This window comes from Primulina eburnea, chromosome 2 (genome assembly GCF_022965805.1).
Source record: "Primulina eburnea isolate SZY01 chromosome 2, ASM2296580v1, whole genome shotgun sequence".
Classification (NCBI taxonomy): Eukaryota; Viridiplantae; Streptophyta; class Magnoliopsida; order Lamiales; family Gesneriaceae; genus Primulina; species Primulina eburnea.
Genome location: NC_133102.1, coordinates 45,438,646 through 45,577,824, shown reverse-complemented (window position 1 = coordinate 45,577,824; position 139,179 = coordinate 45,438,646). Strand labels below are relative to the sequence as shown.

Below are 139,179 nucleotides of genomic sequence, written 5' to 3'. Positions count from 1 at the left end.
TCTTCTTATCTGGGGTGAAGCAGCTAACTTGCGATTCATGCCAGAGTGTCTATGCTACATTTTTCATAATGTGAGTGGTTTGTTTTCCTTTTTAATGTCTATGAATCAGTGTCATAGAATTAAATAGATGTTTATCAGAGGAATATCACGTCCTTTGAATGAAGGAGTTAAATATACTTGATTTTATAACAGTGCAGTTTTAATTTATGAATTCGTGTTCAGATGGCATATGAACTGCATGGACTCTTGGCTGGAAATGTTAGCATTGTCACAGGAGAAAACATCAAGCCCTCTTATGGTGGGGACGACGAATCTTTTTTACGAAAAGTTATAACCCCCATTTATCGAGTGATTGAAAAGGTATATTGCACAGGCAAATTATAAATATAGCTTATTTTTTTTGCTTTGGAGGTAATGATGTTAATTGTCTAATAGGAATCCAAGAAAGCGAAAAATGGGAAAGCCCCCCACTCAGCTTGGTGCAATTATGATGATCTGAACGAGTATTTCTGGTACAAAGTGAAAGAAATATTAATATTTTATGATACAACTCAACTTCATTTCTTTCTCTTTGTATGATATGGTAAACTTTTATAGGTCGTCGGACTGCTTTTCTTTGGGTTGGCCTATGCGTGATGATGGTGAATTTTTCAAATCAATACGAGAGATGCCGCAGGTAAAATCAAGCTTATTTGGGTTGTTTACCTCATTGGAGTGAGTTTATTCCTTCTTGATTTCTTAGCATTACATTATTTGTATCTCAGGGAAAACGTGCTCCTCGGAGAAAGCCAGGAAAATTGGGAAAATCTTTCTTTGCTGAAACCCGATCATTTTGGCATATTTTTCGAAGTTTTGATCGTCTCTGGACATTTCTCATTCTTGGTCTGCAGGTATCTCATAAAAAAGGATAAAATTGATGTATCATGGCTTTCTTCACTACTTTGGGTGTTTTCGCTAAAGTTCGAAATGGTTAAAATGCAGATCATGATTATCATTGCATGGAGTGATCTCTCGGTGTTTGATATCTTCCAGAAAAATGTCGTATATAAAATGTCCAGTATTTTCATCACCGCGGCCTTTCTTCGCTTCCTTCAGAGTTTGTATTTCATATTTTCTAGCGGAGATAGTGATATCCAAATTAAACTTTAAATAATAAATTATTTCCGCATTCACGTTATCAACAAACTCATTTGAAATTGGGGGCTAGAAATTTATTTATTATTTGATTAAAAAGTTGATAAAATTGTTTTTAGGTATGTTGGATTTCATTCTGAACTTCCCGGGGTATCTTAGATGGAAGTTTACTCATGTCTCAAGGAATGTTCTGAAGATAATTGTCAGTCTTGCATGGTCCATAATCCTTCCAGTGTGCTATATGCACCAAAACAATTCATTTTCATTTGGAAAAATCAAGGATGTCCTCTCGTTCCTTGATAAAATTAAGGGTGTGCCTCCTTTATACATCATGGTGGTGGCTGTATACCTGCTACCAAATTTATTGGCAGCGATGTTCTTTATTTTCCCAATGTTGCGTCGCTGGATCGAGAACTCTGATTGGCTTATTGTTAGGTTTCTTCTATGGTGGTCACAGGTATATATTCTGCCTCCTCCTCTACTTTTGAGCTAGCATAGTTTTTTGCCCATGACTACCGTTAAAAGTGTTCTTTGTCAAAACTCAAAATAGCTTGATTTTTCCCTATCTGCCAATTGTCTTGTTAGGAAACTAATATTTGATATTTGACAGTCAAGTGAGTACACCACATTTAGATTCTACACTTGGTATTCATTGGATGGAAAATAGTACATTTAATTTATTAGTTATCAAATATTTTGATATGTCAATAAGAAGATACCGCAAGAAATGACGAGAAACGTCAGATAACAAGTAACTCATGATTAAAGTGAGCTCCATTCTATCTATTATAAGCTTAGCTCGGATTTTTGCATGAGAAACTTATCCTAAAAAAGCCTTCCCAGTTCCAATAAGCACATTGTCAGTTAACTAGAACGTTAGCATCTGTACTTCTCTCCTTGTAAATATGAGGGAAGAACATCGGGTCTCATTAAATCCGTGATTCTAATAAGTGAAAGAAGGAGGTTGCGCATGAATGTGTGTAGAGTTCATATTTTTACGTGCTTGCTTCATCTTGATTATAAAACTTCTTCAGACTCTCTACCGAGTTTCCTAAGTTTACTTTCCTTGTCCTTTTAGTTCCTTCTTCAAATTTATTAAATGCTAGCACAATTTTTTATTGATATTATAGTTTTATTGTGATTAAATACTCAAGTGAGAAACAACTTTGATCAGATTTATTTTCAATAATCATCAAGCCTAGCATTGAAGTTTTCAGAATTTCATATGAGTTACCATTGCTGGTCTTGCAATTGGGTAATGTTAGAGTATATGTGGAGTTTGCGGAACTATTCTTATGAAGTAGTAGGAAAGAGAGCTGATAGTAAGAGGAAGCAAGATTGATTAAGACAGATATTCGAACTGTTGCTTGAGACAACCATCTTTCTTTCTTTTTTTGAAGAAGATCCATCTTTCTCTCGTGAACCTAACTGTACTTGATAATATGCATACTCCCTTGCGTGAACTTTGACCGTATAATTTATATAAAGAGCTTGCTATCATTTTGCAGCCTAGAATCTATGTCGGGAGGGGAATGCATGAAAGTCAACTTACCCTCATCAAGTATGTTGAAACCAAATTTTCTATTCCTTCATTCTATTCCATCATTAATATTTACTGAACTTTCTCTATATTATCACCACAATAACAGATACACTTTATTTTGGGTGCTGCTTTTGTGTTCAAAGTTTGCCTTTAGCTATTTTCTAATGGTACTTTCATATCCTCTTCCACCGATTTATAAACTAGTAGATGTTGTGGTGGTTTCCATATATTCATTTTGTCATTTGTTCCAGATTAAACCTTTGGTGAAGCCCACCAAAGATATAATGGACATTCACCGAGTTGAATATGCTTGGCACGAGTTTTTCCCAAATGGTATGTGTTCATTTCCACAAATTCTTTGCCATTTCTTTGTTTGAACATGTACAACATCTCCTAAAATACAGCCAAGCACAGCTATGGAGCTATTGTTGCCCTTTGGGTACCTGTCATCATGGTATGGTTTTCTGATTTCTTGTAATATTTCTCATTATTGTTTTTTATCCAACTTTTTCTTCTATTATCTTCATTCGATTTTATTCTTTTGTATCAAAATGTTGCATGATTGTAGTTACTTTCATGCAGGTTTACTTTATGGACCTCCAAATCTGGTATGCTATATACTCTACCTTGTACGGAGGTTTCATTGGTGCCTTTGATCGACTTGGAGAGGTAATTTACAATACTGAACTCACTTAGTTCATGGTTGTTTCAGATCTCCATTTTTATTCGGGCATTTCTCTGTCTTTATAATCGTATCCAATAAACTTTTTTCAACTTTTAAATTGATTCTCTTTTATCACCATACCCAAAGTGAAAATATGAGCTCATATTGACACAATGTTTTTCAGCTGCAAAATAGGCTGAGGAATAAACTTCTGGAAAAGAAACAATTTTATTATTTGAGAATTGTGAGGCACAAGCCATGGTTAATTATATCGTCAAGATTATAAAATACTTTTGTTATTCATTATTTTGTGTTGTTGTACAAAATCATTCGGCAACTAATTTATACATATATCTTGATGACTTGAGAGTTCTTGAACACTTATCAAAGTCAAGCTCTTTTCTTTTTCTTTTTGATTGTTGCGGGTGTATCAATTATTTGGTAATGGAAACACTCCTTGGAGACGCTGTTGATTTAACTTAACGATGTTGATATTTTTAGTATTTATTCACACACACTCACTATTTCGGGTCAATAAATTACCACATTGTCTCCACAGATTCGAACTCTCAGCATGCTCAGGTCACGTTTCCAGTCCTTACCCGGTGCATTCAACACTTACTTGGTGCCTTCTGATAAAACTAGGAAAAGAGGGTTCTCTCTCTCTAAGCGCTTTACTGAGGTTTTTTCACCCTTTAACAATAGATAAATTTGTTATAGCCCAAGTGGTGAGTTTCATCCCCAATCTTTGACTGATACATTTCCTGATTTATGTAGGTTACTGCAAGTAGAAGAAGTGAAGCTGCTAAATTTGCTCAGCTGTGGAATGAAATCATATGTAGCTTCCGCGAAGAAGATCTCATAAGTGACAGGTAAATCTCACAGATAAGTTGATTATTTCATCCTATCATATTTCTATTTCGCTAGTTCAACTTTTCTGTTATAATAGAACGATCTGAACATGTTTTTATTTACTTCCAGGGAGATGGATCTGCTGCTAGTTCCTTATTCCTCAGATCCAAGCCTGAAATTGATTCAGTGGCCCCCTTTTTTACTTGCTAGCAAGGTACCCTCACAATTGAGTTCTATATTTTTCTGAGCTGTCCTTTTACTCCATGCATTTGCAGATTCCAATTGCATTAGATATGGCAGCTCAATTTCGGTCAAAGGATGCTGACCTTTGGAAGCGTATTTGTGCCGATGAGTATATGAAATGTGCTGTCATAGAGTGCTATGAGTCATTTAAACTCATTCTTAATGCCTTGATCGTTGGAGAAACTGAGAAAAGGTTGTATTTAGTTTTATTCATGGAGCTTATAGGCTAAATTCATATTATTTTGTCCTCTCAAATATTCATGTTATGCACGTGAATTGTTTGTCACTAGGAGAATGCTGGATGCCAGTTTTCAGCATGTCTTATTTGCCTTTGTTTCCTATCAATCCCATGCGTGGGTTAAATGAGAATCTTCTGAATGGTTATAATATATGGTTTTATCGCTCTTCTTGATTATTTATGTTTAATCCCTTTCTATTTAAATTCTTTCAAAGAGTCTTTCCTTCCCCTATTCCATGCACGATGTTATTGTTGCTAAACTATGTACCAAGGTATCCAACTTATAATCTTTGTTTTGTATACACTGGTTTGATTCCTATTTAGCATAGCTTTTTTACTTCTGGGATTATCTGACAAATTAGGTGTTCAATATATTGTTTGGTTTTAGATCGTTGTTGGCTTCAGAGTTCTAACTTCTTTGTCTTTGTAACAGGATAATCGGAGTTATCATAAAAGAAGTCGAAAGTAACATTTCGAAGAGCACATTCCTTGCAAATTTTAGAATGAAACCTTTACCAGATCTTTGTAAAAAGTTTGTGGAACTTGTCAATATATTGGTAAGAAGTTCATGATATAGTAGCAAAAATCACACTTGTCACGAGTAAGTTTTTAAATTCCTACATTTTGGCATATTTTGCAGAAAGATGGTGATCCATCCAAGAAAGATAGTGTTGTTTTGTTGCTTCAAGATATGTTAGAAGTAGTTACCCGTGACATGATAGTGAATGAGATCCGGTTGGTAGACTTTACGATATTTTGGCATCATGACTTGCTACTTTTAAAGATAGCGAGTTTTGTTGTATCATTATCTAGTGACGCCTTGTGAAATTTATTATCTTTGTCGGATGCAGCGAATTGGCCGAACTCGTTCATAACAGCAAGGATACAGGAAAACAACTTTTTGCCAACATTGTGTTCCCTCCCCCAAATACAGCTCAATGGGAAGAACAGGTACGCATATATTAAGTTATACCAACTTCTAGTTCTTATACAGAAATTGAGAACTGTCACATGTGTTTCTTTAATAGATTCGACGTCTCTATCTTCTCCTAACTGTAAAAGAATCTGCAATGGATGTGCCAACAAACCTTGAAGCACGCCGGAGGATAGCATTTTTCTCAAATTCACTTTTTATGAACATGCCTCGTGCGCCTCGAGTTCGCAAAATGTTGTCATTCAGGTCCAATTTAATATCCTTGGTGTATGCATGCACACATAGTTTGTTCATGACCTATTCATTTTGCTCCTTTTTGGGTGGGTGGGTATGTATAAGATTGTTGATTACTGTTGTTGAGCACCAGCTATAAACTTCTCTGAGTTACCTTATTTTTTTCTGTTATGATTGTCTTTTCTTTTGAAAAACACAATTAATCCGGTGTCAGGGAGCAAGTAAAGGTTTAGCATTGTAAAAAGTTAGTTAAAAATATCAATGCATGGTTGATCTCAAGTTCTCAACAATGTCATTATATCATTGTCATCATTTTAAAGGGAGTTTGGACTTCTATTTGCGAGACAATATTTCGTCAAGAAATATTGGGTATTATATTTTTTCTGTTTAGATTGATGAAGGAACATATTTGAGTCTCTTTATAGTTGTTAGGCGTCAATGAATTTTCTGTTGAGTCGATGAAATGTCTTCTGCTTGTTGTTAACCAAATCGATTTACATGGCAGTGTTATGACTCCATACTACAGTGAGGAGACTGTCTATTCCAAGAGTGACCTTGATATGGAGAATGAAGATGGTGTGTCGATCATATATTACCTTCAAAAAATTTATCCAGGTTTACAATTTTTCTAGACCTGACTCTGACACAAAATTAACTACTCTTGGCAATGTTATTCTGATCCTGTGTTCCAGTTTTTTATCATCAATTATTAATCATATTAACATTTCATTTAGATGAATGGAATAATTTCATGGAGCGTATAAATTGCAAAGGATATGAAATTTGGGAAAATGAAGAAAATGTTCTTCAATTACGCCATTGGGCTTCGTTGAGAGGACAAACTCTTTGCCGAACAAGTTAGTTTCCCTCCCTCTCACTGGTCTTCTTTTTTTGCTTCAAGTTTTAGGTTGACAATAATTATTTTTACGCAGTTAGAGGGATGATGTATTATAGAAGGGCCTTGAAACTTCAGGCATTTCTTGACATGGCAACAGAAGATGGTAAGATGATGTTCTCATCATATTTGCAAGGGGATCACACTGTAGAATTATAATTCATAGAAAGCCGAAAATTGTAAAAATTATTCTTATTACTTGTCGAAGTCTGAGTACTTAAAGTGACTACTTCTAATTTATACTTTTCAAGAAACAAATAGTGTCAGCAAGATTCAGTTCTTTGTTGTTTTTTTTTTCTTTTTGAATTTTCTTTGATAATACAGGTCTCCAATTTAATTTTATCTATTGCAGTCAGTCCTATGGTATTGGTATTTCAGGCCCGTTTCTGACTGTTCTTTCCTAAAATCAACAGAGATACTTGAAGGCTATAAAACTATCACAGAACCATCGGAGGAAGATAAGAAAAGTCAAAGATCAGTGTACACTCAATTAGAGGCTGTCGCTGACATGAAATTTACTTATGTTGCCACCTGCCAGAACTACGGAAACCAGAAGCGAAGTGGAGATCGTCGTGCAACTGATATTTTAAATCTCATGGTTAAGTAAGTGGTAGAAAGGAAAGTTCATTGTTAAAAAATTCACTATACTAAGATTACGAGCTCGTTTGATTGCAAGCTTGTTCTCTATTCGTGCAGTAATCCATCTCTCCGTGTAGCATATATAGATGAAGTTGAAGAAAGAGAAGGTGGAAAAAACCAAAAGGTTTACTATTCTGTATTGGTAAAAGCTGTTGAGAATCTTGATCAGGTGAGTATTATTTTCAACTCCAAATTTATCCCCTCCGATTTAGTTTGGTCTTTAGATCTGATTCAGTTTAAGTTATTCCCTTCTGAAGGAAATCTATCGTATAAAGTTGCCTGGGTCGGCAAAGGTGGGAGAAGGGAAGCCTGAAAATCAAAATCATGCTATCATTTTCACTCGTGGAGAAGCTCTTCAGACCATTGATATGAACCAGGTAATTTAATGTCTAAATTGAGTAATATACCAACAGGTCTTCCCATTCTAAAACTGTTTATTGCCTTCGTTTTTTAGGACAACTACTTGGAAGAAGCCTTCAAGATGCGCAACTTGCTTGAGGAATTTAATGAGGACCACGGAGTGCGACCGCCAACTATCCTGGGTGTTCGCGAGCATATATTCACAGGAAGGTTGGATATTAAATAAAAGTTCCTATAAATTTTGGTTCTGTTTCAGGTTTTGCTCTCTAAGATCTTTCACACATTTAATTTCAGTGTTTCGTCTCTGGCTTGGTTTATGTCGAATCAAGAAACTAGCTTTGTCACCATTGGTCAGAGAGTTCTTGCAAGACCTTTGAAGTACGTGATCTTTTTGCACTGTTCAGCAAATGTGAAAATTATTTTTGTATATGGTCCTGCAGATAGCCTAAGAAATTATGTACCTTGTGTCTTTTCAAAGGGGGACATCATTCGTCGTCTGCAACTTAGTGGTTTAAATATCTTACGACTGCTGCCGAAAGTTTTTTGAATTCACTGTGTTAATTTATTGGCACATCCTGATATTAACAACTTTCATCATAAAGGAAAGTGTGAGTTCCTTCTGTTATGTGAGAAAAAAAATTCATTGCCCCCTTCCCACTAATGCTTCTGTTAACTTCTGTGACTACACATCACTTACATCAGATACCTGTTGCTTCCGTAAACATCAATTCTTGCTCTTGTACTTCACTTCAAATACAGACATGTATCATATTGTTCTGGCGTTCTTCTTGAGGTTGGCTTTACATGATATCCTTTTCTCTAATCGGTTTTATGTAGGGTGAGATTCCATTATGGACATCCAGATGTTTTTGACAGAATTTTTCACCTTACTCGTGGGGGGATCAGTAAGGCTTCCAAGGGCATTAATCTTAGTGAGGATATATTTGCTGGTGAGTTTTTAAAACCACAACCACACTTGTGTTTCTCCATACATTCTGACAATTTTCTCTTTGAAGGTTTTAATTCAACTTTAAGACGTGGAAATGTTACTCATCATGAATATATCCAAGTCGGCAAGGGAGAGATGTTGGCCTAAACCAAATCTCACTTTTTGAAGCCAAGGTTGCTTGTGGTAATGGGGAGCAGACACTCAGCCGTGATCTCTACAGATTGGGTCATCGTTTTGATTTCTTCCGTATGTTGTCATGTTACTATACTACCACTGGGTTTTATGTGAGCTCCATGGTAATAGTTTTCTCTTTCATATCTCATACTCCATAAACTTTTTTGGGAAAGTGACTTACGAAAAGCAAACTCGATTTCTTTAAATCTCTCATTGGGAGTAAACATCTGTTGAATTGTTCTAGAGACTAGAAGGGCTCAACTTGGAACTTTGATTTTCTTTGTTCTCTTTTTATAATGGTTAACAAATGGATTTTATGATTCATTGTTTACTAAGATTTTTGGTAGCTTAAATATTAATTTTTATACACTAAATAATGTTCATCACTAACTAGCATAATTGTACTAGCACGGCAGATGATAGTTGAATGTTCAATTGATAAATGCCTTGGGAAAATCTTCCTGTATGACTTCTGATACAGCTAGAAAGAACAGTATATGTGAGTACATGTTAGGTTACTAATTAATTTTGTGTGACATTTTGATGATCGTCATACAATATCGATAGTTGAGAATATGTTCTGTTAAGATTCCTTCTAGCAATAATTTTTAGTAAACTGTAGTGTTTCTTTATGCCATGCAGCTGGTGGTCCTTACAGTGTATGCATACTTGTATGGCAAGCTATATCTTTCACTGAGTGGACTCGAGAATACCTTAGTAAGATTTGCAAGATCCAAGGGAGATGATGCTCTGAAGGCTGTCATTGCATCACAATCTATTGTGCAACTTGGTATACTGATGACATTGCCAATGCTCATGGAAATTGGACTTGAGAGGGGTTTCAGAACTGCGGCTGGAGACATAATAATCATGCAGCTCCAACTGGCATCTGTTTTCTTTACTTTTTCTCTGGGGACAAAGCTTCATTACTTTGGGAGAACAATATTGCATGGTGGAGCCAAGTACAGAGCCACAGGGCGTGGTTTTGTCGTGAGACATGAGAAGTTTGCTGAGAACTACCGAATGTACTCGCGAAGTCATTTCACTAAAGCTCTGGAACTGTTGATTTTGCTCGTATCTTATCAAGCTTATGGCTCAGCAGCTCCTAACTCAAAATTTTACCTAGTCCTCACCTTCTCGATGTGGTTTCTCGTTGGTTCTTGGTTGTTTGCTCCTTTTCTTTTCAATCCCTCTGGATTTGAATGGCAGAAGATAGTGGATGATTTTGACGATTGGACCAAGTGGATGAGTAACAGAGGTGGTATAGGTGTTCCAGCAAACAAGAGTTGGGAATCCTGGTGGGAAGAGGAACAAGAGCATCTCCAAAGCACGGGTCTGTCAGGACGGTTCTGGGAAATCATCCTTACTCTCCGCTTTCTCATATACCAATATGGGATCGTTTATCAGTTGAATGTCACCCAACATAACAAAAGTTTTATGGTGAGCATTTGAAATTGCTTAACATTTGACTAATCACGTTTCTTCATTTACCATTTTCGCCAGGTTGTTCAACTTGTTGAATTACAAATTTCTTTACCAACATGATTGAATATCAAAGTTTTGAATATATGAAAGCTGTAATTATGCCATTATTGTATTTTGTTGAAAAAAAGTGTTTTCTTAAAGAAAATATGTGGTTGGGCTTTGATCGTTTTAAAATCACTTATAGAAGCTGAAGTCAAGAAGTCAAAAAAGAAACTTTTAAAGCTTCGGCTTCACTTTAAAATAAACATTTATAACCATCATATCCGCATAAAGATAATGCATTTATTGTCTTCTAACTTAATGTCATGGTTGCAGGTTTATGGTTTATCTTGGCTAGTCATTGTTGCTGCTATGCTCATCCTAAAGGTCAGTGACGAAACAGACAATCAATCTTTGTAATTCGTCTTTTCTTTCAGCTCGGTACTAACGTGACGGGAAACGTTTTCCTTGTTCAGATTGTGTCGTTGGGGAGGAAGAAATTCAGCGCCGATTTCCAGCTTATGTTCAGACTACTAAAGCTATTCCTATTCTTCGGTTTAGTTGCCGCACTTGTGATAATGATAAAATTCCTTGAGCTCACACTAGGAGATATATTTGCCAGTTTCGTAGCGTTTTTGCCAACAGGCTGGGCTCTTCTGCAGTTATCGCAAGCTTGCAGGCCTTTAGTGAAGGGATTAGGAATGTGGGTTTCTGTTAAAGCTCTAGCAAGAGGGTATGAATATCTAATGGCATTAGTAATATTTGCTCCTGTGGCTGTCTTGGCTTGGTTCCCCTTTGTATCCGAATTCCAAACGAGGCTGCTTTTCAACCAGGCTTTCAGCAGGGGGCTACAGATTCAACGTATTCTGGCTGGTGGAAAGAAGCACAAATGATATAGCCTCAATTGTATCTCCATCAAGTCTAGGTAAAAATTTTAAACCATATCATGACTTTAATCTGTAAGTCTGTAACACCATTTTTAAGGTGGATACGACACCTGATGATGCAACATTTGATTGTATCAAGATAAGTGAATGTTGAAAATGTTGTCACGAGGAGACTCGCCCTCATATTTACTGGGCACATCGTATAATTTCACCATGTTATGGGATTTGACACTTGGCTTCTGTCAAATTGATAGTACTAAAGGAATATTGTTTTGTGTCTCATAATTCTGAAAAACTTTGGCACAAATCGCTTGAGATAAATATCTAACTGAAGATTATGCCAATAAACAATTTGCGTATGAGAATCGGGCAAATTGAAGCAAAAAAGCAAATTAAACGCATCTATGCTCGTGTCTATATAATGGTTGGTTTGTAGACAACTTTTAAATGTCAAACAAGAACGATGATCTATTTATAGTAGCAGCTGGGTGTACATACAATTTCGTAACAAAAAAGCTTGTTTTTTAAATATTTAAAAATCTAAAATAAATGCGAACAGAACCTTCTTCAGAAGAACTTTGAAGTGGAAAGAATGAAGATGAAGAGAAGGGGTATCGGATTTGCTTTTGCCCTTTACTTTAATCAACGAAGTAAATTTGAAACCAAGCAGACAACTAGATCAAGATAATCAGATTGTTTATTATAAAGTAGAAAAAGAATCCTACCACGTTCCAATCATGATCCAAATTTTCAACACAATGAATCTGGAGTTGGCAAATGACTAATAATGTCGAGAATTACCAAGTTATACTTGCTACTCACCCCTTGATAAAACAAACATAAACAACAGATAAATCCGAGGATTCTCAGCCCACGACCAGCTCCTCTGAAAATCTGTCCAACAATCTAATCATGTGTCGACTTGAAATTGGTATGTAAAGAACAGCACAAGGAGAACCAACGACAAGAGGTGACTGCAGTCGACATCGTGCAAGTTGGATGGACTCCCATTCCACCAAAAGGACACATGAAATATTTTCTTCTGCATTCCTGGCATCGATCCGCCACAATAAACGTAAGAGCAGATGGTGGTAGGAAAATACCACCAAAAAGAATAGCAGAAGTACTCACCGAATAAAAAGGCGAGCCAGCCTCACCAGAAATGAGTCTACAGATTCACTTCAAATAAGAGGAAAGCAAATTCGATTTTCGTTTTTTTTTTTGCATGTTTTTGCCATTTCTTGATTATCACGAAATAAGATTAATACAACAACTAAGCCACAGAAGTTGAGAAAAATGGTCATCCCATGCATTTTGCGAGCAGAATCCCATTTTTAGCAAAGTCATTCTTTGTTCTGGAAAATATTTGCAAGATGCAGTTTATTCCTTCTGCAGTCGTCCAAGTTCCAACCATTTAAAAATACAGAAGATTTCGAAACTTCCGAGGCTCAACACCATGATTAGGTGCCACCACTTATACCACGTCCCAAATCTTAAGTGAAATCTCCCACGTTCTCTGGTTGCTCATTAGTGGAGTTGAAACCTATTGAAGTATACCCTCCATAAAACTGTTCATGTACCTGCAATTCCAAGTTTTAACAATAACTGATACAGAAAAACATGAGAATATCAATTAAAAAAACATATATCATACTTGAAATTTTGAGAAAAACAAATCACAGGGCTCACCATTTGATGTCCATCTAAACTTAAATATTCCACACTAGCTCCTTCTGTTAGCACAGGGAGATGACTTGCACAAGAATCATAATGAGCCATAACCGCAAAAGTGCCTTCAGGCATATTTTCATGGTCGAAAGATCCAAATATGTCCGGAGAAATCAACAGTTCAGACACACTAGGATCAGCAGAGCGATTCAATGGGACCGTAAAATCATCAAGTTCTATATAGGATAAATCGTCTGGCGGTGGCATGCTATTCAGAGGGAAGCTATCCATTCCGACCAATGAATCGAAATTGCCTTCATTGATTATAGCCCAACAATCCAAGTCACCAGGACTGTTATACATCGCATTCCCCTTTGCATTGCCAATAAGATCATCCTGCCAAGCACAAATCAAGAAAGAACGTGCTTGAGTTAAAACATGGCAAAGAAAATGATGAAAGACAGTAACACAACTTAGATGTTTGCATCAACCAATCCCAAAAACCTAGTTAGACTAATTCAAAAATAAATAATAGATAACAATACATAAATCAAGTGGATTGCAAAAATAATATGCATCTCTACACATAATTTCTCGAATATTCTCAGTTCCAGGACAATGGGACATAGACCAAATAATAAAATTCGAGCAAAAATTCAAGGCAAGGTTGCCTCATCTTAACATTCTCTCAATTAAGTGGTGGTGTGACACAGATGATTAGACCAAAAAAACATAAATCTGTGATAAAGAGGAATAAGCAAGCATCATATTTTCAATACAGGAAGAGTGCCTGATGCAACAAATAGATATGGAGAACATTACGATTAGACACAGGAAAACAGTGGAGAGCCCTTACATTGGTAATTGTTAAAAATTGGCAAGCTTATAAATTATGGCTTACTGGAACCGGTTGATAAGAGAATCACACTACTGCATTAAAAGTGATAGACCTCTGAATAATTTTAGCAATCATATATTATTAAATGAATAACCAAATCATATGAAAAATCTTGTTTTCTTCACCTGGCATTTCTCTATCATTGATATACAAGACTAGAACAATTTTGAACAGGAGAAAAGAATCGCTCAACGCCTGAGGCACTTCAGACTCTTAAGCAAGTTGGGATGTTGATTGTAGGCAGAGGAATAGGATTAAAAACAAATAAAAGTGGTTAATAACATCGATATGGTTTCAACATTGGGCTTGTTTCATGATTTCACCCACATTAAAGGTATGCTCAGCATAGACAAACAGAATTCACTATCGAGGACACCTACCATGTGACTTCCATCCTCATTGAAAGCCAATGAATGCTCATCAGTAAATGGTGCCAACAATGGAACAACTTCATCCATGGAGTCATTAATAGGCACATCGTTATTTGATGGGCCAGATGAGAACGATGGACCTGCTTCGGTGGAAGGCAACCCAGGTGTACTTCCAAGATCAAGCAAGCCAGTTATGGCAGACCTACTCTGCACATCAGGTAAAACTGATGCAGTACCCAAGGCAATGACAGCTGGAAAGGTTATCCCATGATTTTGAGCACAGTCAAGATCATCATCAGCCCAATCATCCTCATCAAATGGTGCTCCATACTGGGCACCATTTTTAGGCCCTAGACCACTCTTCTTAAAGACTTTACATAAGACATACAGATCCTGCCAAAACAATCAAGAAAATAAATACAAGATAGAACATCTGCGGTCATTCAAAAAAATGTGTTAAATGTACTGAGTACCAACACTATTTTAAAGATTCTTTATCAACCAAAGCATACCTAAAGAACAAGGTTGAATAATTGTGCAATCTGTATGAGTTCACATCATATGAACAATTAAGCCAAGATCATGTGTCGATCGTATAATCAAAGGTATAGAAATCTAGAGGTAAGTTGATCTTAAATGGATTTAACCTACTATTTCAAAGACTCAGATATCACATGAAAGTTCAAAAACATAATCCAAATGGGAAAAAAATGTATCCGTGAATATACACCTGAACCCCTGCAGCAGCCAACTGCTCATTTAGAATTCTATATTCGTGTATGACCCAGTCTGTTCTCTCCCCCTGAGGTGCATGTCCCATGTGGAAAACCAGTGTTTTCACCATTCCGACGGTTCTGCTATCATAACGAACAGGCCTGTCTCTTCCTGTGGTTTTCCAGTATCCATTTTCAGTGGCACGTTTCACTCGAACTCCACTTGAATATTTCTTTTCTCTTGGGCAAAAGAAGAACCACTCCAAATCCTTAGTTTTCAAGGAAGATTTATCTAAAATTAAACAAAAATACTTAATACCCTTGTAATAAGTAAGGACATAACGATCCAAAAGAGAGAACAAAACTCGAACAGAAAAGATAAGGCCAAGTGGTTCTAACACATCAGTTAGCCTATAGTTAACAAATAGCTAGCAAATGCCACAGATAACTAAATTAAAAAAACCATGCATAACTACGGAAATACCAACCAGGGAGATCCCATGGACAAAATTTGTAGATGTTGACCTCTGCAATAGCTTCAACATGAAGCCTCTTTCCCATTACCTTTCTCTTCAGAAAATACATAACCAGTTCCACATCAGTAGGATGAAATCGAAATCCGGGAAGAAGGGACGTCCTCCCCATCAAAAGATGACAACAGAACGCCCCAAGTTCAAGTATTAAAAGACCCGCCAACTAAGTTCGTGAACAATGTTACTCCAGCCGACCAAACCCTACTCCCAAAAGCAACAGCCAGCAGATATAAAAAATAAAGAAGAAAATTTATGACAGCACGTATATACACCGCCTCCCACTCAATGCTACAAGCAAATGTTGTCAAGTCCAATGCCGAAACAAAGCTTTTCGACAGCACCAAAGCCTCCCCAGGTTCATCAAACAGAAAGTACACCAGACAAGCCAATGATACTTCTTGCTAGAACCAAAAGACATCTGGTGGTAATACAGAACCTAGCATGTTCACCACATAAAGTTATGCATCAAGGCAATTCCTGACCGCAAAGTACGGCCTTACAGAGAAAACACAACACACGACAAAAAAATGGAAGTAATAATCCGCCCGAGATCCAAAGAATCTTTCTTAGTTCTTTCCGCAGACAAGTTCCAATTTCGAAAGTTTCAGAGAGAATAGCAATCTGTAACACACTTCAACATCAATGGAACATATAAAACCAGATAAAGAGGTTTGAAGCAGACCACGACGGATTGAACAATCCAATACAATCATAACCTTAAACCAAAAGCCCATAGGACTCGATTTTCTTATATTTTTAGCAATATTGAACACAAAACTAGTCAAGAAACCGAAAATAAAGAATCAACCCTATAATCCAGAACAAACAAAAAACCCATCTAAACCCTACAATCAATTCACGGAATCAGAACCTATGACAGAAGAAGAAAATTATTCATTTTTCATATATCAAACAGCATCAAACACCAGACCACTCAAGAAACCGGGAAAAGAAAGCAACCCATGAATCAAAAGCAAGAAACAAAAAAAAAATCCCAGTTCATCCGACAACCGATCCAAGAAAAAACCACCCACAAATCCAATTCATCGCACCCAAAAAGGCAAACCCACACACCTTAAAAGGAACCACCGACGTGAAGGAGGAGGAGAGCGACTTAAAGAGAGAGAAATATGAATGTAGAGAGTGAAATGGAGGGGGAAACCTTCAAGGGAGTAGGAGTTTTATAGAAAAAGGCAATTTGTGGGTGAGTGCAAAGTGAGAGTGGGAATAGGGTTTAGCATTTTTAAGCGAAGCTTGTTTGGGAAGACACGCTTCCCATTGGTTAATTGACGCGTTACATTCAAAAAATTTCCACGTTCTCATATCAATCAATTTGTTGGACTCCAAAATGTGCCAAAACCAGAAAGCCAAAATCCAAGCATCCATAGCCCATTATGTTAGAATATTTTTGGCAGTTTGTGAGATCCAAACTCATGCCTGAACCGGGGAAAGTTGTGATAAGAGTCGGAAGAAGGAGAAACTGCTCGGAAGAACATGAACAAAACCACATGTTTATTCAAGTTTTAAAAATCATAATTAATTTAGTTGCTATTTATGAATTTCCTCTGTAATTTTTTTCGATTTCCGAATTTATTTCATGGTGTTATGGCTAATCGAATGAGTTGAAACGATTTGAAACTCGTGTTGTTAGTTTTCAGAAGTCGGATTTTGTTAACCATACATTAGCAAAAAAAAACTTCTCGGAATTGAAGTTAATCAAAAAAATTATTTGATCAATAATATCAAAGGATAAACTAAATGAGCTAGCTACGATGTCGATTGACAAAAAAATAGTCTGAAATTTAAACTATACCATTTTTGATAAATAGTTTTCACTCAAAAACAATTAGACGAATATTATTTATGTATATTTGTTGATTTTTTATTAATGTAATATGTTGTTTCTGATTATGTGATGTATTTATGTATTTTTTATTGTATTTGTTATTTACGAATTTTTACAATTATTTTTCGCAACAAGATGACTCATTTTTCATTTTTCGTCTCAAGCCCTATCGTACATAATTACGACTATGCCTATGAGACTTGGTCTCACGGGACAATTTTGTTAAATAAATCTCCGACCTCGCCCGACTGATGAATAATTTTAAGTAATTATTCAAAACCATTATATTTACTTATTAATTTTAATTACTAATTATATAGACAAAAAAACTCATATGAGATACTATCCCACATATCAATTTTATCAGACAGGTCTCCGACTTGACCTGATTCATGAAAAAATATTATTTTAAAGTTATTTGCAAAAAACCTCTGTAAAATACTGAAATATATATACATCACACAATGAACAATCGTATCACTGATACTTGTAATGGTTTTTTTAGTTTTCAAATTTTCTCTGAGAAATTTGTGATTTTTTTAAAATAACGATGCATTTATACTATTAAAAAAAATTGTAATTTATATAAATAATGTGGGTTTTTTTTGTATAATATATGTTTTCGTTTGATAGGAGAAATATATTAATTTGAAAAGTAATTTGTTTACATGGATAATGATAGTGTTGTCATTATAAATGACTACATCAAAAGACCATGATAGTTAATATTTGAAATTGAAGTAAATTATTTGAAACATAGTATATATTTTCTATGTTTGATCAAAAAAGACTCGAATCTATGATGATAACCACTCATTTATGAACAATATTTAAATATGGAAGAATCCCTTCATCCGTTCAAGGAAATGAAAAGAGCTAAAATACCCAGTGGCAACATTTGATGAGTTAGTCAAAGGTTCTACGGAGATAAGAGAAACTGCTTTAATGGGAAAGCTATTGCAGGAAATAAAGGAAGGGTAGATGGTGGAATCTGGAGTTCACGAATGGAATAATTTGATTCACTTTTTCTGCAAGAAACAGCCAATGCAAGACGCCGAGAAGGCTCTGAAGAAGATGATGAGTTTAGGACATGCCCCCAATGGACAGACTTTCCATTCCTAGTAACTGGGTATTCTGCTATAGGTGGGAACTATATTGAGGTAACCAAATTATGGGGTGAGATGAAAGCTTTTGCATTTTCCAGTGGAATGAGATTTGATGAGAAACTCTTGGATGCTGTACTTTACACAGTTGTGAGAGGTGGATTCTTTGTTCGAGCAAATGAAGCAGTGGAAATCATGGAGAAAGGAAATATGGTTGTTGTCGGCAAATAATGGGAGGGGGGACCAGTCAACAAAAATAAGGAAAACGTGGTTGGCATTATCTGACTTAGGAAGTTGCGTGAGAAGATGGAAGACGCGTTTTATACGCGTCTTCACACGGTCAGGGGGCTCTATAAATAGAGCTCCTCCCTTCATTTGGAAATCATCCCTTCTTCGAGTTTTCTCTCATCTTATAAGCATTTGAGTGCTTAGTTCTATAATATTTGTGAGGTGTTTTGTTCTCCAGTATTAAGAGAGTGTGTGTTCTCTTTGGAAACACAGTGAGTGAGTTGTACACCACAAAATATTATAGTGGAATTCTTTTCATCTTGCCCGTGGTTTTTACCCTAATAATTTTTAGGGGTTTTCCACGTAAATCTCGGTGTCCAGTTTATTCTTTATTTTCGGGTTTTATTATCACAAATTCCGCACGTGGGACCAACAAGTGGTATCAGAGCCTTGGTTTAAAATTTCTTAAAATTCTGAGTATGCTCTGTGGTTGCAGCCTAGACTGATCTTCCACATCAGAAAAGATTTTTTGAGATTTTTTATTTAAGGCGGGATTATTTTGTCTGGTCTACTAAAATTGTTGTAGACATAATGGCGGGAAGGTACGAGATAGCAAAGTTCAACGGAAGCAATTTTATGCTGTGGAAAATAAAGATACAAGCAGTTTTAAGAAAGGAGAATTGCTTGGCGGCTATTGGAGACAGACCGGTGGAGATTGCGGATGATGGAAAGTGGAATGAGATGAATGACAACGCTGTTGCCAATTTACACTTGGCTATAGCAGACGAAGTTTTGTCAAGTATCTCTGAGATAAAAACAGCTAAAGTTATCTGGGATACTCTAACAAAGATGTACGAGGTCAAGTCGCTACACAATATGATTTTCCTAAAGAGAAGGCTTTATACTCTTCGGATGGCGGAATCTTCGTCGATGACCGACCATATCAACACACTAAATACTCTATTTGCCCAACTCACTTCCATGGGGCATAAAATAGGGGAAAATGAACGTGCGGAGCTTCTACTTCAAAGTCTACCAGATTCATATGATCAACTTATCATCAACATTACCAACAATATTCTTATGGGCTTTCTAAAATTCGACGATGTCTTAACTGCGGTTCTCGGAGAAGAAAGCCGGCGCAAGAATAAGGAAGATAGGTTGGTATCCTCGAAGCAGGCAGAGGCGTTACCAATGATAAGAGGAAGATTTATGGACCGTGACTCCAGTGGGAGCCAAAGGCGAGGTAGATCAAAGTCGAGAAGTAAGAAGAAAAATATTTACTGCTTTAAATGTGGCGGTAAAGGGCACTTCAAGAAAGAGTGTACGAGTATCGATAAAAGTTCTCAAGGAAATGTGGCCAGTACTTCAGGAAGTGGTGAAATATTATTCAGCGAAGCGGCAACTGTTGCAGAAGGCAGACACAAATTTTGTGACACATGGATTATGGATTCAGGAGCGACGTGGCACATGACGTCTCGGAGAGAATGGTTTGAACATTATGAACCAATCTCAGGAGGATCTGTATTCATGGGAAATGATCATGCTTTGGAAATCGCTGGGGTCGGTACTATCAAAATTAAAATGTTTGATGGCACCATTCGCACCATACAGGAGGTACGACATGTGAAAGGATTGACGAAAAATCTTTTGTCCTTGGGGCAATTGGATGACATCGGGTGCAAAACTCGGATCGAGAACGGGATCATGAAAATTGTGAAGGGCGCGCTTGTGGTTATGAAGGCGGAAAAGGTTGCTGCAAATCTGTATGTACTTTTGGGAGAAACACACAAAGAGGCAGAACTAGCTGTTGCATCAATTGATTCAAGAGAAGAATTAACGGTGTTATGGCATAGAAAGCTCGGGCATATGTCAGAACGAGGGTTGAAAATTCTCTCAGAACGGAAGCTGCTGCCGGGACTTACAAAAGTGTCACTACCCTTTTGTGAGCACTGTGTTACCAGTAAACAACACAGATTAAAGTTTGGCACTTCTACTGCCAGGAGCAAAAGCATATTAGAGCTGATTCATTCGGATGTTTGGCAAGCACCGGTTGTATCCCTAGGAGGAGCGAGATACTTTGTCTCGTTCATTGATGATTTCTCTAGGAGATGTTGGGTGTATCCAATCAAGAAGAAATCAGATGTTTTCCAGGTCTTCAAAGATTTCAAAGCGCGGGTTGAACTTGATTCAGAAAATAAAATCAAGTGTCTGAGGACTGACAATGGAGGAGAATATACCAGTGACGAGTTTGATGCATTTTGTCTACATAAGGGCATCAAAAGACAGTTCACGACGGCTTACACACCTCAACAGAATGGAGTGGCGGAGCGGATGAACAGGACCTTGTTGGACAAAACAAGAGCTATGTTGAGGACTGCAGGTCTAGAAAAGTCATTTTGGGCAGAAGCAGTCAAAACCGCTTGTTATATTATCAATCGTTCTCCTTCAGTGGCGATTGATCTGAAGACTCCGATGGAGATATAGACTGGGAAGCCGACAGATTATTCTCATTTGCATACATTTGGAAGTCCGGTGTACGTTCTGTACAATGAGCAAGAAAGATCGAAGTTGGATTCGAAATCCAGAAAATGTATCTTCTTGGGCTATGCTGATGGAGTTAAGGGGTTTCGCTTGTGGGATCCTACTGTTCACAAGCTTTTCATCAGCAGGGATGTTATCTTCGAGGAAGATAAAGTAAAGGGAGACAAAGGCACACAGAATTCAGAAACTACTATTTTTCAGGTGGAAAATAAGACAGACGAAGGTCAAGTTTCTTGTGAAGCACTACCAGAGCACGAAGAACAAGAACATGTTGAGTCTGAGGTTTCCAATGTGAGGCAGTCAACTCGAGACAGAAGACCACCAGGTTGGCTTTCAGATTATGTCACTGAAAGCAACATTGCATATTGTCTATTATCAGAGGATGGTGAGCCATCGAGTTTCCACGAGGCTACTCAAAGCTCAGATGTATCCTTATGGATGATAGCAATGCAAGAAGAGTTGGAGGCATTAGACAGGAATAAAACTTGGGATCTTGTTACACTACCACGAGGGAGGAAAGCCATTGGAAACAGATGGGTCTATAAGATCAAGCGTGATGGCAATAACCAAGTGGAGCGGTATCGTGCTAGATTGGTGGTAAAAGGGTATGCTCAGAAAGAAGGCATCGACTTCAATGAGATATTTTCTCCTGTGGTTCGGCTTACAACAGTCAGAGTAGTGTTGGCATTGTGTGCGGTGTTTGACCTACATCTAGAACAGCTAGATGTGAAAACTGCATTTCTTCATGGAGATCTTGAAGAAGAAATCTATATGCTCCAGCCAGAAGGTTTTGCGGAAATAGGCAAAGAGAACTTGGTTTGCAGGTTGAAGAAATCTCTGTACGGTCTCAAACAGGCGCCGAGGTGTTGGTACAAGAGATTTGATTCCTATATCATGAGCCTTGGATACAACAGACTGAGTGCAGACCCTTGTACTTATTTCAAGAAGTCTGGTGATGATTATATCATTTTGCTGTTGTATGTGGACGACATGTTGGTAGAAGGCCCCAACAAAGATCAGGTCCAAGGATTGAAGGCACAGTTGGCTAGGGAATTTGATATGAAGGACTTGGGACCAGCAAACAAGATTCTAGGGATGCAAGTTCACCGAGATAGAAGTAACAGAAAGATTTGGCTTTCGCAGAAAAATTATTTGAAGAAAGTCTTGCAACGCTTCAACATGCAAGATAGTAAGCCAATATCGACCCCTCTTCCTGTTAACTTCAAGTTATCCTCCGAGATGTGTCCTAGCAGTGAAGCAGAGAGGATGGAGATGTCTCGAGTACATTATGCATCAGCAGTGGGGAGTTTGATGTTCGTCATGATATGTAAAAGACCGGACATTGCTCAAGCAGTGGGAGCAGTTAGTCGGTATATGGCGAATCCTGGACGAGAGCATTGGAGCACTGTTAAGAGGATCCTTAGATACATTAAGGGTACCTCGAATGCTGCATTATGTTATGGAGGATCGGATTTTACACTCAGGGGCTATGTCGATTCAGATTATGCAGGTGATCCTGATAAGAGGAAATCTACTACTGGTTATGTGTTTACACTTGCAGGGGGAGCAGTAAGCTGGGTTTCAAAACTGCAGACGGTTGTGGCGTTATCTACAACAGAGGCAGAATACATGGCAGCTACTCAAGGTTGCAAGGAGGCAATATGGATTAAAAGGTTGTTGGAGGAGATCGGGCACAAACAAAAGAATGTTCCTTTGTTTTGTGACAGTCAAAGTGCCTTGCACATTGCAAGGAATCCAGCCTTTCATTCCAGGACGAAACACATTGGAGTACAATTTCATTTTGTGCGGGAAGTAGTAGAAGAAGGAAGCGTGGATATGCAGAAGATTCATACGAAGGATAACATAGCTGATTTTCTGACCAAGCCAGTGAACACTGATAAGTTTGAGTGGTGTAGATCCTCAAGTGGCCTAGAGGAAACGTAAGCAGCAGGAAATGGCAAGATTGAAAGGATGTGTGGAGATGTGTTTGATTCTCAATCAAATCTCCAAGTGGGAGAAATGTCGGCAAATAATGGGAGGGGGGACCAGTCAACAAAAATAAGGAAAACGTGGTTGGCATTATCTGACTTAGGAAGTTGCGTGAGAAGATGGAAGACGCGTTTTATACGCGTCTTCACACGGTCAGGGGGCTCTATAAATAGAGCTCCCCCCTTCATTTGGAAATCATCCATTCTTCGAGTTTTCTCTCATCTTATAAGCATTTGAGTGCTTAGTTCTATAATATTTGTGAGGTGTTTTGTTCTCCTGTATTAAGAGAGTGTGTGTTCTCTTTGGAAACACAGTGAGTGAGTTGTACACCACAAAATATTATAGTGGAAATTCTTTTCATCTTGCCCGTGGTTTTTACCCTAATAATTTTTAGGGGTTTTCCACGTAAATCTCGGTGTCCATTTTATTCTTTATTTTCGGGTTTTATTATCTCAAATTCCGCACGTGGGACCAACAGTTGTACACAAATACAAATATCGCACTTTTTTCTTGAAGTACCATAAAAGGCAAAACACCACAATTCCAGACTAAATCTCAGTTGAAGAAGAGAGAAGCATCATTGTCATTTAAAAAATGGGTGGGTTTACGTTGAAGGGACTATGACTCCAACTGAAATATTGACATATTACAAGAAGGGCAATTGGGAACATCCAATTCTTGTTCTTCGTCAATTCATTCAGGGTACAAGGATTCCCTGGTAACATTTTTCTCAAACAAATATTCGTTTTCTGGTATCCATAAACTTTAGAAACAATGGACCAATAATTTGTACTCAGTAAGTCAAGAACGAGAGAACAAAATAGAGTATATTTTCCTGAGATACAAGTCCAAATGTACTTTGCTTGAATTGACAGAAAAATTCCCAGAGCAGGGACGGGATCAAAACACAGAAGATGATCAACTTTGTAGCATTATTCTTCTTCAATGTTTTTCAGTGCCTTGAGATGAAAAAGCGATATCACAAGATTGTTTGTCAAATGTCAACTTATAAGCGCAGAATTATTTCCAAGAAACGTGCAATATTTTTTTTAAATAATATTTTGTCATGATATTTTGGATATATTTATTTAATATAGATGTGAACCATTGGATGCATCCTGAAGCTAACTCTTAAGAGTAGCATTTCATCAACCGGCTTGAACTTTGCCATATATGCATGGATTATTAATCTGATTCTGATGTGTTCTTGCTCAAAATGCGAAGTATAGAAGACTGGAAAAATGTCCGCTGATGCTCATTTTCTCAATGGTTATTATATCAGTGCTTGTACAACAAACCAAGAACTATTTTAATCTGCTTGTTAACTTTAACAGGGTAAGTGTCATTTCTGCAAATGATGCAACTTACAATCGAAAAACTCTGTGATATGTTGAACCAATGAAATGAACCACATAAAATAGTTTGTTGCTGACCTAAACTAAGCCTAACAGATTACTTTGGCCTTGAATGAGCCAAGATTCTTGAAATTCTTGCTGAAATAGAAACCAAACTCAGGCGTCTATTCCAACAACTTTCCATCATGGAAAACAGACGTGTGCTTTTGAAGCTTGAATGCAGCCACTTCTGCTGTGTTACAACTCCGTCGAGCGAACAATTTACGTAACCTGACATTCTAATTTTGAACAGGCAATCCATAATTATGAAACGTTCTGATTGTTCCGTCCCAACCTGCAGTCACGAACACGAGGCCCCATGTTGCTGATACAATCCTGGAGTTGTTATTGTGCAGCAGTTTTTGATGAAGATGATCACCACATTCTTTACAGGGATGACATTCATTTTCTGAAGATAGTGAATCCCATAAAGGAAGTTTCTCTTCCGGCCATGTTACAGAACCCCTAGATGAACTGTCCATTGAAAACCAGTTCGCTAGGGAGAAGCGTTCCAAATCCCAGGACCTTGGTGAGGCCTCTAGACAGTTGTGCAACGGAAACATATTGCAGTCCGTATCTAAATCTTTCCAAGGTATGGCTACTGACACACCCTCGATGAACAAATGCTCGCAAGAACGTATAGATTTGGTGTGTTTTATTTTTTGGATAGATGGATCATCGTAGTTCCACAGGTAAACACGAGAATTGTCCCCGACTGATACAATGTGCCTTCCGTTTGAAGTAAACGAAGCCGACATTTGACAACCTGATTTTGCCAGACCTGTTGTTTGTGGAAAACAGGCTCAGAAAGGTAAGGTTACAAATCTTGACTGGTATTGTTTCAAGAAATAGAATCAATTCATTTGTGCACCTCTGTATTTGCGGACAACCTCTAGCCCATCAAGTACTCGGATTTTCGAATCCTCGGAGGTTATCATCACCCTTCGAGTATTGTCCTTGAGAAACTGGAAGAGAAAAAAATATGTTTAGACTTCATCGACGTTTGACAAGAATAAAATGCTACAATTTCAGCGGTTTGGGAACGTGATATACCTGAATTCCAGTAATTTTGTTGCCAGATGACTTCTTTCCCCGAAATTTTATCATTGCTTTTAACAGTTGTTCGCCTTCTGTAAAACATAAAATCGGGTTTAAAATCTTTAAACTCTCGTTACAGCATATGCTAACATTATACAAAAATCTATTAGCAGGGAAGAAATGTGTACCTGATCTTTCAAAGAAACGACAAGTGCCGGAAACAGAACCAACGACAAAACCCTGGGATTATTTGAAAGGGAAAGATATTAGGAAACTTCATATTTGGTCGAATCAATTTCAACTCAACAAAAATATCATTGTAAATCATACTTTTCCATTTGGCTGGTAGCATACTGCTGTAACTAAATCTCGAATGTTCGCCCAGTCCTCTACTCTCTTCTTGTGGACTCCCCAAATTCGAACTTTACCATCAATGGAGCCACTGATGAAGTAGTTCTCGTCCACAGGATTGAATTGAACACACGTAACTGAAGCCACCAGCAAACCAAGATAAGTTTAGTTTCTTTTTTATTTTGTGAAGAACACAAAACATTTCAAATGCCAAAGAAATCAACGGTAAGTTTTCTGATGCTAACCATAGTTGCAGTGATGGAAAACACCAAGGCATTTGTCCGATCCTACTTGCCATAAACGCACGGTTTTGTCTGTGGATGCTGATAGAAGATGCTACAACAAAAAAATCCACTTCAGAATTCAGGAATATATAAACGGTTAGATGGGATAACTGTAGCTTAAGTTTAGGTAAATCGACTAACATTAGAAGAGGACCATGCAAGGTCCAAAATTTCGCCAGAATGTCCCTTCAACTTGTGCAATGGCTCTTCCTCGATATGGAATATCTTTTCAGGGATGACAGGAGTGTGGCACACTATGTTTTTTTTATGACCGGACTTATCTACGGATCCTTGGCGGCCAAAATCGCATTTCATAGTCTTGCAAGAGGAATCCACCGTGCTCACACGCCATATGCAGATGACCCCATCTTCACCACCACTTGCAAGAAATTGACCATCGGAACTAAACTTCATAGTCCAAATAAGGCCATTATGAGCATTGATCTGTTGTCCGGTATAGACTGCGGAACATTCCATATACTTCTTCCTATTCTGTTCTATCCTCACTCGAGCCATCTTCCCCATGTTGGAAGTTGGGATATGGGATCTTTGCCTTTTCATCTTCTCCACCAAGTGTTTCCACCATCGAACCACGTTCTTGTTTTTCTTGTCCGAGTCGAGGCTTTCACCTGCAGAGACCCGACCATTTTCAAGACTTTCTTCAATCTCTGGCTCCGGATTGATGCATATTTCATCCAGCCAATCCTGATCCGAATAATCAACCGAACTCCGTGCTTCGCTATTAGATTGCCGTCTTTCACATAGAAAAGTTTCATCCACACTGGCACTAGATGATGCACTAGATTCCGCAGCCCTTTCTATATCCATTCTTTCAAACTCACCATAAGTTGGATCCTCAAAGAATTTGCTCAAAAAGTTTTCCCTCCTTTCCTTGACACTAAGTGGCTTGCTCAACCACATATCATACTCCATACGGCTACAAACCGAATCTTCTTTCACAATGAAAAACTCGTCGCACGTCAATCGATCTTTGGTGTCAAAGAAAACCTCTTCTCCTTCACCGACACTCGGCATTTCTTGAAATGCACTTTGCATCAGAATGCCACATCAAAACAGTAGATATCTCATATCAGTACCTGTTTCAGATTCCAACAGAAAAAATCTACACAATCAAGCTTTTTATATTACCGAAAAATTAACAAAGTTTTGCCCCCTGAACGATGTGAAACGAAGGAATAAATCAAAATAATTTGCGATCCCAGAACACAAGAAAAATATAAAATAATGCCAGTAACTCCAATTGTAAATCCAGAACCCAGAGTCCTCAAGTGGTTGAAACTTGAAATTATTATAATGTACCTTAAAATCCCTTCCAAAGCGAACAGCAAATCCCAACTATATCACAAAACCTCCTTCCCTTGAAACCGAAGCAAAGGTAAAAAATCCCATCTTTTGGTTTAAATAAGGATCAATCTCGACGATAAACAACCAACCAAATCTTGATCTTCATTAATGGGTCACGAGATCTGCGAATTTCAGAGATGGGTTCTCGGGAATTTCGGCGGTGCACGAGCGGCGCAGCGCAGAATAGCAACAGGCGATTACAGATGCCTATACAGTGTGTATGTGTACAGATAGATATAGATACACATTTATCTGTATGTATGTATAGGCTTGTGTCTCCTGCAATTTGCTGCTCTTTTTTTGCAAAAGCTCGTTCCCTTTTTGTACCCTCAGAAGGCAACACCTCCAAACAACACCATCCAAAGTCAATTTCCACACAAAGTCCAAGACTTCACACCACTTCAGCAACAAGCTGATAAAAATAAACACTGCAGTACAGAAGAAATGAGGGGAAAAATAAAACTCACTTTTCACAAGATTTGCGATAATTTATTTATCTAAAATAGTAGCGACCCAATATTTTTTTCCTTTTTAAACAAGAATGGGATTTGACTTTTGGACAAGAATAGAGAGCCGGATATATCGCATGCAGCATCATATTTGTGCAAAGATTACCTTTTTAAAGCAATGGGATTTGATATTCTCTGCTTAATTATTGGTGGTTTAAAGATTATCACACAATAATAATAATGGGAATTATACGGAGTGGTATTTTAGAGTAGGCATGGGCGTGGATGGATTCAACACAGGGGGCGGTGAGGTTGTTGTGTCTGTATTCATCCCAACAACCATTGTCTCTTAACACATAGAGAAACAATATTGTTTTGATATTTAACCGAGAGTCATGTTATATGCATATTTAGATTGATACATGTAGGTTTTTATGTGACGATCTCATAATTTTTTGTGAGACGAGTCAATTTTTCGTATTTACAATAATAAATAATATTATTTTACATAAAAATAATCATTTTTCATCAATGACCCAAATAAAATATAAAGTAGATCTCTTGTTAGATGGTCTCACGAATCTTTATATGTGAGACGGGTAAATCCAACTGATATTCACAATAAAAAAAAATAATACTCTTAGCATAAAAAATAATATTTTTTCAAGAATGACCCAAATAAGATATCTGTTTCACAAAATACGACCCGTGAGATCGTCTCATACAAATTTTTGTCTAAAATATATGTCTAAAAAATTGATCCTTATTGAAAATACGAAGAGTTTTTGTGAAAAATAAAAGAGATTTGATCGAGTTTAAATGTATTTTTTTGTAATTTATAATACAAAATGTAAGCATGAGTGCATACACTCAACATTTTTCTTATTTTGTGTGTGTATAATAATATTTACATTTAAAAATCAAATTTTTTTCGTAAAATAGTAAAGAAATTTCCTTATCGTAATACGAAGAATAATCGGGATAAGAAATCCTGTTATATTAGACATGTTGATCATCTCGAATCTAACTTTATTATTTTAGTATGTGAATTTTGTATTGGTTATAATGTCATTTAGGTAATAAAAAATTTAAATTAAAATTAAAAAATTCATGATTACATTTTAGATCATGCTCTAATTTATTATATTTTACAGATAATCGTGTAATTATAATTCTTAAACTAATTATGAGTCCAATTTTAATAATTAAAATTTTAATTTTCATAAATCTTTATTGACGGGTTTATTTAATTTGATGCTTAATATTATTACCCATTATTATTGGCGTGTAACAGGGAGATCAAGGAGACATGAATGCACACATGTGGAAATCCCATTGCAAGTAAATAATTTAATTGTGGATTTATATTTTTTTTTTCTATTTTCACGCATTTACTTGATTTCTTTAATCTCTACCAAATCGCAATAAATAAATTATATCGAGTAACTATTTTAGTATGATGATTTGTTTCACAAAATAATCATTTAACCTTTATAAAAGGCCCTAAAGTTTTTTAAAATCACAAAATTTATTCTACCAAAAAATCATCTTTGAATTATTTAATTTTAGAGTAGGTGGTCTCTCGGATTTTTATCTCTTTATACGAGTCAACACTATCGATATTTACAACAAAAGTAATACTCTTAGCATAAAATGCAATATTTTTCACTTGATGACCCGATAAGAGATCCGTTTCACAAAATATGACTCATGAGACCGTCTCACACAATTTTTTGCCTTAATTTTAATATAATCTTGTCTCAAGGTTTTTTTTCTCTGAGATAAAAAAATTGTTATTGTATTATTAATTTTTTGAGAAAATAAAAAATTTATTATGAATGTATGTATTAATATATAATAAATAATTTACATGCAATGCATATATACCTATCAATGGTAATAATGATAGGATAGTACAACAGCTTGATATGACAATAGGAAAGTGGGAATTTAATTTTACCACTTAGGATCATATATAGCTTTCACATACCCCAACCCTTTATTACTTTTTTTCTTTTGCAGAAATTTAAACACTACACAGAGATTGATGTACAATTATATTTGATGCACACATTTATGTCAATGCTTTTTAAATAAATTAAACCATTAAATAATAATCAATGACTAAATCTCGTACCATACTATCTCACATATTTATACTCAAAAGTCAATTTTGTGAAACAGATCTTTTATTTGGATCTCTCATTGAAAATTATTACTTTTAATACTAAAAATATTGTTTATTATGATAATATGTACATAGTTGACCCGTTTAACATATAAAGATCTTTGAGATCCTCTCGCAAAAAACATATTATTCATGACGAGATTTTGCGATTTGACGTTGGTACTTTGATTATGATTAGCATGTAAAGTTTGTGATGTAAACATTATCTTATCAAGAGAACATATATAGTTGAAAATTGTACATTTAAATGTCACAATTGAAGCCCCACATATCTTCAAATCCATTGCAAGTCTCCAAAAGTTCAATAAATTCTTGCTTAGTGTGATATATCTTCATTTTATAGAGAGGATAAGGCTCGTGATTCTTTGTGGGTGGACAACATCATTTTTTCCAAATTATTTCACACTTCGAAACGAAAAACTTATTTATTATTTATAAATTAAAACTCATTTATTATTGAGTAGATTTATTATAAGACGGTATCATATATCTATTTTCATGACATTAGTCAATCTGATCATTATTTAGAGAAAATTACTAACTTGGGTATTAAAATTATTATTTTCTATGAATCAGGTTGATAAAAGATATGTCTCATAAAAATGAACGATCTCACTTAAATTTTTATATTATCATTAATATACTTCGAGATTTCGATAAATGCATTCCACTAAGAATTTATATTTTTCAATTATACACAAAAATAAAAATATACAAGATTTCGAACAAAATAAATGGTATTTTTAAAAATAAAACACACAACACGGTGAACAATTTAAATACGAATACTTCTATTTGACTAATTCCCTGAGACAACCTGTAAACCACGTGTTTTTTTAAAAAAGAACAATTAATTAATTAATTAACTATATATTAAATTATTATTTTCGGATAAAAATATTAAATAAAATTAAAAGAAAATGGAATGTAATAGTTATCCTTTCCAAGTTATAAGGACGTACCAACTACCAAATCTAATAGTACCTTTTTATTAATTAATTAATTGTAATATAATTATCAACTGGGCATGGCGAATTAGTTGTCCCTATGTCATTAGGCAACAAGTTAAATTGCCTTTAAATATTTTAATTAAAGAAATTGCCATTTGTAATATTTTTTAAAATTAGATATAATTTTAAAAATTATTAATTTTATATCTAAAATATTTTATATGATCTTACTCGTCATATTTAAAAATGGGTCACGATTTGACAAATATAAAATTACATTGGAAATTGGAGAATAAAATAGAGTGGTCCAGGAAAGATTACAGATTCATTAAAGCTTGAAAGTGAGAGAAGTAAAACAATTAAATATATATTTACCACCGAATTAACTATTTTTTTGTTAAAATTACATAACAATTTTTTTAAAAAAATTATTTAATTATTTTTTTTCACTTATAGAATGTGTGGAAATAAATTTTGACTTTTAATTATATTTATTTAGTAATTATATATTTTTTAAAAAATTATTAGTTGTACTCTTCTTCTCCTTCTCCAAAATACTATGAAACGTAATATATAGTATGTGACCGGGCAACCAAATTTTGATTCTGATTCTGTCTGAAATTATTTATTGCCTTTTTAAAAATAAATTATTTGCGTTTTCAATGGATTTATTTAATTAATTTATTGGTGGTCCAATTGTCACATAAGTGTGGAGAGTAAAAAGAAAGGAAATTAATATTAATGTAGTGAGAAGTCGTGAAAGAAATATCATTTTTTTTATGTTACTTTAAGATTTCGTAGGTATCATGTGAGATTTAGTCACAGATCTTTAAGCATTAGATGAGTTAACTATGTCCGTATTTATAATAATAAGTAATATTTTTCATTAATAATCTAAATAAGATATCTATATCACAAAATTGACTCATGAGACTGTATCGCAACTCAGCTCAACGATTTGATGCAGTTAAAGCTCTAAACACGTAAGTATTAACTCTAAACAAAAATATGTAGATATCGGAATAAAAATACGTTCATCGGTTCATGTACTCAAATGCATGAACCGATGAAGAAATCAAATCCATTAATACAAGCACACACATAAAAATTTCCATTGAAAACCAATTAAAAAGTGTTGGAATTTGAACTAACCTCACCCGATTATGGCTTGCCCGATTCTTGAATCGACACATGCATTGGAATGAGAAAATATAAGGGCTACACGTCTATATATATATATATATATATATATATATATATATATATATATATATATATTTGGTGTGGGATACCTTTATTTTTATATTATATAAAACATATGGATATGATTTTTTTAAATTTTATAATATTTATAAAGTATTATTCTAAAAAAAAACCCAACACTTTTTAGATATTTACTCGGGTTTTGTAGTTGTTCTACGAAGCATATCTCTGCCCAGCTCAATCTTGATTTCCCGGCCCCATCCTTCAACTAATACAAAAAGACGATTAATTTCCACTTGTATTTTCATTTATTTTTGTGAGATATTTCTTATTGTTTTGTATTTTCATTTATTTTGTGAGATATTTCTTATTGTTTTTAAATATAAATTTACTAAAAAAAAATTTGTTGTCAAAATACATTAATTACTATTTCGTAAAAAAAATCCCATTTACATAATAATATATCTCTATTTTCCCATACTTTTTTAAGAGTGAATCGTCTCACAGATTCTAATCTGTGAGACAGGTCAACCATATCTATATTCACAATAAAAAGTAATACTCTTAGCGTTAAAAGTAATATTTTTTCATGGATGACCCAAATAAAAGACTCGTCTTACAAATACGACCCGTGAAACCGTCGCACATGAATTTTTTCATTTTTAAATCCAAAAAACCTTAAATCGGAGTATTTGTTGATGGGCACAAAGAGATGAAAGTTGCCTTTTTGGCACAGCTGTATTTTACTATAATTTAATAGGAATCGTGATCTTTCTTTTTTATACTATACCATACAATCTGTATATGTAGGTTACATTTAATTTGGACGTATTTCGAAGGGAACCATATATTGTTTACATTATTCCACGTCGTTCCACTTTCGATTCCTTTTAAAAAAATTGGATTTTTTCATTAAAATAATTAAAATCGAGTTGATTTTTTGGTTGAAGATTTGTACGTATTTGAAAACTAATAGTTAATGGCGCATTGTATTTGAGCTACACTCTGATAATATATCAATCTAGTTATTACTAGGTTTTAACTTCCATCTTCAATGTATCGTATACTCGAATATGGATCGGGTTTGAATCTCTTGTTGAGTATTCGAGTTTAAGTTACAGATTCTCGAAAATTCGATACGCTTTGCGTTGGATTGAGTGGCTATGATGAAATTATTCGTACTTTTTTTTCCATAAAATTATGAGATGTTTCGAACTTTTCGAAAGTTTATCCAATCCCTCTCACACGTTCACATTGGATCTTCCGGTCGAGGAAGGCAAACAATGAGACATAAATTGTTTGTGTGGATAACTAAGTTGTAAAGGCATTCACGAGGGCCGAGAAATATACGATGGTGGAGGCGCATATGGGAACATATCTTTTCTTGATTTCTTCTCATTAAAACCATAAAGGTGTTTCAACGAATATATATATATATATATATATATATATATATATATATATATATATATATATATATATATATATATATATATATATATAACGAATATATATCATTTGAATGAAATACAAACAAAATCATACTTTTTCAGTTCTGATAACATAAAATATATAATCTCTTGGGAACTTCAAACAACCTTTTCATGCAGACTTCACAGTTCACAATGTCCCCTCTATATGTCGATAGTTTTGTAACTACACGATCGAGGTCACGTACCACATATATATACATACATACATACATATATATATATATATATAATTTAGATATAATACTGTTGGGATGCAACCAAAGTCCCACATTGGAAGATTTAGAGAAAGATCATGGGTTAATAAAGATGGAATGATATCTCCATTGGTATGACGTCTTGTGGGTGGTTCCAAAAGCAAAACCATGAGTAGGGATGGCAATGACCGGGGCGGGGGCGGGGTTGCCATTACCATCCCCATCTCCGAATTCCATCTCCACCCTCATCCCTGCCCCGATCCCCGCTTTTTCAGGTTCGGGGATCAACTTCCCATCCCCGTCCCCATCCTCGTTTCAAAACTATTAATATGTCAAGACGACGATGAATTCGGACATTTTCTTAAACCAGAAGTTATTATTATCTATTATTATTAGAGGTAATATTAATATTAATATCAATATCAATATTAACAATAATAAGATTATTAATATTTTAAAAAATAATTTTATTATTATATTATTAATATCAATAATACTATTATTTTATTATTGATATTATTTTCGGGACGAGTTCGAGGATTTCGGGGATGAGGATAGTAATCTCATACCCGCTCCGAATTACATCGGGGATTTGAAAAATCCCCAAACCCGAAAAAATCGGGGATCCCCATCCCTGTTTCGGGTTTTTCCCACGGGGCCCTAAACCCGTGGGGAAAGTTGTCATCCCTAACCATGAGGGTTAAAACTCAAAGTAGACAATATCATACCAATGTGGAGATATTCGGATTTTATTGGTCCTAACAGTTACATATTTATCGTGTATATTTATATGAGAATTGTTTTTCATTAATGTATTGTATCATAAACTCTAAACCCTAAAACATGTTGGAATTATTTTATTGGATCTGTGATATAAGCATTGAGAATGTAATTATTTTTAATACTATTTGTGGTATATGACGACAAAATAGAAGTAGATCTCATGTGAAATGGTTTCACTAATTTATATTAGTGAGATGAGTCGATTCAGAACATATTTGCAGTGAAAAATATTAAAAATAATATTTTTTTCATATATAGGGTTGAGTCGAAGATCTGTCTCACAAAACTAACTAGTGAAAATGTCTCATATGAACTTTTGTATCTATAAATCTTATATATTCGTCTTTTTTGTGTGTTTTCTTTTTAATTTAACGATTACAATAAGAGAACGACGAGATAGAAATAAAGACGTGATCTTTATGTTTTGTGTATTGGGAAATTTTTGTGTAGTTGTTTTTCTTTAAAAACAAAAAATAGACTCGGCTAGGTTATATTTTATTTAATTCTCTTATGCATAGATTTTTTGCTTTCGATTTCATGGCATGAAGAAATATCATTATTAAATTACTGATGTCGTTTACTATATATTTAGTTATTATAATGGATTTGTAGATATTTTATCGATGCATAAAAAAAATCAGTAGTTATAGAGTAGTTTTACATGAATATTAGTCACAAGTTGAATTAAAATAAGAAAAATTTTCATTTTTGTTTATGTATGTTTGTCTTTTGGCAATTTTGGTCATATATGTTATGAAATTTCAATTTCAATACATTTTTTTGGCAATTCCAGTACTTATGTGATGTGCTGTTGATTTTGGGTAATGTTACATCAATATTCTCAATGGAAAATACTAAAATTGTCAGAATTCGAAATATATATGACTAAGGTTGAGATTTGATAACACACGAAAACCCACGCGAGATCGTCTTTTGTGTTAGTTTTGTGATATGAGTTTCAAACCTACTAGAAAGTTATAATTTTCAATACATGCAAGGACAGATCCAGGATTATAAGTTTTTTTGGGGGTGCGCTTAAGTGACGACAATGTGCGATGATGTCCGGGAACCTTGAGTCTAAATTGAGAACTAAAAAATAATTAAACCAACATTCATCTTGTATATATTTTAAATCGATTATAATTAACATTATATCTACATGGATTCAAATTCATTCAACGATAACTAATCTGATAAACCAAATGAATTTGAAATTAGCGGCTCTTAATTCTTCCATCTAAGCCTACTCTTATTTACACTGTTTGTTAAAGTCAAACTCTATTTACTAACGGGTGGTGAAGCCTTTTTATAATGACAAAAACTTAAATGAGACGGTCTCACGGGTCGTATTTTATGAGATATATATCTTATTTGGGTCATCCATGAAAAAGTATTACTTTTATGATAAGAATATTACTTTTTATTGTGAATATTGGTAGAGTTGACTCGTCTCACAGATAAAGATTCATGAGACTCACAAGAGACCTACTATTTTTTAATTACCAAAACACATTCTAACAATCCAACAATATATACATCATGTATCTCACGATCCGCTAGTAGCCAAAATCACGATCTTTAAAAGTTATTGGCGGGTATTTATGCAAATCACATATTTAATATAATTACATCCATCCTTGTTATTCAAATGATAACTAGACACACAAAACGTGCATAGAATGATTCTTATCAATCAAATAAAATGAATACAAATATATCTTATTTTTTTTAGAAAATAAATTAAATTGTCTGAAAATAAAAAATTATGTGTTGCTCGATATTAATGTTTTTTCGAGGAAATAAGGAAATCGGATAATCTTTTATTTTTTTTCTTAATACGAGTAAAAGATATGTTATTAAATTTTTTAATCTGATCAAATAATATTAAACAAGTAACATGAAATTATTTTCAATTTAGAAGAATCGTTCGATTTAAAGAGAAATTTTGTTTAAATTTTTTCCTATGTAAAAATATGAAGTGACTTGAATATATTTTTAATAGATTAAGGAGGATAATTATAAAATTAAATATTTTTATATCTTTTAAAATAGTTATTTTAAGAGTTTCACTCTTGATAATATAGAATATATAATTAATAGATATACTATATTATTTATGTATTAAAATTTGAAATTTATACTTTATTAATTAATTTGGCAATAATTGTCTAAGAAAACTTATAAACTTTCAACCAAACAAGATTAAGTCCAATCACTTGTACTTTTGACATTGACACACCTGCACTTAATCACCAAATATCGGTCCCACAAAGCCTTTTTGTGACATTATAATATTTAATTTCAAATCATACTTAGATCTAATTTTTTAAATACAAATTTTATGATGTATAATTTTTTATTTAAATTATTTATGAAAAAATGTTATTTATATTAAAAATATTGCTTATTATTGTATATATAAAAAATATTGACTCGTCTTATAAATAAAATCAATGAGACCATATCACAAAATATTTAAAAGATGTTAATTGAGATCTTATAGCCTTTTTTCATTAATAATAATCTGAACTAGTTGGCACGATTTAACGAACCAATTACTTGGGAAATGATCCAATTATATTATATAGTCAAAAGGTGTAAATTATTATATTTTTAATTATTAAAATTAAGGAGGTTAGACTAATAAAATCTCCAACCCATGTGATGCTAGATTTTCTGGATATATTATTTATTAAAATAATATTGATTGCAAGGGTTTATTGATTAAACAATCATTAATTGCGTTGTTAATCATAATTATTTCAGAGCTCGTGGAACCTTTTACTCTTCGTTTGTCGTTATCTTCAACTAAATAAGCTAAGCAATGGCGTGACACGCTCAAAACCGTTAATTAATCAAATTTTAGGACCCATGTTTGTGCCTGCGTATGTAAATATGTCGGCTGAACTCTATATGTGACGAAGCATATCAATATTGTAAATTTAATATATGAGTGTTACTTCGGCAGTATGTATATAATCAATGTAGAATCGAACGTTTGTTGTTTTATCAAAATATACAACTGATAGTAGAGTATGTTTTTTGTGAGACGGTCTCACGAATCTTTATTTGTGAGATGGGTAAACCCTACCGATATCACAATAAAAATTAATTTTTTTTCATATGTGACCCAAATAGAGACTTGTATCACAAAATACGACCCGTGTGATCGTCTCACACAAGTTTTTGCCCTGATAGTAACAGTTCGACCGTTTAACAACTTAAGTACCATAGTTCGATTATGTGGCGTGAATATTTTATATCAAAAAATGTATGTGTAATCTGAACATTACTTAAGATTAAAAAATTAAGTTTTTTTTATTAAACGCTGGACTTTGGATCACTCTAAATATATGAAAAATTTATTTTCTAAAAAAAATGAAAAATAAATAAATTATATGACTTGATGGATAATTTTATTTAATAGATGTCTAAGAAAGAGTGATCGTGGCACACTGCAGTTCATATTTTTCTTTCTATAAAATATATACTTTGTTAGAAATATATGGGCAAGAATAGTAAGAGAAAGTCGTTTTTAAATCTGCAATAAATTCCCAATAAATATATTTATTTTCACAATTTCCAACAATATAAATAAATACATATCTACACAATTAATTTAATGCAATATCTTCAATTGATCTATATATATTTTTTTGGGTTTATCTCATTCGTTTTCTAAATATATATATCCTAAATAATTGAAAATAGCATTAAATTAATAAATTAGGTTGGTTTGTAAATTATTTAGTAGGTATGGTATCACGGATTTTTATTCATAAGATATGTCAATCATATTTATACTTAGAACAAAAAATAAAATTTTGTTAATAAATAATTCAAATAAAATATTCGTTTAACAAAATTGATATGTAAAATCATTTTATAAGAATTTTGTGATATTACTAATCATATATTATATTATCCAGTAAATTTGCGGTTGACCAATTGGACCATATTGCCCTTTGCCTTTTCCGAGTAAAACGTGGACATATTTCAATCACATAAATTTTTTTGAACAGATATCATATGAGACATGATTCATATTTATAATTAATAAAGAATAATAATTTAATATAAAAAATATTTTATTTATCTCAAATATAAAGACCACGTTTCTTTTTTCATCAATAGTTCACTTTTCATATTCAGTATAATTTTATCTATAATTTACGGATCTATAGCTTTCGGATATGCCCTTTTTCTAACATAATTTTTTCTTTAAAAAAATTATTTGTATTTTTCATGTGTGATATAATCATATTTTGAAATTTGAAGAATGTGTCCATAGATAACCAAGTTAGAATTGAAAAGCTTAGGTAGGACTGAAAATGAATCGAGCTGGTTCGCAAAAATTCGAGTCAGAATTATTTTTTTGATAGTTCATCCTCAATATTTTATTAATACATTATAATTTTATATTAAACATCTATGCATTTCAAAGCTTTCAAACCTTACTATCCGAAAAATATTTCGAATAGCTCGTGATAGATTCGAAAATTTCGAGCCGAACTCGACAATAAAATTTAAAATTTCGAGCTTCGAATCGTACTCGAATATAATTAATTCAAGATTTAAATTTTATTAATATTCAGTTCGATTCGCTTTGTTGACACTTATATGTTCGATTAAGACAGAGCATGAGTTGGGCTTGGGAGGAGAGATTCAGAAACCAAAGCCCAAAACAAAAACCCCTACCAGTTGTTCACTGGATCAATGTTGAATAAAACAAAGCTAGTAACAGATAACAAAGTGAACATATGTTTAGATCAACGATCAGGTTTATACACAAGGCCCAGAACCAATTTCTTTTAAGCCCAAACCCAAACAAGCCCAACCCTGAAACTAGTCCGTCTACTTGCTTGCTTCATGCAATAACACACAAGGACAGTACATGATCAAATATTGAAGCTCCCAATAATTTTTATATGATTTTTCTCAAAGAAAAATAAAATAAAGAATTTAGATATGATGAAAGTTCAATGTATTTTGAATAAGAGAGAATTATATTTTATATAAAATCCAATATGTTTTTTTACTTATTAATCAAAATATACTTAATTTAATATATTATATTTTAATTTTCGGATAACTCAATGTATTATTTTCAAACGTTGTTTTTACTGTAAAAAAATATTTTATTTTAAAACATAAAATTGGAATAAACAATTTTTTAATACAATTATATAAAAAAGGACAATTACGAGCATAAAAAATGTGAATCAAAACACATATCATATGGTTCGGTATAAATTAAAATAATAATAAATAAATACTTCAATATATATAAATTAAATAATAATAAATAAATACTTCAATATATATATATATAAATTAAAATAATAATAAATAAATAAATACTTGATAATTACCAAAACATCCTTTCTAGGGTTAAATAGGTGGTGGCGCTCCCTCAAGTATGAGTCTTCGAAAAACCCAACGAGCTTCTCCTCAAAAACCCTCATCAACTACCCGCCGCGTCTTAAGCTCGGCGGCGAGTTTCTGGTAAATTTAGAACGCTGCAGTATAGTGTCTCCGGAAATGTTAACTTTAGTAGTAAAATCATGCAATTTTTTTTATTAAAAAATCTATTTGTTGTCGGAAGGCCGTTAATTTCGTTGTCACGAAGTGTAAACTTATGTTGTTTTGGCCAGGTTTTTTGTTTATTTTGGAGACACATTTATTTGACGGTGGTCGAGTAAAATGTTGCTTTTGTTTGAAACCCCGGCGGGTTTTGCTCTTTTCAAAGTTTTGGATGAAGGCAAACTCTCCAAAGTTGAGGTTTATTTTCTATCTTTGTTTACTTGCTCATGTTTTACACTCTTTTGATGTTTATGTTTGTTCACTTGATATTCCCTTCATTTTTTTGGGTATTTCAGGATTTAGGGAAGGATTTCTCCACTTCCGAGTCTGCGAGAAAGGTCGTAATTCTAAGCTTGTGGTTTTTTTATTTTGCTGCATTTGCGTTAGATTTCGTTTTATTTACCTCAGATTGATGTTGGATACTTGTTGGGTTCCGGTGTTCCACAATATGCAGGAACGTTAACTTGGTTTAGTTTTGGATTGTTCTGTGAAATGGTAATAGAAATGGAGCTCATCATTTTCTTTGGCATAAAGTAGGTGTAGCTACTTAAATCTTTATGTTATCATAAGGATAATACACCTCTAATCATCCGCTACACCTGAAAAGTGGGTTACAAGTTAGAACTCCCTTTATGCTAGTAGTTTGTGATGCTCCTTGGAAGGGATGCAATAGTTGACGAGAAATGCTCCATGGTGATTCTTTTGTGTGTTTTGTGATTCTCATGTTAATTTTCTGTAGTTTCTTTGATTTTCGAAATCAGGTTGTCAAGCTTAAAGCCTTTTCTAAGTTTGAGAACACATCAGAGGCTCTATCAGCAGCTACTTTGTTGATAGACAGTAAGCCCAGCAAAGGTCTTCGCAATTTTTTGCGTAGCCATTGTGAAGGTGACATTTTAGCTGTAGCTGATTCCAAACTTGGGAATACCATTAAAGAGAAAATGGTGAGCCATCACTATACCGTACTAGATATACTGTTTTGCATGTTACCAATAACTTGTATCAAAATGGTGTGATTTTTGGCTATTCACGGTTCTATTTTATGCCTCAGCATATTGAATGTGTCCACAACAATGCTGTCATGGAACTGATGAGGGGAGTAAGAAGTCAATTGACTGAACTCATATCTGGTCTAGCTGTGCAAGATTTAGCTCCAATGAGTCTGGGCTTATCTCACAGCCTCTCCAGATACAAATTGAAATTCAGTCCCGATAAGGTGAACTGTTAACTAGTTAATTTCTGTTGTTGATACTTGCGTTGGAATCGTTTACAATTCTCACAACTCATACGATATTATATGTTCTATGAGGTTGCTTTTCAGCATTATGTATGCGATATCGAAATTCGAAGCTGTATATTGTTTTTGCTGCCACACAGCTGCTGATTTTATGGTTTCTCTTATGCTGATGACAACAAAGCTCGATTCATGAATGTTGAACTAGGCTTGTGATTGGCAAACAGAACCTAATCTCATAATGTTTAATATCAGAAAATTTCTGCTTCAAAGATTCGATGCCTTTGTTTGAAGAACTGGAGTAGTGAGCTATGACCATAGTTATTAGAGGCACACCAAGGCGCAAAGGGATATTGGAGCGAGGCGCACTATTAATTTTTTTAAAAAAATTATATACTATTATCATTATATGACAAAAATGTTGTTATTGAAATAATTAAGCTATTCAGAAGTCTAATTTATCAATAAAATTGATTATTTGTTTGTTTGATGATTTGGAAACCGTTAGTTGTTGTGTTTCTAATTCTTCATGATGCTTGTTGATCCTGGGGCTTTGATCGTTATTTTAGTTTTTCAAAACAGAATAGAAGCTAACATGGCTATGATCATTGCTGCCCTGCTTCTTATTTTTTAGGGTTTATGCTTTTACTTTTTTTTCTAAACCAGCTTTGGGTTCTAAGCTTTGCATCCCTTTTTTTGTTAAAAAATAGAGAAACTGGGTCAGTGAAATACAGGAGTGTGCTTTTTGTCGCCGCAGGAGCCTTGTGCCTTGCAAGAGGCGCGCGTGTGGGCTCGACCTTGCAAGGGCTCGTCTCTTGCAAGGTCTGCACCTGGGTAACCACCCAGGCATGTAAGGTGCGCGGCGTGCAAGGGCTCGTCTCTTGCAAGGTCGGCGTTTATTACAACTTTGGCTATTAGGCGCAGCCAGGACGCTTCTTACAACTTTGGCTATGACAAAGTTCTGTGTAGATAACTGCTTGTTTTGAATATTTTATCTGATGATGATTCAATGACAGTACTGATTTAACCAGTATGGTTGTATTATTTTTCCAAGGATGCATACCTCGCGAAAATTCAAATGTTTATGACATTAAGCAATTAAATTGCTCTAAATACTGGAGGAAGGAACTTCAGCAACTACTGTTCCGAGCTTTATGATAGCATAAATTTGATAATTAATTTTCTCAAGTAAAGTATATTTTTCCCTCTATCGGAACCACAATTTGAAATCAGTCCCACTTCCTGGGGAGTGGAAATGGTTTTATATCATTTTAATGTTTGTGAAAAGTGAAAAACCGTGGGCATCAATCGATCATGTTATCATAACTCCCAAAGTTTATGCTTCTGATAGTTTTTGGCTGTTGCATATTAGGTTGATACAATGATAATACAAGCCATTAGCTTGCTGGATGATCTCGACAAAGAGCTAAATACATATGCCATGAGGGTTAGAGAATGGTATGGTTGGCATTTTCCAGAACTTGCTAAGATTGTTCAGGACAATATCCTTTATGCAAAGGCAGTGAAGTTGATGGGTGACCGAACGAATGCCGCCAAGCTTGATTTCTCTGAGGTAGAGGTTCTAGATTCTGTTCCTCCCACGCACCATCCCAGCTAGTAAATAAATAATTATGTTAATGCAATAATGTTAAATATCTTATAACTATATATATGTAATATGGAATTAATGAATAGGAATAACAAGTACGAAGACTCACAAAAATGCTACGTCCCTTCGTATTTTTGTGCAAATAAAAGTAAATTGATTGCAAGAAAGTGCAGTTCTCTTTTTTTTTTGCATATAAAAATCCTTTGTGAAACTCTACCAAGGTGCATTTAATTTTAGTGAAATGCCGCAGAAGGTATACTTACTAGGATTCTGGTTTTTCGTTTGCTTACCTATTTGATGATACTTGACTAAATACTTGACTTTCTTTCAGTTTCTAAGCTTAGAACCTAATGAGAATTTTCTGCACCATAAATAGATATCAAGGCTATTGCTTAGCTAATGGCTAAATGCTTGCTGCCTTTTAATTTTTAACAAGGTTCTAGAGTTGCATGGCTATCTTAATTTGTCATGTGGCAGCATTGCACCCCAAGCAGAGAGAACAAATATTTTGGTGAATTCTTTTTATTTGGTATTGTTTGAACTTTGATGCATCAAAATTTATTACTTGACTGAATTGCATTGCATTTCCTGGAAGTATATTCCTATTTAATTTGTTGCTGCTTATCACGCGCAACTACATTGATCACAGATCCTCGCAGAAGAGGTTGAGGCAGAACTGAAAGAGGCTGCCATGATATCTATGGGAACTGAAGTCAGTGATCTTGATCTAGAGAACATCAAGGATTTGTGCAACCAAGTTCTTTCACTTTCCGAGTACAGAGCTCAATTGTACGACTACTTGAAGAGCAGAATGAACACAGTCGCCCCGAATCTTACTGCCCTTGTTGGAGAACTCGTCGGTGCTCGATTGATTGCTCATGGAGGAAGCTTAATAAATCTTGCTAAGCAGCCTGGAAGTACAGTTCAAATACTTGGAGCAGAAAAGGCCCTATTTAGAGCTTTGAAAACAAAGCATGCAACTCCTAAATATGGGCTCATTTACCATGCTTCTTTAATTGGTCAAGCAGCACCAAAGCATAAAGGCAAAATTTCACGATCTCTCGCTGCAAAAGCTGCTTTGGCTATTCGGTGTGATGCTCTTGGAGAGGGGCAAGATAATACCATGGGACTGGAAAACAGAGCGAAGGTACCTCATTTCGGTTGATACGTGCTTTATGTCTGTGGTTTTACACTAATTGTGTTCATGATTTGTCGACCTCTCAATCTTACAGCTTGAAGCTCGGTTGAGGAGCTTAGAAGGCAAAGAACTCAGTCGTTCTGCTGGATCAGTGAAAGGAAAACCGAAGATTGAATTTTATGACAAGGACAGGAAGAAGGGTTCTGGTGGACTAATTACACCAGCTAAGGTCGACAACAAATTCCAATCTCTTACTATGTTTCCTTGTTATTTTGTGCTTTCATGTCTAAATTCAAATTTTGTTTTTCTGCAGACTTACAATACTGCAGCAGATTCAATTCTTGGTCTACTCGAGCCACTATCCAAGAAAGAGGTGGAAGCGGTAGCATCTCCCACAGAGCAAGCTGGCAACGACCTTCATGTTACCGATGGAGAGCAAAAGAAGAAGAAAAGGAAGAAAAAGAAGGCAGATGCTGAAGAAACCGTGGCTCCAAATGGAGTTGAAGATGTTGAACCTGAAGATGGAGTTGGGAAGAAGGAAAAGAAGAAAAAGAGAAAGCATTTATCTGATGATTCTGAGTTACAGAACCAAAATGAACAGAACAGTGCAGGAGACAAGAAGAAAAAGAAGAGAAAACATAAGGATCTTGAAGAAGTCGAAACCCCGAGCAAGAAGGAGAAGAAGAAGAAGAAGAAAAGTGGCGATTGAGCTGTAACATTTTAGAGGCATGCAAGAAAACCAGATCTTACAGTTTTGTGTTTCTTGTGTTTGATTTGGTATTGTAAGATGATACCTTTCTTGGCTTTGGGATATTTTGCCTAATTATAAATGCAATTGAACAAGACATTTATAGCTTCTAGAAGTGTGAATTTTGAGAAATCTTAATTATTGGTACGGTCAGAAAAATGTGCGTGCTTTTGCTCGATAATTCCCGTGAAAATGGGGCCTTTATTCATATCCATGCATTGCGATTCATTTGTTTTATCAATATTTATATGAGACAACTCTAGATTTAAAATTTATATCCATATTTCGAATAACATTATCTCATGATAATGGTTGGTTTTAAAATCATTTGCGGATTTAATCGTCCCAACACTCTTGATACCAAATTTTAGTCTGTTTTATTTGATTTTATCTATATTACATTGAATATTAAATTTATGTTGTAATCAAGTGATCTTAGTGTCATGTCTGCTACATTTATTTTGTATCGATGTATAAACATTTTCTTTTGAAAAATAAAATCATAATTTAATAACTACTTTGTCACAGCGAGTATATCTATTATATATTGTAATAGGTCTTTTGTGAAGCAGTTTTATTGATCTTTATTCGTGAGATTAGACAATCCTGCTCATATTTACAATAAAAAGTAATATTTTTGACATATAAAATAATATTTTTTTCATTTGTGACTCAAATAGAATATATATCTCACAAGAATTTTGTGTGTGTATTGATATGTTAATATTTTATTAAGAAAATATAAATTATTAAAATTCAATTTTGTAAATATCTATTAATATATTGCTACATAACAAATGTAACTAAAGTTTAAGTGGGGTGTTTCTCGATTTTCTATAAAATCCGGATCACCCATGTTCTTCCCTTTCCAAAGATTTCATGCTCGGGTACACTTGTAGTATTTCTACTATCATGTTATCGTGAAATTTTAGTTATTTAATCTTTAATAAATAATATAAATTTCCATTATAATATAAGTTATTCACGTTATTTAATGATATCAAGATATATGAAGAATTACTTCAAGTAGAACATTCACTAAGTTTGTGTTTTTTTTTTTGTGACGATAAAACCTACATATGATATTTTTAGGTGCGCGTTGGACAAATTCTTGCACTAATATAATAGTTTCAAACCATACTAATAAAGTAGATCGCATCATTTAAATAGAAAGACTCGACATCATAAACATTGACAAAGTGTTTATCAACTTCATCAACTTGATGTTTCTTGTTATAATGAACAGACGTAGAGCCGTTTCAAATCGGGAAGGAGGGAATATCACACAGATTCAACTTGCAAGTTTAATGTAAAAATCTTCTCTATTTCTGTCTATTGTCTGTGTTTGAAGGCATTGCTTTCATGTCCAACAAAATCGATACACACAGAACAACCACCTCCTCAAATTTAGATGTTCAGTGCCAGGTGAATTCTCTTGGTTATTTGTTAATGGATTGGAATTATTTCCCACATTAGTTTACGAGACTTATTATTTATGCGTATGTTTTTCAGAACATTAACAGTAACTTTCATTTCCTCGAGTATCAATGTTTGATGTGGATATAGATGGTTAAATTACGTAAGCTCGGCATGTAGAAGGCGAACTATTCTGAACTCTCTGTTTTTCTCTTGAACAATAATAGCTGCTAACATTTTCATCCAATTTTCAATCGGTAACACAAGTTTTGTTTTCCTAGTTCTAGTTTGCAACTTGGATATTTATTGTTTTGCTGGCATAAGGCACCTTCTTCCATGTGGGTAAAAACTCATCCACAATGTTTTGACATCAATTGTAGGTCTAGAAAGGAGAGCAACATTTGAAGATGTAAAAAGACAAGTATTTGGCTTTTAAAGCTTTCTTGGCTGGCAAAGGAATGCAAACTTAGACCCCTCCTGATATTTCATTTGTCGATGTTCAGATATGTGTGCGTGTGCGCGTAGGATACTAAAAAGTGTGAATTTGTTGTCGTATATTAGAGCGTAGATATCATGTTTTGTCACGTCAACATTACCTAGTAATGGCTCTTTGAAACCCATCTAGAGTTTTTATATAAAGTTACCTCCTCCACAATCACAACCTTGTCCCTCGATTTTGATCCAGACCCTATTGAAACTTGTCTTCTTTTCAGCCCCATAACCTGCTCGCAAAGGAAACACAATTTTGATTCCATGACATTAAAAAATCGTCAGCTATTTGAGATTCTCACTGGTGAAGGAGCTGGAACGATGATCACCGGCTAGATATTGCCATAGCTAATGCACAGTAAAAAAAAATCATACAGTTCGTTTTAAAGATTCTTTTGTCATGTTTTCAAATAATTATGGTTGATAGATTTGTTTCGTGACATATGGTTTTGAATGATTCTCACGTACCAAATTTGTCGCAAATCTGAGCAATCAAATGATATAAATCTTGGGAGAAAATGTATATCGTAACGAGATTTGGAGTCTTGTGTCTGTGCCTACCATTTCATCACCAAGGGATACTGAAAGTACAACTGCATGTGAGACTAGGAAAGACAATCACCCTTTTCGAATTAAGAAAAATTGAATCTTTTTGCACATCATTTCATGCAACGTCCACCTCAAGACCAATTGCCGCCCCCATCCGTTTCCTATTTTATAGGATCGTTACATTTCGCCCCTCGTCCGAATTCCCGATGAACCCCTTACTATTCTACAATCCATCCAGAACAACAAAAGATTGAGTACATGACAAACGTGAAATTTTCATATTGATGGATAGCTGGAGAGTTTCCAAGGTGTTTTTTTCACTTGAAACTTCCAAGATTGTGGTGATTAAGTATTTGTTCGTTGCCTCTAAAAAAGAAGAGGACAAGAACAGGTTATTCTATTATTTTCAGCAAATAAATGGTAAGCACAACGTGTGCCAGACGGACATTTACAATAGAAAATTAGATAAAGGAAAGTCGTTGTTTACCATCATGCTCACCTTCACGAGCCTATCACACATTTCTGCACTTTTTTCATACCAAATAAATGGTAAACAAATATCACCATAGTGTTTTCTCTGTGACTGTATATGTATATACAACTATAATGTACATCAGAGTATTACAGATGCCTCGGCCAACATCGGTGAGTACCGTAGACCTCATACAACCACATTTTTTATTTGCTAGACTCAAACCCTTAGAACGACTCATTAGATTAGGATAACAAACATGCCTCACATATTTTTACTAAAAAATGTACAAATGGGGCTGGAACAGAAGAAATCTTGTGCAATTTCGGAGAACCTTGACACCGCAAAGAAAATGTTAGCAAGAGAACCTTGGAACTTCCTTTATTCTTGCACACATCCTCTTTGGTAAAAGAGGCTGCCTATTGCTGATAAATTTTACCTTTCTTCAATAGCGAGTCTTTCAATTCTCTGTATCCACGAAGCTCGTCTAATGCATCAGACGTGGTCTTTGATGAAGCAAGTCCAGAAGATGCAAGATTTGTAGAACCAGACTGCAGTATATTGGACTTTTCAGAATTTTCATTTGAATCTTGATTGCAGTTCGTTGGTGTCTTAAGCTTGGAATCTGCTGAAAAAGAGATGTCTTGGCAAAGAGGCGGTGCTTTCTTCAGCATTTGAACTAGAGCACCGACTGCAGCATCTTGTGATTTTCTAACCAGGAGAATCCCACCAGGCTCCTGGGGCACCATTGGATGGTGCGGCTGATCAAACGAACCAGGCCTGAAACCATCACAATACAGTTTATTTTCAAATAGTTGGGTGATTCAAAGTAAATTTGATTACAGCTCTAGCTCCTATATATGACATGAAATAAATCACAACTATAGAGGCGCTCCATGCTTGTAGCATGACACTCAGATAAGCTGTATCATAAGATCAGAAAAATTATAAAAAAGAACAACACTAGAACTTTTTGGTTTCAACGGAGCTTTAAAACAAAGCAAACATCGCAACTTGATTGTGTTCACTACACATAGTTCCAACTACAGAAAAATCAAGCCATCAAGTGACGCAATCTCCATTCAATCAAGAGAAATTCGGATGTCACCCCAACCACAAAGTGCTGACGACAAAGGCAATAAAAATTTGGAAGGTGCCTGGCAGATGTTAGCACGTAGATAATGAGAAAGATGCACCAGTCAGATGCCGAACAAAACGAGAAGATAGGTTGTCCAAATAAAACATGATAAAGAGCCAAATGTTGCACGTAGATATCATCAACCAAGTGAATGACTAAACTTTAAACCTCAAAGAGTGGGAGACAAGCAAATACAAGTCACGGCAATGATTTCAATACGCTATATGTGGGTATCTCGCGATTATCATTCCATATTTTCCAGTCAACAACAAATGCATGCTATAAAATCTCATGGGGTCCTTTTTCCCTTTCCAGGTAATAACTCATAAGTTGCAGACTCACATAGATGTGTGGTGCTGACTGGAACAATGACTTGACATGATTAAATAAATAAAAAATGGACTTCATCATGGAACATTAATAGCGGCGTTGGAAGCACTCTCCAACAGTTCTCATTAGAAGGAGCTACTAAAGACCGGCGCGGCACTGTTTGTAAAAGGAACTCAAAAGGGGTTCTGCCCCCTACATAAAATTCTCTGAAATTTTTTTTTTTTGATAAGAAACATTAATTCATTAATTATGAAATTTAGGTTACATATAGTGGACCAGTGATCCACCGAAGAAAGAGTGAAAATTCGAACTACAACTTATCAATAAGCATAAGTAAAATCCCTAAGAAGATCTAATATTGATAAACTCTTTAAAATTATTTGCATACATTTTCACAGAAGTATTTCTTCTCTGGGAACATTAGATTCATTTTTCAGTCAGGTGAAAACATTTAATTTCAAAAATATTTTATTTCAACTGAAGCTGCTTTGAAGTTTGAAGCTCGTATCGCTTATTATCTCTGCACTCAATTTTGATTCCACTATCATAAACAAAGCACGAGGATAGAACAGGTGCGCCTAAAATCATCAAAAGATAGACGAACATATTTTTTTGCACCTAGAAGTAATAGAATCGAGTCACAAATGTTTCATGATTACCTGGAAAGTGGATCTATCGTGTCGTCGTCGTCTACAAAAAATGGTCCAGAAATCTCCGAATCATCATAATCATCCTGAAAAGATAACCTACTGGAACTTCTAGATAAAGATTTTGGAGGAGAGCTATTTGACGTTGGTTTCACTACAGACATTTTTCCGGGCCCATCCTTGCTGAAAGAAGACGACTGCATAAGAAAACGGCTCTACTGGTTAAACCGGTTGGTGATATTTTAAAAGGACAAATAAACTAAAGTATACCTTGTCCACTGTTGAATTAGCCATATGAAGACCTGTATGTGCAATTTGCTTAACAACAGTGACTCGAGTAGCTTTCATAGGAGGAGAAGGAGGCATCAATTGATTGCTGGAAACTGAAGGGAAGCTAGAAAGCCTTGATGCAGGTATACTAACTGGGGCACTTTCAGACCGTAAAAGAGCTTTTGATGAATGGCTGCCAGGAATGTAGGTTGGTGGTGATGGAGATGGAGATGGTGAAAATACGAGGGAAGGCCAATATTCATCATAACTTGGATTTTTCACATGAATGGCAGTTGTTTCACTGGGCAAATTACGAGGTAAGCTTGCAGGAGGAAGACGGCAGGTATGCTTTATTGACGTTGAAGCATGAGATTCAGAAAATGTGGGTGAAGGTGTAGGGTTTACTGAAGGTGGTGATGCTCTATATATGTCATAACTCCAGCTATGCCGCCTACAAAATGGGGATTGAGATGGGGAGCTTTGTGATTTAAGATATGATGGAAACCTTTTAAGTGGTTCAGTCATTGGGCTTCCAACATATTCAGGTATGAATTGTGGGGACATAGGAGTTGATGGCTCGGAACTTACATCCAATACTGATGATCGATATGCAACTGAGAGGAAAAGCCTACCACAAGAAGTATCAACTGGAGAGAACACGAAATGTTGCATATCTTCCTCCTCCATAGGGGTAAATGGCTCCACAAAAGATGAAACCCGGTGGCGTAGATTATACAATCGAATTTGTGCTGATGAAATAAGATCGCGAAACAACTTGTAAGCTGGCAAGAGCCTAACGGTTGTATACAGAGACCGTAACAACAATATTGACTTCTTGTATAGAGCATGAGAGCTCGTACAAGCTGTTCTCTTACTACTCAACGAGCCACCCCCGTTAGCATCAGTCTTCTTACTCTCATACTGCAATACCCACCTCTCAACGATCTTTTCATTTTTTGTCTCACACCCAAATTCATCATTGTCAGAACCATAATAATACCTCTCTTTCCCCCATATATTCTGCACAAGCATTCGTTTAGGGGAACAATGCAAGAGGTCACAGTCTCTTGGTCTCTGCACTAAAAAGACATCAACTATCATGGGTTCAAGATTGCTCTGCCGCCAAAAATCTATATTTTCTAATGCAGCAGGACAATCCCGAAGGGCTAAATTAAACCATTTATCCCTCGGTCTAAAACTCGATGTTGAAGAGGTTGATGACGAAGGTGACGGGGAGGATAAAACTTGTTCACCACTGTAATTCCGTGAAGAAACATATGGGCACCGCGATTCCAGTATTATGTGTAGGCTTTTAGCAAAGAATTCAGTGATTATTTGTTCCATTCTCGCGGGTTCTGAATTGATACTGTTTCCATGATATGTAGCCATAGATTCTATCAAAATAAACAAACACAAAATAACTTTGGCAATCAAAATACTCAATAAGAACCAAAATTCTACAGAACCCAAATCTTCTAAAACTTCAAAATCAGATCATGAGTAGAAAGCAAGCTTGAAATTGCTAAGTGTGGTCGGAAAACAAGACGAAGATAAAACTCACAGACTGTTGACTGTTCTATCAAAGAAATCCGAAATCCCAACGGTATTCTCGTCTCTGCACGCCTATATCAAGCTCTGCCGCGTTTGTGGTTTCTACGCGTCCAGTAATCAATCAAGGACAGGCACACATACTCACAGTTCTGCAATAAATACTCCCCAATGACCTCGAAATTTGGCGGCTTTCGTAGTTTCCGGAGACGAACGATGAAGAGAGATGCGTGGCGCAGCTTTTTGGGTTTCTATAGAGAGATGAGAACATTGTTATACTTTTTTTTTTTTTCTTTTTTTGTTTCTCGTTTTATCTGGAGGAGATGATCAGCTCAGAGATGATTGAGGATCACTGCTACCGCTTCATGCAGTTGTACTTTGTATAGTTGTACATTTCGGACATTTTTTACACCCCCAATAATGGCGAAACTACTACCGGTTAAACTGTATCGACATGAATTTCAGAATAATCTTATTTCCCTACCCCATTTTATAGGTTTATGAGTTGCTTTTATTAAAATAATATAATTATATATTACATAAATATATTTCAACTCTTTATTTTTAGCTGTTCGCAGATATATCTAAATGTTTTGAGTTATGTATATTAAAATTAACTTGAGTTTGAATATAACTGATTTGAGCTTTAAAATTTTTTTCGTATTCGATTCGATTCGGTTATGTATTTGAAATGTATTTAAATTAATATCTAAACATCTTTTTCGGGTGTCATTCATGTATGTCTTTCATTTAATTTCCGATATCAAATTATTAATTCGTTAATTGATCGCTCTCTTTACTTTGTTGATTTTCCTTTGACTACACACACCCAAAAAGTCTTTGCAAGTTTTAAGAGAAGGGATGGATGAATCTGCATAGAGACCTTTTACCAGTTGATTTTGCAATAATGCAGTATCATCCATGCTAGGACTGCCATAGATTTTGCAATGTTTGTATTTTTTTCCTCGATTTTTGTTAATAATTGCATAAGATACAAACTTATTACATCAAATGTTCTCTTGAATGGTTCGCTTGTGGCATCAATTTTTTCCTTCTATTTATTTTTCCATAATTCTATCATTTCGTAGATTTATTATTTATTAAAGTCTAGGTAAGATATTTACTTTATTGTAATTAACCATGTAGTGGAGAATAGATCACTTGTCTGTGTGCTGTTTGTTTTTTAATTGTTGCATATTGTTTGTAGTGAATTGACCGAGCCTGCCTTTTTTCCGCTCAATAAATTTAGATGCTCGAAATGTGGGAATGAATCCGAAGCTTCATCAAAACGAGCTGATGCTACCCGCAGCATCAAGTTGCGTTTGCTGCCTGCTGTTCTAAATTTTCAGCTGAAGCGTTGTGTATTCCTTCCAAATGTAATAGATATTGTTCACTTATGCTGTTTCTTTTCAATAAACTTTCAAATATGGGTCACCATTCTCCGCAGTTGACTGCTTGGTTTTTGGTGAATTCTAATCGGCAATGCCACTTTTGTTTATGTTCATCAATAGTTGTCTCATAACTCAAGCCTTGTATTTTACTATGTTAAGGCTCATTCTTGTCTTTACATCTTGGGTAATAACGATTCATATGGCACTTGGTGTTAAAGTTTCTGTTGCAAATGAAACATGTGTTCTTAATTATTTGATCTCCTCTATTTATATATAACTTCGATTATTTCTTTTCAGACGACAGCAAAGAAAAAGATCACTTCTCTGTTTCATTTTCCTGGAGAACTTAACATGGCCCAAAGGTTATTAAAAACGATAACACCGATGAATGGTGGGAATTTGATGATATAAGCGTCTCAAATTTAGGTCAAGAGCCATTGGGGCCACTTCTTCAATTTCTACTACTAAAATTGGGCAAATGAGCCAGATGACTGCTCATCTTCTGTGGAAAAAAAAGGACACTCTTCCAGATGATAATAATATGAATGACAATCAGCCGCACTCTTTGGAATCAAATGGTGTTATGCATACATGCTAATGTATGCTCTCAGGGCTTCAAAGAATTATACTCAAAGAACTGCTGCACAGTCTGGTGAACGCAAAATAGAGAGAGATGGTTCTCTAATTTCACAAGAAACTGATGGTTCAGAGATCATTATTATTTCTGATGACGCAGTTAAAGAATAGAAGGTTCATGTTTGGGAACTCATTAATTTGAAAAATATTTGCTTTAAAAGGATAAAGGCTTAATAAATGAGTTGAAACAAATATTATACTTTGACCATCATGTGAATACCATTAATTAGACTTTGAATGTCTGCAACTTAATACTAATCTAGCAAATCATATTATATGGGTTTAATAGATGCTACATTGGAAAAAACACTTAGCATACACAACAATTCATGGGTTTGTTGTGTATTTCATGTAGGATCCACTCTTTTATTTTATTTTTTTATTTTTTAACACAATTGTGTATGTTATACTTGGAGTATTTCTTCTGACGTAGTATAGATTATAAGATATATCCTATATTTGCCATCCCTCTGTGAAGTATTCCTAATTGATTTATTATCATTATTATTTTTATTGTTGTTATTATTATTATTATTTTGCATCTGCTTGTCGAAAATAATTTCAGTCCATAATATTTTGAGATGTGATTTTGGAGGGCCACTTGAATATCAACTTGTGTTTCTTCACCTACTTAAATTGTCCACTGTCTGATTAAATCTATTATTCTTCCAGTTTATCTGTTCCTTTTCAGGAGTATTTTTCTTTCCATTTTACCCTTACTCTTTTATTTGTTTCTTTATTTTTAGTAGGACGCATGTATATTTAATTGATTGTTACAGCACTAGAATTTTAATGATGTTGGACGAAAACGGTTGAATGATTCTATATTTTAGGTTCTTTCTTCAGTTTCCTTTAGACCGTTTGATGAATGAGTTGTCATGCTTTTTTACAATTTTTTAAGTTGAGTGCTTTAGATGACCTTTCAGTTTTCTTATATTCAGATGAGCTTTCCAACACAAATTTGGAAGTGCATGTTACAGAAGAAGGTTTTCGTGATACACTTCTCACGTCAGCTATTTAATCTCAAGCTGTCTCAGAAGCATACACGAACTAATGAATCTTCCTTCAGATTGAGGGGCCTTATCATGAATTTTTTTTCCATCTTTTCAGGTTAGATCCTGCAGTTTTTATATTCATTTTCTTTCTTTTCTTTTTTCATGTACTTGTCATCAAAGTTTTTTTATTGTCTCTTGAGTAGCTTTCTTAATAAAATGGAAGACAAAAATAGTCAGTCTTTACTCGATAAACAATATAACAATGTTGTATGACAATCTTTTGCCACTATGTTATTGCAATCTACTGGAATCTTAATGTAGTCCTTTCATAGATAGGATTCTTAATTTAGTGATTCAGGACAATATAACTGGAGATTTTATGTTTCAATGTACTTGAGCCTCATCATTTATGGAAACCTTGTCATCTGAATTCAAATGGTTCTTCCAATAAAAACAAGAAAATTCTCAATTATAGCATAATCACCGAGTTCCTAAATTGGTATTCAAATGTGATAATGCGAATGATAGCCTTAGCTGCAGTTACCATGGAACTGAAATCCTCTGAATTTGAGACTGGTTTGTAAATTGATTGAAAAAGCCAGTAATTTAAGGAGCATGGGCACGATGTTTTATATTTCAAGTCAGAGAAATGGCGGAGTTTTAGAATAATAACCATGAAAATGCTGTTGTATGTGTCACATTTATTTGCTCTATGTTGCTTCCTTGGGTATCTACCTCTGCGCCTCTCTCATTTCATATTTGGTTTTCAAAATTTTGTTCAGCTGCCGTTTTTTGACTGCGAAGAAACAGCAAGCAAAGCTGTGTGTTTGGACAAAGTTAGCACAAGATTTTTCTATGCGTTTGGATGTAGGTTTCCTTGTGTAATATTTTTTTTAATGTTCCCCCATGTGTGTTCATCTTTCTCCCCCTTTCTTGACGGCCTTTTCTAGTCCTGTAACAGAGCGGTTTGTATAAGGTCCCATTGACGAAGGGAAAATTTTGTATTTTTTTAAATATTTATTATCAAGGGCCAAAAATTGAAGAAAATGATCGGCTGGGTACTAGAATTTGATGTTTAAATTCTAGTGAGTTATTAGAGTTGATAAAGTGCGATAGATGATGAGTATCGAACGAAATCGAGTGTTACAGAAGAATGCACTGATTTTAAATTATATGGGACTTATTGTAATTATTTTAATTATAAAGTAGAGTGAGTTTGTGTTTGCATGTCATTCAGATTCGAAAACTACAATACTATAGCACATATTTTAGCATCTATCTAGATAATATAAAACACAAAAGCTAATACTATTTTAGTGTGAGGCCCGGGGCCGAAGAGGGTGGGAGGTGATCGTCGGTGCCATGAGGTGGCACGGACAAGGAGCGGCTCCTGACAGGCTTCTAGTTGGAGGGAACATGAATGAACTATTCTTACACCGGAAAGAGAGAGATTCCGAGACTGTTCAATGTAATGGACTGTACAGTTGAAGAGAGCTTAAAAGATTTGATTGGTACTACTCATATCAAGAAGATGCATCTTCTTTTCGGTAGCTCATCACATAAGAACTCTAAAGTTAAGCGTGCTTGACTTGGGGCAATTTTAGGATGGGTGACCTCTTGGGAAGTTTCCCAGGGTGCGTGTGAGTGAGGACATAAGCACGCTGGAAAGACTCGTCTTGATACAGTGAGGACAGTCATCGAATCTGGGGCGTTACAAGTGGTATCAGAGCCGACCTCTCCGCGTACGGTGTGGTTCGGGGACGAACCAAGCGGAAGCTGGTGGGCATGTGAGGCCCGGGGTCGAAGAGGGCGGGGGGTGATCGTCGGTGCCATGAGATGGCACGGACAATGAGCGGCTCCTGACAGGTTTCTAGGTAGAGGGAACATGAATGAACCGTTCTTACACCGGAAGGAGAGGGATTCCGAGACTGTTCAATGTAATGGAATATACAGTTGAAGAGGGCTTAAAAGATTTGATTGATACTAAGTTGCATCTTCTTTTTGGTAGCTCATCACATAAAACCTCTAAAGTTAAGCATGTTTGACTTGGGGTAATTTTGGGATGGGTGACCTCCTGAGAAGTTTCTCAGGGTGCGTGTGAGTGAGGACATAAGCACGCTGGAAAAACCCGTCTTGATACAATGAGGACAATCATCGAATCTGGAGCGTTACATTTAGAATACGTGAACTATAAAATGTTTGGAATATGAATTTTGGTTGCTTCACGTGCAGACTCGAACCATAACTGTCTGCCTCAAAAGTGTTAATATCCTAATTGACATGCATTCGCCTCAAATGGAGTTGTGGGATATATTTCAGGTGTTTTTGGGTTCTTCGATTGTAAAAATGGCAAAATCCATAAATACTTGCTAGTTAGTACTTGATATGACCAAGCAAATTGAGAGCACAAACTTAGACATTTATGATGTCGATCTAAGATTTGAAGTTAAATTCTAGATAAAGCCAAAAAAAATTAGTAAACATGTTCAAATATTTAACTTGGTTTCTGATCCTCAGCACGAAAAGTAGATGAATAGGCTACAAATTCAAGGAATTTAAATCAGTATCACTATCACGCAATTGTGCACTGAAGCTAACAACAGAATTCGTGATTGTACTAAATCTTCTTTCACTCCTCTTCTTCGGATGCTTCGTTCAACCACTGCATAGTATGTAACCCCATATTTGTACAAATTTACCATGAAAAATGGCACAACGAACAACATTCCCACTTCTCGAAATGGATAAAAAATGAAAAAAGAGAAGCTAATTGCTGCTTACCTGGATGAATTTTTCGGCCTGCTTCAGGAAAACTTTATCCGACTCATCCGCCTCTTCCTTTTCAGCTGCCCAGTTAAGTATAGCCTCCTCTTGCAATATATCTTTGTCGTATAAAATTGGCAAAATCTATCAAGTTTGTTTAAATAGTCAGCCATAGCACATGGGCTTATCGAGAATCTCGGGAAGATCGTGCACACATGACACATACAAGCACCGCATATGAATTTCACGGGGGGAAAATACCTAAAGAAAGATGTCTATCTCCTTCATGTATTTGGTCCAATTGCACACATGGATTTCGAGAAGGAAAAAAAAAGAAAGAAATCTCATCTCCTTTATGTATTGTCCAACTGCGTAAAAACTCTAAATCTCATCTCCTTTATGTATTGTCCAACTGCGTAAAAACTATACTTAGGAAAGTTCCGATTACACGTCTCATTTGAAAGTAATTCTCAGATGGACCTTCCTAAAATTTATAAAATGTAGGCCTTCTTTAACATCTACTTACCCTCACATCTATTTTTCCTCAAGGGAGATGAGCACAATTATGATTATCAGCGAGCTGTGTCATTTAGACATTACACAACAATTTTTCCTAGTTCAGAAGCAAGATAAATCTTCTTCTTCTTTTTTTGAACGTTTTTAGACAATACACAGCAATTCAACCAAGCTCACCAGCTAGATAAATATTTTTTTCCCACTTCTGCCAACGCCAAGGTTATCATGCAATTAGACATCGTTCATTACCATTTTTCATTTTTTTCTACACATTCATACTGGAGCAGAGATTCACTAGAAATTATACATGAGAATCATGGTGCCACGACAAGAAAATGAAGAAGAAAATAGCATCTCCAACATCAGCAATACACTGTAATTTGACAAGGACTGATGATACAACTTCTTACAAAAGGCACACGATTTGATAGAAATAGGTTACCTGCTCAAAAAGTGGAGCGAACTCCTTTGTGGACTCTAAACACATTTCTTCAAATTTCAGAATCACCTCAATCTGTAGACATTTGAGACAAAACAAGTGCAACACCAAGTAAGAATAATTCGATACAAACCTAAACAAACTAAGTTTTATGGAGTTGTTAGGCATAATTAAAGCAAGAACAGTCAAATTTCTTAACGGACTATTGAACCAGTGCTTCCGGAAATGTAGTGAAGATTGATTCAAATGGTGAACCGTCTTGTTCTAAAAACAAAATTATACCACCACCGGTAGGGCAAAAATTGAATTTGATTGAAAAAGCAACACACACAATTGATCCGTAAGCAAAACTTCAAGATGTCCATAAACCAACCTCTTCATCTAAGCTAGATAGGTAATACTTCAAAAGCCTTCTCCATTTTGTAATCACATTAGAAACATTTTTAACAAGTTCGCCTGCAACAAAGAATTAGATCCCATAACAACAACAACAACAACAACAACAACAACAATAATAAAAAGACGAGTGTATATAACATTAAACATAATACAATATTATACATGTAATATTGAGCAGGGAAATTGCACATGCCGTCCTAGAACATCATCTTTTGAAGATTTATATCAAGTGATTTGTAGTGAATGCTTTCATCCAAGCAATTATTCTCAAAGACTTGCATAAAACTAGTCGATCAGTCCATTGCACGTCTAGATTTTCCTTTGAGCAGCATCATTATGTAGAAAATCAATAAGAAAGATATGGTATGAGAGGAGGGAGGTTATATTCACAAGTAGTATTACAATGATGTCTCTCACTGTCACAAGCTCCAATTCACAGTCGAGTGGATACTTGACAGTAAATGATGATAGGGGGAGAGTTTCCACATTTTCAACAGAGTACTTACAGCCTCAGATAGGCATTATTCAAAAACTGATGTTTGTAAGATTAAGCTTCTACTTTTGGTATACGATGAAAGCTTTTGTTTATAAGAAATTGACCTCGAAGCATATGCCGTTGAGTTCTTTAACATTGTTTAGTGAGCAAAAAAAAGATAATTTGTTTCACAGCAATTTCAATGCATTCATCGTGTAGTTCAATAAAAGTTCACACTTGTATTATTGCAGTGAAACAAAATGAGAAGCAAAGTAAACAAAAACTACATGGTCAATATATTTCGAAAGGCAGAAGAAAAAATGAATCTAATGAGAAGAAACTCACCAAGTGAATTGTTAGGTGTATCCAATGCTAGTTTCATCATCCCGTAGAATAATGCCCCAGCACAATCACTTGAAGTCAGATTGTATGACAACCTGAATCATAAAAGAGACGATGGAAAACATAAGACCATATACCAGCACACATCAAAGGTCACAAAACCTGTAAGGAAAATAAGGTAGTTTTGTGGAGCTTCTAGAAAAAGAATATTGTCAGAAGTGACGAGGATACCATCTGAATGCAAAAGGTATTATTTGGACTGACCAAAGAAAACCAAAAGAGGCTAAGGTGGTCCATGAGAAGGAATTTGTTGTCATAAAAATGGAACAAAAGGACCAAAATAGACGAAGAGAAAATCCTAATCAACTGAGGAAAACTAATAAAGAAATTGAGATCCACGCCCTGATCAGTGGAATATGTAGGTCTAGAATTGTAACGAATCCTATTAACTATCAATCTTTTTCCTGTCCGGTTTTCCTGTTGTCATGGCCAGGAACCTTTTTCTTTACAAACATGTATATTTCGCGATCGTGAGCCCAAAATAGTAAAACTTGCAGTTGAAGCAACTACAAGATTGGCTCGGCATATAATATGCTAGAAAGCAAAAATAGAAGAGTAATTTTCGCATCATACCGCAGAGAGTTCACTTCTAAAATTACATGATCTTCTTTGACATTTTCATGTACAGCCCTTAAAAAAGTTGCTTCAACCTGCAAGAAATATTATCAAAAATGGCAAAAGATTTGAACAAACCCATGCGTTAAAAACAACACCAGCATGTACCTCTTTCTCAAAATGGGCAGAATCATCTCTGACATCTCCATCAAAGTCACTGTCAATTGAATCACGCTCCAGCTCTCCAGAAGGTGGAAGAACATCGCCATCTTGATTGGATACCTCCAGTTCAACAGTAGCACTTTTGATCATTTCAACTAGTCTATCTGCAGGTATTGGGGCAACTGAATGCCTCCATTCTTCTTCATGCCCTGCCTCACTAATCGACCAAATGAAGCCAGCCCCACCATTACCAACCTGGCAAATCATTTATCATCAGAATTCTAATATAACCAGATTCGCTCTACCACATGTTACAAACATGGAAATTAAATTATTGGTGGAAATAAAATTACAGAGAACCTTGTTGCAGAAAATTACGATATGATGACTCGTTAAATTTAACTATTCATCTGAAGAAGTAATTCACACGAAAAGTTTACAACAAATGGATAAAAGTTGTCCCAAATACTCAAACGGAGTAGAGTACCACCAGTTTCCCAAAGATAAACCAAAAATGTCAAGAAATAAAATAATGCAGTCTTCACAAGACCACCAAGCATACCAGGCTTTTGCTGAGAAAAATAAAATTTAGTTCCCAATTTTGAAACATTGTAGACCACATCCCAGATGATATTAGTATGAAAGTTTTGTTATTATTCTATATTTACAGATACACTTTGTAGAACAATGTGAGTGTTGCCGATTCAGAAAAGCTGAAACGTGGGCTTTTGAGACTTTTTTGCCCACACTCTGCAGAACCATCTTACACTTTCTATACGGGTTAAGATCTGAATTTCCAATAGTTAGCTTGTTGAGGATCGAAGTTGAGTTTAGAGGGGGTGAATAAACTCTACTCGTTTTTCGTTCTGATGAGGTACTAAAATCCTGTTAAGGATAGTAGTTGATCTTGTGCGAATACTTTCATCTGATTACAATAAAACGTGCGGAAACAATCTGATGAAGTAGTTGAAAAACAATAAAACAGTAGGCAGCAGTTGTTTATGAAAGTTCGAAGATAAACTCTTCTACGTCTCCCCTTCTTCTGTTTCCAGAAGGTATAACTAAAAGACTTTGGATATTACAGTACAACTCTTGTACACACCCACTTTAGAAGGACTTACACCTCAGTCTACTGAAACTCTTAGTTTCTCAACTCACAAAAATGCGAAACACAAAGTTTTGAAAAGACTCTTTTCAGATTACAGACTCTTCTGACAAAGTATAAATGATGTAAAGATCGTGAAGAGTGTAAGAATCAGTAGCACAAGATGATCTTCAAAAGATCAGATATAAGCTATGAAGCGTTTGCTACTTTTCTTTGTGTTGAACTTTAAATGCTCAAGGAATTTTGATATTCGTCTGATAAGAGAAAAACTTTGTTCCTTGAAGAATGATAATAAACGAAGTGTCGTATCGAACAAGGATTTGATCCAAGTATATATAATCGACTGAGTTCAACGTTCACAATCAGAGTATGTCTTCAGATAACTGATACAATCAGCTTTATTACCGAAAGAAGTTCCTGCAGAAAAGCTATAAAACAATCCGTCTTGTTTTATACTTAATTGGGTAAAATGCATTAAATGACTCTGTATAGTATTTAATGCTGCAATAAATACTAGTACTAGGAACTCTTTAACGGTAACAATTAAGATAGCAACGTTAGAAAACGTTCTCTACTGGTTTTGTATTGTTATCCCTTTCTACTGGTTTAGTTATAGTAGATCAGCAGCTACTGATAAGTTATTCTATTGTCTGGTCTGCTGGTCTACTGGTCTTACTTCTCATCGCCACAATAAAGTTCATGTCTAACAATTTCCCCCTTAGTGGTGATGCCAAAACCTAAACAGTAGAAAGTTGTTAAATAAATCAGATAATCATTTAAACAAACGGATAATGTCAATAAAGTAATAAGATAAAAAATCAATCGGTTCCAATATCCTGTAAATGATTTCTTCATTCTGAGGTTCTTGATCTCTTCTGTTAGAAGGTTCAGCCTCATCTTCTGGTTGACTAGCTCCTGCTTGATCTCCTCTATCTCCTCTATCTTCCCCCTTTTTGGCATCAGCGGCAACCACATGGGCAAAGAGGTCATTCAGTCTGCCGGAAATATTTTGAATGCCATCGGTTAGCATCTCCAGATACGGGGTCTGAGAAGAGATGCGATTATCCAATGCAGTGATAGATTGATTTTGAGAGTCAATCTTGGCATCCAAAAGTTCCACAGAAGTAAACAGTGATCGAAAGAGATCATCATGCTCAGTGATTCGAGTGAGTATATCATTTTGAGCAAGCATGATGGTACCGTGAGTTCTCGATATAGCTTGTCTGAAAACGACGGTTTCAGCATACATCTTGTCCATGGTCTCCGACGTGTTATAGATGTGTTTGCCCATTCGTTCTCTGAAAGATTGAGCACCACTGAATTCCGAAATGTTTTCACAAGATATACGTTTCACTAAAGCAGAGATGTTGTTGAGTTCGCTTTGTAGAGACTCAATCTGATGTTCCAGGTTAAATGCATCTGATTCCGGGGAGGGAGTTCGCGCAAGAATGCGTTGTTTAATCTCAGAAAGACGAGAGTTCGTCTCAGTCAAAACAGGATGAGAGACAGTCAACGCAGTAGAAACAAGATTAGCATTCATCAAGGCAGTAGAAGGAGCAAGGTCTGCTGTGCTTTCTGCTGGAATTGCAGAAACAGTAGGTTCATCAGCAACCAGGGGAAGAGCGATTTCTTCAGTAGGAACGGCCAGGGCAGAGGCCAAAGCTTCTTCCGTTGGTGCAATAACAGCCTGTGAATCTGATGGTGCTTCAGTAGAAGGTGCAGAAGGCTGTTCCAGAAGAATGTTCATTTCTGCTTGATGAGCAGCAGAAAACATCTCTAAATTCGGCAGTAAAGAAGTAGCATCTGGTTCTGCTATTTGTTGCCCGGGGTTAGGAGAAACAGAAGGGGGCAATGAAATAGCCGGTGCTGCTTCCAGAGTAGAGGAGACTGAATGGATAATCGATTCAATGACTTCCTCAACCGAAGCAGACTTGAACTGGCTTCGGTTGAGGAAGTCATTGAATCGATTATCCATTCAGTCTCCTCTACTCTGGAAGCAGCACCGGCTATTTCATTGCCCCCTTCTGTTTCTCCTAACCCAGGGCAACAAATAACAGAACCAGATGCTACTTCTTTACTGCCGAATTTAGAGATGTTTTCTGCTGCTCATCAAGCAGAAATGAACATTCTTCTGGAACAGCCTTCTGCACCTTCTACTGAAGCACCATCAGATTCACAGGCTGTTATTGCACCAACGGAAGAAGCTTTGGCCTCTGCCCTGGCCGTTCCTACTGAAGAAATCGCTCTTCCCCTGGTTGCTGATGAACCTACTGTTTCTGCAATTCCAGCAGAAAGCACAGCAGACCTTGCTCCTTCTACTGTCTTGATGAATGCTAATCTTGTTTCTACTGCGTTGACTGTCTCTCATCCTGTTTTGACTGAGACGAACTCTCGTCTTTCTGAGATTAAACAACGCATTCTTGCGCGAACTCCCTCCCCGGAATCAGATGCATTTAACCTGGAACATCAGATTGAGTCTCTACAAAGCGAACTCAACAACATCTCTGCTTTAGTGAAACGTATATCTTGTGAAAACATTTCGGAATTCAGTGGTGCTCAATCTTTCAGAGAACGAATGGGTAAACACATCTATAACACGGCGGAGACCATGGACAAGATGTATGCTGAAACCGTCGTTTTCAGACAAGCTATATCGAGAACTCACGGTACCATCATGCTTGCTCAAAATGATATACTCACTCGAATCACTGAGCATGATGATCTCTTTCGATCACTGTCTACTTCTGTCTCACAATAGATATGAAAAAGTACATCGAAACAGCCTTATTACGAAAGAAGCACCAAAAAATGTCTCCCGCTTCATGTGATAATGGTAGCCAGATAAATCCAAGAAGTGGATGTAGTGGTCTACTGTTCAAAAGCACCAGATATTGCATATCGGGAGACCGAGAAGGCTACTTGTCTAAGACTTAATGAGATAGGACACTTCAATAACTTAAGTGGGATAGCCAGGTAACTGAATGGATAGATATCAAGTTGTCTTACTTGAACACAGTCTCGGTCTATATTTTATAGGGCAATGCAGTTTTTCACCTTCATTTAAATTTGAAGGCATAATGGTCGAAGCCACAAGTGAGTATCACGACCTAATATTCACAAAGGAATAGGGAAAGAAAAATTGACTAAGAAAAAAATGACCTCGGATGCGGCGTTTGATTGTGGATCGGATGACTTATCCCTCAATTCCTCATCCATTTGTTTAGGTGTACTTGATATTGCTGAATACCAAAGAACAAATGATAAGTGTCCATTTAAAACAATAATCAAAGAATATATAGTTCTGGATCAATACGAATGCTGCGCGGCCTTGTCACTTAAATTACAGTTTGGAGGGCTTGCAAAATGGGCAGGTATGTGCATAAACAAACACTTGTCTCTTGCCACAAGTTTCCATTTTTATCTAGCAAACATGATGTTATACTGAAGACAAGCAAGTACAATTTATAAGGACTTTGCAAGGAATTATTCATCCATAGGAATAGCTTCATATTATCATGTTACAAATAAAGAATATATGACTAAATGTATTTCACTAAGATCTATGCATCGGTTGTCAACAGCAATGCTTGGCTTGATTTAAAATTTTCATGGCCATACACAAATCAAATGCACATGCATACTGCTGAAAGCTAAATCCAGTAGCATGAGCAGAGAAACATAAAAAAGAACAAGCTAGTCATAACTAATCAGTATTTTTCCCATAAACTACACAAAAGAAGGATATTTGATAATTCCATTGCACATACATTTCAGAACCATAATTCAAAATTGATACATAGGAGAGAAAAAAAAGGAGCAAATATAATGCAAAGTTTCCTTATAATGATCGATGAGACTCAATATAATTATTTCATACCAATGGCAAAGCATATGATAGTTAAGAGGATAATAAATTACATGATATTTCAATGTTCACACTGCTGTTATCAGCATATTCCAGCTCTTCATCACTATCTTGTTTGACAGGTTGTTGATGCAAAGACACATTTGAATAAGCAGGAACAATAAATCGTTCTCCAACTATGACCTGCACAATTTGAAAGTGTGACCTAAAAAATTCAATCCAAGAGAAAAAGCAATAGCTGTGATAACATCTTCATTAATATTCTGCTCATTATTATTTTACAACTGTAGGCGCAAAAGAACTGTCGGCAAAATTGAATCGATTAATTACAACAGGGAAATAAGATGATAAATTTGTTCATTCTGGATTCACACCAAATTTTGATAAACCAAGAAATTATTTCATACTGGGTTCGCAGCAAATTTGTGGAGGTTGAATATTTTAGGAATAAAACTCAAGTATTGGAAATAAACGTAAACAAAACTCCCAAGCAGATGAAAAAAGAAAACCCATTCAGTACTACTGAATAAGGAAGATTTCGGAAATGAATATAAAGTCAAAAGAAAAAGGTTGCCGCTCTTTAGCCATTTAGATAATGAATACCTTGAAAGACAAAACAACACCAGGTTCCAAAACTGCCCCAGATCTCATTATCACACCATCACAAACTATTGCATGTTTTAGTTTACAGCAATCTTCAATTGTAACTTTATCCCAAATATAACAACCATCAATTGAAACATTTGATCCAATGACACAACCTTCCCCAATCACAGAATTTGATATGTAAGTGTAGCTTCCAATTGTGGTGCCATTTCCAATCACAGCAAATGCGCCAATATGTGCAGAATTTGATAACCCAACATCTGTGAAGTATATTCAACACATTGTCAAGATGGTACAAAGGCATTGATGCAACTGAGATGGTACTGGAAATAAAATAGAGATCATGTGTAATTAAGCCAACAACACCAAAGAGAAACAAAAATGCTCAATAATAAAATGATAAAGGTATTTCACCAACATAAAAGAATCACATCTAGAATTAGAAAATAAAGACTATAAGAAGAACATACAAAAGTTACACTTGTAGATGAACAACTTTAAGTTAGAAACCAGTATGATTGTTCCCCTAGATAAAAAGCATCTTCTGTTAGATCCTCCAGGGATTGGCCGGATTCCAGAAAGAATATTTGCACTTTTTAGCTTCACAAAAGGATGGAGGAAATACATGTATAAGAGCAAGTTTTCTTGGGGAAAAAAAGTAGCTTAGAAAATGAGCATGCACATCCTTCATTGATTGCAGAAAACAAAAATCATCCAGATCAAAATCGTTTTCTACAAGAGCCTCTATCAATTAGCCAAATTCCAGAAACAACACTAGCTTATTTCAAGCTTCAGAAAAGGATATAGGATTGTAGCCGGAAAAAATCCTCGACGCATCTTTACTTTTCTCAACACTGTGATAGCATAAACTTGGGATATCAAATATTATCTAGTTTGCTGGTATAGGAAAAAAAAGTAATAAAGGGTCCAAACTAGTTATAAGTATGCCGACACCCAAGACTGGAATTATGTACAAGTATCGAACTGCTGAAAATTTTGAAGTTCTATGAATCCTCCAACTCACAATTTTACAGCAGTTACTGACATACGTAAAGCAGACAAATTTGAATGCAAATAACATGTTGGGGAACACCATTAAAGGGTTGTACCATTGTAACAGCATTTATTTTTCGAGAAAATAAATTATTATTGCAACCATCCTCCACCATACTTTAGTACAAAAGCAGGTGCAAACCATATAGATCTGCACTTATAGTACAAACATATAACAAATTTGACAGAATTGAGTTTTTTTCACCTGATGCTCTATATATTCCTTGTCTTTCAAGCCTGGTCACACAATTGCCGGAAAATTGGACATCGGGCACAAAAGGATAGGTCCATCTCTGGATTATATCTTTACTAATGGTGCCATAGCTCCGATAATTATCAACCCTAGTAGCATAACTTGCATGAATTTCATGGATAAAGATTTTGTACCCCATTATCTGAAAAAAATAGGATTAGATGTGCAGTACAAATGGCCAAAGGAGAAAAACATGCTACAAATCTGTAGAGTAGTTCAAGATCATCATTGAAACCCCAGGTCCAGCAACAGAGGGGCATCTAAACATTTCTAAATTCTCAGACCAACTATTTTTCTTATGGACTCATTTACATACATGCTGAAGAATGAATAATGTTTCCAAATGATTATCATGTTCATTTAGGAAGAAGATAAATCATTGCATTTTAGTGTTCTGGAATAGCTTGATCCGACGTTTGACTTTGGTCCACCAGAATAACAAACTCCAAAGAACCTAAAAAGATTTGCTACTCAATCATACATACATCATCAACGAGTAACCCCTTCACAAAGTGACGACGTAAATGTTGATAATCAAAATTGTCTGTGAAAAGGCTCAGCACTTCTGGAGAGCATATGTCAATATAGCAATCCTGCAAAAATCATTTCAAAAAGTGGAATATCAAGAGAACCAATCTTAGAAGATATTTCACAAGCAACAAGTGTCCACTAAGCCCACATTATGAAGTTCAATATGAGTGACCTAAATTTGTGAGTGAAAATGAGCTTAGCTCTAAAACTCTAAAAAAATGTTGGTTTAATACACAGTACATGGCGTTGGTATCCAAGACATGCTAATATCCACTAAAAACCACCTCACATAAAAAGGTTCGATCAGATGCCTAAAATGATGGAGACAAGTTGATATGATAAGAAAATGAGGAGGGATAAAGCAAATGCAAGTTACATTTATTATTGCTTACATATTTCTCCCTTTGGTTAATATCTATATCATATAAAAAAGGGAGGATCGTCATGTAATAAGGGAAGTAAGGTGAATACTCTGAATACTAAGTGCCAGATACTCACATGGCACTGTGTACATGATCAGGATTAAGTCCACAATGCTTGCGTAATTTCATTATCTATAAGAGACGTAAGTGTTTAAGGTAATTCAACAAAATCATTTTATTAGAGGGTAGAGTGGTTTCAGTAAGTGGTCCAATGGTTGAAATGTAGAAAGCCATGAATCATAAGCTTAAAATAAACTAAAGGATCTGGAACCTGTTTGTCATTGTGGAGAGATATAGAGAAGTTATCAATGAGCAATCCCTTGCCTAGATTGACTGTTCCTTTCATGTTATCAGACTTTTCCTCATAATGCAGGAGCTGCTTCGTATCAGGATCAATAGCCAGAAACAGCTCCTCGGTTCCAACACGAGATTGACGAGTTACTGCAGAAGGCTTCGACTGTTTAATCACCATTGTCATTATGGCATTACTATCCTTTCTTCTTCTTTCCTTGTGTTCTTTGAGTACCTGTGTAAGTGACATGTTGCTCACTGTATCTCCAGTAACAAGGACAAAATCTCCTTGTATCTGCCAAGAGAAACAAATATAATCAGTAATCTAATTATAAGCTCACTGAAAGAAAAATACTAGGTTTCACAGATCGAATACTGCACCTCTTTAAAAGAAACTCAAGTCTCAAACATAGATCAAAATGCTTATCTGTCTAAAAGTGTAAAGGCTAAAGTGAATGAAGAATTTCTTATTTGTTTGATTTTTGAGAGGATTGACACAACCTTTTGTGGTGGATATTCTCTCACCCATATACTAAGGCAATCCATTGTTAGCAATCAATGATAAGCCTCTATGGCATGCATTGAACACAAAAGCGAGGTAAAGAATAAGGTTATTGCACTTCATATTGCAGCAAATTGTTAATGATCTACTTCAAAAGATGAATAGATAATTGGTGCAAGTTGTTTCTCACTATGAGAAAAATCAACCGAGGGGAGAAAGAACACCATATAATTGCTTCTATGTCACGCTTCCTCACTGAGATGGTTCAAATATGACCAGAAGTCGACAATGCCTACAACCCATGCTCAATATGCTCCTTGTTGCGACAAAAAGTGAAAATAATATGCATTTCTGCTAGCATCCTTGCCTGCTTCAGCAGCATTTTTATCTTGACACGTGCCAACCTTATGCAAACTTACCTTCATGGAAAGACTTACGAAAACAGTTTTTTGTGAGATTTTCTTTTAATGGAAAAACCAACTTTCAGAAAATAAACTGTCGTTGACTACTTCCTGTAACATGAGTAGCTATAGAAAGAAAATACACAATATCGTAAGAGATAATTCTGAAGCAGAAATCAAAATATCTCTATAAACAAAAAAATAAAAAATAGAAGCAATAATAACAACATACCACATGCCTTTCATATATCAATCTCAAAGCATCTCCTGCACTGATGGCATTATGTGATTCTATCGTGGTGACTGAAAAGTTTGGTTTGCCAAACCAATTAGAGTTTTCCAAATACTCGATCACTTGCTTGGAATGTGCACAGCAGAACACAAAAACTTCTTCAACTCCAGCAGATTCAAGCCATGCTAACGTATAGTCAATCATGGGAGCATTGACGAGCGGCAGCAGTACCTTCAAATAACAAACGTATCAACTCACGCCAAAAGAAGTCGATTAACCTTCCAGCTGACAGCCACACCAGAACACTTGCATAATATACTGAAAATGAGTTGAGATATCACCATTCTATTAGCGCTATGACGAAAAAGAAGAGAGCAATATACAGCACAGTCATCTCATAGTTTTCCACATCAGTTGCAGTGAATCACTGATTTGCATAACCTAATCAGTTCTCCAATTAATTATGCAGCGGAATACAGCCCACCGTAACATTTCAAGCGTTAATCTCTTACTAAAACAAAATGATGGTAGCAAATAATTCTTCATGTATCTAATGGCTGGATAAACAGCAAAGCACATACTTTGGGGCGCTCGAGAGTGATGGGGCGAAAGAGCGTGGCAAAGCTATCGGCCAGTAAGATTGCCTGAAAGGGAACACGCGTCAGCTCCTCCACGGCATCATCTTCTCCTCCCGCTCCTCCCTTGGTTCCCTTCTTCGCCGTCATTATCCTCCTCACGCCGCCACAGACGTTAGACTACTCCCGGCGAGACTCAGTTGCGAATTTTTCAGTTTAGTCTGTAATTTTAATTTTCTGGGGAAATTTCTTTTGATTCTAAATAAAAATTATTTTAGATATTGTATTTCAAAATATGATATAAAAATTTATAAACTATTTAATTAAAATTTAGGAATAAGAAAAAATTATTTATTTTTTTGGTCAAAGCATGTAAAAAATACATAATATTATTTATTTTCAGTTTAAAAGTATTTTCTAAAATTCAATATAATTTTTGACAAAAACTTGTATGATCGTATTTTGTGATTCAGATCTCTTATTTGGATCATCCATGAAAAAATATATACATGACATTTTTACCGATGAAACTTCATATGATAGAAGCATGATTCCTCTCGAATATGTTGGAGTACGAAAGATGTTAAGCTGTTTATTGATACATTGCTAGAATGCGAAAAGAATTGGGAAATGAAAATTAACAATTTTGGCAAGTCATAGAAAAAAATATGCAATGAATTCAATTTCAAAGTATAATTTAGACAGACTCTTGAACAAATGATTCAGAAATTTAACCAATTCTCAGGGCAGATGGGCGTGGATTCAAATATTTATGTGATAACTATGCTGGACTAGAGTGTGACTCTGTAAATGAGAATGCTATTTGTAAGACATGAGATATATTTTGTTTAACATCAAAACAAGCAAGATCGTATGTGACCGTAAATTTGTGTTTGTCGGATCTACGTGATATGTGAAGGATTAAAATTTAAAAATGTTTGGAAGTATTAAAATTTAAAAATGAGATTTTAAATTGGATTTGGAATTAGAATCCATAAATTTAGAATTTCAATGTGGTATTTGACTAATGTTATTTAAGAATTGGATTTCATGCGTAAACTTAATATTATTTGATATTTAAAGAAATTTGTTTTACTTGTTATTTTTAAAATCTCTCTTTTATTAATAATATTTAATATTTACATATTTGTTATACATAATATACAAGAAATTTATAAATATAAGGAATATATTTTTTATTAAATAATTTTTTTGATGATGGAAAAAATGTTAATCGAAGAAAACTGAAATAAAATTATCAAATTATGGTAAATTAAGTTTTTGTTATTAAAAAATAATGATCTATAAGAAAAAAAAAATTAATTAATTTTTTCAATTGAAGTTTTTTGAGAAAATGACATATAAATTAGTTTTGAAAAAAAACAAGTTTTTCTTTGTTCATATAACTCAAATCTCATGAAAACATTTTTATTTTTGTTAAGATTCCATTTAGTTATCCTACCACATATCAATCTCCTTTTAAAATCCTATTAAACACTCAAAATAGAATTTCCAAATCTCACCAATATTCCATGAAACCCATGAACCAAACACTAAATAGTAAATATAGACGTTTTGGTGGAAGAATTAAAAATTCAAACTATAAAAATCACTAAAATAGGTTGCTAAAAGGCAAAAGAATATAATTAATAATCCATCTTCAGAAAAAAAATAGAACTAATAATCCAATACTGAAACACATGCATAGTTGAAGCTCTAAGTTATATTTACCGCATCGAATATAGACGAAAATCGTGTTAGGGAGCATTGGGAGTATCTGTCTTTTTCTAAAAAAATAAACGTTTAAAAGGGGAAAAAGGTCTGCTTAGATAATATTTTCATGCCACAATCTCACATATTTCATCCATATCCATTGACACATCCCATTCATATTGACTCAACCATAATAGGAAATGATTCATAATAAGCAGACAATATCGCAAGCAGTAATTTATTTTATTTTAGGTAACCAATAATGCACTTTCATCGTTATCAAGTAAATGACAGAGGGCGAGGTGAGTTGTTTGAATTTGCAGCACAGCATTTGCAATTGAAAGCACATTTTATTTTGTCAAGTCAGTTCAACCATATTCAAGCAGCTGCTTGGGACTTTTGGGTCTCTTGTTTCCACTGCTCATCAGTAAGAGCTTTTGTTATGGAAAGGGCGTGAATTTCTTTCATTTCTTCCGCTAATGCAGCATTCACCATTCGATGCCTCTCCAACAATCTTTTGCCCACAAATTGTTCTGAAACAATCTCGACTGTGAAGCTTGCACCACATCTGAGAGCACAACGGATGTTTATTGTTTATGCAATGAACTTATGAAGAATCAGCGTAAACCTAAAAAGTGAATCATGTGAGAACGTACCCTCCAGATATGTCGATGATCTCCTGAAACGAGGGGTGAAAAAACATGATAGTATGAAAAAATGATAAACAAAACCAGGATAGAACAGATCAACAAGAGTTTACAGCAAATTGTAGTAGAAATAGAAAGATGGAGTGCATTCTGAAAATTTGAAATATTGGTTACAAATGGTATTCTCACATAATGTAGGTGTGATGCATATGGTATACAAGTCATTGCTCCAGATCACTAGGACTCCAAATTGCATCTAAAAAAAGAAAAGATAGGGGCAATCGCCCTCCAAACTCCCTTATGTCTTGTTTTTTTTTTTTTCAGGATCCGTACTTGTAACCCCTTCACCTGCATATCCCCCACATTTCAACGAAGAAACATCCCCAACAGGAAGGCGACATATTTAAGCTAGCACTTTAAGCTTTAGCTCTCCACTTAGAAACACCTTAAATTCGATATAAAAAAAATATAGACTTGAACTCTGTAGCATGACCAGATAATCTAAGAAGCATGAGCTAATAGAAACTTGGGTGGTTCAAATCAATTGCCTTCAAAACCTTCCATGCACTCGATGGCAATCCATCTCAAATGTCAGACATAGCTCTAGCAATCACTCGATGGAACACAAGCTGCTTTTAGAATTAATCGTTAGACCACACAATGAATTATACAATTTTCTTCTTTAACAGATAGAACACAAGAAATGTGTGGCATTATGGCCCTCATCGACCATAAAAATTCACCCTGAATGGCCACAGAACTCCTTAATCGAAATGTAACACAAAAATCATGATATTGCCAGTTATCTTAAGCCTCCTCTTCTCCGAAAAACACTTGATATTTCATTCGATTCTATTATGGAAAGTCATCTTGGTTATGATTGTCATAACAGACAGATTCAGCCATTGTTATTAGAACCAAAACGTGGAGTTAAACGCACGCGTGGGTAGGCTCAGCCACAATCTGCCAAGACAAAACTCAGGCAAAAGAAAGAAAGCTCTTGTACAAGCTTATTTTTGAAGGATACAAGCAAAGCAATCAACTTTATGATATCTGTCACAAATAAAATCCTAACAAATCCCACTTCGCTAATTAATTACACTGTAGACAAGTGATTTGGATAATTCCAATCTTTCCCACAGCACACGGGAAAAAAACGCAAACCAAACAGAATAAAATTAAATTAAAATACATAAAAAAGCTTGCAGACTAAAAATAAAATGGATAATCAATTTAAGAATGTCAATCGAATGCAATCTGCTGCGAACATTTCCAACGTTTTAATAGTGCTAAAATCCAAATCCCACAAAAAAAAATCCATAAATCACGTATAACAACAAGTAATACTAGATAAGAGCGATTACAAGATGGGATGGATTCATCTTTGACTTTAGGGTTGATTCGACCTGCTCCTTCGTCACCCCCATTTTCCGTTGTGTGTATTTCGAGTGTGTTTTGGTGCGTGCCCGCAAATCTAGTGAATAGTGCGTGCAAGTCAAGCTTTGAGAGGAATTGGATTCGGAATCGGGATTGGATTCGGAGGATATATCTTTTGAAAATATATATTCGATTAAATAAAATAGATACATCATAAAAATGAAATTAAAATAAAGAGTGGATATCATGTGAGACCGTCTCACTGATCTTAATACGTGAGACGGGTCAACCTTACTCATATTCACAATAAAAAGTAATACTTTTAGCATAAAACGTAATATTTTTTCATGGATGACCCAAATAAGAGATCTGTCTCACAAATACGACCCGTGAGACCGTCTCACACAAGTTTTTGTCATAAATAAAAGAGTAGATATCATGTGAGACCGTCTCACGGATCCTAATCTGTGAGACGGGTCAACCCTACCCATGTTCACAATAAAAAGTAATACTCTTAGCATAAAAAATAATATTTTTTAATGGATAACTCAAATAAGATATTTGTCTCACAAACATGACTCGTGAGACCGTCTCACACAAGTTTTTGCATAAATAAAATATTTCTTTTAGAAAAAATGTTTTATAAAAATAGTGGTTCTCATGTGAGACCGTCTCACGGATCCTAATATGTGAAACATGTCAATCCTATCGATTTTCACGATAAAAAATAATACTCTTAGCATAAAATGTAATACTTTTTCATGGATGACTCAAATAAGAGATCTGTCTCACAAATACGACCCGTGAGACCGTCTCACACAAGTTTTTACCTTATACAAATTATATGTTGTATTTTGTACAATTGAATTTAGATTTGACATTAATTTAAAATTTATCACATGTCGAAAATAAGCGGGTAGAAATTTGAAATTCGTTGTCAACTTATATTGAACAAGTCTGTGTATTTTAAATTCTTCTATTTAAATGCTATTTTAGAGTTTTGTTGATAATATATTCAGATGTATATTGAAATATAAAAGATTAATTAATAATTAATTCCTTAAATTAATAAGTTGGTTGTTAATGAGAGAAAAAAACAAAAAGAAAAACAAGTTATTTAGAATTTGCAAATGAAAATAATCTCACTCTGAAGTGTGGGGGAATACAAAAATACATTATCTTATGTTTGGATTAATAGATTTATTTGAAACTGAAATTATTATCGAAATGATATTACTTGATATAAAATAAATTGAAATTCACTTGTGTCGTACTTGGATTAATGTATTCGAGATAATGGATTTCAAATTATTTGAATTAACTCGTTTAAAATTATGTAATTATGGTTGATTTCGAATACATTCACGATAATCTAATAAAAAAAACCCATACGAGTATAGGTTCATGTTTCATCCTCTATTTAATTTTTCTGAAACGACGTGTTCGAAATATTTTCCAAAATTACAGTGGAAAATAAGTCATTAACCAGTTAGAAATAAATTTTAACTAAATCAATAGCTTCGAATGATATTCTGTGCATTAAATCCAAAGGGGTATCCGTATTTATTCATATATGTTTTTCTAGAGTAGGTGTTGGTGAGATAATCTCACGAATATTTATCTGTGAGACGGGTCAACCTTACCGATATTTATAATAAAAAGAAATATTCTTAACATAAAAAATAATATTTTTTCATAGGTGACTCAAATAAGATATACATCTCACAAAATACGATATGTGAGACCGTCTTACACAAATTTTTATCTTTTTTCTAAATTGTGGTAAACATACGTTTCAGTTAATTTACTTCAATAACTCAATTAAAGTGTCAGATATCGATATTATATTTCGAAGATAATCAAAATTCCCATTTTAAAAAAAAGCGTGTGAGTTTAAAATTATTAATTGAAAATCTCACTTAACGAACTTAAAAGTATAAACAGTAATTTCGATTTAAATTTTATACAATATTTAAGATATTAATTAATGAAATCTGATTCTTATATATTCATTATTGACTACGCTGTAGATATGTGGGGACCCGGACGCTAATCAAGTTCTTAATCATCATTGGAACTAATTAATCAATTATAAAACAGGGTCTAAAATTTTTCCTTTTAAAATGCGGAACGTAGTGACATAAAACATACATATATACTTCTCAGTATATAAAAGTACAAATCATGTACCACATACATTTATTCAACTAAGGTTTAAACAGCTAATGTCAAGTGTCCAATCCTATCTCTAATCCAAGTCCGGTGCCTCCACTCTAATCACGATCTTTCCGCATCTCCTGGACCCTGATCCTGTCTCACCTGTTGTCATGTACACATACAGACAAGACAACAGCCGAATAACTCCGGTGAGAATAAATCCCAGTATAAATCAACGAAACATGCAATCATATAAACAAATATAAAGCATGTAATCAGGTAACGGATATATGTATCAAAATCTGAAACATAAACAATCATAGACTGTCGACAATGCTCATAACTCTATCATTCAGACTAGACTCAATCCTAGTCTAGGGATCTTGGTTTCCAGAAGTGGTGTTCCTATATCGAATTCCGTAATAGAAGGAACTCTGATCCTATTACTCGATATAACCAAATATGGTGTTCCTATATCGAATTCCGTATTAGAAGAAATTCCAATTCTATTTACTCGATATAACCAGACATCCGGTGTCCTGACCTAACCGTCATGGACTGTAGCTCTATCGCTACTATCCTATCTTGAGACATCGCGCATTGTGCCCGTGGCGATGTGCCCGTGGCGATACCACCACTATCAGGCACTTCTGTCACAAGATTACTCGTCTAACACCTGTCATCTATAACTCAAGAAAACAAGTACATTAGTCAATTCACTGCAAATGTCAATGCAATAAAATAAAATATGTGATTTAGGGAAACTCAAGTCTAAACCGACTTAAGTCGATCTCCCAATACCACATTGACTTATACCTTTCTTTCGTCGGTTTCTGGCTCAGTCGAAGTCCTGAATTCACAGTCTGTCTGGCAATGACAATATCAATAACCTCATGTCAATATACCTTTCAAATCAATAACAATCTGATCAATCTTGATTTAATTCAAAATCAACGGCATAACGGTACAATTTCAATATTCCCGTCAATACAAAATCCTCAAATCACGGTTACAATCCATAACTCATATCCCATACAATCCGTAATCCAATTACAATTCAAATCTGTCTGGTATAAATCAATATACCCTAAAAATTCATAACAATTCCATACTCAGTCTGTTTCTCAGTCCGACTTCGATTCTACGATGTCTCACATATCAAGAACATCATATATGAATCCTATTCAATTCTGACAATATCATAATTTCAAAACATGTCAAAACGTAGTAAAACTTACGTCCAGTTGTAGCCTACATCGATAGGAACTCAGTACCGAAGTCGGATTCAAAATCAGACGGACGGATTTCGCACAAAAGGCGTAAGGATTTTTCACCCTTTTCCCCAGAGCTTTTCTCGACTTCTGTTACTGAATAAACGTTATATATATATATATATATATATATATATATATATATATATATATAAATATATATATCAATGCATGAATTCGACGAGGTGACACAATTTTTGCAAAACACGTTGCACCGCGGGTGCGCTCCAACACCGCGGGTGCGGTCATGGTGACACCGCGGGTGCGGTCTCAATTTTGCAAAACTAGCTACCCTACTGGACATGCACCGCGGGTGCGGTGTCTTCCTGAGCGCGGGTGCGGTGTTGCTTCGGCAACACATTCTGAAATTCACAATAAATGGCCGCACATTATCTTAAATCATGTCTCCGTTGGCCCTTTCGTAATCACGTTAAATTATAAGTCAATAATCTTTGATTGACAGTGATTAATTCTCGGGCATTACAAGATATATATAATATTTTTTATATTCATTTGATTTATATTTAAATGAGTATTAATATGTATTTATAAGAAATAACAAAAGACTACACTATAATTATTATATATGAATTAAAAAATAAATAAATAAAGGAAGAGGAAAAATAGTGCAAGAGTAGAAATTGAACTACAAATTGAAGTTTAAAAAACAAAAGCTCTATCTGTTAAACTACACGTGTCATTCGTTATTTTGATTTTTAACACTTTATTAATATATATATAATTATTAAAAAAACTACTACATTGAAAATTAGTTATTCTAATGATATCACACTTAATAATCTATATATATATAAAAGCAGAGTTGTTGCCAAAATTGGAAAGTTCTCGCCAAAATATCATTTCTAAAAAAGGAAAGATATATCATGAATATTGAAATATGTGTACTGCAATAAATGATCACTTCAATTATTGTTTGCATTGATTATATCAATTCATTTAATTCAATTTTTAATTTAATTAATTTTTATATTAATTCAATTATAATTTATGTATTATATGTTTTTTATTTTTTTATTCAAATTGAAACTAAGCTCTATTGAAAACTTAACTACATTAAAATTTTTGCATTGTTTATATCAATAAATTTAATTAAGAACTGTATAAATAAATTTAAAATACAAATGATTGTAATGTTCAGTATCACTCATGAAGTAATTATTCAAAAATATATTTTGCTATTTTCAGTAATTTCCTACTCAAATTACTTACTAAAAAAGAAATAAAATATTTAATTAGTTTATTTAATTTTTCTAAAAATAAAATTGATTGAGTGTTAAAAGTTATCACTATAGCAAGGTTTTCCTATGGATATTAAATTATCATTTAATAATCATAAATTTTTTATCTCAAATGCATATTATTTCGAAATTACCTTAATTTGAAAGAATTAATGCATTGTAATTTTCTTCCAAAATCATATATATATATTGTATATCTTGAATTGTCTTATTTAAAATTCAAATAAGAGAGCACAAGAAAATTAAAAGTGATAGATTCAAAAGAGTTTCAAATGGATATTAAATTACTCTCAATAAACATATATATATTACCCTCAATAATCAGAAATGTTTGACACACAATGCATGCAATTCGAGATTTCCATAATTTGAAAGAGCTAATGTATGATATAATTCTGTCAAAAGCATCCAATATATAATTTTTGTTCATTGTGATGCCTTATTTGAATTTTAAATTATAAATAATGCAATATTGTATATTATATTAGAAACCAATTTTATTCTATTTATCTTACTAAATTTATCTACTCTAAAATTGAATTCTGAAATAACTCATCTTTTTGAGCATCATATATGAGTTGAATCCTTCCAAGATGTAATGTTTAAATTTAGATTTGTTCGTTGTTATTAACTAACTACCTACATATGAAAACAACGAGACATTAAGTCTGAAATCTTTATTTCATGATCGAGAAGTAAAAAATATTATTCTTCTATTTGTAAAAAAATTAATTATTACGTATTACTAATGTGATAATTTTCTTCTATATTACAAAGTTCGTGGATACATGATAGTATAAAATGTTCCATAATGAAAATGCATTAAACAATTCTAAAAAAAAATACGCATCTTATTAGAAGATACCTTATAAAATTTATTGACATTGTTTTAGAATGCACATAGTAAATTTTAATAAAATAACTTTTCGGATTTATACATAATTTACTTATGATCACATGTTTCATTTTTCTTTCAGAATAATAGGTTGTTGCGTATATTATAAAGAGATTTTCTATATAAAATAACAACTCATTTGGATAAAGATATTGATGAAACAATTATTGTTTTCATTCAAATATGTCAAACACGTTCTATTTCACAAAATTGTTTGTGAATGTGGATTTAGACGAAATTACTGAATTTTTTAAAAAGTATTTCTCATTAATTTTATTGAATGTAATTTAAAAATATTTTTTTCACATGTTAAAAAATAATAATATATAGCTTCTCGAAAATTAAAGAATTCAATACACATTAAGGTTGGTGGTTGTCTTAGGCTAACACAATCTAAAATTTTGATATATGATAGTGATTATTAGCCAAAAAATTTAACCGACATGCGTTGTATTTAAGAAAGTCTTTTTAATTAGCGAAAAAATAGTTTTTATTTTTATTTTTTATAATTATATTATTTTCTTCAATTTAAATATCTATTCATTTTTACTAATGTTTAATAATATCATCTCGTGAATCGCACGGGTTAAATACTAGTATAAGTGATAATATATATATATATATATATATATATATATATATATATATATATATATATATATTATTGAATCGAGAAAAATGTTTATTGTAATTTCAAATATAAAGATTCGTTCTAAATTTGAGATCAAATGGACTATAAGTAATGGTTAAAACCATTACGAAATCTTCGTGTTATATATTAGTGTGTGTCTCATGGGAGACCGTCTCACGGATCTTAATCTGTGAGACGGATCAACCTTACGGATATTCACAATAAAAAGTAATACTCTTAGCATAAAAAGTAATACTTTTTCATGAATTACCCAAATAAGAGACTCGTCTCACAAATACGACCCGTGAGACCGTCTTACACAAGTTTTTGCCAATATATTAAACATCAAATATTTTATCCTATTTGGTTTTGATACTCAAAATATATTTTCAAAAGTACTCCACCTAAAATATGGATTATATGTTGGCACTATATTATAAAAATATCAAGAATTTTAAATTTACTATAATCTACTAATTTTCTTAAATAAAAAAACCATTCACATTAAATTTTTTGAAAAAAAGACAAAATAAATAAGTAAACTTGATTTAGAAAAAATTTAAATACAAAAAAATAACACAAAAATTTTTAAAATAAAAACTGTTTATTTTATATTAATGGTTATTTTCCAAATTGCTGAAGATAATCAATCATTAATTTTAAAACGAAATGAGAGAGTGATTTCTCTGATGTGATTGAAAAACGTCGGAAACATATAGACCTCAGTTGTTCGCTATCAATTTCCGCTGTTTAAAATTTGGTAGGAGTTGGAAAATTTAGGTTAGACGAAACAAAAGGATGGGTAGCGAAGCAGGAGGTGGAAGCGGGGGCGGCGGCGGAGGAGGAAGAGACCGGGACTGGGAGTGCAATGGCTGCCGCAACAGAAACTACGCCTTTAGATCATTTTGCAATCGGTGCAAACAGCCCCGACTTCTCGTTGATACCAAAACCCCCTCCGATTCCAAGTGGCTTCCACGAATCGGCGATTGGATCTGCACTGGTACTTTCATTTCGAATTTGTTGCCTTTTAGTGCCGGCAGCGTTGTTTTGTTGGGGAAAGCTTGTAATATGCTAATTTACTGTCAGTTGTGTGTGTGTGTGTTTTCTTTTAAACGATCGTCAATTAATCACCGAAGTGCCGATCCTTTCCATGCTTATCAGCAAATATGTGGAAGTAGTTCAACTTTATAACGGTATATAAACCACAGTATTTTTTTCTCCACTTAAATGTCTTGCTTTCATGCTAGTGCTACTAAATATTGTTGGTGATCACGTTATTTTTTAACTGTATGACTGTAAATGGTTTGAATCTCTTTTAGAATCTGTGGGAAAATGTGATGAAACTCTTTTTCGATCCGTGTTACTTATTCAAGTCAGTCAATCAAGAAACTTGATTTCAAATTGGTTGAGTTGTTTTCTGCTTTCTGAATGTGTATTTTGGTATTGGATGGCGGTTTGGCGTGTGATCTCTTCGCATGTGTCTTCTCCATGGCCACAATTGGTGTGGGTGTGTATACTATGGATCGATAGGTTGCACTAACAACAATTATGCATCAAGAGTAAACTGCAAAAAGTGTGGACAGCCAAAGGAGGTAGCCGCAATGCCAGCTATTGCAATGCCTGGAGCTTCAGTCCATACTCATCCAAATTATTTTGCCAGGGTTCAAAGAGGAGTGGAACAAATGTTAGGTGTTGGATCTCTCCAACAATCTTTGAGCTCTGGTTGGCCTCTTGGAGGGACTGATGAGTATGGAATCCATTCTACTGATCCCTATAGTCTTCAGCCTACGTGGTCTTTGGGTGGGAACGGCATGCCCATGGTTCCATTTTCTAGTCAACCAGATAACATGAATCCTGTTCCAAATGGATGGCGTGCAGGTGATTGGTTGTGCCCTTGTGGCTACCACAATTACTCTTCACGTGCACAGGTATGCAGAGTGTTATATGTTGTGGTGTCAGAGAATCATTTTTCATGATGTAGAGTCTAAAGTCTACAATGACAGACAATATATGAAGATATAAATTATTATGTGCTAATTATTGACGTGGAGATGGAGGGAAGGTTATCGGTTTAAAGAGATTAATGTAGGCTGCCAATTACAAGTGTATATAGCTTGGAGAATTTAAAGGATGTGTAATTTTAGTCCGTTAAATCTATCGTATCTTTTAAGGATTTGGGATCTGTTTGGGTATCATAGGTTCATGATTATAAGGAGTTTCAACATTTAAGATAATGGGAAGCATTAAGAAAAGGTTTTTGGCACTAAACTTACTGAATTTTGAGAATTGGGTGGCATAAATATGCCCTGCACTCAGACCAGCTGTCTGCATTTGAGTTCCAAGTGTTAAACACTCTCTTACCATACCCGCGATCAAAATTCAAAAAGGTACTGTTACTGTGATGATCCATAATCAACATCTCGTCATCTTTTTGGGTCTCAGTCATTTTGCTGTTGCAGTCGCCAGTCAGTCCAGTATTAAACTTGATTAGTTCTATTTTGGTAGGATTATGGGCGAAAAAAGTTGTGAGTGGGACCAAATATCCTCATTGTTCTATTTCATATATTAGATCAGATATTAGATTTTATTTCATCTCAGTCTACTGTATTTGATGGTCACTAGAGGCCTAAGTTGCTACTACAGGTATTGAAGAAGGCATTTCCAATTCCTGAATTTGCCTCCTTCGAGGGTGCATTTTTTAACTTTTGATTGGTTTCTTGAGAGTGAAACTAATTTAACTAATCTACTTATTGTGCAAAAGTTCTTTTATATTTGATGAAACTATATTTCTCATATGCATTGGTTGCCGTCATTTTTAGTGCAAAAAGTGCAATGCTCCTACACCAACAGAGACACCTTCATCTCTCATGAATGCTGCGGTTACAGGTTTGTTTATTCATTATGTCTGTTTTTAGTTACGTAATATTTGAGGAGGTTTGTAAAGTCATTGATGCTTTGGACACATTATTGAGTTTCGAATATCCTGTTAACATCACAACCTTAATTATTTTCTTTTGCTTTAGGTGGTTTGGTGGTGAATTTTTCTTGCACGGAAACTATTTAAAATGTTTTTTTTTGCTGAGTGTTGTTTGATTTTTGCCCATGGATATTTCACTTTCACAATGACTACTAGCATTGAAGCCATCAGTGATTCCCTTTACTAGTTCCTTCCCTCTAAAATCTTGCCATTGCACTTCATAGGGATGCAGTATATATTGCCTCACTGAAATTATCAGTTGGTTGGTCATTTGAATAGACAACACACGTTTTGATGATTCACAAACTACTGGGATTTCAATAGGTGTCGTAATTGAATAGTCAACCATAATCCTCAATTGGTCAACTATTTTAATTTTTAACAAAAAAATAATCAATTTAAGAATCCTATACCCGTTCCTGTGCTGAACAATGCTATCCAACATATCCTTCTGTCGCAATTAAAAAAAGAACTCCATCATATCTTGCTTCCAAAACCACTGTTGTTTACCAATGCTTCTAAAGAAACAGTAAAATTGGAGTGAGAAAGGGAAACTGGAATAAAAGCTGCTAAGCTGGAACAGTAGTAACTCCTGCAATCACTGTCTTCAACTCCAGGGTGCCATGGGCTGACACAGGCTTCAGATCGTCATATTGAAAACATTAAGATAACTATAACCCACTGACTAATGTGTTTACTGATCAAAGTTTTCTTGAGTCAGATGTATGTCAGTATGTGGTTTCTGAAGTTCTTGCAACTTTTGAAAAAAGTATGCTGTGGTATTGGTGGTTTTTGGCCGTGTGATTTTATGGGAGGATTGATATTTTTGTGGTTTGAGGCTGTGGAGGTGGCGGTTACATTTTATAGAATGAGCGAGTAAATGGCAATTTTATCCGTGATATGGGGTGTGTCAGGTTTTTCTTGTTGGGGGTAGGGATGTAGACAAGTAAGGCAAAATCAGTGATGGTCGCCTACTTTTCACTGCACTTGTACTGTTGATTTATATATTGTGTAAGCCTTCTGCTAACTTTGCCACAAGTTCCTGACTTCTGTACCTTTTGTGTTGAATATTTCAAAACTGTGCTTCTTCCACTGCATATCTGGATGGGCCTTATTTTTTTTTATAGGAAACAATACTTTTTTATTATAATAATAGACGTGTTACAATCATCCGCAAAATATAAAAATGCTATGACATTATCATCATGACCATACATACTTCCAATCCCTAACTAAGTCTGAAATAGATAAATGATTAAACTTTGTCATCTAAGCAAGCATGCAATCTTATGTCATTTTCCTTCTATTGAAGCTGTTGGAACAAAACGTGTGGCATCTGAAGAATTTGCGCACAACTGGGACAGCAAGAGACTAAATGCAGGACGAGTAAGAGACTGATTTGATCACCGGATTCATTTCACACGCTGAAAGATGAAATCTTTAATTTTGACGTGGGTCCCTTGCATGCTTTATTTGATGAACTCTCAGGCATATGGGATGCAGCAATCATCTTCTGCACTGGAGCCATTCCAAGTGTCTGGTTACCCCACCATTTCCAGTGGAACCTCGGCGATGGCTTCAAATTTGCAAGTCAATTTTCAAATGTTGCCTGTATCGGCAGCACCCTTGCTCCTTGGGAAAGGGTAAAACAGGATCCTATTAGATGTAACTGTTTCTAGCATTTTTGTGTATACTTTCAAAGGAGCTCATCATCCAAATTATTTTTTTTGGGTGCTTATTGTTCCTCTTCTTTTCCATACGGAGTCTGTCTTCTCCCATTATTTTTTCGTTTTGTATGATTTGCAAGTTACATCACTAGGTGATGGAATATTTCAACTATGGTATTGCCATTAAAGTAAATCTTACTCTCATCAAATGCAGTCTGAAAGTTTCATAGAGAAGAGAAGCACATATCCCCACCCCACTTATTATTCACCATCAATCTGTATTAACGATATATGCCTGTTGTATCTGCAGAGCTAAGCAGTGGCGTAATGGGGATTGGATGTGCTCAAATTGTAACAATCACAATTATGCATCTCGAGCTCAGTGTAACAGGTGAGCGAGTGAGATGAAATTGAAACATATTTTCACTAGCCGATTATTTCTTAGCATGTTTACTTGGTCATCTTGTCCAATGACGGAATGACCTAAGAACTCCACGCTGATGAAATATCAGGCTACATTTTGGTTGCCAAGTAAAGCATGGATGGTAAATTTTGCATTCACTTATCCATATTTTGGATTAGTAGGAAAAAAATTTGGTTCACTAGTAACTTTCCTCATGGTAACTACTTAGTCAACAAATTATCGTGTAAAACGTGACGAAACTGGGACGCCCAACCGCTAGTCAATGATATTTTTTCAAATTTCTGTGCATCGAGAACTTTTCCTCATGGTTTGCTTCTGTTGTTTTTCAAATTTCTTGGCATTTTTCTTCTGTGCATTGAAAACTCATAATTTTGCCAAGAAAAATAATAGCTACGTTCGATTCGGCGTGATTATGTAAAATGAGCTCCATTATTTCTTGCTTTGAATTTGCAGGTGCAAAACTGAGAGGGATGATGCAATTGCTGAGGCAGTGAGTGTTGCATAATTCACAAGTTGTGAAGAGCTAAATATTAGTTCTGTACTATATTGTTTTGAAATTAGATCGTACTTGGACTCTTGGAAGATGGTGTGTGTTGTACGTTAAATTTCGTTTTGTTTTTTGAAGTTTTTTTTCCTAAATCAAATACGGTTTTTTTTTTTTTTTTTTTATAGTTGAAAATTTATGACAATAGAACGTTTTTTTTTAAAAATTTATGACAATGGAGCGCCCAACCGCTAATAATGATATTTTTTCTTTCATAAAAAGTTGCGCTTTAACGAGGGACGTAAGTTTATTATGGGTTTCGAAATAGCAATTAAAAGCTTGATACCATTAAATCTAGGAGTAGGTCTCATGTGAAACCATCTCACGGATCTTAATATGTGAGACGGGTCAACCGTAGTAATACTCTTAGCATAAAAAGTAATATTTTTTCATGGATGATTCAAATAAAAGATTCGTCTCACAAATACGATCCGTGAGATCGTCTCACACAAGTTTTTGTCTTAAATCTATTTAAAAGTAGTTGATTTGTATATAGTTTTTACATTAGGCACCGAATTAATAGAATGACTTCTCCCAAACGAAACCGATTTACTCGATATAATTGCACAAAGCAAAATCGGAATATTCACGGAAAGTAAAATTTTTCAGACCAATTTTTTGTTTGTTTGATTTTGATTAAAAAAAAGTGTTTTGGATTGGATTAACTAAATAATCAATTTGTTAGGATTATTAAATGAAGTCGTCAAAATTGATTTGATTTGGAGAAAAGGAATAAAATCATATTTAAATCCTCTAATTACGGTATAATTCTTTTCTGATTTAGGTATATAACTTCAAAATTTCCATTAATAATAATATGTGCAAACAATATATATATATATATATATATATATATATATATATATATATATATATATATATATATATATAACTTAGATATGGATGACTGACTATTACTCGTTAATAATGTGTTTGACATCATGAAATTTGGTTTGATTTTGAATTTTAAATACGATTTTAGTGTTTGATAAAATGATATTTCAAAATAAGATAGATATTTGATGATATTGTAGTTAACTAAGTGAAATCTTCTTATTTCATTATTAAATTAATATAATTTACTTAAAAATTTTAAGTCTTTTTATTTTTTAAAAAGACATCATTTATCCAAAATCTTTATTATAATCAATCCACACCATTATAATACATATATTTTAAAAAGACATCATTTATCCAAAATCTTTATTATAATACATATATTTTTAATACTAAATACCTAATTTATCAAAATTTTATAACTTTATTTTTAATTTCATCTTTATAAACTTTATATTCTTTTCATTTCTTAAAAGAATTATCTAATTAAAATAATTGTTTTCTTTGATAAAAATTATATGAGTATTTATATAAATATTAATAAAAAAATATAAAATAAGCAATCTAATTTTTTTAATATACAAATATTATTTTTAATTGTGTAAGTGAATTATTATCAAACCGCAAAATAAAATTCAAATCCATAAAGTTCAATTCCAAATCCATTTGTTTATACATCAAATCAGTCATCTCGAAAATACTTAAATCCACTGGCAAATATCCCAGCGTCAAAATTCACTATAAATCGGAGTTCATATTGAAGTCTTCACCACCTTTAGATTTTTCTCCGACATAATTTTTTTGCTTTTCGTCGATCAATGGCCTCAGAGATGGACCAATTTCTGCTTAAATACAACGCTGAAGAACTCCGAATTGCCGCTCAATTCTTGACCAAATGGCTGCCTTTTCTGTCCCCGGGCCTCTGCAAGACCTGCACGCTAACTCTTTCTGATCACGTCCGATCCCTCGATTCAGGTTTGCGTGCTCTATTTCTGTAGTCTTTCTAACTTTGTATATGCGGCACCTTTAAGTTGTTATTTTCTCTGCCCGTTCACTGAATTTATGGCGTCTTTTTTCCCTTAATTGTGCAAGTTGAGTTTTTTTGGGTCACAACGAATTTAAATTGGAAGATTTTTTATGCGACCCCTTCGCGGAATTAATTTTTTTTTTAAAAAAAACGATAAATTTGCGAGTGGGGGTTTTTCCCCTTTTTCTTTTGGGATAATTGTTGTTTCTTTTCAGTTTTTATTCCTATGCCAAAAGTATTATTTTTTATTGTGAATTCACAGATTAATATCCGTTAGACGATCTCACATGAGACCCACTCGGACTTTAAAACAAAATCCAGAGCTTATCTTTTAGAATTTTTTACCAACAAATAATGTTATAATATAAAATGGGAGGATTAAATAAATAAAAATTTGAAAGAGTAATCGAAAATGACAACAAAAATAAAGGTCTGGTTAGATACCTCAGTTCTGGTGAATCAATCTAGATCATCCTTCAGAGTGGCCACTGGTGTAATAGCTGCTCCACCTTTTCAGCTGAGTAATTATCCAGATTCCTGTTTTTTATTATCCTGTCATTGCATAATCCCCCTTCACAATTTGATTTGTTCATTGGTTAATGTGCTTTTCATTAACTAGTTTTTATCATTATCCTTTTTATCTCCTTTCATTCAATTATTAATTTTGAATTATCGGATTGAATGCTGACAATGAATGCATTATCTGTTGATTTTGAACTCTTACAAACAGAAGCTAATGTCACTGTTTCGACTCCTGTTATCGTGGATCATCAACATTGCGTGGAATATCAGGATAATTGTAGTACCCATTCCACTGGAAGTAGGAAAGATAGTGTGGATGATAATGATTGCGCAGAAACATTTTCATCGGGCAGTTGGAAAGATGCGGCAGATGGGTTGTCAGAACATCCAGTTGAAGAGTCATCAACTAGTGACGTTATCCAGTCAGCACATCTTACGAGCACTCCAGTGAAGAAGTCTTGTGTTAATGTGGCTCAAAGCCCTGGGGTGAAACAGTCTTGGGATGATGTGGCTAAAAGCTCACAGATGAAGAAGTCTTGGGCTGATATGGCTCAGAAAGATGAGCTCAAGGAAGACGAAGAGGACGAACAGATTAATAAGTTTGTCAATGCCAATGCCAATGATTTTACAGGGGATGGAACGTCACCGAAGGAAGCAAAACCGAAGGTGAAATTGTCCAGGGATCAGAGAGAATACATTCGCTTTGGCAGTGTGAAGAGGAAGAAGGATTTCGAATGTCTGGAAAGGGTTACTGGGAGAATAGTAAATGTACTAGATGGGCTGGAGTTACATACTGGTGTTTTCAGTGCTGCAGAACAGAGTCGGATTGTTCGGTATGTTGAAGAGCTTCAAGAGATGGGAAGGAGTGATCAGTTGAAAGGTAAGTTCTTGACATATAGTTCTCCAACATTCTAGAAGTTTGGTGATGAAATAGTATATATGCTTTTCGTATACTTCATCCTTGTGGTTTTTTTGATTGGCTAGCTTGGTTTTTATGGCGGGTTTGGTTTAATGGCTTCAGTTTTGTCTGGTTTAAGCTGCATAAATTTTGATGTTATTTTTGTCCGGAAGGAGTGGCTAACTTGCTGGTTTTTACCATCAGGAAAAGTCAATTCTAGTTGCACGGACTTAATTTATGTTTCTAGATGCAAAGAATTGGATGAATCATCTTCGGTGAAACACAATTTGCTTTGTTTTCACAAACTTGCAATTTAGCCCTTGAGTTATGAAAATAACAGGCACCTTAGCCTTTTGGTTGTTAGTGATACTCATGATTGTCAGGATCTAGATTGATCTCACAATCTAAAAGGTATAACCTGGATTATATTTTGTGATTATTTTAAGGTAAGGTAATCAAATTCTTTCAAATACTGTGATATTAAGTTGTAATGTTAAACTTGCAATTCGGCACTTAAATTGTTATTTTCTTGTTTTTTTATTGTGGGCCCAACCCAAGGAGTTATATGCAATATTTTCAAAGTTATAACGGATATACTGCTTTCTCCTTTCTATTTTTAGATCGCACCTACTCTCAGCCTCGAAAGTGGATGAGGGGAAAGGGACGTGTAACACTCCAATTTGGTTGCTGTTACAATTATGCCTATGTAAGTTCCTCGTTGCTTTGGCCGTTGAATTTGTTTTTATTTTTCGCATACTTGATACGATTGACTTCATCAGCCTCATTTTAACTCCGCTGGTGACAGGATAAAGTTGGTAATCCACCAGGCATCCTCAAGAATGAAAGTGTAGATCCTTTACCTCATCTATTCAAGGTTATGATAAAAAGGCTTGTTAGGTGGCACGTTATGCCACCATCTTGTGTTCCTGACAGCTGCATCGTCAACATTTATGAAGAAGGAGATTGTATACCACCTCATATTGATAATCATGATTTTGTCAGACCATTTTGTACCGTTTCATTTCTCAGTGAGTGTAAAATAATATTTGGGTCAAACTTGAAAATACTCGGTCCTGGTGAATTTGCTGGTTCATTTTCTATCCCCCTACCAGTCGGGTAAGCCTTTTTTTTAATATAAATTAAAGTGTTTGGTTGTGTCCTCAACTGATCAGCTGTTTTAAACCTCTCTAGGTCGGTTCTTGTTCTCAACGGAAATGGGGCTGATGTGGCTAAACACTCTGTGCCTGCAGTTCCCACAAAGAGGTACCATTCTTTGAAAATATACTTTTTCTTTCATTTTTTTTTCCAATCATGCTAAATCTTATTTGTTAGTCTGCCAGGATATCAATTACCTTTAGGAAAATGGATAGATCTAAATGGCCCGTCGATTATATCCCTGAACCTGATCTGCAAGGGCTGCAACCGCTGCCAGATCACGTGGATAAATCAAGGAAATACAGTCCTTCAAGATCCAGAAGTTCTTTGAGTAAGCCAGCTGGCGAAAGAGAGCAGGTAGACAGAGGTAGGGGATCAAATAGTGTACATTTGGATGCTCGTCAGTCAATCAGATCAAACCCAACAAGGAGGTTCAGTCAGTAGGCGAAAGTTTGGAGTAGATGTGGAAATTTGATGAATGTGAATATTATTATTACAGCTCTAACAAGTGAGACTTCTATCATTTTTTTCTGAGAAAGGGAGGCAGTTTGCATACCATCTATATCTATACTATCTATAAATATGTGAATTTGAATTATGAATTTACTTAGTTATCTTTTCACTCACAATTACTTCATTAATATTTTACTTAGTTATCTTTTCACTCACTATTATTTCATTAATGTTCCATTTATTTATTTATTTAGGTGAGATTCATGAGTTTGAATTATTAATTTACTTAATTATCATTTACTCACCATTATTTCAATAATGTTTTATTTATTTATTTATGTAATTATTCAATTTTCTGATTTAAAGATTGATATTGAAAATATTTCATTATTTTAATTGAATGGAATGACAAATATTACAAACACATTAATATAATACTTTATTTTATTTTTGATTTCATAAATTGTGATATTTAATTAATGTCTTAATATACATATCAAACTTCAGAAAATGTCATTCTTTATGGTACTTTTCCAATGAAAATAGACATTGAGACCATGTAGATTTTATATGCTCCTTTGCAAATTTTTCTTATATTTTATTTTTCGTATAATTTGATTAGTTTGATTTATTTCGACTAGATAGATAAATTAATGATAAATTAAAAAGAGCGAAAATCATTTTTTACTTTTATATTAAATTTATTAGAAATCCTTATAGTTTTTTAACGAAGATAATTTTTTTAATAAACTCTTGTTCAGTGCAAGCCACATAAGTATGATTGAGATTGATAAAGAACTAAAAATGTCTTACCACGAAAGGAATCAAGCACATGAATATGCCCGTTTGAGGATGTCAGAAGCACAAGTCTTCCATCATTACTGAACTTCACTACATTTGCTTCTGAAACATCTCCTCCAAGAGAATAAATGTCAAAAGGGCCCTTCAATCATACAAAGTCGGCATCTTCAAAAGCCAAAAATCAGAGGACCTGACTATCAACTTTGAGTGCATTACAAATAACTTTTCGTATTTTCGAGCATCAAACATCCTTATATAGCCTCCAAATGCAATAGCAAATAGAAGTCCCTGGTCATCATAAGCTGCAGCTGGTCTTCCTTGAACACGTAAAAGACCCTAGACCGGAATATTAATTTTAACAAAGAGTACATAAAAGTAGTACCAAACAAAGAATTCAACAGCATGGCATGCCTACCTGACATTTCTCTGATCTTTGATCCCAAAGTAAAACAGTTCGATCAAGAGATCCCGATATAAAACAATCTTTTCGAGAGCAAAAGCTCAGGGAAACAACCCTGCAAATCCAAAAAACTAAAATTTGAGATTCCTTGATGATATCTCTTAATGTGAAAAAATGGTAATTGAAGGTTTAAAATCATACCTGTCATGATGACAGAAGCCTCAGCGATTCTGCCATCATCAAACAAATATATGAATGAATGCATCTCATTCCATACAATCCAGTTATGCACAAATAGCCATACCATCCCATCCATTCTTTGAATAATAAATAACAGTAGTCGGATGAGAGGTGAAGCTAACTAAATCAACTCCATATTTTTTGCTGTTGATTGTCTTCAGACAACTGAAAATAACAAGTAGGCTCTGTCAGCACACATGACTAGGCATTACAATTGATTCCAAATACACGCAATAGTCAGTGACCCTGAGGCCATCACAGACTGAAGGAACCTAGTTCCAGAAAGACACATCACTTCTGTCCTACACCATATGCTATGAACTAGTGATGTTTGAAAGGCAAGATCGAATTAGTGTTTTTACTCAAAGCTAACAGAATCAACAGATAACGAGGGGTGATGGATGAAACATTAGTTATTGTAAATCAGGTTAAGTAGATTGAAGGGTATTCACAAAAAAAAAAAGAAAGAAAGAAAAAGAGTCCGATCAGTGCAAGTATAAAACGTCAAGACGACGGTTCAAAGAAAAAAAAAATATTTTCAGTCCTTTAATGCAAATTGGAGCAAATTATTTCTCTTCGATATGACAAACTTTGAGTGTTGAGACCAAAAATGTACAACTGTTAGCTACAATGGGTCACAACAGACTGAATAAAAGATAGAGAGAATTCTATGGATGATTTGATTTTTTAATCTTAATCATTTTTAGACGCAAACTAAGCTCACAATATTTTACATAAAAAATATTCTAAACCATCAAAATAAATAAATAAAAGATATTTTCCCTTCAAAACCGAATAAGACTGTTTGATTCTACCGAGAACCGATCATTGATTCGATCTGAACCAGGATCAAAATTTGTTTTAACAGTCGAATCGGTCAATAACTGATCGAATAAGTCATGAACCGATGTACCGGTCGAACTTATTCACTTCGTTTTTTAGAATTTCTTAAATTTTATTATATATATACGTATATGATTATTTTGGATTTTTGAAATTTGTAAAAAATATAATTTTAGTAGTATTAGATGTTATTTTATTTATATATAAATTTAAGATTTTTAAAATTTAAAATATATTATTTATTATATCATATTTTTATTTTATATAAGATAATAATATTTTGATCCGACCGATCCAATTGAATCAATTTAAATGGTTAAACTATTATTTTAAATAAACTGATCAATCGATTATGAAAATATTAGTTGAATGTAAGAGTAGGTTTATTGACTTGAGTTTAAGTCAAGGAGACAAGGGACCGGTTAAGGAGACAAGGGACCGATTCCGGAGACAAATGAACTACAACACGGTTTTGATTGTCATCACTAACTATAAATTTTGATGGATTACATACTATTATAACCCAGGTCAGTTACTATTAATAGTTACATGGTTTAAAATACTCGAGTTATGTTGTCATCACTAACTATAAATTTTGAGATAATATATTGAGTTTGTTGTTCAGTTTTCTTAAAAAAAGTATATGTCATGCTATTTATAACAATCAATTCCAATAGTAGAATTCTTGATCTCGAGCAATGTTTTATTTGAATGACCTAGCACTTTACTGATTCGCATTGGTTGCTATAATCTTTGAAGGTCAACTTAGTTTCTCGATCACGAGTGAGTCTTATGTGAGACAGTCTCACGGATTCTAATATGTCAGACGGATCAACCTACCGATATTCACAATAAAAAGTAATACTCTTAGCATAAAAAGTATTATTTTTTCTTAGATGACCCAAATCAGTTATCCGTCTCATAAATACGACTCGTGAGACCGTCTCACACAAGTTTTTGTCATTGATCACATGGTGCAACTTGTGATACCTAATAGAGTATTTGTGATAAACTATCAAATATACATTTTAGAAAATATATTTAAATGTTTAAAACTTTATATATATATATATATATATATATATATATATATATATATATATATATATATATATATATATATATATATATATATATATATAATCTTGATATATTGACATTTCAATAAAGGTGAAATATAAAGATGAACACGAATAATAGATACATATTAAATATTAATATAAATATATATATATATATATATATATTTGTTAATATATATAATCTATAAGAAGAAGGGAAAGTTGTTAAAAAATCTCCAATTAAAATATTTTTTTCGGTTCATTTTTTATCCACAAAATTGTGGTACTATGTCATACAAAATGTGGTACATTTCATATAGAAATATGGTACTAAAAAAATATCCAGAGATTGAACACAAAAGAAAACGATGATTGAGAACTAAAGGCCAATTTTCCGTAAGAATATAGAGAGAAGGCCTTTGACCTTGTAAACAGTCAAACTTCTCCAGTTTTAATCTAGGAAGAATAGAGAGATGTCTTTAAAACGTCTACAGATTCAATTTCAAACACATTGACAGGTCAAAAAATCGGGTTATTGTTCTTCGGTTTGCCACTCAAAATCTAATTTTGATCCGAATTTCCAATCTTGAATTAGGTTATTCTTGAAACCCAGAAAGGTTTTAAAATAAGTTTCGAGTCCTGTCGGTATCGTTGAAGAATTTGCACGAAATATTGAGATTTTGGTTGTGGTGTTTGATGGGGGATTTAGTGAAGCAGATCTTAGCGAAACCGATTCAGCTATCAGATCAAGTGATTAAAGCTGCCGAAAATGCGGGGTCCTTCAAGCAGGAATGCTCGGAACTCAAGTCTAAGACCGAGAGGCTCGCCGGGCTCCTCCGCCAGGTGGCACGGGCCAGCAACGAACTGTACGACCGACCCACGCGCCGCATAATCGAGGACACCCAGCAGGCACTGGACAAGACCTTGTCCCTTGTCCTGAAATGCAACGGCAATGGCTTGATAAAACGCGTTTTCACCATTATACCCACCGCCGCCTTCCGCAAGATTTCAGCCCAACTGGAAAACTCCATTGGAGACGTGTCTTGGCTTCTCCGCGTCTCCGCTCCGGCCGACGATCGCCTCGACGAGTACCTTGGTCTCCCACCTATCGCCGCCAACGAACCGATCCTCTACCTCATATGGGAGCAGATCGCCACGTTGTACACAGGCACCATCGACGATCGAGCAGACGCGGCTGCTTCACTGGTTTCCTTAGCCCGAGACAACGATCGCTACGGAAAATTGATAATCGAGGAAGGAGGAATCGGACCCTTGTTGAAATTACTGAAAGACGGGAAATTAGAAGGCCAGGAGAATGCTGCAAGGGCCATTGGGCTCCTCGGAAAAGATTCAGAAAGCGTGGAACACTTTATACACGCTGGTGTTTGCTCGGTGTTTGTGAAAATCCTCAAAGAAGGTCCCATGAAAGTGCAGGCGGTGGTCGCCTGGGCTACATCGGAACTCGCATCCCATTACCCCAAATGCCAGGATCTTTTCGTGCAGCACAATATAATACGTTTACTCGTTAGCCATCTAGCTTTCGAAACCGTGGAGGAGCATAGCAAGTATGCTGTCGTCAGCACGGCCACGTCAGTCCACGCGGCGGTTGTTCTTGCTAGTAGTAATAACAAGAATAGTAATGTTACCAGCACTAATTTTGGTGGCAAAGATGGTGGTTTACTGAAGGGGAGTCACGTGGAAGATGAAAAGAGTTTGATTCCTCATCCTCCAGGGTACAAGCATCCTAATCAAATGCATAATGTGGTTACGAGTACGATGGCTCTTAAAGCTGGCAATGGGAAGCGCAATAACCACCATCCTCCCCCAACACTTTATTCGGTTTCGGTTTCGAGTAACAAAGCTAGAGAAATGGAGGATCCTGACACTAAATCTGACATGAAAGAAATGGCAGCAAGAGCCCTTTGGAAACTGGCGAAAGGGAACTCGCTGATTTGTCGAAGCATAACAGAATCAAGAGCTTTGTTGTGCTTCGCTGTTCTTTTGGATAAAGGGACTAAAAAAGTTCAGTACAATTCAGCTATGGCGTTAATGGAGATCACAGCTGTGGCGGAAGAAGATGCCGACTTAAGAAAATCTGCTTTCAAGCCCAATTCGCCGGCTTGTAAAGCTGTGGTCGATCAACTGTTCAGAATCATCGAGAAAGCAGATTCTGAATCTGAACTACTTGTTCCATGTATCAAATCTATTGGGAATTTGGCCAGGACTTTCAAGGCCACTGAAACGAGAATGATAAGTCCTTTAGTGAGTCTTCTTGATGATCCTGGAGTCGAGGTTTCAGAGGAAGCTTGTGTCGCACTTACGAAGTTTGCTTGTTCTGATAATTATCTACATGTTGATCATTCGAAAGCTATAATCGGGGCTGGAGGGGCCAAGCATCTGGTTCAGTTAGTGTACTTAGGAGAACAGATCGTGCAGAAACAGGCATTGATTCTGCTTAGTTATATTGCATTGCATGTGCCAGACAGTGAAGAATTCGCTCAAACAGAGGTGTTGACTGTGCTTGAATGGGCGTCAAAACAAGCTGTTTTGATGCAAGATTGTCACGTTGAGGAGTTGTCCATGGAGGCCATTGGGAAGCTGGAACTTTATCAGTCAAGAGGAGCAAGGGTATTCAATAAAGTGTAATCGATATGTCTGTAAACATTTTGAAAGCGTTGATGATGAAGTTTTCTTGATTCTTTCTTTATTTTTTGGCTTTTATTTTTTGTTTTCAGCTTTGATTAATCTGGAATGTATATGACATTTGTTTGTTGGTGTACTCTTTTACCATATAAATAGTCTCCCTTTTGACAATCAGGATTCGAAGGATTTCGTGGGATTTGGAATTGGATTCGGATTTGGAAATTCAAATATTTGAAATTCTATTTGGTGTTTGGTTTAAAATTTAAAAATGATATTTACCGATCAATTTCTTGTTTGGAGAAAAAAGGATTCGAATTTGGAATTTTAAAATTTCACTAAACTACCTTTAGAAACTTTTGGTGAAGAATGATGTGTTGGATAAAAAAATAATTTTATGTTTTTAAAATCCAAATCCCACCAAATCTTATCAAATTTGATGAGATTTGGATATACTTGTTGAAATCTCATGAAATCACATGAAATCCTAAGCAAATCCGAATCCTTTTTTTTTTAACATCTTGCTAAACAGTAAAAATAGGATTTTGAAATCCAAATCTCATGAAATCCTCTCAAATCTTGATGGCCAAACCACTGTTAATCGATTCATTTGTGGTAAATTCGATCATCGTAGGTTACATGACTGGATCCGATGTCCGAAGGGTATGATCGATCATTCTTTAAATTTTCCGAAATATCGAACAGAAGCTACATGGATCAGTTTTCACCCCCACCGAATTTATTCTTAAAATTAAAAATTTGTTCTTCTACTTTATCCTAGACTCTAAAGAGTTGGACCCATCGAACCATTTTGACTTTTACCCAAAATTATCTCATATTTTCATTTGTAAGCACTTTATTTTTTTTATACAAATCACTGTCATAAAATTTCTCATTCAAATAATAATACACATATTACACAATCCCAAGACGAAGATAAAGAAATTTCAATTTATTTTATGTCAAATATTAATTTGAGTTTTTTTATTAATATAATAATATGATTTGAAGATACAATGGTAAACAAATGAAAGTCAATGTATGTTCATTGTCATATACTAAATAAAGCATGTAAAATTTCTAGAAAAGCCATGAAAGAAAACAACTTTGTAATTTAGGTAAAGATATACATGAGAATTCACACTTCAAAATGGTATAGATATTAATATCTGAGATCAATCGTGGTTGATCAGCAGCTCATCAAGGAGCCTAAATGCAGGCAATAGCTTTCTCTCTCGGAAAATCAAATCAATTAGCACACTCCATGTATCAGGATCTGGCTCAAACCCCATTTCCACCAATCCAGACAATTGTATCGCAGCATCGTTTACTTTTCCAGCCTTACAAAGATGAACTATTAACTCATTCGACGTACAAAAGTGTGGCAGAAATCCTCTGCGCAACATCAGATCCAACAACCTCACCGCCTTCTCCGATTCACCTTCCTTGCACAAGCAATTTAGAACAATTCGATAGCTAGCCTTATTTAGATAAATACCGACAACAGGTAATCTCATAAGCATGGTGATAGCCTCATTCGATCTGCTTTCTTCACACAGTCCCCGGAGAATTACATTCATTGTAACCACATCTGGCCGGCATTCATTTCTTTTCATCTCTTCAAGCAACTCAATAGCTTCATCAGTTCTCCTGGCCCTGCAAAAGTAGTTAATTAAGGTAGTATAAACAACAGTATCAGGTTTCAGACCAGCACCTTTCATCTCAACTAGAGTTTCTTTGGCCTCCTCAAGTCTTCCCTCCTGACAAAACCCATTCATCAAACTTGAATAATTGAACAAATTGGGGCTGCATCCATTTTTCTTCATGAATTTCATTATTTTCGAGGCTCCATCAGTTTTCCCACTACGACAAAACCCATTAATTAAGAGATTGTAAGTCAATGCATCGGGTAGTATCTGATGTTTGGAGACCATTTCCTCGAACAGACCAATCGCTTCTTCTAGCCTGCCACTTGCGCAAAGACCGTTTATCATAGTTGAATAGGTGATCAAGTTCGGACAAGACAATTTAGACTTCTCCATCTCTTTTGCTACCTCAAAAGCATGTCCTAAATCTCCTTTCTTGCAATGATGTTTGACCAAAATGTTGAAAATACACGTATTGGGCTCCAAGTCAAAGTCTTTTCGAGTATTCAAAAGGAAAGCCCTTGCCATTTCAATTTGATCTGCATCAACCAGAAGATTAAGACACGTGCTAATGGCTTTGAGAGACGGCTTTGCACGTACAATCGGCAGAATTCTGTGAAACATTTCAAGAACTCTTTCATGCATAGATGATTTGGAGAAATGCATCATGAGATTGAGGAATATGCCTTCATGAAATTTGCAGGTGTCATAGGTCATCTGATGAAGAACGGCATCAAGGAGCTCATATTTCTTGCATCTAGCAAGCTTGTGGAGAATGATAGCATAGGTGTTGTGGTTATGATTAAAGCCCTTCTGATTTGTAACTTTGTTAAAAAATTGTAGAGCTAGTTGTGGATCTTTTTCATGCTTTATCAAGTTGATAACAGATTCATGACAATGATGCTTTCTTTTCTGAGGTAACTCTCTGGCCACAGGGGTAGTTTCAGATGGCACATTTGCTCCCTGTGATATGTTCTCAAGGTGTTGGAGAGGAGAGCGGAACTTAACTAAAGATGGGAATGTTTCAACACCCGTGTAGACGCGACGAACTTTTCGGGCCACTACATCCATAGCATCCACATAACACGCTGAATCTCTCATATTAAAGTACATCACCAGAAGGAATTGCTATCTGTAGCTAGCAAAGCCATTTGCTGGCATGCGTACAGTATCATCTGTATAAGCGAAAGCAAATGACAATAAATCACCGTAAGTTCGAAAAAAACTAAAAAATTTTTTTTGGCTAAAACAGGCCATCACTTAAATATTTCAATTCAGAACTAGTAATAGTATCCCTTGGCTAACAGGAACTAAAGCAAGCAAAATTCATATAATATTGATCACTCATATCAAATCAAAATAACAAGGCATGGCGCCTGATTTCAGAAGTTAATTTTCTCATAAACAAGATAGCCATTCTTCCTGCTCAGTAAAGTGGAAAAATAACATCAAAACCTTCAAAATTCTTCTACGGATTCTTCGGCGACAGCCATTCAATGAGTTGTCTATGAGCAACTATCATTACATTAAAAAGTACAACGCATGTCATCCTCTAGTCATTTGATATTACTCAAAACTAAAACTTATAACTGTGATCTCCAACCATCTCATTTTTATTTAATGCAGCACTATTTATTCCAATTCTTATTATTGGTGATGACAACTCATTATTATGTCGACAATAGGTAAGGTAATTAGATAAGAAACATGAACACTGTAAATGATGGGCACAATGTGCATTCAGTAGTTATTGAACAACAATTTTCATTTAAAAATGAAATATATTTTATCTAAAATGAACAAGCAAGTAAGAAATTGTACAACATCAACTTTGACGTGAAGCTCCTACCAACATATATCAATATTTGTAACTCTTCTACAAAAACTATTGCAAAAAAATCATACAAAAATGAAAAAAATTCATTCAAGCAATTTGTCAAATATCTCAAGTGCATTATATTTTTGGACGTCGTCATTGCACTGATTTTCACATACAAACCTCCCAAATATACACAATTTTCACATACAAACGTCCCCACGTACGTGCTGCAAACAAAACTGAACTTCATAACAAATATTAAAATAGTGAAGCACAGCAAATTAGTAACACTTAGCGAAGTTTCGGAAACGTGCCTTCAATTTGCAGAAAATGGTTGAATCTTACACATACTTGCCTGTATTTTGTGTCAAATATGTAAGACTATTCACACACAAATTAGACGTTTCCGGTAAAATATTCCTACGAAAATGTTACATCTGTGCCTCTTAACTCGATACGTCACGAGATAGCAATACGAGCAGTTTAAACAACCGATTATTCTAGCATTTCAACTAAGGGTCACTGAAAAAAATATATAACTTAAGCTCAATCTCAAAGCTATCAAACTTTCAACGTTTTACCAATAAATTTTCGTAAACTTGTATCAAATCCTAACAGTAAAAGAACAGTAAGCCATTACCTTATGTAGGTTAGTGACGAAGCCTGCTAGATCGATTGAGTTTGAGTGAGCAATCAATCGAGCACAGAAGCGTAATTTGAAAAATTTTGACGCCATGAGATGAGTATGACCTAGTTTGATGGGATAAGTTTGAGTGGTCTGACCTGAAGGATGATTTCGGGTGATTTGGTCTGGTCTCTGGAGTCTGTCTTTGTCTGCTTGGGTGGTCTGGCTTTTGGTTTCTGGCATAACTACTCGAACGTTCAAATCAGTACAATGTTCATCAAATAATGAGAGAACTTATTGACAGTATATTGTAATGTTTCTCAGATGAGCAAACTTAGGTATTTACAGGGAAGAATGTGCTCTCGATTACAGTGCATGTGCATTATTCTTGATTAGACATATGTACATGTCCTATCTTCTGACGACTACTCATGCACTGTCATTAGACATGACGACCCATACTGTTCTGATCTTGTCATGGACACGGATTGTCATGCTAATGATGTATGGTGAACCATACTGTCTGGGTGACCTGAACCTTGGTCGAGCGAGAGGACTCTGTCTGGGGAGAGGAGCTTGGCCGAGCATTGGATCTTGGTCAGATGGAAGAACTCTGGCTGGACTGAAGGACCCTGACCGGGTTAGAGGACCCTGTCCAAGGGAGAAGATATGGGCCATATTTTACTCGTGCTCAACTCTTAAAGAACAAATTAGAATTTGACTCGTTTAAGTTTTTTTTCGCCCAAATTCAAGAATGACCCGAGTTCTTTACAAAGTATCACTGGTTTCTTCTCTTTCCACAAATATATGGCGCCAGCAATAAATATTAGGGGAAAAACTCCTAAAAAGAATCGTTTGCATCTATTTAAACTAAAAACTTAAAAAATATACTTCACATGCATGTTATAGTCATACGTAATTTTCTCATAAAAATGGATCAATAGAAAACTCCCAATATTTATTTTTAATTCTTATATTTTGAAAAATCTTGACAAATAGCCAGCCACGAGAGATTAATAAAAAAATATTTAAATAAACTTTCGGGCTTTGGGAAAAAAAATGAAAAATGAAGCTATCAACATTAATTTTATTTCAAAGAATGTAAGATAAAACGATTATTTGATTTAGGGAGTACAAAAGCCAAAATGCAACGAAATTTTCGTGTCACACTCGAACTGAGAACTTTGTTTGGCAGAAATATTGGGAGTCATACATTTTAGATTGTTTTCTTATCCTCACTATTGCCACTGCATTCACTTCCACTCAATACGCAATCCAATTCCCAGTTCCTCGCCATTTTTCTTGTTGCACTTTCAAGATCAATCTCTCTACTCATTGGATTTCTACCTATGGCTGCTGCGGTAAGCTCTGCAGTCTCCTTGCCATCCTCGAAGTCCGTTTCTTTTCCTCCCGCAACCTCCATCATTATTTCTTCAGAAAGAATTCATTTCAGAAAGGTATGGTGATGATCCTTGTTATTTTTGAGTTTATCCAATGTTTAATGTGACAAGAAGTATTGGATTTTTGAGAGAAAAAAATTGGGTTATTTTTATGCAGGTTCCTTTTTACCACAGGAATGTGCCTACTGGTGCAAAAATAGTTCCCATCAGAGCTCAGGTCACCACAGAGGCTCCTGCGAAAGCAGAGAAAATCTCCAAGAAGCAGGAAGAAGGAGTGATTGTAAACAAGTTTAAACCTAAAGAACCATATATTGGCCGGTGCCTTCTCAACACCAAGATCACGGGAGATGACGCCCCCGGAGAAACGTGGCACATGGTTTTCAGTACTGAGGGTATTTCTCCCCAATATGGAATTATTCATTATGTTATGATTAATAGGATTCAGTTGAGCCCATGAACTTGGAATATAGGGTGGCTTTCGTATGCTTGACCAGGACTTATATGCATCATGTTGTGGAGTGATAATTGCTCTAGCTATCTGGTGCTTCTAGGTAAGCACCACAGCAATTTCAACATAGTGTTTGGAGAGTTTTAAGGTACAAAAAATTTGAGTTTCGTCATAATGACAATTGTATTAGATTCGAGATCATTTATTTGCATCTTCGATGTTGCAATTTTTAGCAATTGACCGTATTATTGCTAGAAAATGATGAAGAGTATCAATATTGTTGTTCGCTTGCATGACTAGTTGTATGACATGACGATTAAATGTAATGTTTGCATTGCTATACTGTTTAAAATATTTGAGTTATAATGCTACCTTCTGTTACAATATTTGCTACCTCGGCAAACATTCGGTTCAACTATTCGATATCTGCAAAATGAAGTGACTTGTGTGAGCTGGTGCCTCTTTGATCCAATTGGGATTGTTGGACTGATCTAACAAAGAAGTTCGACTTTTTGAGCAGGGGAGGTCCCCTATAGTGAGGGCCAATCCATTGGCGTGATTCCGGAAGGTGTGGACAAGAATGGGAAGCCTCACAAGTTAAGATTGTATTCAATAGCAAGTAGCGCCCTTGGTGACTTTGGAGACTCCAAGACTGTAGGTTTTCCGCTAAATGAATTATGGGACCATTATGATTAAGATCTTTGGAAATACTTTCATTATAGTGATATCGTTGTTTCAATTCAATGGTATACAGGTCTCTTTGTGTGTTAAAAGACTTGTTTATACCAATGAACAGGGGGAAATAGTTAAAGGAGTTTGCTCAAACTTCTTGTGTAAGGCTTTGATTAAGAAAGAATTTTGTCAATGTTTTGAATTTTTAAGTTTCAGATCATTTGATGCATGCAATCAAAATCTTCTTGACTTAGGTGACTTGAAACCTGGATCTGAAGTGAAGATAACAGGACCTGTTGGTAAAGAGATGCTCATGCCTAAAGATCCTAATGCTAACTTAATCATGGTATATTGCACGTTACTGCTTTTTGTATACCAGGTTCTTCTTTCCATATCAACTTTTTGCTGAAAATTGTTGAACTTTGACATTTCTTTTGTAGCTTGGAACTGGAACTGGGATTGCTCCTTTTCGTGGTTTCTTGTGGAAAATGTTCTTTGAGAAGCACGAAGATTACAAGGTACACAATATTCGGAGTCCTGAAGATTCATCTTTCTTGATACATTCTTGTTACATTTTTAAAACCTCGAATATCAGCAGACTTGAAACAAAAAAATAAAAAAAGAACATCAAAACAAACAATCTCTGATCACAAGCATCGCAAAGCTGATCTTTCACGATGTTGACAGTCACCTGTCTTCTATTATTGCAGTTCAATGGTTTGGCGTGGTTGTTTTTGGGTGTTCCCACGAGCAGCTCATTGCTCTACAAAGAGGTAATTTATAAAATTCGTACCCACATCTATACTAACTTATACCAATGAACTTTCTACGTTGGATCTGTACCAAAATACATCTTTTGACTACAAATAATGCATGTCAGTAGTAGAGCCAGGGTGGTCTACTGGACATGGCTTTAGTTGTTAATGATCGAAGTTTAGATTTCAAGTCGAAATTATTGATTCTAAATGGAAAATGAAGTTCAAAATTTTAAGTCTGGTATTCTCTCTTGTTTCCGAGTAGACCAAGAAAAAAGGTTCCCTATCATCGATCTAAAGTGGCAACCAACTATTTGTTAGAGAACAAGTCAGTCGGATACCTATCCCAGATTGTGCTATAAACTTCTTGTTACTCCTAAAGACCAAGCATTTTGCTGGTGCGCAGGAATTCGAGAAAATGCAGGAGAAATTCTCAGATAACTTCCGGTTGGATTTTGCTGTTAGCAGAGAACAAGCGAATGCGCAGGGGGAGAAAATGTACATCCAAACTCGCATGGCTGAATACGCAGAAGAACTATGGGAACTACTTAAGAAAGACAACACCTATGTCTACATGTGTGGACTCAAGGGCATGGAAAAGGGAATTGATGATATTATGGTTTCTTTAGCTGCTAAAGACGGTAATTTTACAGAAAATATTTGTGGCGCGTTTTGCTCAGATCCTGTCACTGCAAGGGACAGGACCTGAATTTTGTTTAAGGGCAGGGAGGCTTGTGTCAACATTTCTGCAAAAATTATTCATGTCGTTCTTGGTTGAGGGGTTCACCTAAGAACCTCGAATCCGTCCCTGCCCGTGTTCCCTGCATAGTATCCCTGTTTAATCTAATATATTTGATCTTATGTCCAGGTATCGACTGGATCGATTACAAAAAACAGTTGAAGAAAGGAGAGCAGTGGAATGTGGAAGTTTACTGATTCTTGGTTTTCTTGTGCAGATATGAGCAATTCTCGTTTCTCTGGCTTAGTTTGTCTGAAGTGTGTAAATAGGAAAATTGTTTTGTAACAAATTTCAATCATTTTATAGGAGATTCAAGAGCTCTCTTTGCCAAAATATATCCATTACTTACGGGATTGTACTCATAAATTTTATTTTCTAAATATCCTTTTAATAATATCATATTTAATTTTTCAAAAAATAAATGAATGTAAGAATGTGTTTTTTTCTCATACTATTATCTCATCAAAGATTTTCTTGTTCAAAACTATATTCTATAATTTATGCAAGTGTTAGGTTGAATGAGTATTGTATCAAGACTTAATATGAACACAGACCAGTAGTTTTACGAGGTGTTCAAAGTGTGGAGTAGACGAACGCTTGATCGATGATCATAGATTTCAATTCTCTTAACTAATATTTTATCGTTGTTGCACTTGACTTACCCATTATAGTTTATCTAGCTAGCGTAATTTGCAGATTATTACGTGAACTTTGGAGTTTACCCGGTGTGCACTGAAAGATAATGACTTCAAGTCATGATATTAAAAAAAGATGTGTATTGATAATAATAATTTGTAAATTATTTATCGATTTATAAATAAAATATATTCTTTCATTTGTTTTATATATTACACAAAGTTCCAAATCAATTTTATGTTTTGAAAAAAGTATATTCACTCGTATCAATGATATTGTAGTGTAAACAATATGGTATGATGAATTGATGATATATGGTATTAAATGGAAATCCAATACCAATATCTCATATTTTGATCTAAAAACAATTGGGGTTATTTCCAGAATTAGAGAAGAATATGAGGGGTCAAATGTAATTACTTGAAGCTCTGTACCATTGTGCCTTCATATACGGTGGGGATTATTCGTTATAGAGGGTTTTAGGGTTTTGAGGTCTGGTCATCTTTTGGTTATGGCGGACGAGAAGGTTACTCGATCGAAAGGAGTTGTGGCGAGATTCAATGAACAAAAAGGGTACGGATTCATCCAACCCGATGAAGGTGGCGAAGATTTGTTCGTTCATCAAACCGCCGTCAAGTCCGAGGGCTTTCGCACGCTGTACGAGGGTCAAACCGTCGAGTTCACGATAATTCTGGATGGAGACAAGACCAAAGCTGTTGACGTCACGGCCCCTGGAGGTGGCCCCGTCGATTCCGCTTTCCGGAGGCGGAATGACAGAGATAGCCGTGGTGGATATGGGTATAATGGTCGGAGGACTAATAATGGGAATGACTATGGATATCGAAGCGGCGGTGGTGAGTGTTATAATTGTGGACAGTTAGGGCATATGGCTAGGGATTGCAATGGCGGGAGTATCGGTGGGAATGATGGCGGTTGTTACACCTGCGGTGGGTATGGGCACATAGCGAGGGAGTGTCCTACTGGGAACCGTCGGGGAAACGGAAGTAACGGGGTTTGTTTTACTTGTGGTGAGCCCGGGCATATGGCAAGGGAGTGTGTGGGTGGTGGGAACAGTAGAGGGGGTGGCGGCTTTGGGAACGGAAGTAACGTGGTTTGTTTTACTTGTGGTGATCCCGGGCATATGGCAAGGGATTGTGTGGGTGGTGGGAACAGTAGAGGGGGCGGCGGCTTTGGGAACGGAAGTAACGGGGTTTGTTTTACTTGTGGTGAGCCCGGGCATATGGCAAGGGAGTGTGTGGGTGGTGGGAACAGTAGAGGGGGCGGCGGCTTTGGGAACGGAAGTAACGGGGTTTGTTTTACTTGTGGTGAGCCCGGGCATATGGCAAGGGAGTGTGTGGGTGGTGGGAACAGTAGAGGGGGTGGTGGCTTTGGGAACGGAAGTAATGGGGTTTGTTTTACTTGTGGTGAGCCCGGACATATATCAAGGGAATGTGTGGTTGGTGGGAACAGTAGAGGGGGTGGCAGCTTTGGGAGGTTTAGCGGTGGCCCTGATGGACGAAAGTGCTTCAATTGTGGGAAATCTGGTCACTTTGCCAAGGAATGCACAGAAGCACCTCGTGGATGAGGCGATTTGGCTATTCAGTTTTCTATTTTACTCTTTTTGTAATTTCCATTGGGATATTTTCATGCGCTGTCACTATAATCTGGTGGGTTATGCTTATAGGATGGTAAGTTGGTGATTTACATAACTTGGAATGGATTTTGATGATTGTTTTGATATGTTATCAACTGATTTGTGCCGGAAAACTTTCCTTCGAATGGTTGTATACAATTTTATAAATATGGTGATTTGACGACTCAAATTTGTGTTTCTACTCCTTGCATGGAGTCTTAGTCTGATTGTTGATCGGGCCACTAGATTTGTCAAGCTCTACTGATTTCGAATATTTATTAATGTTTTGAAGTCTAAACGGTGTTTTCTCTTTGCCTATGCGTCTTGGTGATATGCAACTTGGGTTAAATTGGCTAATGCAAAGCAAGAGGCAGATATAATGAAATAGAACTTTGGTTGATATCATCCAATGCTAAGTTTCTGTATCCGGGCAATGAGTTTGTCTGCCCTCTTGAGTATTTAGTTTGTGAATTTTGAAAAATTATTAATATTCATATTTGTAATTGTGATAGAATTCGCATCTTGTATTATCTTATGCATTTTAGTTTGTTGGAACACCTGTACTTGCCTGTTAGTATTGCTGAATTTTTTTCCTTTGTGCTCTGTTCCCCGTTGATTTGTTTTCAGACTTATCTTTAAGTAATTTTAAAGTTTATTTTGAACTACGTGGTGCAGCTAAGTACATATATAGTAGAATCGAAAACTGCGATTTAATTTTCTCTTTCTCCTGGTTTTTGAATGACACTGTATATAATTAGTGACCATGTTCGGTTTTGATGGACTTGAATATAATGAGATTATAATATACTTCAATTTATTCTATGATTCAAGTCTTCTTACTAGGTGACAACTCTTTATACATTATTACATTATCCAATTTAGACTTGATATCTTCTGGACCATAAATTACTTCTCCCTTGGGATGCAATGTATAATCTTTTGTTTGATTCGTGATTCATCTGTTATAACGTTCTTGCTTTCTGGCTTGCTAATAGTTAAAATCCCCTGTTTCGATCTGTTTTTTACATTTCCATCAAAGTGCTGCTTCTACTGCTAACTGCTAAGATGGTGACCTCCACATGGATGCTTGAGTGGATGTAAACCTCAGATTTGGTTGGGGCTGCATAGTGTACAAATTTTTTTCTCTCATTAAGACCCAGATTCGTACTTCAGTTTGTGCTGGTTTATGTTTTGAATGGATGTTTTTTTGAAGGCCAAGTAGTTTCTTTTCTTTCCGACTTTGAAAAAATTACCAAAAACAAACACGATCAAATGAGTTGGCTAAAGAGCCAGCCCAAAGGCGTTTTCTTTTCGCCAACCCTTGCCCGGCATCAAAATATAGGTTACATTAATCTTTATGGTGTGCTATGAGAGCTTGCTCCAGCATCAAAACTACGTACTCTACACAACTCCAACCATGTTTAACTCTTTGCAACGAGGTCAGCACACAAGCCTTGCAAGTCGCAAACGTCTGCTGCTCATGCGGGGGCGTGTGTGCTGATCATGCCTCACATGTTCCAACCACATTCTTTGTTAACAGTCCACGACATGCCGATTAATCAAAACTACCGGCACACGATTCTTTTAGTGGAACAATCAACAAAACTAACTCTTTTGTTGCTATTGGTGCCACAAAAATTTTATAATTAGCAATCAACTTATCAAAATAAACAAACCAAACTATTCTCCATTGATTATTATAATAAAATCAAATTTGTACACCCCATTAAAAATGTGAGATGAATATAACTCTCAATTAATATTACTGTTAGATTAATTGTGATTATTATCATTATATTAGTATAGGTTTCGAAAATCAACTAATATATATACATAAGAAATTTCATGTTGGGGTAATCTTAGCAATTATTTAACTAAAAAGGCAATATGTAACATAATTAACAATTGTTGTGGTGGGTAAATATAAAATGTAAATGTCACATTCTCCATTCCATGTATATATAATATTTGTTCGGCCGCATTTATTTGGGGTAGGCTGCTGCTGAATCTGATCAACATTACTAACTTATATTCAATGAAACATTTAAAACGTCAGTGTGTTAGTTCACTTACCACTGGTGGGGCCACTGCCTTAATATCTATAGAGAATGCATAGAAATAATATGGCGATTGGTAAATATTTGAATAGAACAATGCATATTATTGAATAAATAATAACAACAAAATCTTATAGGAGATGATTTCATAAATCAATTTGTTGAAATGATTATTCAACTTGCCATGAAAAATATTTTTTTTCACTACGGACTTGTATCACCTATATAGATATGTGAAATCATCTCATAATAGAACTATTCAGTAATAATATTGAGTTCAGAGGCTATGAGTGGTAGGCGAATGCGTAAATTGAGGTAATTCTTGATTTTTCTTCTTATAAATAGCAGGTATGCATCTCATTTAAAAGATTTTGAAATTTTTGAACTCTCAAGAACACATATATTTTTACATATATAGCTTATGTTTTTTGTCTTCAACCTGCTAACCTAAACATCGGAGTGGACACGTCAGACACTCCTTCGACGCTCATTCACGAGTTCTTTTCATTGTTTGTAGGTCACGATTGAAGTCATCTACTTTGCTCATTTTCCTTAGTAACATTATTGATTTGATCCGGTGGAACACCCGACACGACTGATTCATTTCACCAGGATCGTATCAATAACTATCATTTTTTGGTTTTAGGTAATCATGTAGTCCAAATATTCAAGTTAGGGCGTTTAGTTTAGCAGATCAACACTCATTTAACTCAATGATCGATCTATAGATTTTTTTTGAAGGCTCACTTATTGTCATTTATTATTGTTATTATTATTATTATTATTATTATTATTAAACTCCTTGAGTTGGCCATCCTCAAATTCTCCTTGCCTACTTCATAGCCCCAATGTAACCCACTATTTGTTGGCAGGTGAAAGCTTTTTATTGTTCTTAATATAATATACATTAATACATAAATGCTTATATACATATACATAAACATATAATATTCCTAGCTTCTAGGAATCAATGAGCAAATATCTTTCTCACTTGCTAAGAAAAAGATTTTAATTTAATTGAAAAAGAAAGTGAGGCAACAAGTAGCTCGCTAGCTCCAGCATCAAAGGTTAACTTGGAAACAAAATCTTAATGCTTTATTGCATTTGAAAAAAGAAATGGACGGAAGATCCTTGGCTGAAACGCCCACATGGACTGTTGCCACTGTCACTACACTTTTGGTTGGTACTGGGTTTTTCATTCATCGAGGTTTGAAGAAATTTGGAAAGGTTAATCTTGATTTATAAATGTATTTGTTTATATTTTGTATTTCTTGAAACCCATTTGGGATTCTTGAAGCTTGGAAATTTTTGTTATCTTTTTCTTGGTTGCAGTGGTTGGATAGGACTAAAAGGAAGCATCTTCTCGCTGCGCTGAACAAAATTACTGAAGGTAAGAACGATGATATGCTTATATTCTTTCGATGATATCATGCACCAAAATTATATTTCACGCTTGATTTTATGTCGCTTCCGTTATATTCATTTTCTGCTTGTCATTGGATGTTCACTTTGGCTTTTGCATTTTGATTTATTTGTGTTGTTTGATGCTTTAATGATTTTAAATTTTGAGCTTTTTGTTGGATTCAACCAGAGCTAATGGTGTTTGGTCTTCTATCGTTGCTGATGGGCCATTGGTTAGTTTTTGTGCCAAAAATTTGTGTGAAATCATCAGCAGTGAGCAGCCGGTTCTATCCATGTGCACCTCAATATAACCTCGAGCGTCAAGCATTTGTAAACCATGCTCTTGATACAAGGCCTAATAATTTTAGCTTCTCGACCCCGCGGAGCTTATTGGATGACTTGCATAAAGATTTTTGCCCCGAGGTATTTTTGTTGGTTTCTGAATTATGACATTTTATGATTCTTTAGTTATGAATGTGGAAGCATAAGCCCCTTTATTGAAATAATTTGGGTTTGATGATATGAAAATAATAATTAACATCTGATAATATTTTTCCTTATGTGCGATATTTTGTTCTAGGATCATCAACCATTTGCGTCACATGAGAGCCTTGAGCAGCTTCACCGTCTCTTATTTGTTTTGGTTGTTATGCACATCTCGTACAGTTTTTTGGCCGTTGCACTTGCCATGATCAAGGTCAATATCATTGTATTTAAGTTATGTATCTGAATAAACATGTGCTATTTCATAATTCATCGGGCTAAAAACAGGAGGATTAATGCAGATCTATAGCTGGAGAGCATGGGAAAATCATGCCAAGACAATGGCTTTTCGGGGCCTATTACGTGCAAACGATTCTAGTGGTGATTTTTTCAGTTACTATAATATGTCCTCATTGTTTCTCTCTCTTGGAACAAATTCAGCTGATTTTTAGCTAACAAATGTGTCATTTTAATGCTAAATTCCATATAGAGTCTCAAAATTGTGCACCAAATGGAGCGCAAATTAATCGTCCATCAAGTTTCATCTATCACCGAGCTTCTCACCGTTGGAGTCATCACAGTGTTCTTGTTTGGCTGGTATACCCTTGTAGATGACTATTCTAATCGTAAATTTGAAGCTTTTAAAATTTCTTGGTGTTTCCATTACAATTTCTCGAGCGACGTCGCTGGTGACCTGATGTGGATTAAGGTGGAACCTGTATCTATTTATTGGAGAAGGATAATACTAAACTAAAACCTCTTAAATAAACCAATTACAAGAGCATCTCGAATTACAAATTAGGATTGCTTGCCCTATACATTTTACATATACCTCTTATAAGGTTTTCAAGCAACTCGCCTATTGATTGCTAGTACCACTAACTCCGGAATGCTGAACCAAGATAAAAAAAATGTGCGTAATACAATGTATATTCCAAAAGGATTGCCTCAGTCTAGTGTAAGGCATATCTTTCATTAAGTTTTCCCAACTTTGATAGTCAAATATTATTGAAACGATAGGGTCCATCTCAAGCATTTCTATTATCATACCACATAAATTAGCTGCCTTTATTTAACTAGATGCATGTGTCAGATATGAATGTTAAACTTCTGGAATTCACGGGCAAAGCCCTTTTTATGTTTAGCTCTGTTTCAGCCGCCAGTTTTGGAGTTCAATTAATCAAACAGATTATAAGGCTTTGCGACTAGGATTTATCACTGTGAGTACGTTGCTTCCTTTTGTCTTTTTACAAATACTGATCAGCTTGTTACTAATGTTTGCTTGACTTTGAGAATTTTACTATGAAAGTCCTCGAATGAAGCGTGTAATCATTATTTTATTTCTGTACATATTGCAGACTCATCAACTACCTTTAACATATGATTTCCATAATTACATGCTACGAAGTATGGAGGAGGAGTTTCGAGATATTGTTGGAATCAGGTACTGCAACACTGTGGCTCTCAAAACTCAGAAAAAGTATGATATACAAGTAGTTTTTGTTCAAGATTTATTTTTGAATTCCTTAAGAAAGTGTAACACATTGTTGTTTAAGTTGTAACTGAGGAGATAATGTGTGGAAGGAAAGATATAAATGGATTCTTTCAGAAAGAAGGAAACCTACTTTTGCAAGGTTTTATTTATTGTTATACATAAGAAACTTCGTCAAATGGTACACCAAGCTCCATTCTAGTTTCTAGCAGAACTCCATGGTTGTAATGTGTGTGAAATTACATTTCTGATCGTCCATGTTTCTATTGCAGTGTCCCTCTCTGGATATTTGCTATTTCCTGCATTATTCTTGGCTTTCATGGTAAAATTTATTTCCCGTCAAATCAGACTGAACTCTATTTCTTTGTCTTCTGTTATTTAAACAAACCTCGATGATATGTATTTCTCTTTTTGTCCTTTAGGAACTAATATCTATTTCTGGGTTTCATTCATACCAGTAATTGTAAGCAGCAACTTTTTGTGTCTGTTGTACTGATTTTTAATTTCTTTTACCGCATATATTTGTCTGTTTATCTAATGTCTCAATTATTCTTGGCAAGTTGATACTCCTGATTGGAACGAAACTGCACCGCATAGTTGTAAAGTTGGCTGTTGAAATCATGGACTCGAGTCAACGGACAGGATCATTTAATCAATTCAACCTGAGGGATGAATTGTTCTGGTTTGGGAAACCTCGGCTTCTGCTACGCCTGATACAGTTTGTATCCTTCCAGGTTACACCTGAAAAGGCTTTTTGGTGACTTAAAATCTTCAGTTCAACAAGAACTTGCATAATTTTTTCCTACTTTAAATGGAGAAAAGAGAAAGTCACTTCATTTCTTTATGGTGTTACAGAATGCATTCGAGATGGCAACTTTTGTATGGTCTTTGGTAAGAACTTTCTAACTTCACTAGATCCCTTTTCTGTCAACAATGGCAATTTTCACGTCTTACGTAAAAATGTGATTTTGGCCCTCATGATTACCTTATTCTACTGATGAATTAACCATAATGGCTAGTGATCTGAGGCTTCAATCCCTTGATTAATAACTTCATCCTGTTTTCTTTTTCAGTGGGAAATAAGAGGGGCATCGTGTTTCACGGGAAGTCAAATTTTCTTGATAATTCGGCTGACATTTGGGTATCAACCATTTAATCTGAAACATATACCACCATGATAGTTGGATATCGTGTCAGGAACTCCAGGAACTCTGTTAAGTTTAAACAATACTCATAGATTTAATCGACTTGTATGCAGGATTGTCTCCCAGTTCTGGTGTAGCTTTGTCACTTTTCCCCTCTACGTCATTGTTACTCAGGTAAATAAAACACTGATGTCCTCTAATAGTACTTTATGCTACAATTTCTGTTTTGTATTGTTGAAGAGGTGGGGGTCCCTAGGTAGCAAACAATCCAAACATGACATTTGCTATGCACATCGTTATCATCAATTGTAATTTTTGGATAACAATATTCACTAGATCCTAGAATAGTTATCAGCTTTTTGGCTACAGATGGGCTCTAAATACAAGAAAACCATCGTTTCTGAAAATGTGAGGCGATCCCTTCATGGCTGGCGAAAAAGGGTGAGAGCTAAACAAGAATCAACTTCGAGAGGGCTGAAAGGGACAGCATCGACCACGTCATTAGACTCCATGGTGGATGACGAAGAAGTAAATCATGATGATCATACCTTGATTTGTTGTGAAGGTCACATGGAATCAGATCAGAATCCGCCGGTGGAACACTTCCAACCCAATGAAATATTATCTCCGCACAATCATATGCTTCGGGAGTTGCTTATGTCTTCACCTATCTGAAGATTATGATTTAAGAGGACAGTAAATTAGTGAACACCATTTGATGAATTTAGAGTAGTCCTTTGCATGAGATTTTATGAGAAACAACGGATATTATGAAATACTTTACTAAAGAATTGCTATACGATATATCGAGGATCAATGGCCTTTTTGAACAAGAGGAATGAATTCCATCTAAAGAGTAAACTTTTATACATATATAGAGGATTAATAACCTTTTTGGACAAGAGGATTTCCATGTAAAGTGTGAAAAGTTGGTGTAACAAAATGAAATTGATTGAATGAATATCCACTAGAAATATAGGATTCAGTTCTAGTAGGTGAGACTAATCCGAATGCAGACCTTGAATTTAATTTAGGCCTGAAATCATAAAGAAGACCGTTATAAGGGGGTCGGAAGGGTATCCCGGTGTAGCCTCTCCGACGTTCAAGTCAGATATTGACAATAAAATGAGAGAGCAGCTAAGGACGCTGCTAAGAATCAATATAGTGAATCTATAATTAGACTCTCGAACATGGTATTTATAGGAGAGTACCTGAGATCCATTATGAGCTCTTGTCTTGGTTAGGGATGGGCTGGAGGTCCAAAGCCCAGTTTGGGCCTGATCTTGATGGGCCCATTCATGGGGTACCACCAGTCTCTCTCTCCCGAATTTAATTGAATTGCATACCGAATTTAATTGAATCGCATGTTCGAAATTCGATTAATTGCACTGACTTTGACTTATCATATGTGAGTCGTGCATTCTTCCCCTGCTGTCCATTAGTCTCCAAAAACTTTATAAAAAAAAAATGTTATGAGTTGAATTATCTTCCCGTATCCCTAGACACGACGTCCATCAATTAGCCCTTAACGCGCTTGCCCTCACCAGCCCCTCACCCACTCCATCACAGCCTCACCTCTCGCCTCACCCACGCCTTCCCCCTACATTTTCGACATATTGCCTCATCCAACCTCGCCGCTCCTCCCTCGCCCATTGCGCGCCTCGCCTCTCTCCCTCCCGCTCGCCCGCCTCGCCCATTGCCTCGCTCATTGCCTCACCTCTCGTCCCAGCCTTCCGCTTCTCCTCCCTCCAATCCGTGCCTTGCCCTCACCTTCACTACACACTCGTTCGAGACCACGCGTCGCCTGCTTTGCCTCGTCTCGTCTCGTCTCACCTCACTTCCGTTCACAACCTCGCCCTCGACCTAACATTTATAAGAGAATACCTAAATTCAACATGACCTCCTAATATAGGAAAATACCTAGGATCCTAAAATCCCTCCTAATGTAAACCAGCCCTTAATGTCATTAAACCCCCACGTTTACATCAAATTTAGATTAAAGAATTAGGAGTGAGTTTAAATGAAAATTTGGAAAATGAATTGTTTTTATATTTAAATATTATATTTTTACATAAAATATTACACTAAAAATTTGAAAAAGTCAAGCCAAAAATTTTTTTTTGAAAAAAGATTTTTAAAAGTTTGAGGAAAGCCGAGGCGAATTTCACTAGTAGAACAGTCCTCGGAATAAAGGCATGGAAAACTAAAAATATATAATGGCGAAAAAGTTAATTAACAAGAAACATTGGGTAGGAAATGAAAATTCTGAAAATTCTAACGGCTATGATAAACGGTAAACTCCAACGGTCCGAAAATTCAAAACAAATAGCTTCGCTTCGTCTCTTCTGCGCTCTCTCCGTCTCTTAAGCTGCTGCATACTTCCGCTCGGTTTTAGTCTCCCAATTGGGATCCCACCACGAAACTTACATCATTCTCGGTTAGATAACCGATACATAAACAATTATACAAGAAATGTGGAATGGGCAGCCAGGTTTCCGACACACAAAATCGGCTCCATCTTCACCCGCTAAGCCACTCGGAATCTCCCGAACCAGTTCTGCATCATTCCACATTACCCACAAGGTCCCAGTTGGCGATACTCCTTATGTCCGAGCCAAGAATGTTCAAGTATGTTCTAATTTTCATTTGCAGTTTCCTAATTTTCGGGATCTTTTTAATTGTTTTAATGAATTGTATTGATTTGGTGTTGTTTGTCAAGCTTGTGGATAAGGATCCTGAGAGGGCGATTCCCTTGTTTTGGGCAGCCATTAATGCTGGAGATAGAGTGGATAGTGCTCTAAAAGATATGGCCATTGTAATGAAGCAGCAAAATAGGGCAGGGGAAGCCATTGAAGCTATTAAATCCTTGCGCAGTAGGTGTTCGGATCAGGCTCAAGAATCTCTTGACAATATCTTATTAGACCTCTACAAGGTATATCTCATTTCTTTACTACTTGTAATAACATGTGTTGAAACAAAATGACAAAAATCCTCTGACATATGTTCGGATTGTTCATGTCTAGAGATGTGGAAGAATAGATGACCAAATAGGACTTTTGAGGCACAAATTGTATCTCATTCAACAAGGTATGGCCTTCAATGGGAAGCGCACTAAGACTGCAAGGTCGCAAGGCAAGAAATTCCAGGTTTCTGTGGAGCAGGAAGCCACAAGATTACTGGTAATTATTATGCATATTACATGTTTATTTCTCTGGTTAAAATTCGGCAGGATCGATTATAGACCAGAAAAGGTTGAAATCTTGAATATTGTAGGGGAACTTAGGGTGGGCACTGATGCAGCAAAACAATTATATAGAGGCAGAGGAGGCTTATAGGAGAGCCCTTTTGCTTGCACCAGACAATAACAAGATGTGTAACCTTGGTATTTGCTTGATGAAGCAAGGGAGGATAGCGGAGGCAAAAGAAACTCTTCAGAGAGTGAAACCAGCAGGAATCAATGGCCCCAGAGGTGTCGATTCTCATCTTAAGGCATACGAGAGAGCCCAACAAATGTTACTGGATCTAGAATCGGAGACGATGAAGAAAGGTGGTGACCGAGTCGAGCAAAGGAGGCTTTTTGATGCATTCTTAGGTTCCTCCACCATCTGGCAGCCTCAGCCTTGCAAAGAGAACAGCACCACAGAGAATTCTTTGATTCTTGAAGAAGAATTTGCTGATGAAAATACCCATTCGAATATCAACTCTACGGTTCATTCCCAAGGGCAAAAAGGTTTCAGGAAATGTGGCGTTTTATCTGCTGAAACCAATTCGCTTAATGTTGCCGCATCACCATTTTTCTATTCAACAAAATATCCCATTTCAGAGACCCTTAAAAGAACAAGGTCCGGGAACATGGCGAACCCACTGAAAAAGACAACATTGCCCCTGACCGAGCCAGAAGTAATAAGGGGAAAGCAGCAGCCAACCATCCCACCACAGACAAGCGGTGAGAAATGGGCAGATTTTTTACCAGATTGCGAGGACTTTGAGGAGGCTATAATTGCAGCGGTTTTGGGCTTGGAATATGGAGCTAAAACAGCGAATGAAAGTAAGTCTGATGATGCTGGTGTACTTCAGAAAAAGGTTGACAAGAGGCTGAAAGTTTTTCAAGAAATCACACCATCTTTGAGTCCAAGGGCCTGAATACAGCACTCGGCTTTGACTTTATTTGTCTATTTAATTGTCTAATTTATGTTAAGTTGGAGATGAACTTGTTCTCCTCAACTCTACTCTTGGAGTAAAATAATCTGAATTTTCGCCTACTTGGCTAGCTTTTATGATAATAAAACAAGATCCCATCTCAAATCTCCAGCAGTAAAAATTAAATTTACCAGTGAGTTTGACATGAATCTGAAGGTAGAAAATTTTGTTGGCTCTTCTCCAATGACACAATATGGTAACATATCAGTACCAATATTATTGAACAAAAAGCAATCAAGAAATATTACAGCTATTTACAGATCCAGGAAAGATAACGAGGGCTAATTACTAGGCTAATCAAACTTTACCAATCCTCTATTTCATCGTCCTCGTAACCCAAAGTAGATGCATCAAAGTATTCATCTTCCGCCATGTTAACTTCATTGAATAAATGGTAGCCTTCGTTATCTTCTTGCGCTCTACATCCAAGCGTAGTAAGAGCATATTTAAACTCTGTCGCAAAAACTGAGAGATTGAGATTTTTTATGTAGGCACTATTATGACCATCTTGTAGATTCGCCATTTGACACTGCAAGTGCATTATAACAGAGGAGATCAGAGTGGAAAATAAGATGTCAATTACTAAGTCTAGAGATCATCATTAAAGAGTTTATTACAAAAATGTACGAATTTGAGATGGACAATGCCATAGCCAATTGGTGAACATGATCACATAATGTAAAAAAAATTGAAAAGAAATGATGCTACCACAAAAATGTAGAATGCCATTTTAGAACTGAAGGTTGTTGAAACAAGAGAACAATTTTCCAACAATTCCTAAGGAAGCCAATAACTGGTAATATCAGGGTAGAAGGAGCTCTCTAACATACAGTAGCATGGCGTAGTTCATCCAAAGTTTTGACAAAACACTGGAAGACCACTTGCGTCAGAATAGATTTTCAAAATACACGAGGATTTCTCGAGGGGAAAACCACCTTATTTTGCCACTGAGACTGCTGGACCTGCCAGAGTTTTGGACGGCGAATAGCATGCCACCTGGACAAACAGAGTAGGGAAAAATCACCAACTGTTAACAAAAAAACCACATATCTTTGGCAAAAAATATACCTAGAAGACACCGGATGAGTGTTCCCAAATAACACCCCACGCACTGCAACCGAAGCAGCTGCAGATTGTACAACATTTTCAACTTCAAAGTTCCGACTCAAAGTTCCGCCTACTGGTGCAAGAAGTAAGTCAGTATCACTCAAATATCCGGTAACAACTGCTGCATCCTCAATTGCTTCCTCATCCACAAAATCTAAAACTGTCAAGGAAACAAATACAGCAATAAATTGTAATATGTCACCAAATTAATGCATAGCCAGTTTTCCCAGTTGATCAGAAACAAAGTTCTACTAAGACGTACTTTTACCTAAGATAAATTCAAATTAAAAATTAAGACTCTCAGGCAAAAAAACCCACCTTCAGCTATCAAGTTTACAAATAAAAATTTAATTATGAGCCCCAGCAAATGTCAACCAGCAAACTTATCAGAGGGTAACACAAACAATAAAGGTTATTCTTCATACATAGCACATTGTAGAAAAATAGCATGCTCATAGATGAAAACAGTACCATTTTCTTGTAGAAAATCAGCAACAACCCTTGCTTGCCCATGGGCCTGGGAAAGAACCAACTCTGGAGCATCCATTTTGAGAGGACATCTGACATATTTCTCCTTTAAAAGAAACACGTCTCCATCTACAAACACAGATATATCTGATGCAACTAAACTCTCAGCCTCTCGTTTATTGTGCAAAAATTTTCCCAAAGCATGGAATAATGATAGATTTGCATCCTTTCCAAATGGTAAAGAAAAACAATCATCCAAATGAGTATCGCCGTATTCTTTCTCTTCTGGATAACTTGAATGCCTCTCTGTAATACATAAAGAACGCACTAAATGTGGTTGCAGAGCGAAATACTGCAAGGATGTAATCGCATGTCTTATATCCCCTCCACTGGCTTTTGCAATTAGATCAATTTGTTCATCACTAGCTTCTAATTGTTCCACTCTGCATATTTTGGAAAGTGTTTTTCTGATGGAATTGACAGTGATCGGATTAAATGTAACCTGAAAGATAATATAATATTTACGAAGAATCCATAAATTACAAGGGATAGTTTCTGACAGGACAAGGTAAGAGAGGCAACCTTATAAGCCCCAGCATTTTGTAGAGAAGACTGTAACTCTTCCCAGTACCTGTGGTGCTCTGCAGAGTCAGATTTGACATAGTCGTTGATCAATATAGCCGTTGGTATATGAACTGATCGCAAAAGAAGATGCAAGCACCTATGAAGTCTTCCATAAGAGACCTTCCCATTTACAACAGGAAGATCATCAATCAAGAGTATTGATAATCTCTGAGAGACCCTGTCCAAGGGTGATGAAACCAATCCATATTTCCTTATCTTTTCAACAAAACTATCAAACTCATCCAGCTTCGACATATATCGTATCCCTAGTTCATAATCCCAAAGTTGCATAAGAAAAAAAATGTAGAAAAAAGTAATAAAAACAAACCCTGCAAAAAACTTAATTTAACTCGTCAGGAGCTGAAACATGACTGTTTAATTAATCATTAATCAATAATAAAATGTACAAGGTACGTGTTTTAGGTGGCTCCAACAGATGCCAAAATTCTCATTGTACCATGTACCTGAATTAGAAATATAAAGATGTTCCTGCCATATGGTGGGGGTTGGTGTATTCCATTCCCAAACGTCAGCTCCAAGATGAGATGCAACTGCATAGATAGTCGCCTACAAGAAGAAATTATCCAATTAATCAATTACGAAAAAATAATGTAGGATATGTTGTACATAATACTGTTGAGCAGTCATCTAATGATCAAAACTGTCACATGACACAAATTAAATGATAATAAAAAATCATTATTTTATAGTGCTCCTCGTAGCTGAACATAAAAATTGTAGAAGAACAGTAACATACAGATTTTCCGACTCCGGCTTGCCCTGATATGAGGAGTAGATTACTATCCAAACTGTTCTGCAAAGATTCCAGACAAGGTTAAAGTTTATATCATAATATAACAATGGGAGAAATAACCTAAGTTGATGATTTACCAGATGTAAATCATAATATAACATGATTTTTTTTAGATTCTTAGATATTGTCACCGGGGCGGCATATTACATAATTACCACTAATCACTAATGTATGTAACTAAAAAAATAGTGTATTAGCAGTCCACATATTGACAACACACATCACAAAATGACACGGGAAAAAACTAGAAAACCACACACATTTAAGTTGATAAGATTCCTGTTTAAGAATTCGAGCAGGATCCAGTGTTCAGCAAGCTCCATAATTGGTAGTCAAGTTATCGATTAAATTTAATTATAATTTCAACAGCGCAGCCGTTAGGAATACATGAACAAATAAGGCAGTTCAACAACTATACGAGGAACTTTCACGATAGAATGCTAATACTGTTTTTTTATGTCATACTATCTCCATAGTTCCTTGAATGTGAAATGATTACACTTTCTAAACACTCAGATTATAGAACATTAATATCAATAAGTGAATAACCACTTCCTGAGAAGTTGTAATTGGCAATGGGTTTAATCAACATCAGGTCACAGAATAAAAATTCTCAATCGATATTTCTCTGACTTTTGAGACATTTTAAGGAATACTATTGTGTCCTGAACACCTAAAAATCACACAGTATCCTCAGTAGCATCAGTCAGGCGTATGGGTATCCACCTTTTAAGAAACTGGCCAGAAACAAATAGGGAAAATGGCTAAAAGAAAATGTGCCAGTTTCAATTAAGCATTTCTCGAGTGTCAACAGCTCGATGGGATGTCTACGTGCATAATGGGTCAACTACAAGGAAGAACATGTAATCTTCACCTCCATTTTCCAGTAAAAAGAAATCACCATACACTCAACATTCTTATCACCGGATGCCATTCACTGTGCTCTCTCAAATACATGGTACAGAGAAATAAGTTAAGCCATTATCTATAATCACCCACCATTAAGTAAAATTCCAATAAAATTAATTTTCTGTTAAATTATTTGCTTCTGAATATTAAGTGATTAGCAATAAACTAATTAGCATAAGACCTTCTATATGATCGACGAAATCCACACCAAGTTACTAGGATGAAAGACCCATCAACTGACAGCACCCAAGAAGGGGTCGGCAAAGTGATGTGCTTTAGTATTTTTAGTGAGGAAAAAATGATACCCTAGAATTTTTCAGTCTCTCCTGGAACCACTCTTTAACTTCTTCGACCTGCAAAAGCAAGGAATAAAAATAAAGCATTCTATCATTTAATCAATGGAAAGAGTTAAGGTAAACTTGATTCAGGAGTAAATACCTTCTTCTTGTGAACTGCTAATTCCTTCAAAGAGGTAGGCTTATACTTGTCAACCCACAGGTCCTTGTTCCTTCCAGAACCTATGTCGTGTCAATTTCAAATGGACCAATAACCACAAATGAATGCCAGGAGTTTTGCATCCACAGAATGCAGGAAATGAGCCTATCTAACATATGAACCAGAACAAAATGGTATGATAAGGTCTTGAAAATGATATCCAAACATACTCAAATATTTCAAGTTAAGAATTTCCAGGAAAGAATTTTTGGTGATTACGCCACTCTTGCAGAAATTTACATGAAGTAAGAAACGTAAAGACAGTACAGTTAACACGCAACAAGAAACGTGTAAAACAATAAATAAAGAACAAGAAATAATTGTACAGTAAACAAATTAAATCAAGGGTTGATCAAATTTTATTACACAATTAGTATCAAAAATTATAAACTGGGAAAGGTTTAGACCTCCAAAAAAATAATTAAGCATAAAAATCAATCTTGCTTTATTAATGGCAAAGAAAGAATATCTCAAAATTAAAATCTTTAAAAATATCATACCAGATGATACCTTGAACTGGGCGAACCCTTGGTCAAATTCCTCGCAAAAGCGCTTGACCTGATTTAACAGTACCTCGACGTGAATACTGGACTCCGGAGTATAGTTTCCATGATGAAAGCATGAGTAAAAAGCAAAAGATAGAATTTTTCATGCAGGTATGCAATCAGTCATAACCCAACAGTGAAGCCCAGAATCCAAAACACTAGCATTGTAGGTGGATTATCCCCTATAGCTTATTAGACACTTCGTATTTACTTGCAAAATCGTTGTGAGATCCAATATTGCTCGGGCCTTGCTGACACGTACAACGACCTACTCTAGACGGTTTTCACTCCATTCTAATTGTTAGGTACATGCACCTTAATCCATCCTTTAATGACCATTTTACCGAAATTACTATAACACCCATCTATAGCATCGTCATTTCTCACCAAATGCAACAACATTAGGCCCTTAGCTCATGAGAAAAGCTCATCATAAAATACTAGCTTCCTGGGTGGGGGGCCTCAATTGCTTGCACATCCAATACATAATGACAAAACTGTATCGTATATTTCTTATTGAAATGCCATGTGCTGGCTCCCACCAAGTCATTGTGGTATACAATGTCGCTAACCTAACTGGATCTGATGCATTGACTGATCGAAAATAGCCAATGCGCTCATATCTAGAATTGCACAGAACCCGCTTCCACTACCTTTTCGCAACCAAGACCTTGTGGCATATTTAATCACTAATATAACTGAAACTTTGCAAAATTTCAGTCCCCCTTGCCTTTCATTAATTGTCGAATTTTTGTATCATCTTCAAGATGGTTTTCTTTCACAAGGCTATCGCTTTCTCAGAAGTCTTTCGGAATCACCGACACCTTGTAATTACGATAAAGAAGGAATATGGATAGCTTCTGATATTTTTAGTTAAAGTTAGCATTCATATTTTAAACTATGATAAGCCTCGACAAGGTCGTGCTGATGAAACAGCATTTGAAGTTATAATTATAACACACATTACAAAAGTTCCTCTCCAATTTAAATGCATGATCAATTACCTCATCGAAGCCATTTAACTCTGGGTTTCGTAAGGACCGCGGACACGAACTGGAGAGTGAAACCCTCTTAAGCTTTTTCGAGTTCTTCCGCGTGGGTGTTGAAGCTGAAGATCTGAGACTGGCTTTCACTAAGGCATTTTTGTCTTCTTCATCGTCATCGGATGATGAAATGACAATTGTTGGCTTCCTTTTTCCTTTGCCCATTAAAAACCGACTCCGAATTTAATATTATACTGTTTACAGAAGGGAAAAAATTAAATTAAGCTTTCCTTCGACTTGGAAACTCATAGAAACAAAGAAAAATACTAGAGAGTGCGAAATCGGAAGGAGGCATTAGAGGATTTTTGAAACCCTAGGCGAGCGATTTTGTGACGCTCTCCGCTTCAGGTTTCGAAAAAGCGCGGGTGCTTATTGGAATCCGCCGCATAACGAAACAGAAATTGTAATAATTGATGACTTCTTCAAGGTGTCTGGTTTCTTATATACTAAATTTAATAACTGCATTTTTTTTTTTTTGATACAATAGCTTGATTTGACATTTTTTTTTTACTTTGTAAAATAATGCAAGATAATAAAATTTAAAAATATTGACATTATATTTTTTGTATCAGTTATAATTAAACAAAGTTCGTATAAACCGAATTTGAAAAAGATGGGACCTACTATTTTTAAGATATTGTCATAATTTGAGATTTTTTTTCATCATTATAAAGATATCGTTTGCATATGATTTAGTAAAAATTATGATTATCTGAATTACTCAAGTTCGTAAATGACTTCAAGTAATCGTAAAAAGATATTCTAGCTAGCTCGTAAACAAGTTCAAGTAGTTGGTGGTGATAACTCACAAGGTGATAAATCTTTGTGAGTTATCATATGTGTCACAAACAAACGTCAGAGACGTTGTGTTTGTCCGACTGTAGACACTTCCAACGCTCAAGTTAGGAAAAAATTTAAAGATATTAATTGAGAGCTAAAAATTTAAGCATAAAATCATTTCCCTATTGAATAATGAGAATCATCTCCTATTTTTAGATTTTTTTTTGGAATATATAACGGGCTTGAGCGTTTATAATTAATTTAGACCTCAATAAGGAATTAATAATGAATTGAGTCATGCCTCAATAATGAATTGAATAATTTGAGTTTCAATAATGAATTGAATAATTAAATTAGGTCATGTCTCAATAATGAATTAAATAATTAAATTGGGTCATTACCCATCGATATCGTTTTGGTTGAATAAGTTGAATCGCTTAGGATTAGAATGTGCTCTTACAAGACTAGTTATCATGTGGATACAATCATTTGATCATGATTCGAGTCCGTAATTAGAATATATGATTTTTGCTGTCATGCTACTTCTCTTTTACCCTGGAATGATATCGGCTTCCCCTTATGTTGGTTTGCTTTTTTGATGGAACAAGATTATGTATGTGCCTACAATATTTGACGAATTGGACCCACTTGGTTCACGGACCGGGATGGGACAAATCCAATGGTTGGTGGTTCAGGTCTCGAGTTTGAAAAACCCGACCCGAACCCAACCCGTGGCCATTCCTATCCATAATAGTGAGATAGGCAGGTACTAGAAGTCTAGAATTGATAATTTTCGAAATTAACTTTTTTCTGTCGTTTTATTTATAATTGAGTTCGATGTTAATCGTATAAGTGAAATATGTGAGTTCTAAACTAATTAATTAACATAGAAAGTAAGATAAATATTCTCAAAATTGCTTTTATTTGTTTAGTCGACTGGGCCTGAGAGGTTAACCCTTGTGGTTGGATACTGGATCCATTATTAGATCTAACTGGGCTCTGTTCGCAATAAAAAAGGGCCCAGTGTGCCATTACTCAATGACAATAATGGGCTTATGCAACCACGTATGGGTTTGGCCGGTGGCCGGTCATCTTCTTACGAATTCACATGCCTCACAGACCAAGGTCCAGGACCACGTGCGTCTTAGGATGGACGGAACTATGACTTTTAATTCAAAAAAAGCGAACTTACTAAGATAGTGTATTTAAATATTTAAAAAAAATATTATAGATTTTCTTTAAAAAAGTTATAAAACTTTGTAAAAGAAAAATGCATAATCATTTTTTTACGCATTTACAAACAGCAAAAACTTTTGTGAGACGGTCTCACAATTTATTTTTTTGTGAGACAGATATCTTATTTAGGTTATCCATTAAAAATTATTGATTCTTATGCTAAGAGTATTATTTTTTATTGTGAATATTAGTAGAGTTGACCCGTCTCACAGATAAAAAATCATAAGACCGTCTCACAAGAAACCTATTCTTTACAAACACTAACTAAATTTCACTCATATCACACAACGGATTTTTAAATTTGTAGAGGTATGAATTTAACTTCGGGTGGGCTGAGTTGATTCGATCTTACTCTTATGGATATGTTCTATGGATGGATCCAATGAAATAGAATCACACATGTATCATAAAATTAGCATGTGAGACGTTCTCATGTAAATTTAGTGCTGATTTTTATATATGTTTTAAAGTAAGAAAATTTCCGTTTCCAAACGAGTGGGAAAGATGGAGAGGAAAAGGGAGTAGTCAGGCCACTCTTTTGACCACAAAATAAATAAATTCATAACGATGTAAATGATGGTGTGGACGAAATCAATATAATAAATGCAACTGATTATTATAGTCAAATAATAAATTATTTGATAATATATTATTTATGTATCCATGTTAGGATGCTATTGTTAGCCGTTAGGCATATGAAGCAAGAGTTCTTCCACCGTCCACAATAATTCCCACATTTCAAGCACACTTTCACACCCAATACATTGAAATAATAATATATGGAAATTCATAATCCTTTCCCATTCAAGACATTGGTAGAATTCAATAATAATTATTTTTTTTCTAATATCATTTGCACGAGATTAACCTCATATAACATAAAAATTCACATGAGACCGTATTATAGATTAATTTTATTATATGTATCTGACTCAATCCGAAAAAAATATTAATTTTTATATAAATAAATGTAATTTTTCATTGCATATATGAATCAGATCAAACTGTTCGACGGATAAAAATATAACCTCCTACTGTACATATACAGTAGTTCGTAAACTATACAAAATAAAAATGTAAACACTTGTGTGAGATAGTCTCATGGGTCGTATTTTTGAGACATCTATCTTATTTAGGTCATCCATGAAAAATTATTAATTTTTATGTTAAGAGTATTATTTTTTATTGTGAATATCGATAGTATTGACATGTCTTACATATAAAGATTCGTAAAATCATATCACAAGAGAGTTAATCAAATAAAAACTATCACAAGATGAACGACAAATATTTTTCAGGAATTCGAACATGACACGCACTCAACCAACATATTTGTCGTATGTAATATCCAAACAAACCGTAGCACTCGCACGCATAAAAAATGTGTCATTGTATTCTTCTATATATAATCCACGAAGTTGCATCAATGCTCAATTATCAAATTCGCATACGAATCTTGAATAATTTCACCACTTCTCCGATCCGACATAGCAATGGCAGCTTCATCGGCTTCCCCCGTTCTCAAGGCCAACCTCCTTCCATCTTCCACCAAGCTGCCGCCCGCCGCCACGGGTTCCTCACTCCAAAAGCTTGTCTCTTTCAGCCCATCTAACATTAATCCATTAATCATCTCCAAGAAACTCACAGCAGTTCCCACCAGAAGATCATTCTCATGCAAGATCCAGACTGAGATCAACCCAACAGATTCAAGATCAGGTAAGTACATGTCCTTTTGTGGTAAAATAAATCGGAAAATTCAAATTACTGTGTAGTTTTTGTGAGAATTAATCAACTTTCTGGGTTAATTTCCTTGCAGTTTCTGGTAAAGTTCAAGAACTGAAAGTGTACGAGATCAACGAGCGGGACCGTTGCAGCCCTGCTGTTCTTCGGCTGAGCGGAAAGCCTGTCACTTCTCTCGGCGATCTCGTCCCTTTCAGCAACAAGGTGAAAAAAAATACAGGAAAACTATCAAATCTGCAATTCCAAATCAAACCCATCAAAAATAACTGAATCACTTCTTCGTTTCTTTCTTCAGGTGTATACAGGGGACCTGAAGAAACGCGCTGGGATAACAGCCGGAATCTGCGTGCTGATCAAGAACGAGCCTGAGAAGAACGGTATTCGCTTCGAAGCAATCTACAGTTTCCACTTCGGAGATTACGGCAGCATATCTGTGCAAGGACCGTATCTAACTCACGAGGACTCGTATCTCGCCGTCACCGGCGGCTCCGGCGTGTTTGAGGGGGTGTACGGACAGGTGAAGCTCCAACAGCTCGTGTATCCTTTCAAGCTGTTCTACACTTTCCACTTGAAGGGCATACCTGATCTCCCGGCGGAGTTGATGGGGGAGGCGGTGCCTCCGTCGCCTGAAGTGGAACCGACCGCCGCTGCTAAAGCTTGTGAGCCGGGCTCTACTGTTCCGAATTTCAGTGATTAGAGGGGAGTGTGGGAGTGTAGGGCGTGTTTGGCTGTGGAATAAACTTTTTCCCCGTACCAAATTGATTGTTTGATGAGTGATGATATTAATTATTTAAATTATTAGTGGTGTATGTTTTATTATCTTCAAACATAATTATTATTTTCAACTCAAAAAAATATATATTATCCTTATCATTATAATCTCATTTTTATAATTTTTAAAAAACATATTATTTACATTTTAAAAATACAAATTTTCTTATTATAATCTATTTTTTTTATTAATTTTGTAAAAATACATATTTTACATTAAAAATACAAACAATTGTAAAAAGAATAAATGTTCAGTAATTTTTGAAGAATTATTTTAATTATCCTAAATGTTGTCGCACTAAAAAAAAGATAGTATAATTCATGACCGTGCTGATTAATTAGAAAATAAAATAATACTATAGAAAATAATCTCGAGTCGAATCGAATATAGTCGAATCATGACGAAGAAGTTATTGGATTGACTCAAAATTGAGACCTTAGGCAAGATAAATCGAGTTTTACCATTCCTACCATAAGATGTAGGTTAATCCACTAAAATTATGCATAAATTCAGATGACCAAACCCTATGTGACTTTTATAGATTTTTGGAAACTTTGATTTTTATTGGGAGATTAACAATTTGTCAGCCCAACCACAAGACCCAAAATAGAAAAAAGAAGAAAAAGAAAAGAAAAGAAAAGAGATAGAAAGACAAAGCAAAATATTTTATGCCTCAACATTGGCATAACGTGTTTCTTGCCAAAAGGCGGTCGATGATGACTTGTGTGAAATGGATTTCTAATTCTTTTCTATTAGATTTTTTATTTAATCTTTTTTTACAATAAAGTTGGTAAATGTTAGTGGGTGAATTATTTTTATTATTATTTTTTTATGATGATATAAATCAGTTTCTTGTTTTTTCAGCTTGCAAATCATCATATTCGAGTAAATCATATTCGATAAACTTTTTGCAACAAGTTCAGTTGGGAAAGTACTGATATGAAGAATCGAACTCATGACTATTGACCAAATAATTACATATTTCATCAACTCGAATAAACAGAAGGGCACTGGTGGGTGAGTTATTATTATTACCAGTGCTCATAGGTGAATTATTTTTATTATTACTTTTTCTAATGATATAAATCGTTTTATTGTTTTTTCAGCATGCAAATCATCGTATTCAAGTAAATCATATTCGATAAACTTTTTGCAACAAGTTCAGTTGAGAAAGTACTTATATAAAGAATCGAACTCATAACTATTGACCAAATAATCACATATTTCCTCAACTCGAATACACATGAGTAGAACTGATGGGTGAATTATTATTATTACTAGTGCTCATACACACATTGCCTGCATGTAAGATAAATTTTTTTATTATGTAATGCGTATTTATATAGTCAATTTTTTTTTTAATATAGATAATTTTATTAAAAAATTAAAAATCAAATTTAAAATTTATGATTTTCAATAAATTTGTGTATAAATATGGATAAAATAACAAATATTGTATGTTTAATTTATGTTTTGATAATTTTCATTTTAAAAGAAATATATGATAAGAGTAAAATTTGTGGTCGGTATCTGACATGTACACGTGGCTAGGTATCATTGGGACAACGAGGATAAGGTACAAATTTTCTTCTGGACTCTTCCGCAGCATAACTACTGGCCAGCATCGAAGTACAGGTCGGTACTTAGATGCGATCAATGAAGTCAGTTCCAGTTACCTACGAAACTTCATTAATGGAAGCGCAATCTCCCGATCTCCGGACCCTGCGAGCATCTGGAAAACACGCACTTGTTTTGCCAAGTGTCAGTAGATTAAGGTACGAGGATTTGCTCGTGAATATCCGTGTGAAATGGGTTTGTTTACACTTTCTTGCGTGGTTTAGGAGCTGAACTTTTTTCTCGAGTGGAGAATGTATGTGGGGACGATAAACTGTTTGATGTAATGTTTGAATGAATTCTTTTTATGTCACCGTTTATGGAGGGAAGTGGAATAGAACTGTAAGAGCTAGAGTATGTATTAAACCCACAAACTAGACTTCTGGTAGAATCCTCACGCTCATTAGCCATTCTAATATGTTGTTTGTGAAACAGAAACGGTGTAAGTAACGTTGCCCGTTGTTTAGCAAAACCGAAGCCTCCGCCACCGTTCTAGATGGTTTTTACTCAGCTCAGCGTAGAGTATATTGCAAATCTGTTCAGCATGTGATGTTAACACGATGTATATTATCGATCAATGACATGCTGTTTTGATTCAAGTACCAAAATTCCCTGCCTGTTTAGTTGGGAGAGTATTTTAAGCTTATTAGTCACTATAGTTTTTCGTGGTTAAACCGATGTGGGAAACGCTACACTTGTAGTTACAATTTCGTGCAATGAGTAGATTTCTTGCTTTAGTGAACATTGGTTATGTTGTAAAACCTTTTGTTTTTAATGTTAAAAACTATGGTATGATGTTTTAATCATAGCATACACTGCATGTGAGCTGACTAAGAACTAATGTTACTTATTGTTGTTTTTTCAGTTATACCTGATGGCAATTACTAGCAGCCATAAACTGTTCCACACGGTCAATACTCCTTTGATTGTAAAAGGTCGCAGACTTGAACAAGGCTTATTAGTTCATAATTTTCAGACTTGAACAAGGCTTATTAGTTCATAATTTTATTTCTTTCACCAAATATATGGGAGTTTTGATTAAATACCAAATGGTTCAGGCAGGAGAGAGAACACAAATTCTTATCCCATCATTCCACCTATAAAAGGAAACATGAGAATGCTGGAATCTGGATCAATACCACAGCAGACCTTTCTTGAAGCATCTTTTTTTGCTCGGAAAGCACAAAGACATTAGTCATCACACTGGTTCTTCAAATTTCCAGAGTCGGAATTTATGCATGATTGTGAAGGCATCGAGCACGACTGAGAAACATATGAAGTCTTTGAATACTTATCTCGGGAAGCTTCATGCCGATGCCAAGTCTCTTTCTTCGAAAATTGAGAAGCAGAGGACAGAAGCAGTTGATAGAAGTGATAAGCTCATATTTCGAAATGGTCTCAAGTCACTTGAGAATTATCTCACCAAAGTCAAAAGTGGTAATAAGTTTAATCTGCCTATATTACTGTTTTGGATGGCATGATAATTAGTTGATGCTTTCATAGAATTAATTAGACTGTCCTTAGTGGACTCAATGGTGGGGTGGGTCGGGGGTGTAAAAGGGCAGTCCTTCACAAATATTAAAATCTTATGATTATATTTTCTAAAAACTCATGTTTCAATCTCCCCAAATATCCTGGGTGTGCCCCTGTTGACTGAAAATGTTAATCTATTTGATAACAACCCCTTTCCCTCAGATGAAGAACCGGAGATCATTGTGGAAAATTTAGAGGCGTCATTAAGCACTGATGCTGAGAATGCTGCAGGAATTCGAAGGGATTTATCACTGAAAAGTTTTGTGGAATTGAAATCTGATGATGCTAAGGGCGACAGATATTCAGCAGACCATGCCTCGGATTTCTACTTAATGTAATATATATTCCCTTCTTCATTATATGAGTTTGTTTTAAGGCAAGGCCATCTGAATTCTCATTTGACTTTTGCTTATGTCGCAGAGGTGTATTGGCTTCTATAAATATAGCGGTTCTTCTGTTCGAGATAGCCACTCCAGTGAAAAACTCTGAATTTGCTCTATTTTCTATCCCCTCGGTTTATGGAGCAAAAGTTAATAACTTGATTTTAACGGGAGAATGGTGGAGGCTAGTGACACCAATATTTCTGTTACAAGATCGATGATTGGTTCGTTCTTCAATACTGTTATTAGTTTAGCACTCTGTTTCGTATGAGAAGTAAAATAAACTTGTGATTGGCTAATTATTTTTATAGAAGCTTCAAAGAATCCAAACTTCCTCTCATTAGAATGTTTTGTTTTTGGAAGCAAGTACTGAGAAAGTTTTGGTTGGTTTTGCGGAGTCTGAGTTCTTGAGATTTCTAAATGACCGTAAATGGTTCCAATTTTTGTTTAGAAATTAATATTTTGGCTACTTTCAGCACTCTGGAATCTTTCATATAGCTCTAAGTAGCTGGGTTCTCTTCACTTTTGGGCTTGAAGTATCTCGACAATATGGCTCATTTACTTGTCTCTTAATATATCTTCTTGGAGGAATTTCTGGAAATCTGATCAGCTTCCTGCACACGCCATCTCCAACTGTTGGTGGGACGGTATGCTAGTACTTACTGCATCGTTTAATTGTTTCAAATTAGTGGTGATTAACTGATCGCTGTTACTTCCACTTAATATTAGTCCCCCAAATATTTAAATCAGCTTCAAATTCAATGTAGCTTCCATGAATAGACATCATGGTAAGGAGAAGGGGTTAATCATATTTGCTCTTATTGTTTCCATCAAACCTTATGTAAACTCCAATGCGACTGTTCTTGTTCAGGGACCTGGGTTTGCTTTGATCGGAGCTTGGCTTATTTATCAAGTTCAAAACAAAGATCTCATTGCAAGAGATTTTTCGAAAGAATGTTTCGTAAAGCCATTATTTTTACAGCTCTTTGCTTTGTTGTCAGCAGTTTTGGTCCTATTGATGACTGGTAAGCCCGACTCTTTCCCTCAGGGATTTATTGGACATATTACTTTTGTAGCGTGTGAGTTCACACAGGCTCAACTTCGTTGAGGAAAATAACTATAAATTGTTTGTGAAGTCGGAAGAAGAGAAGTGCTGATTGCAAAAACTCTTCTTATCAAGCATATAAATGCTTTACGTTATGCATAACGGATTAAGTTATCATTTAATTTGGTTTACAGGGCACATTTCGCAGCAGTGTTTACAGGTATAGCATATGGTTACGTGACTTGTCCTAGTTTACAAGTGAAGGATGCATCATCAGGAACTGGTGAAGAAGATGGGATGATACTCATTCGCCGGTATGCCGATCCTTGCAAATCACTCATGTATTTCTCCGTTTTCATGTTGCTGCTGAGCTCTCTGCTTTTCATCATCGAACCTCCACTCGATTTGATAGAGTAAAGATACAAACAACCAAGATTTTACTGCTGAATGCAAGTGTAGATACTGTGTATAGGTAATCTTGTAGTTATATTAATAAAAATATATGTATATCTGCTCTCTACTTGACTGTGCTTTTTTACCCTGCAATACTAGCTTCTTATTTCACTTATTTTGATCTTCTACTACTTTTTTCTTGTCTGAGGTGAGCAATAGAACTTGTCAATGATGCTGGTGTATTATATACTTCTATCAGGGCCATAAATCAGAAATTTCTAGTTATACTGTCAGATGTTCACCGAGGCTTAGCAACAATTCAACGTTATATGTTCCCCATAAAGAAACCGAGAAATGGTGGTTTGGCTTAAAGTTTGGAGATGGCTAGGGTGGACAATTGGTTTAAATGACTTCGTTGAATAGAATTTTCAAAATCGATTATAGCATTTCACTTATAAAACAAAATGATTTTTTTCTTGGAAACCAAATTATAAGTGGAATCAATTTAAAATCGGTTATTTCAAGTTGGATGATCGAAATAATTGATATTTTTTAAAAAAAAAATGAATTTTTTTAACAAAATATCAATGTATGTATCGAATGACTACAAGAGATAGTTTAAAACATGGGTCTGGTCATCCACATTGTACCCTGTGCTTGGGATATCAGAGAAGCTTATAGATAAATTTCAAATCCTCAGAATTCCTTGTTCTTCTAATAACTCCATATGTGTTGTTTGACGCAACAGCCAACTTAGATTACAAGAGGCAAACAAAACAAAAGCAACATTCGAACATATCACAGCTCATGGACATAAAACATTAATCAACAATCAGCAACCATATTTTCCAATCAAGATTCAAACCATAAGAACCAACAATACTTTGCAAACCATGTCCATCAGGTCTCACTACAACAGAACGAATTCTAAGCTAGAACAAGAAAAAGAAGAGCCCAAATCTACGATACAAACTCCTCACCGTTGACCATCACCAGATTCCCGTTTCGAAGCTTCATTGATCTCATCCCCAGCATCATCCTAAAACCCAATAAAATAAACACACTGATTCATGAACATGCAGCAAGTAATAAATTTATAAGATAAGGGTATCAAATGGTATGAATAAGGATGGATTTTCAGCCCCAGTCCGTAATACACGTGTGCATAAAGTGGTTTAACAATCCATAGAGGATTCACTGTATCTAGAAAGAGATTGCAAAGCATTATATGGAAAATAAATATACAACACACGATATTTAAAGGTGAGGGAGATACCGTGATATCAGAAGTCCAAAGAGTTAGATTGTCTCGCAGAAGTTGCATGATCAATGTGCTGTCCTTGTATGATTCCTCACCCAATGTATCTAGTTCGGCAATAGCTTCATCAAAAGCCTGAAAAAGAGGATCACAATATCCATCAGTGAACAATAAAATGGACATGCAATTGGTCTTCAATGGAAACAGAAGGAACACAGTTGAACAACCACAATAAAACAAGAAAACAAGAAAGAAACTGATGGGAAAATACTGTTTACACGCTTATAATATTTCTTTCGCGAAAAACAGTATTATCTAGTAGAAGCGACTATAGAGTCAATTAGATCAAACTTCAAAAGAAACTATTGGACATTATGGTAAAGGTTATGAAATCAAAACAGCCACTACGAAGTTCGGAATCATTAGATATTTTTAACACTGAATCGTTGGGTTTAAATTAATAATGGCAGTATCATATCGAGCAAAAAACAACACGAGGATGGCATAATTGATATGAATTAGAAATTAGGGGGAAAATAAAACCATACAATTTTTAAAAATGCTCAATAGCCAATTAAAATAAAACTTTTCAAGTTACACATGATAAATCCAAGAAGGATCAAATTTCAACACAATGCAGAAAGAAAAGGGGAGAAAAATAGTGAATGGGACCATAAGCTCCAATTCAACTGTTTTATCCATTAAAAGTAGCATTGGATATGCCTTGTAGGCAACCATTTCCTCGATGAATCTCTAATAATAGACAGTATTTTTCCTCTATGCTGCGAGAATTAGGATCAATCATCTTCTATAAGCCAGAAAAAGAATGGTAGGGAACAGAGACTATCTTGATTACCTGTTTAGCAAGGTTGCAGGCGCGATCTGGTTTAGTAAGGATTTCATAATAGAAAACGGAGAAGTTAAGTGCAAGTCCAAGTCTGATTGGGTGAGTGGGAGCCAATTCAGCCAATGCAATATCCTGTACGACAAAGGGAAAAAGAGAACTCAAAAGGCGTCGTCACAAAAAACTCCATAAGCACAAAGCCATCAGCGTATTAATGCTACTAGCCTGAGCAGATTTGTAGGCCAGCAGAGTACTCTCAGCAGCTTCTTTTCTCTCGGTCCCAGTCTTGAACTCAGCCAAATACCGATGATAATCACCCTTCATTTTTAAATAAAACACCTTGGATTCAGCAGAACCAGCAGCAGGAACGAGATGGGTCTCGAGAAGGTTCAAAATTCCATCACAAATTTTGCTGAGTTCTGCCTCAATCTTACCCCGGTATTCTTTAATGGTATTCACATGATCCTCATTTCCCCGACTCTCTTCCTTCTGCTCAATGGAAGAGATTATCCTCCGTGAAGCCCTCCTGGCACCAATCACATTCTTGTATGCCACAGAGAGGAGGTTTCTTTCTTCCACAGTCAGCTCATCGGTGCCGGCTGTCCTTGTAACCTTCTCCATGAACTCGACCATTTCCTCATACCGCTCCGCTTGTTCGGCCAACTTGGCCATGTACACATTTTCCTCGCGCGATGAATCAGCTGGAGACATGTTTTGCGTGATAAATTGAATTCAAACCTGTGCAAATTCCAGGAAGTGTAACATTATAAATTATAAATAAAAAAGAACAGTTCCAAGGCGATCTTATGGATAGTTAAGCGTTAAGAAGTTGGTTCATGCTTTATGTCATAAAATACTGGTAAAAAGTTAACCATTGGTAAATTTCAGGTTCAACCCACAATGTAATATTCCAAACCCCAAAACAGTGCTTATCACAATGTGTAGACAAACCCCCCAAGGAGGCAAAGGTATAAGTTATAACCATGATTTTAAAATGCCTCAATTTACATAAATATTTAAGGCTACAATAATATATAATCCAAAAATACTTTCTTTGCACACATACTTCATTTCTTAAAAAAGCTCCACCACCTTTTTCCAGATTATTACCCAACAAAATAAAATAAAATCATTCGATGAAACAAATCCAAATCACCGCCAAATTCACAATACCCCTTAAATTTTGTTCCTTTAAACTCTAATAAACCAATAAACAACATAAATACGGCAAAAGCATCAGCACAAAACATATCATGGAGAGAAAGTTCAAATCCTCGTATCCGAAACAGACAATCGACGAGAAACTCACAACATAAATCCAAATCAACTATAATAAAATAGATAAGCATAAAAAGAGGAACATACCTCTTTGGATCTTGGGTTGAGAAAATTGTGTTCCTGGAAAGGGCACTGGCGAGTGGCGACTGAAGAATCTACAAGAGTCGTGAAAAAATTACGAGGTTTAAATAAAATAATCAAGGGAAGGAACCGTATGTCAATGAGAGGACGACACGTGTGGGTCGACGGGAGTTCGCTATTTGGAGTCATGCCAGTGATGGCGACATGCTGGCAATTGACCAGTCAAAGCCCTTTTTCGGCATTTCAATAACAATCCTCATCAATGACGAAATTAATTAAATTATTTTAAAATACAATGATTTGATATTAGCTACGTCAAAATATGAGATTGAAGAAACAATTTTCAGACAAACATTTGCAAATATATTAATATTAAAAATATCTAATGTAAAATTGAATCCAATAAAAGTAAATTCTATTGAAAAAATCAATTTACTGACAAAAGTAATCAAAATCATATTGAATTAACTAACATAATTTTGAGCATGTTTTTCATGAGACGGTCTCACATATCTTTATTAGTAGATGGATCAATCTTGTTCATATTTTCAATAATAATAATTTGGCATAAAAAAATAATTCTTTTCATAGATGATATAAATAAAATATCTGTCGAAAAAAAATAATTCCTAAGATTTTACAAATACTTTTAACATAAAAAAGTAATATTTTCACTCGACATTGATATATTCGAACTGAAAGCAATGGATGCTAAGCAAGCTTTCTACTACCAAAAAGAAGAGTCTTTAAAACTTTTTTTCAAGGCCAATAATTTTGTTAGACTATAAAGCATTTTGAGATGTATTTAGGAAAAATTGTAGAGATTTTGTCCCTTTTTTCTATGACCATTTGAGATTAAACAATGAGAGCAACGATCGATGTTTTATTTTTAATAATTTTATCTGAATAATTTAATTTGTTTGGATAGTATAATAAATTCATTTAAATAATTAACTTACTTATAATAATTAATTTTGCAATAAATTAAATAAGGTAGACTAATAAATTATAAAATTCATTAAAAAGGTAAATAGATAATGTTACAATTGTTTATATTTATATAAAAACTTAAAATTATTATAGGTATTTTAAACTTAAAATTATTTTTTCAAAAAATAAAATCATTAAAAAGAAATAATAAAATTTATTAATTTGATGTAGCATTGTAGCAAGCATCATGCCACATGGAATGATTAATTACATGCAATAACCTGCAAATCTTTGATTTTCTGGTGTGCATTAAGCAAACTTGGAATACGTACAATAATCTGCAAATCAAATAGAACAAGTAAACTTGTAGATCATGTAAAGAAGAATTTAGTAAATTTCAAAATTGAGACCTTGGCCAACCCAAACATCACACACTCAATCAACTCAGATAACCCTTGGATAGGGGCGGATCTTTTATGAGGTCAAAGAGGCCACCACCTCAGGGCCCGGTCCTTGAGAGGGTCCAACATATATATTTTGAGTTGATGATCTACTGAAATAAATTTTTTAGCCCAATATTAAAGAAAATAAGTAATTTGAATATTTTTTTTGTTTATAACTGATCAAATTCGAGTACGGTTCGAACAATTTAAACAATATCAATAGAGTTTGGGACATTTGTTGAGTTTCAAGAAGTTAGCGAGGTAGTCTTTAACTAGCTTGATGAGGTATTGTTTAGAACTTCGACATTTTTTTAAGATGTTACGTGTTTGACAAAACTGCATGATTTATTCTCAAATACTTATATTCCCTATAAAATTTTGTTAATTATCTTAGTAACATTTGCATAAACAGAAAGAAACTTATCGAAGTTGAAGTTAATAAACACTTATTTTCGATCAAAAATGTCATAAAATATACTAAATGAACTAGTTATATTGTTGATTGACAAAGAAATGATCTGAAAACTGAATAATACAAATTTGATATATATTTTCCCTCTTAAATAGATAGACGATTATTATTTATGTAATTATTTCAAATATTTATTGACTTGTTTTTTATGTAATATATTGCTCTTGTGTATTTATGTACTATTTATTGTATTTATTATTTGCTAACTGAATTTTAGCATTATTTATATCAACAAGAAAATTCATTTTTAAAA

General features: G+C 35.1%; 19 protein-coding genes, 2 long non-coding RNA genes and 1 other non-coding gene across 32 annotated transcripts in view; 12 read left to right on the top strand and 10 right to left on the bottom strand.

Moving 5' to 3' along the window:
* LOC140823665 (callose synthase 5-like) overlaps positions 1-11,471 on the top strand; it is a 15,213-nt gene extending 3,742 nt beyond the window's left edge. Inside the window, 34 exon segments of the mRNA XM_073185118.1 lie at positions 1-70; positions 223-360; positions 436-512; positions 598-676; positions 765-890; positions 982-1,096; positions 1,254-1,591; positions 2,643-2,695; positions 2,784-2,844; positions 2,929-3,010; positions 3,082-3,131; positions 3,260-3,346; positions 3,901-4,023; positions 4,119-4,213; positions 4,323-4,407; positions 4,469-4,629; positions 5,108-5,231; positions 5,315-5,409; positions 5,526-5,625; positions 5,703-5,854; positions 6,348-6,457; positions 6,577-6,699; positions 6,775-6,843; positions 7,151-7,340; positions 7,434-7,545; positions 7,634-7,753; positions 7,831-7,946; positions 8,031-8,114; positions 8,574-8,686; positions 8,753-8,809; positions 8,812-8,981; positions 9,502-10,299; positions 10,660-10,710; positions 10,800-11,471. The exon segment at positions 1-70 is cut by the window's left edge and continues 57 nt beyond it. Coding sequence (XP_073041219.1) covers positions 1-70; positions 223-360; positions 436-512; positions 598-676; positions 765-890; positions 982-1,096; positions 1,254-1,591; positions 2,643-2,695; positions 2,784-2,844; positions 2,929-3,010; positions 3,082-3,131; positions 3,260-3,346; positions 3,901-4,023; positions 4,119-4,213; positions 4,323-4,407; positions 4,469-4,629; positions 5,108-5,231; positions 5,315-5,409; positions 5,526-5,625; positions 5,703-5,854; positions 6,348-6,457; positions 6,577-6,699; positions 6,775-6,843; positions 7,151-7,340; positions 7,434-7,545; positions 7,634-7,753; positions 7,831-7,946; positions 8,031-8,114; positions 8,574-8,686; positions 8,753-8,809; positions 8,812-8,981; positions 9,502-10,299; positions 10,660-10,710; positions 10,800-11,216 — 4,741 coding nt within the window. The 3' untranslated portion in view covers positions 11,217-11,471.
* A 418-nt stretch (positions 11,472-11,889) lies between these two features.
* On the bottom strand, positions 11,890-16,664 carry LOC140823666 (NAC domain-containing protein 82-like). Of its 3 annotated transcripts, none has more exons than XM_073185120.1 (7): positions 16,468-16,664; positions 15,349-15,829; positions 14,878-15,152; positions 14,157-14,540; positions 12,900-13,274; positions 12,342-12,790; positions 11,890-12,260 (listed from the first exon to the last, which is right to left on the bottom strand). In XM_073185120.1, exons 2-6 carry the CDS (start codon positions 15,503-15,505, stop codon positions 12,704-12,706), a joined length of 1,278 nt encoding a protein of 425 aa, XP_073041221.1. In that variant the 5' UTR covers positions 15,506-15,829; positions 16,468-16,664; the 3' UTR covers positions 11,890-12,260; positions 12,342-12,703. The 3 variants fall into 3 exon arrangements, with proteins under 3 accessions (XP_073041221.1, XP_073041222.1, XP_073041220.1); XM_073185121.1 differs by having other exon boundaries at positions 16,487-16,664; XM_073185119.1 differs by having other exon boundaries at positions 15,349-16,664.
* Positions 16,665-24,354: 7,690 nt separating this feature from the next.
* Positions 24,355-28,121, bottom strand: LOC140823664 (uncharacterized WD repeat-containing protein C18H10.05-like). Its single transcript, XM_073185117.1, has 8 exons — positions 27,491-28,121; positions 26,312-27,267; positions 26,132-26,222; positions 25,866-26,023; positions 25,724-25,775; positions 25,551-25,627; positions 25,369-25,462; positions 24,355-25,278 (listed from the first exon to the last, which is right to left on the bottom strand). The coding sequence occupies exons 2-8, from the start codon at positions 27,224-27,226 to the stop codon at positions 24,737-24,739; spliced, it is 1,929 nt and encodes a 642-aa protein (XP_073041218.1). The 5' UTR covers positions 27,227-27,267; positions 27,491-28,121; the 3' UTR covers positions 24,355-24,736.
* Positions 28,122-40,185: 12,064 nt separating this feature from the next.
* On the top strand, positions 40,186-45,212 carry LOC140823662 (probable nucleolar protein 5-1). The gene is made up of 9 exons (XM_073185115.1): positions 40,186-40,300; positions 40,450-40,576; positions 40,675-40,716; positions 41,140-41,319; positions 41,427-41,591; positions 42,982-43,182; positions 43,868-44,365; positions 44,451-44,585; positions 44,670-45,212. The coding sequence occupies exons 2-9, from the start codon at positions 40,499-40,501 to the stop codon at positions 45,063-45,065; spliced, it is 1,695 nt and encodes a 564-aa protein (XP_073041216.1). The 5' UTR covers positions 40,186-40,300; positions 40,450-40,498; the 3' UTR covers positions 45,066-45,212.
* Positions 45,213-48,070: 2,858 nt separating this feature from the next.
* On the bottom strand, positions 48,071-52,288 carry LOC140823661 (autophagy-related protein 13b-like). Its single transcript, XM_073185113.1, has 4 exons — positions 51,977-52,288; positions 50,416-51,809; positions 50,158-50,342; positions 48,071-48,810 (listed from the first exon to the last, which is right to left on the bottom strand). Exons 2-4 carry the CDS (start codon positions 51,802-51,804, stop codon positions 48,450-48,452), a joined length of 1,935 nt encoding a protein of 644 aa, XP_073041214.1. The 5' UTR covers positions 51,805-51,809; positions 51,977-52,288; the 3' UTR covers positions 48,071-48,449.
* Positions 52,289-52,757: 469 nt separating this feature from the next.
* On the top strand, positions 52,758-56,152 carry LOC140823660 (uncharacterized). The gene is made up of 4 exons (XR_012116252.1): positions 52,758-53,339; positions 53,652-54,104; positions 54,932-55,100; positions 55,768-56,152. It is a non-coding gene; the product is annotated as an uncharacterized lncRNA (long non-coding RNA).
* A 1,231-nt stretch (positions 56,153-57,383) lies between these two features.
* LOC140823658 (uncharacterized) lies at positions 57,384-70,776 on the bottom strand. Of its 3 annotated transcripts, none has more exons than XM_073185110.1 (15): positions 70,539-70,776; positions 69,958-70,188; positions 68,803-69,117; positions 68,064-68,171; positions 67,531-67,720; positions 66,270-66,532; positions 65,720-65,849; positions 64,961-65,040; positions 60,703-60,951; positions 60,553-60,629; positions 59,923-60,014; positions 59,077-59,159; positions 58,707-58,778; positions 57,767-57,892; positions 57,384-57,647 (listed from the first exon to the last, which is right to left on the bottom strand). In XM_073185110.1, exons 1-15 carry the CDS (start codon positions 70,680-70,682, stop codon positions 57,615-57,617), a joined length of 2,193 nt encoding a protein of 730 aa, XP_073041211.1. In that variant the 5' UTR covers positions 70,683-70,776; the 3' UTR covers positions 57,384-57,614. The 3 variants fall into 3 exon arrangements, with proteins under 3 accessions (XP_073041211.1, XP_073041212.1, XP_073041213.1); XM_073185111.1 differs by having other exon boundaries at positions 69,958-70,275; positions 70,539-70,678; XM_073185112.1 differs by lacking the exons at positions 57,384-57,647; positions 57,767-57,892; positions 58,707-58,778; positions 59,077-59,159; positions 59,923-60,014 and adding an exon at positions 60,032-60,456 and having other exon boundaries at positions 60,554-60,629.
* A 1,691-nt stretch (positions 70,777-72,467) lies between these two features.
* On the bottom strand, positions 72,468-74,455 carry LOC140823657 (protein BOLA2). The gene is made up of 3 exons (XM_073185109.1): positions 74,257-74,455; positions 72,902-72,924; positions 72,468-72,813 (listed from the first exon to the last, which is right to left on the bottom strand). The coding sequence occupies exons 1-3, from the start codon at positions 74,317-74,319 to the stop codon at positions 72,624-72,626; spliced, it is 276 nt and encodes a 91-aa protein (XP_073041210.1). The 5' UTR covers positions 74,320-74,455; the 3' UTR covers positions 72,468-72,623.
* A 6,683-nt stretch (positions 74,456-81,138) lies between these two features.
* LOC140823656 (ranBP2-type zinc finger protein At1g67325) lies at positions 81,139-86,210 on the top strand. Its single transcript, XM_073185108.1, has 7 exons — positions 81,139-81,482; positions 82,013-82,410; positions 83,302-83,368; positions 84,772-84,845; positions 84,948-85,102; positions 85,437-85,517; positions 86,004-86,210. Exons 1-7 carry the CDS (start codon positions 81,281-81,283, stop codon positions 86,053-86,055), a joined length of 1,029 nt encoding a protein of 342 aa, XP_073041209.1. The 5' UTR covers positions 81,139-81,280; the 3' UTR covers positions 86,056-86,210.
* A 1,422-nt stretch (positions 86,211-87,632) lies between these two features.
* Positions 87,633-91,212, top strand: LOC140823663 (RNA demethylase ALKBH9B-like). The gene is made up of 6 exons (XM_073185116.1): positions 87,633-87,906; positions 88,689-89,360; positions 89,999-90,084; positions 90,184-90,494; positions 90,570-90,641; positions 90,719-91,212. Exons 1-6 carry the CDS (start codon positions 87,750-87,752, stop codon positions 90,975-90,977), a joined length of 1,557 nt encoding a protein of 518 aa, XP_073041217.1. The 5' UTR covers positions 87,633-87,749; the 3' UTR covers positions 90,978-91,212.
* A 592-nt stretch (positions 91,213-91,804) lies between these two features.
* On the bottom strand, positions 91,805-92,401 carry LOC140824802 (uncharacterized). The gene is made up of 3 exons (XR_012116462.1): positions 92,389-92,401; positions 92,203-92,302; positions 91,805-92,123 (listed from the first exon to the last, which is right to left on the bottom strand). It is a non-coding gene; the product is annotated as an uncharacterized lncRNA (long non-coding RNA).
* A 2,361-nt stretch (positions 92,402-94,762) lies between these two features.
* LOC140823655 (uncharacterized) lies at positions 94,763-97,094 on the top strand. The gene has a single exon (XM_073185107.1). It carries the CDS (start codon positions 95,028-95,030, stop codon positions 96,975-96,977), a length of 1,950 nt encoding a protein of 649 aa, XP_073041208.1. The 5' UTR covers positions 94,763-95,027; the 3' UTR covers positions 96,978-97,094.
* Positions 97,095-98,063: 969 nt separating this feature from the next.
* On the bottom strand, positions 98,064-101,030 carry LOC140823654 (uncharacterized). Its single transcript, XM_073185106.1, has one exon. It carries the CDS (start codon positions 99,728-99,730, stop codon positions 98,147-98,149), a length of 1,584 nt encoding a protein of 527 aa, XP_073041207.1. The 5' UTR covers positions 99,731-101,030; the 3' UTR covers positions 98,064-98,146.
* A 1,206-nt stretch (positions 101,031-102,236) lies between these two features.
* Positions 102,237-105,423, top strand: LOC140823653 (ferredoxin--NADP reductase, leaf-type isozyme, chloroplastic-like). Its single transcript, XM_073185105.1, has 9 exons — positions 102,237-102,518; positions 102,619-102,853; positions 103,430-103,563; positions 103,664-103,742; positions 103,836-103,927; positions 104,022-104,099; positions 104,292-104,354; positions 104,743-104,977; positions 105,205-105,423. The coding sequence occupies exons 1-9, from the start codon at positions 102,411-102,413 to the stop codon at positions 105,270-105,272; spliced, it is 1,092 nt and encodes a 363-aa protein (XP_073041206.1). The 5' UTR covers positions 102,237-102,410; the 3' UTR covers positions 105,273-105,423.
* On the bottom strand, positions 104,954-105,061 carry LOC140824927 (small nucleolar RNA SNORA5). The gene has a single exon (XR_012116541.1). It is a non-coding gene; the product is annotated as a small nucleolar RNA SNORA5 (small nucleolar RNA).
* A 744-nt stretch (positions 105,424-106,167) lies between the features above and the next one.
* LOC140823652 (uncharacterized) lies at positions 106,168-107,534 on the top strand. The gene has a single exon (XM_073185104.1). It carries the CDS (start codon positions 106,223-106,225, stop codon positions 107,294-107,296), a length of 1,074 nt encoding a protein of 357 aa, XP_073041205.1. The 5' UTR covers positions 106,168-106,222; the 3' UTR covers positions 107,297-107,534.
* Positions 107,535-110,358: 2,824 nt separating this feature from the next.
* On the top strand, positions 110,359-114,755 carry LOC140823651 (MLO-like protein 4). 4 transcript variants are annotated; one of them, XM_073185099.1, is made up of 15 exons: positions 110,359-110,628; positions 110,734-110,791; positions 110,993-111,225; positions 111,383-111,499; positions 111,588-111,678; positions 111,776-111,882; positions 112,431-112,505; positions 112,644-112,729; positions 113,050-113,099; positions 113,200-113,240; positions 113,338-113,511; positions 113,633-113,668; positions 113,851-113,918; positions 114,036-114,096; positions 114,292-114,755. In XM_073185099.1, the coding sequence occupies exons 1-15, from the start codon at positions 110,518-110,520 to the stop codon at positions 114,595-114,597; spliced, it is 1,614 nt and encodes a 537-aa protein (XP_073041200.1). In that variant the 5' UTR covers positions 110,359-110,517; the 3' UTR covers positions 114,598-114,755. The 4 variants fall into 4 exon arrangements, with proteins under 4 accessions (XP_073041200.1, XP_073041202.1, XP_073041201.1 ...); XM_073185100.1 differs by having other exon boundaries at positions 110,360-110,628; positions 111,588-111,666; XM_073185101.1 differs by lacking the exon at positions 112,431-112,505.
* Positions 114,756-116,282: 1,527 nt separating this feature from the next.
* On the top strand, positions 116,283-118,089 carry LOC140823650 (protein POLLENLESS 3-LIKE 2-like). The gene is made up of 4 exons (XM_073185098.1): positions 116,283-116,550; positions 116,642-116,854; positions 116,946-117,101; positions 117,196-118,089. The coding sequence occupies exons 1-4, from the start codon at positions 116,395-116,397 to the stop codon at positions 118,063-118,065; spliced, it is 1,395 nt and encodes a 464-aa protein (XP_073041199.1). The 5' UTR covers positions 116,283-116,394; the 3' UTR covers positions 118,066-118,089.
* Positions 118,090-118,237: 148 nt separating this feature from the next.
* LOC140823649 (cell cycle checkpoint protein RAD17) lies at positions 118,238-124,540 on the bottom strand. 4 transcript variants are annotated; one of them, XM_073185095.1, is made up of 12 exons: positions 124,440-124,540; positions 124,089-124,321; positions 123,040-123,097; positions 122,483-122,562; positions 122,350-122,397; positions 121,079-121,135; positions 120,786-120,888; positions 120,280-120,587; positions 119,701-120,199; positions 119,191-119,389; positions 119,058-119,118; positions 118,238-118,651 (listed from the first exon to the last, which is right to left on the bottom strand). In XM_073185095.1, the coding sequence occupies exons 2-12, from the start codon at positions 124,290-124,292 to the stop codon at positions 118,427-118,429; spliced, it is 1,842 nt and encodes a 613-aa protein (XP_073041196.1). In that variant the 5' UTR covers positions 124,293-124,321; positions 124,440-124,540; the 3' UTR covers positions 118,238-118,426. The 4 variants fall into 4 exon arrangements, with proteins under 4 accessions (XP_073041196.1, XP_073041197.1, XP_073041198.1 ...); XM_073185096.1 differs by having other exon boundaries at positions 118,238-118,575; positions 118,627-118,651; positions 124,089-124,534; XM_073185097.1 differs by having other exon boundaries at positions 120,280-120,328; positions 120,419-120,587; positions 124,089-124,534.
* Positions 124,541-127,559: 3,019 nt separating this feature from the next.
* Positions 127,560-128,767, top strand: LOC140823648 (allene oxide cyclase, chloroplastic-like). Its single transcript, XM_073185092.1, has 3 exons — positions 127,560-127,859; positions 127,960-128,087; positions 128,179-128,767. The coding sequence occupies exons 1-3, from the start codon at positions 127,637-127,639 to the stop codon at positions 128,578-128,580; spliced, it is 753 nt and encodes a 250-aa protein (XP_073041193.1). The 5' UTR covers positions 127,560-127,636; the 3' UTR covers positions 128,581-128,767.
* Positions 128,768-130,265: 1,498 nt separating this feature from the next.
* On the top strand, positions 130,266-133,794 carry LOC140823647 (RHOMBOID-like protein 9, chloroplastic). Its single transcript, XM_073185091.1, has 8 exons — positions 130,266-130,430; positions 131,135-131,204; positions 131,328-131,706; positions 131,965-132,136; positions 132,223-132,388; positions 132,659-132,829; positions 133,054-133,207; positions 133,422-133,794. The coding sequence occupies exons 3-8, from the start codon at positions 131,508-131,510 to the stop codon at positions 133,451-133,453; spliced, it is 894 nt and encodes a 297-aa protein (XP_073041192.1). The 5' UTR covers positions 130,266-130,430; positions 131,135-131,204; positions 131,328-131,507; the 3' UTR covers positions 133,454-133,794.
* Positions 133,795-134,394: 600 nt separating this feature from the next.
* LOC140823645 (14-3-3 protein 4-like) lies at positions 134,395-137,227 on the bottom strand. Its single transcript, XM_073185090.1, has 5 exons — positions 137,088-137,227; positions 135,948-136,460; positions 135,735-135,857; positions 134,897-135,013; positions 134,395-134,659 (listed from the first exon to the last, which is right to left on the bottom strand). Exons 2-5 carry the CDS (start codon positions 136,431-136,433, stop codon positions 134,597-134,599), a joined length of 789 nt encoding a protein of 262 aa, XP_073041191.1. The 5' UTR covers positions 136,434-136,460; positions 137,088-137,227; the 3' UTR covers positions 134,395-134,596.
* Between the last annotated feature and the right edge of the window lie 1,952 nt (positions 137,228-139,179).

Coding starts and splice junctions, on each gene's coding strand:
- LOC140823664 (XM_073185117.1), bottom strand. CDS start 27,226: ATGCAAAGTGCATTTCAAGAAATGCCGAGTGTCGGTGAAGGAGAAGAG. Junction 26,223..26,311: donor TTGCATGGTCCTCTTCTAAT/GTTAGTCGATTT, acceptor TTTTTGTTGTAG/CATCTTCTATCAGCATCCAC. Junction 26,024..26,131: donor TTTCCATCACTGCAACTATG/GTTAGCATCAGA, acceptor TGGTGGCTTCAG/TTACGTGTGTTCAATTCAAT.
- LOC140823666 (XM_073185119.1), bottom strand. CDS start 15,505: ATGGGGAGGACGTCCCTTCTTCCCGGATTTCGATTTCATCCTACTGAT. Junction 15,153..15,348: donor TTGTCCATGGGATCTCCCTG/GTTGGTATTTCC, acceptor GTTTAATTTTAG/ATAAATCTTCCTTGAAAACT. Junction 13,275..14,156: donor ATGAGGATGGAAGTCACATG/GTAGGTGTCCTC, acceptor TGTGCTTGGCAG/GATGATCTTATTGGCAATGC.
- LOC140823647 (XM_073185091.1), top strand. CDS start 131,508: ATGATTGTGAAGGCATCGAGCACGACTGAGAAACATATGAAGTCTTTG. Junction 132,137..132,222: donor GCCTCGGATTTCTACTTAAT/GTAATATATATT, acceptor CTTATGTCGCAG/AGGTGTATTGGCTTCTATAA. Junction 132,830..133,053: donor CTCCAACTGTTGGTGGGACG/GTATGCTAGTAC, acceptor GTTCTTGTTCAG/GGACCTGGGTTTGCTTTGAT.
- LOC140823653 (XM_073185105.1), top strand. CDS start 102,411: ATGGCTGCTGCGGTAAGCTCTGCAGTCTCCTTGCCATCCTCGAAGTCC. Junction 104,100..104,291: donor AGAAGCACGAAGATTACAAG/GTACACAATATT, acceptor CTATTATTGCAG/TTCAATGGTTTGGCGTGGTT. Junction 104,355..104,742: donor GCTCATTGCTCTACAAAGAG/GTAATTTATAAA, acceptor GCTGGTGCGCAG/GAATTCGAGAAAATGCAGGA.
- LOC140823663 (XM_073185116.1), top strand. CDS start 87,750: ATGGCCTCAGAGATGGACCAATTTCTGCTTAAATACAACGCTGAAGAA. Junction 87,907..88,688: donor CGTCCGATCCCTCGATTCAG/GTTTGCGTGCTC, acceptor TCTTACAAACAG/AAGCTAATGTCACTGTTTCG. Junction 90,642..90,718: donor CCTGCAGTTCCCACAAAGAG/GTACCATTCTTT, acceptor TTAGTCTGCCAG/GATATCAATTACCTTTAGGA.
- LOC140823661 (XM_073185113.1), bottom strand. CDS start 51,804: ATGGCTACATATCATGGAAACAGTATCAATTCAGAACCCGCGAGAATG. Junction 50,343..50,415: donor CTAATTCAACAGTGGACAAG/GTATACTTTAGT, acceptor TTTCTTATGCAG/TCGTCTTCTTTCAGCAAGGA. Junction 48,811..50,157: donor ACGATAGATCCACTTTCCAG/GTAATCATGAAA, acceptor TGATGGTTTCAG/GCCTGGTTCGTTTGATCAGC.
- LOC140823649 (XM_073185095.1), bottom strand. CDS start 124,292: ATGGGCAAAGGAAAAAGGAAGCCAACAATTGTCATTTCATCATCCGAT. Junction 120,200..120,279: donor AAAATGCTGGGGCTTATAAG/GTTGCCTCTCTT, acceptor ATTATCTTTCAG/GTTACATTTAATCCGATCAC. Junction 118,652..119,057: donor AGTCTCAGTGGCAAAATAAG/GTGGTTTTCCCC, acceptor ATGCACTTGCAG/TGTCAAATGGCGAATCTACA.
- LOC140823645 (XM_073185090.1), bottom strand. CDS start 136,433: ATGTCTCCAGCTGATTCATCGCGCGAGGAAAATGTGTACATGGCCAAG. Junction 135,858..135,947: donor TGGCCTACAAATCTGCTCAG/GCTAGTAGCATT, acceptor TTTGTCGTACAG/GATATTGCATTGGCTGAATT. Junction 135,014..135,734: donor CCTGCAACCTTGCTAAACAG/GTAATCAAGATA, acceptor CCTCTTTTTCAG/GCTTTTGATGAAGCTATTGC.
- LOC140823662 (XM_073185115.1), top strand. CDS start 40,499: ATGTTGCTTTTGTTTGAAACCCCGGCGGGTTTTGCTCTTTTCAAAGTT. Junction 41,592..42,981: donor TGAAATTCAGTCCCGATAAG/GTGAACTGTTAA, acceptor GTTGCATATTAG/GTTGATACAATGATAATACA. Junction 44,366..44,450: donor GACTGGAAAACAGAGCGAAG/GTACCTCATTTC, acceptor TCAATCTTACAG/CTTGAAGCTCGGTTGAGGAG.
- LOC140823658 (XM_073185110.1), bottom strand. CDS start 70,682: ATGACGGCGAAGAAGGGAACCAAGGGAGGAGCGGGAGGAGAAGATGAT. Junction 67,721..68,063: donor AGGGGTTACTCGTTGATGAT/GTATGTATGATT, acceptor TATTTTTTTCAG/ATAATGGGGTACAAAATCTT. Junction 57,648..57,766: donor AGGCCGAAAAATTCATCCAG/GTAAGCAGCAAT, acceptor CATACTATGCAG/TGGTTGAACGAAGCATCCGA.
- LOC140823656 (XM_073185108.1), top strand. CDS start 81,281: ATGGGTAGCGAAGCAGGAGGTGGAAGCGGGGGCGGCGGCGGAGGAGGA. Junction 83,369..84,771: donor CATGAATGCTGCGGTTACAG/GTTTGTTTATTC, acceptor CTTCTATTGAAG/CTGTTGGAACAAAACGTGTG. Junction 85,103..85,436: donor CCCTTGCTCCTTGGGAAAGG/GTAAAACAGGAT, acceptor TTGTATCTGCAG/AGCTAAGCAGTGGCGTAATG.
- LOC140823648 (XM_073185092.1), top strand. CDS start 127,637: ATGGCAGCTTCATCGGCTTCCCCCGTTCTCAAGGCCAACCTCCTTCCA. Junction 127,860..127,959: donor CCCAACAGATTCAAGATCAG/GTAAGTACATGT, acceptor ATTTCCTTGCAG/TTTCTGGTAAAGTTCAAGAA. Junction 128,088..128,178: donor TCGTCCCTTTCAGCAACAAG/GTGAAAAAAAAT, acceptor TTCTTTCTTCAG/GTGTATACAGGGGACCTGAA.
- LOC140823651 (XM_073185099.1), top strand. CDS start 110,518: ATGGACGGAAGATCCTTGGCTGAAACGCCCACATGGACTGTTGCCACT. Junction 113,512..113,632: donor TACAGTTTGTATCCTTCCAG/GTTACACCTGAA, acceptor ATGGTGTTACAG/AATGCATTCGAGATGGCAAC. Junction 113,669..113,850: donor CAACTTTTGTATGGTCTTTG/GTAAGAACTTTC, acceptor TTTCTTTTTCAG/TGGGAAATAAGAGGGGCATC.
- LOC140823652 (XM_073185104.1), top strand. CDS start 106,223: ATGGCGGACGAGAAGGTTACTCGATCGAAAGGAGTTGTGGCGAGATTC.
- LOC140823655 (XM_073185107.1), top strand. CDS start 95,028: ATGGGGGATTTAGTGAAGCAGATCTTAGCGAAACCGATTCAGCTATCA.
- LOC140823654 (XM_073185106.1), bottom strand. CDS start 99,730: ATGTACTTTAATATGAGAGATTCAGCGTGTTATGTGGATGCTATGGAT.
- LOC140823657 (XM_073185109.1), bottom strand. CDS start 74,319: ATGGGGGTGACGAAGGAGCAGGTCGAATCAACCCTAAAGTCAAAGATG. Junction 72,925..74,256: donor AGATGAATCCATCCCATCTT/GTAATCGCTCTT, acceptor CCCTCGTTTCAG/GAGATCATCGACATATCTGG. Junction 72,814..72,901: donor ATCATCGACATATCTGGAGG/GTACGTTCTCAC, acceptor TTGTGCTCTCAG/ATGTGGTGCAAGCTTCACAG.
- LOC140823650 (XM_073185098.1), top strand. CDS start 116,395: ATGTGGAATGGGCAGCCAGGTTTCCGACACACAAAATCGGCTCCATCT. Junction 116,551..116,641: donor TCCGAGCCAAGAATGTTCAA/GTATGTTCTAAT, acceptor TTGTTTGTCAAG/CTTGTGGATAAGGATCCTGA. Junction 116,855..116,945: donor TCTTATTAGACCTCTACAAG/GTATATCTCATT, acceptor GTTCATGTCTAG/AGATGTGGAAGAATAGATGA.